The 137,831-nt window shown below is 46.1% G+C and overlaps 3 protein-coding genes and 1 long non-coding RNA gene across 5 annotated transcripts; 2 read left to right on the top strand and 2 right to left on the bottom strand.

The window, feature by feature from the left end:
• Positions 1–25,590: 25,590 nt before the first annotated feature.
• Plekhd1 (pleckstrin homology and coiled-coil domain containing D1) lies at positions 25,591–55,195 on the bottom strand. The gene is made up of 13 exons (XM_040742822.1): positions 54,811–55,195; positions 45,162–45,255; positions 44,650–44,739; positions 44,384–44,460; positions 43,558–43,649; positions 42,571–42,623; positions 33,224–33,318; positions 31,260–31,353; positions 29,982–30,160; positions 29,394–29,526; positions 28,283–28,427; positions 27,733–27,882; positions 25,591–27,486 (listed from the first exon to the last, which is right to left on the bottom strand). Exons 1-13 carry the CDS (start codon positions 54,957–54,959, stop codon positions 27,320–27,322), a joined length of 1,518 nt encoding a protein of 505 aa, XP_040598756.1. The 5' UTR covers positions 54,960–55,195; the 3' UTR covers positions 25,591–27,319.
• LOC121139311 lies at positions 32,551–38,836 on the top strand. The gene is made up of 3 exons (XR_005876234.1): positions 32,551–32,594; positions 35,295–35,427; positions 38,440–38,836. It is a non-coding gene; the product is annotated as an uncharacterized LOC121139311 (long non-coding RNA).
• Positions 55,196–65,861: 10,666 nt separating the features above from the next.
• Positions 65,862–104,633, bottom strand: Slc39a9 (solute carrier family 39 member 9). Of its 2 annotated transcripts, XM_040742825.1 has the most exons (8): positions 103,791–104,633; positions 81,862–81,970; positions 77,616–77,822; positions 76,135–76,203; positions 73,829–73,914; positions 72,657–72,791; positions 69,701–69,802; positions 65,862–69,585 (listed from the first exon to the last, which is right to left on the bottom strand). In XM_040742825.1, the coding sequence occupies exons 1-8, from the start codon at positions 103,884–103,886 to the stop codon at positions 69,517–69,519; spliced, it is 873 nt and encodes a 290-aa protein (XP_040598759.1). In that variant the 5' UTR covers positions 103,887–104,633; the 3' UTR covers positions 65,862–69,516. The 2 variants fall into 2 exon arrangements, with proteins under 2 accessions (XP_040598759.1, XP_040598758.1); XM_040742824.1 differs by having other exon boundaries at positions 65,862–69,802; positions 103,791–104,578.
• A 235-nt stretch (positions 104,634–104,868) lies between these two features.
• On the top strand, positions 104,869–114,429 carry Erh (ERH mRNA splicing and mitosis factor). Its single transcript, XM_005072728.4, has 4 exons — positions 104,869–105,022; positions 106,843–106,930; positions 110,666–110,786; positions 113,936–114,429. Exons 1-4 carry the CDS (start codon positions 105,020–105,022, stop codon positions 114,036–114,038), a joined length of 315 nt encoding a protein of 104 aa, XP_005072785.1. The 5' UTR covers positions 104,869–105,019; the 3' UTR covers positions 114,039–114,429.
• Positions 114,430–137,831: the final 23,402 nt, after the last annotated feature.

Below are 137,831 nucleotides of genomic sequence, written 5' to 3' on the forward strand. Positions count from 1 at the left end.
AGGCACTCACATAAAAATATAAATTTTTTTATATAAAAAGAAAAGAGGAGAGAAATGATGAGAGATTAGCAAAGGAGAGGTTTCTAAAGAGGCTGCCAGTGCCAGATTGGAGGGTGTGTGTGTGTGTGTGTGTGTGTGTGTGTGTGTGTGTGTGTGTGTGTGTGTGTTTAAACCAGGAGCTCACACATGCTAGGCAATCCTTACCCACAGTCCTGGATAAATTTTTTATGAGTCCAAAGTGCTGTCCAGATGGTGTCTCAGCTGTTGCTCCCTCCCCTGTTCTCCGTACACCCACCCACAGCTGATCTCACAGTGGCTGGAGGCCCTCCCCACCTACTATTCAACAACAGCATGAATCCTTAGGACAGGATGTCAGCACAGCAGACACAGACACACAGCATCTGCAGAGAAATGTCTCGAAGACAGCTAGCTTTTAAGATGTGGGGGGTCACAAGGAAAAATTATGAACTACTTAGCATGCCAGAGGAACCAGGTTGGGGTATTTCTGCAAGCTGACACACAAGACAGACGTATTCTACTTCAAAACATCACTGTTTAGTGTGGCTTCTTCATGCCTAAGTCATACAGCAAGGGCAAGGGTTCAGATCTCTGGATATACAGCAAGGGCAAGGGTTCAGATCTCTGGATATACCTCATATAGGGCTCCAGCTGCTCTTTCTGGTTGCGTTCTCTGCCTTGCTAATACTGCATCTCTCCTAATCTTCACTCACGTTTAATTAGAGCTTCTTCAAAGCCTTGGTTTCAGTCAGTACAGGGGACACCGAGGTCTCTGGGCTCCAACTTATATCAGATGGCATCATGTTATTATTAGTCAGTGTTCTCTAAAGGAACAGAACTGACAGAAATTTGGGGGTGGTTGGATAAGAATGGCCCCCATAAAGGCCCTCATAGACTCATATACTGGAATACTTAGTTCCTAGTTGGTAAAACTATTTGGGAAGGATTAGGAGGTGTGTCTTGTTGGAGGAGATGTGCCACTGAAGGCAGGCTTTGAGGTTTCAAAATAATCTGCCCATTCCCAGTTAGCTCTCTCTCCCTCTCTCCCTCCCTCCCTCCCCTCCCCCTCCCTCTCCCCTGCTTGTGGATAGAGATGCATACTCTCAGCTGCTTCCCCAACACCATGCCTTCCTACTGCCATGGTCCCCACCATGATGGTCATGAATTATAACCTTGTGAAACTACTAGCCCCAAATAAAGTCTTTCTTCTATGAGTTGTTTTGGTCATGATACTTTATCACAGTAATAAAAACCCTAAAACACACATGTGCATGATTTGCTAGAGTGACTTACAGGTTGTGGTCCCGCTAGTCCAACAATGGCAGTCTCCTGACTGAATGGCCAAGAGCCCAATAGCTGTTCAGTCCTTGAGGCTGGGTGTTTTAGTAGTCCCAATATGCTGCTGGAGTCCCAGAGGACTGTGTTGGAATCCTGAAGAAGTAGGCTCTAAGACAGTTGAAGGCATACCTCAGGGACAAGACAGATGAACTTTGCAGAGAGAATGAGGGCAAGCAGGCAAAAAAAAAAAAAAAAAAAAAAAGCAAAAGCTCTCTTCTTCTATGTCCTTTTTCATGGGCTGCCACCAGAAGGTGTGACCTGGATTTGGGGGTGGGTCTTCCAATCTCAAATGATCCAATCAAGAAAATACCTCCAAGAAAAAAAATCCCTCACATGTGTGCCCAGTTGTGTGAGATTTATTTGATTCCAGTTGTGGTCAAAGTGACCACCAAGAGCAGCCATGGCAATATCTGCTCCATTTGCCACAAGCTTAGCTAGACTCAGGAAACCTTGAGCTGTCCCCATTTTCTTGGGATCTCCAGACAGGACCAGGACTCCCTCATCTCTGTGGTCCTCCTCATTTGTTCTGATGGGTCCATCACTGGACTCCTGCTATGACGCCAATGTTAGCTGTCAATAGCAATGAGTAGACAAACTATCACACAAAGAAAATGGACAGGTGGAGGGCCATGGCAGGCCAGCTACTTTCTGTCTAGGTTTATTTATTTATTTATCATTATTATTATACAGGGTTTCTCTGTGTAACAGCCCTGGCTATCCTGGAACTCACTTTGTAGACCAGACTTGTCTTGAACACATAGAGAGACTCCTGCCTTTGCCTCCAAGTGCTGGTATTAAAGGAATACACCACTATGCATCATTTTGATTCCTAATTGCAGCATTGGCTGTATAATCTGCATGGTGCTTGGCTAAATAACATCATAAAACCTCTTGTTTGGGATCATAAAACATTTCAAGATGGTGTTCAGCAGAGCATGAATCACAGGGTTGGGTGGCTGGGTGTCTTTATTACTTTTATATCACTGTGACAAGATACCTGACCAAGGCAACTTATAGAAGAAAGAGTTCAATTTGGGGCGTGTGGCTTCAAAGAGTTGGAGTCCTTGGCTATCATAGCAAGGAGCATGGCAGCTGGCAGGCAGGCATGGTGCTGGAGCACTAAATGAAAGGTCATATCTCAATCCACGATCTCAAGGCACAGAGAGATAACTAGCAATATCGTAGATTTTTGAAAAAAAATCTAAGCCTGCCCAATGACACACCTCCTCCAGCAAGGTAATACCTCTTTATCCTTCTCAAATGGCTCCACCAGTGAGTGACCAAGTATTCAATATATGGGAGCCTATGGGGACCATTCTCCTTCAAACCACCACAGGCCATGTTCATGAAGATAACATGCCTTACCAAATCATTTCACCTGGTAGAAGATGTTGAAGTCATATCATATGGAGATGTGATTTCTGTTCTAGAAATTTTCTGTTGCTGTCATAAAACACTGAGTAGGGACTAGAGAGAGGAAGTTCAGTAATTAGTGCACCACTGGCTGCTCTTCTAGAATGCCTGGGTCTGGCTCCCAGCACCCATGGTGGCCAATACCATCTATAACTGCAGTTCTACAGGATTTAATGCATTCTGTGGCTCCCATGGGCACTCCGCACACATGGTTCACAGACAGATATACAGGCAAAATACCCAGACACATAAAACTAATAAATCTTAAAACAAAAAAGAAAACCACTGGCCAAAAGCATTTTGGGGAGGAAAGGGCTTTTTGTTTATTTGATTGGTTTGGTTTTGTTTCCTTGTGTAGCCTTGGCTGTCCTGGAACTAGAAGTGTAGACCAGGCTGGCCTGGGACTCACAGAGATCCACTTGCCTCTATCTCTCGAGTTCTGAGATTAAGGGTGTGTGTGCGACCACTGCCCAGCAAGGAAAGGGTTTATTCAGTTTACACTTCTATGTTATAGTCCACCATTGAGGGCATTCAAGACAGGAACTCAAGGCAGGAACTGAAACAGAGAACATGGAGGGATGGTCTTTTCTTATGCACAAAAGGGGAGTTCTTTGTTGGAACCATTAAATGCGAGTATAGGACAGAGCCTTTCTCAAATTTCTTCCCACTGCTGTGGGATTCTATCCTCTTACAAAATTGTGCCAGGGTTAAAATTGAGGAGTCAAACACCTCTGGTCTTAAAGTCACCTTAGGAAAACTATATGATTTACCTAAGCTTCTTCATCTGCAAAATGCGAACAATAATGCTATACATAATACCCAGATTACTGCGAGAGCTAGATGAGGAAAACACGCAGGAAGGAGAACGTATTTCATGGCTTGTATCATGTGTTCAATAATAGTCTTTGCCAATCTCATCATGACTTTCTGTTTTTTTTTTTTTTTTGAGACAGGGTCTCATTATTCACCCCTGGATGTCCTGGAACTCATGATGTAGCATGCTGGCCTTGAACTTACAGAGAACCTCTGTGCTAGACCCAAACTACGTTCCCTAGAATTCATGGAGAATTTGGTTGAAATATTCACTCGCACGGTGGTAGTATTGAGAGGTGCTGATGAAGAGGAGAGGTGGTGTGTGGCTGTCAGGAATGAGTTCTCTGTCTCAGGGCCAGACCAGTTGCCTCGAGAAGGGGTTGTTATGAAACAAGCCTGCCTCGTTTGCACATGACCACTGCCTACCAGGAGCTGAAGCAGTGTGGGGCTCTCGCCATGTTCTTGGGCTCCCCACCCTCCAGAAATAGGAGCTAAGTAAATTTCTTTCCTATATTAATTACTCAGCCTCGGGTACCCTGTTGTAACCTCAGAAAACTGACTAAGACACCTGTCTGTGAGAGACTTCCTGTCCCTCTTCGTCCTGGATTCCACCAAGGAGAAAATGTGAGGTGACCCATCAAGGACAGGGCAGTAGAGAACAGGGCCCACAGATCGAGGGATTCTGGGGTGAGCATGTAAGTCAGTTAAGCCTGCATAATCACCCTGCTACCACAGGGTCTACCTTGGTTCCTAACCCTCCTACGCGGTGAAGTGACAGCTGCATTTGGAGGTCAGTTTAGGGCTGTGGACCACGCATGCTGTCTCTGCAGCAGAGGCTGCTGGGCAGTGTGGAGACCAACTGCTCTTCTGACCCCACCAGCCATAGTGAGATTCGCTGTGTGCAGAGAATGCCAGATGGGGATCTGGCAAAGACAAGGAAGCTATAATTAAAAGCACAGAACTAGCTGCTGCCAAGGAATGCCTTGGAAAGTGTCTTCAATGAAAAGGCTGGCAGGGGACCAGAACCTGACTCTGAGATGCTGCTGCTAAGGCCTCAGGACTTGAAGGATAATATGGCTCCAGCTATAATGACCAGAGAAACCCACCACGAACACCCACCCCAATTTGAAATAGACCCCACAGCCATGTATAGTGGGAAACAAATTATAGAGTTCGCATGCTTCTTCCAGTTAAATTTGACATACACATTCCTCCTTCTCATCTACCAAAATACTCTGATTTTGCCTAGGTTTCAAATGTAGGGAGGGAGGGAAACTTCTGCTACACTTCACAAAACCCTACCTGACTTCCCATTGCAGTGAAATGAAAAAATGTTTTTTATTTTGAGACAGGGACTTATGCAGCCCAGGCTAGCCTCAAACTTGCTATGTAGTCAAGGGTGACCTTGACTTCTGATCCTCCTGCCTCTGCCCTTCCAAAAGGGCAGGGAATACAGGTTACGTGCCACCATGCCTGTTTTATACAGAGCTGGGATTGAACCAAGGGCTTTGTGTGTGTTAAGTAAGCACTCTACTAACTGAGCTACACCACTAACCTGGGGGTCTCCCTTTCTAGGCTCTTTTGTGACCCATCATACAAGGGAGAGTGCATGGAAATTGTCCTTTCGTGTTTGCCTGTGATGAGCTTGTAAAAGTGCTGGTCCCTTTAGGAAAGAACGAAGGCAGCTTGAGATCAGGTAGCACTTCCACTGTTTTATTCTACTACTATTAAGTGCCAATTGAGTTCTTGATCCCAAGACAATGAGGGCAGATGGGATCGCAGTCCCCGACTCATGGTGCTCCGAGCCTTGTGGCATTTGCAGACCAGTGGTGAAGTCTGTAGTGGTTTGAACCAAAACTCTTAGGGAGCAGCATTATTGGAGGTGTGGCCTTGTTGGAGGAAGTGTGCCACTGGGGGCGGGCTTTGAGGTCTCAGATGCTCAAGCCAGGCCCAGTGTCTCACTCTCTTCCTGCTGCCTGTGGATCTGGATGTAAAAGTCTTGACTACCTACCTCTCCAGCACCATGTCTGCCTGCGTGCCACCATGTCCTGCCATGACGACAATGGACTAAACCTCTGAATGGCAAACCAGCCCCAATTAAATGTTTTCCTTTCTAAGAGTTGCGGTGGTCACGGTGTCTCCTCACAGCCACAGAAACCGTAACTAAGAAAAGGTCTTTGTGGGACGCTGTGACGGATGCTCCAGCGAGGACAGGGCGAGCACTCACAGGAAGCCCTGGTCAAGGGAGGGTGCTAGACCGCTTCCCAAGGAGTTGTCACCAGGCCAAGGCCTGAGGGAAGAGTGGTGAAGGGGTGTGTTTCCTCTTCCTTGAGTACGGTGACAGGTGGGCCAGGCCAGTGAGGAGCCCTAGGCCAGTGAGGAGCCCTGGCTGTTGGAGGCCTAGCGGCTTCCTCGGCTGTCTGCTAGAGTACCTCCCATCCCACCAGCCCCGCCTGCACTTCCAAGGAGAGAAGATGATGGGCAGGACCAACCATTTCTTCTTGTAGAAGTTTGTCCAGTCACCTTTGCTTACATCCTGTTGACCAGAATTTTGTCATAGGGCAATTCCAGGCAGCAAGTGAGGAGGAGAAAGAGTGTATAACTGAGCAACCAAGCGTCAGGGTACTTACCACAGTGCTTAGTGCCTGGTGCGTCCTTCTCCAAGTCTGTTCAGTCTTGTCTCTTGCCCTTTCACAGACATTTTTTCCCTTCTGTGGCCTTGGCTTCTAGCTGTCAGCTAGCGACCATCTCCTCTCCAGGGAGATGACTCTCGTTCTCTATGGCTCTTCTGAGTGGCTCAGCATTGGGAGAACAAGTCCCCAAGGGTGTGGTGGTTTGATGAGGATCAGCTGTCTTCCCATGTGTTAAAACTGCTAATCCACAGACTTGGGAGTTTGGGGAGGTCAAGGGTTTCACCCACTCAAGGCCAAGCAGTGAGAATCAGCCTGGCTGTTTTCAATGTTACCCTTGTCCCAAAGCTACAGGGTGACTGGACCCCTGGACCTTAATGTCGAACAGCGTTGTTTACCTCTGTGGGTATCAAGTGTATCTTTTATTCCTTTGCCCATACCCTCACAGCTACAACCTTGAAGAAAAATCAGTCTGAAATTTGCAGTAGGTTGGGTTTATGAATAATTCAACAGTGCTCTTGCCTGGGAGGAAGGATTCAGTTTCTGATTCTCTTTAACCAATGGAAACAGTAGACAGTGTGCTGCAGAGTAGTGTCTGCTCAGATTGGAGATGGTGGAGGGAGGGAGGGAGGGAGAGGCAGAGAAGATGGATATGGGAGTGTGGAGAAAAGATGTGGAATAAAACACCTTCTGTGGGTCTCAGGAGTTCCAGGGTTCTTTATTTCACTTGAGTAACAGACTTGGGATGTGGTCTGGCTGAGGGAGCTTCTTGAGTGACAGGCCACCTTACCTACCACCCAGGCAGCCACAACTGGGTAATAACCAAGTGCAAAGCCTGTCCGCCAAGGAAACCTTGATCTGAACACAGGAGGAACCCAGTGCCCGTGTGCAGAGCCTCTCCTGGATGGCACAGGCCACGGGGCCACCCTCCCATTTCTGCTCAGCATTGTTTCAAGACTCCAAGAGTTTAAAGGGAAGATATGAGGACTTGGGTGGGAAGTTCAAGCACCAGCTCTGCCTTTTGTGGGAATAGGATTGTGGGTGTGTTACCCTCCTGTGGGGTGAATGTGGTAAGGATGGGATAACAGGGTGTGACCTGAGACTCCAAATTGTCCCATCCCATCCCATCCCATCACAGGGCAGGCAAAGGTTACACTACTGAAGATTTTTCTATCCTTGTGGACCATGCTGCCCTATGTAAGGTCACCTCGATGTAGGTGGGGACTCACTGAGGACTCGCTTAGTTTTCTTTTCTGCTGAATCATATACCTATGTAAATTCCCCATTGTAAGGGAAGTGAATTCAAAGGAGATCATGCTGAGAAAAATCCATTGGAGGGCAGAAGGTCCAAGGAACAAATCATCTCCTGCCCCCTCAGGAAGGGACGGCCCAGGACCTACAGGAAGAGCAGGGTGCATGCTGACTCCTCATGCAGGCCTAGGGCATGTCTCCTGCTCCGGTCACACAGTTAACTCATTTTAACATTGTCCTGCTCCTTAGGGTGGGAAACGAAGGAGGACAGGGCTAGGACTGAGTGGCACTTTGAGGTTCTCTTGCAGTCAACACTCTCTGTTTCCTCATCTTTCAAGTAGGAATTCTAAAAGCAATAGTCCTGCTTCCTCGAGGGTGGTGAGGAAGCAGGACTCTATAGGTTGAAATGGTGTCAGCGACGTGAAGGAGGCTCACTGCTGTGGCCATATGCCCCCGCTTATTATGTCCCTGCTTATATGCCCCCGCTTATATGCCCCCGCTTATATGCCCCCGCTTATATGCCCCCGCTTATATGCCCCCGCTTATATGCCCCCGCTTATATGCCCCCGCTTATATGCCCCCGCTTATATGCCCCCGCTTATATGCCCCCGCTTATATGCCCCCGCTTATATGCCCCCGCTTATATGCCCCCGCTTATATGCCCCCGCTTATATGCCCCCGCTTATATGCCCCCGCTTATATGCCCCCGCTTATATGCCCCCGCTTATATGCCCCCGCTTATATGCCCCCGCTTATATGCCCCCGCTTATATGCCCCCGCTCCAGGACGTATGGTATGGACCCGGTCCATGACTGCTGGTTACTGAAATGCTGCTGAGAACAAAACACTCCTGCAGCAGCCCGAGGGAACAATACAGATAATGGAGTCAATACTGGCTCACTGTAGATAGCGTGTGGAAGTCCATTTGAAAAACCTGTCGATCAGGTGATGTTGTCCTCTGCACTTTGGGTCACAGTGACTTCCAGTCTGGTCCTTCACTTAGGGGGCCCTGAACCCCAAGAGATACTGATGTACCCTGAGAAAGATGCATGCTAATCAGCCCCTAGTCTAGAATAACAGTGCTGCCTTTACCCTGGCAGCTCCATCCTCGCCAACCAGGGAACTTACTAGCATGTAGTCTCTGAGGTGCTCTCAACCTTGTGTTGGGAGTGAGGCAGTTACTAGAGCTCAAACCCAGGTAAAACACCAAGCAAGCCTCTTCCATGGAACTACACACCAGGTCTCAAAATTTTAGCTCAATTCCTGCCCACAGGGCTCTATCATAAGCTTTACTACCTGCGGTTTGCATGACCAAAAATTAAATAAAGTAAATAACTATTATAATTGTAATGTTTCTTATTTCTAATTGTATCAAAATATTGGAGGTAGTTTCAAATTCTGTAGTGTGGGTCCCCTCCCAGGAGGATGCTTCCTTCTTTCCATTTCCCATGAATCAGTGTTTTGGGTGACCACTCCAAAGATCCTTTCTTATGCTACAGTGAATCAATCCCTTAGGCATCAAGGGTGGAAGGCTCTAAATGTTCATGTCACATAGGCTGTTTATGTGTGACATAATTATTGTGCAATTCAGTAACTAAAAGGTAAATTTACCTATTTGTTTTGGGATTCTGAGGGTAATCTGGAGCAAGATGAGGTGCCTCACCCAAATTGAAATAGTATCGATAGGTAGACAGACAGACAGACAGACAGACAGATAGACAGATAGATACCTCAGGAACACAACTCTACTTGTACTGGGAAGCAAGCAAATATTAGGGAAAACACACACACACATACACACACACACACACACATACACACACACACACCTGGCACTCCCTGAAGGTTACAGACAGCATGTACCAGTGAGGGCTCAAACAAGTCTTTTCCTACTGCCAGTGCCTCCAGAGGCCCCAGTGGTTCACCAGGCCAAATATCCTAGACTGTTATAATGGGCCATGTCCCTTTCCAGAGCATCCTTGGAGCATTCCCAGGATTCATTTTCCCACAAGGGTCCCCAAGGCCTTGTCCATCAGAGATTGCGAAACAAGTGTTGAACATCGCTTCGTGGGGTGGGGAAGAGGCAAGGCTCATTTCCTGTTCCCCCAATTCATGTTAAACCCTAAACCCCCATGTGATAGTGTTTGGGCACGGATCCACAAGGAAGTAACTAAGATGAAGAGAGGTCATGGCCACTAGGCTCACATCTTTAGGAGAAGGAACCAGAGGTCCTCTCTCACGTGTGCAAGCACAAAGGAGGTCATGGGGCCACTCAGCAAGTTGGCAGCCACATGGATGGTGAGGAAGAGGTCTGAATAAAACCTGCCTCCTGGCACCTGCAGCTTGGGCTCCAATCTCCAGACCTGCGGCCATCAGTTTCTGCTGTTCACACTGCCAGACAGTGATATTTTACAGCAGCCCTGGGCAACTGACACAAAGCTGATCCTGCTAGCCTACATCCTATTGGCCCTGCTCACCCTCCCAGGGCTCCCAGGGCTCCCTTTATCTACTTTTTCTATTTGGCATATCCCTCTGTATCTTTGAATATATTACATAATTACTTTTTTCTTTACATATATTGCTTACCCAGCCCCCTGCAAATACCAGGACATAAGCTCAATGAAGACCAAAGAGGTTTTGTGTGTGTGTGTGTGTGTGTGTGTGTGTGTGTGTGTGTGTGAGAGAGAGAGAGAGAGAGAGGGAGGGAGGGAGGGAGGGAGGGAGAGAGAGAGTTGATGGAGTCTAACTATGTAGCCAGGCTGGCATTGAACTTGAAATCCTTCTGACTCAGCCTTTACAAGACTGACACAAAGTACAGGGGAAGAAATTATGGTGACAAACAACACTGTGGTGGTGGTTTTGAATGAGAATGGCCAGCATTGGTTCATACATTTGATCCCCTTTTGGTGGAACTGTTTGGGAAGGATTAGGAGGTGAGTCCTTGTTGGAAGAGGTGTCCCTGGAGGCAGGTTTTAACATTTCAAAAGACCATTCCTCCAGTCAGTCTCCCTCTATCTGCCTCCAACTTGCACAGCAAGAGGTGAGCGCTCATCTGTTATCATGGACTGTAACCTTCTGAAACCATAAACTTAAAAAGTAAATAGTAAATGTCTTCTTTTTTTTTTTTTGGAGGCTGTTGGTCCAGCCCGGCCTCGAACTCACAGCGATCCGCCTGCCTTTGCCTCCCGAGTGCTGGGATTAAAGGCAGGCGCCACCACCGCCCGGCTAAATGTGTTCTTTTACAAACTACCTTGATCATACTGTTTTATCACAACAACAAAAAGGTAGCTAAGACATCCACTTTAGGACAGAAGTTTTAGCTGGTTCACTATATGTCTAAATACTTGGCACATCGTGGGCTTTCTTTAGATGAAAGAGGTACATCACGCTGTAGACAGGAGGGAGCTGCTAATCTCTAAAGGGAGAGCCGACTGGCCTGGCAGCGGTGAGCAGAAGGCTGAGCATACTTAGGCCTGGTCACAGGCAATCAGAGGGGGAAATGTGACTCCGGAAGCTCAGGACAAAGTCCTACGATTGGTGTTCTTCCCATCCAGGCATCACCCCTCCTGGAGGGGCCATACACTGTGCCTGAAGAAGACACTGCACCGTTCCCGGGGAAACAGGAAGATATCACCAGCACACAGAGCTTCCGAACACCCGGAGGGAGTACCCTGGAACACAGGCTATCAAGCATGAGTGGGGGAGAGTGGCAGGCATCAGAAAAGACGAGACCGTGAGACCAAAATGTTTGTGCTCAGCATTTGCCTAAGCATTATTCTGCTGGGAATCTGGAGTCCCGAGGGACTGAAGCAGGAAAGGAAGGTGGTGAGGTTCACTCCTTAGAAAGAGGGCCTGGAAAGCTGCCTGGAAAGCTGCCGGAGTAGGAATTGGTAGGGTCAGGAAAGCCTTGTAGGGAAGGCTATTCCACCAGCCTGGCACACCCATGTGTTATGTGGCAGCATGATCTTTATCTCAGCACCCTGTGAGACCAGTTAGGCATGAGAACACATCTTTGTTAACCCCTGAGAGTCATGCACAGGCAGAGTAAGTATGGGTGTTCTCCTGCAGCCTTGGGGAAGGAAAGCCAAACTCCACACGGTGTACCACTGCCAATGCTCCTATCCTGGCTGAGACAACCTAAGTAGCTTTGTCATCCTTTGTCCCTCAGCAAGAGAAAGACTCATCTCTAGGCAAACATCCTTCAAAAACACTCTCACCCCAGTCTTTTTCTTGAAACCTTCCTCCATCAGGCTGTTGCCATGACAACCATGGCTGACCCAACCTTCAGGAAGCAGCAGCTGCAGTTCAGAAAAGCTGTGGTCCTGCTGCTGCTCCAAATTACTCAACAGCTTGTGATGCAACTATAGCAGCTTGCAGATCTCAACACACACACACACACACACACACACACACACACACACACCTTCTGTGTCTATCCTTTGCACACATTTTTCTTGCAACACCCCACCCCCAGCAGTATTGGCGGATTGCCTGAGTAATTATAGGAGCTCATCCTCTCCACCCACTAGTGATTTAACCAAGTGGTAAGCACAGGACCCGAGGAATGGATGCCGTTCATTCCCTGGGACAAATACTGGAGACCTCAAAAAGAAGCTTTCTTTCTCTCTGAGGGTGCCACACTGGGACTTCTTGTGCCCATACCTTCACCCCAGATGTTTGCAGTGGTAGAGGTCAAGGTCATCACACAAAGAGACAGAGGCAAACAGAGAGCCAGCATTCCTGTGGCAGCCAGACTCTGGGTCTGAACCCTGAGCCCCGTTCCTTTGGCTAACCCTTGGGTTCTGTTCCTCCTCAGCTTTGGGGGTCAGTGTACTCTGTCATCAGAGCCCATGAGCTCAGTGCCCTCTGAAGGAACTGCATCCCCTCTGTGTCTTACCTTCCAACAATGGATCTTGGTTCCAGCTTTCTCTTTAGATGGGGTAAGGAAGCGAGAGTGGATGGTGGAAGGCTTCATGTCAGGGCCAGGCCAGGGGATTCTGGAATGATGCTTCTATTATGGAGTGGTGGAAAGGCAGAGAAGTTTCTCCACAGAGCCGACCTGAGGCCAGGAAGTCAAACCTGTGTTGCCACACCTGGAAAAGGGCACCTTTTGGCACTGAGAGGCTGCTGCCAATAAAGAATGCACACATCTGGCACACGGGAGAGGACATTCCCACACCAGCCTTCCTCCTTCCCAGAGAAGTCTGTGCTAGTAGCTGGCCGTTGTTGGTCATCTCTGACCCACATTTTACCCCCAAATGCTGAAAGATCAAGTCCCACCATGCATGTGTGTGTTGTATGCATACACATGCATGTACACAAACATGCAAAGGGTCTCAGAAGGAGAAGAAAGGGGTTTTAACCAAGCAGCTGATGGGCCAAGCAAGCCTTTGGTTCTGGCACTCAGAAAAATGAGGTCAGTGGAACTCTGTCAGCTCAAGGCCAGGCTGGTTTATATAGCAACTTCCAGGCCAGTCGGGGCTATATGGTGAGGCCCTGTCTAAAACAAAACAAGAATAGATGAAACATGTCGGATATGATGAGCCTGAAGAAGGCCACCATCATTCACTCAAGGAATATTCGCTGAGTAGTGTGGTGTCAATACTTGGAATCTCAACATGGGAGGTGGAGACAAGGATCAGAAGCCCAAAGTTTCCTGGTTACATGGCAAATCTGAGGCTCATCTGGGCTGTGTGAGACTCTGCCTCAAAAAACAACCAAAGGGCTGGGAGACAGCTCAGTTCCTACAATGCTGCTGCACAAGCTTGAGGGCCTGAGTCTGGGCCCTCACCACTGCATAAAACTAGGCAAGATGATGCAGAGCTGCAATCCCAGCACTGGGGGGGGGGGAGGTGCACAGCTGCAATCCCAGCACTGGGGGGGGGAGGTGCACAGCTGAAATCCCAGCACTGGGGGGGGGAGGGGAGGTGCACAGCTGTAATCCCAGCACTGGGGAGGTGGAGACAGCAGGATCCCTGGAGCTTTGCCATCCATCTGTCTTGCTGAATCACTGAGATCCAGGTTCAGTGAAAGACCAGTCCCCCAAAATAAAATGGCAGTGACAGAGGAAGATGCTAGCATTGACTTCTGACCTCCACGCATGCGCGTACAATCACAACACACCAGACAAAGCAAGAGTATTCATGTGGCCCCTCCTCCATGCTCATTCTCAATACAGCGCTGTGTTTGTATAAAGCTTCATGATGCAGTAAAGTGTCGTCTACTTCTGGATCCTCGCAGTGACCTGAGAGTTAGGTAATAAGAGCAAGGCTTACAGGCACATTTCCATTTGTGAATGTATATTTATAAAGGAAGCTTTGGACTGAAGAGGTGGCCAGCAGTTAAGAGTACATAATACTCTTGCAGAGGACATGAGTTTGGTTCCCATCACCCACGTTTGATAGCTCATAATCAACCGTAACTTCAGCTTTAGGGGATTCAACATCCTCTGGCCTCTGTGGGTACCTGAACACACACACACACACACACACACACACACACACACACACACACACACACACACGGGGTGGGGGGAGTGAGGAGTTTTTTAAAAAAGTGAATTTGGGCATGATGGTACACACCTTGAATCCTAGCACTTGGTAGGTAGAGAAAGGATGATTACAAGATCAAGGTCATCCCCAGATACATAGTAGGTTCAAGGCCAACTAGGGCCACATGAGAGTTTATCTAAAAAACAACAGGAATTGGGGAGAGGGATCATTCAGTGAGATGTTTGCCTTGCAGGCATGAGGACCTGAGTTCAGGTCTCCAGAGCTAAATACAAAGTCAGGTGTGGTGGCGCACGTCTGTAATCTCAGCAATGGATCCAGCTAGCCTCGCCTGTTCAGGAAGGTTCTGGGCAGTGAGAGGCCCTGACTGAAATGGAAGAGGAAATCACCTAAGGAACATTACCCCAGGTTGCCCTCTGGTCTTCACCTGGGAACACATACACACACACACACACACACACACACACACACACACACACACACCTGTACATACACACACACACACCTGTACACACACACACCTCACACATTTGCACCCATATACATACACACACAAGTGCATACAACAAACAAACGATTCTACTGTTCAGAAACGTTGAGGAATTTGCTCAAAAATCACACAGTTCCTAATTTTGAGACCAAATTGACCAGTGCGGCCACCCTGTCCTCCACGCTGGGGCTGGTTGACTAGAACAATGCCCCCACTGAACAAACAACTGTCTCTTAAAGCCCCTTTGAGCCACCAGAGTGGGCAGAGTCAGCTGGTTAAGGGACTAGCTTCTGCACTTCCGGAAACCCTCTTCCACCTAAAGATATCCCTAGTAGAGACTGCTGGCTTGGGATAGGCATCACAGACTCCACTAACCACCCAGAGCTAACGTGAGTCACGGGTATCTTCTCATTAGGACAGCATCCCCAGTGAAACCACCAAGAAACACAGGGTGGGGGTCCTCTCCTCTGGAAAGTTCTGGGCTGTTGGGACTCTTCTCTATTCCACAGCATTGCTTACCATGTGCACCACGGTCGTCACTTTTGCTCGTCAGCGTCCCTCGACATTTCCCAAACTCTCCTGCAAAAAGATATGGCCCAACATGAGCCAATTAAAAGAGAACAGAAGTGCGCTGGACCACTTCCAGGCTTAATGAACAGGGAAAATCCTTATGAGCAACTGGAGGCACCAAACCCAGGATAACCTTGGAAACCTAAAGTTGGTCATCAAAAAGTGACTGTCACATAGGCCTCTGGATGTCACATAAAGGACTCTGTGCAAGTAACTTGGGTGGACAACAATGGAGGTGTTGCCTCCATTGTTCATTGCTAACCCCTGCATTGTAATAGTGTTCAGCCCTTAGAACATATCATTCAGTCCAAGACACCATGGAGGACACGACACACTATGTTTATATTCCCATAAGAAATAAAAATGCTGGCAATCAAACTACGCCACTTAGAACTTCCAATTCATATTCACTGAAAAGAGATATGGTATTTTGTATTGCAGGTATGATTAGTCAGCAATTTTAAAACCAGAAGTGGAAACAAAATATAGGGGACCACAGGGAAGGATCAAGAGGATGGGAAGAGAAGGGTAACCCTCTCCCCGGGGCCTGGCTGAAATTTGTTGCCAGCTGGGTCAAGATTTTAAGCCCAATTAATCAATTGTAGTGAGGGTTGCCTACATAAAGACAGTATCTCCTTTCTAGAGCTATTTCAAAGGAGAGTGTTGAAATAGGGGCTGAAGAGACTGCTCTGTGGCTGAGAGCACCTGCTGTTCTTGCAGGAGCCCAGGGTTAGCACCCACATGGCAGCTCACAACTGTCTGTAACTCTGGTTCTGGGGATCCAGCACTCTCTGCTGGCCTCCTTAGGAACCAGGCCTAAGCACACAGTCCACGTACACACACTCAGGCAAACAGACATATAAATAAAAATAAAAAAGGATATTAAAGTAGCAATAAGTCATGCCGAAGGTCTAAGCATATATGACCTTGATTATGGCTTTGCCCTCTTCTCAGATGTAAGCCTGCGATTTCTTGGAATTTCACAAACAAGACTATAAACTTTGCTTACAGTAAAAACATATCTCCCTCCACAACCTTGTGGCCTATGGTTTCATGGGTAATTATGGGGACATAAGCAGGGGGAGGAGCCTGCATCCCAGAGTCTGTTGAAACCTCTTAGCTGAGAAGTAGTTCAAGCACAGTTAACCCTTGGAGCCTGCCACCATTAACATTCCTTTCATACATAGAAACTATATGTTAAAATAGCAGTGACCCTCTGCTCAAGGCCTGAATGTGTATGACCTTAGGTAGGATCTTATCCGTTTCCTACACATTGCCCAAGAATTTCCAACTGTTTACTGTAGAGAGATCCTACCTTTCTGCGGGTTCTGTCTTATTGTAATCGTGCCAGGTGCCAGATGCCCCCCCCAACCTTTAGAAATAATAGTGACATCATACTCCACCCAAATCCTACATGTGACTATCGTAAACGTGACAAACTGTGTCTCCCTGGAGGAGCCCCTTCTGTAGGTCTTAAACAATTTCTCTACTCCTCATGGTTACACTTACATTAATATATTTTGAATAAAATCTCAAACTCTGTTTAATACACTAGCTAGTTCTGAAATTCTTTAGTATTGAAGCCATGAACCTGATTTGTCCTGAGCCAAGGTCCCTGGAATTCTAGAACTACTCAGATTGCTTGAGGGTGACAGAGAGGAGCTACAGCTCCCTAACTTGCACCCCACAAACATGGCAGTTTTCTTCGTCCACCTGTAGTCCTATCCAATGCACCCCAGGAATCATACTATGTTCTCATTTTACTGACTGAAAGAGAGGAAACAATTCTCAGAAATCCTTCGAACAGCGTAACTTCAGAAGTCATCAAAACCTAGCAAGTGTGATGGTTCAACAAATAAAGGCATTTGCTGCCATGCATGATCAGCTGCTACCCACAGGGTGGAAGGAAAGATTCAACTCTTGCAAGTTGCCCTCTGGCATCCACATATCAGCCCCCCTCTGCATACTCACACACACACACACACACACACACACACACACACACACACACGCACACGCACACGCACATACACACACACTTAATGTAAAATAAATAAAGAGGTCACCCAAATCATAAAGTGACTTTTGTTAAGACAGCCACCACTCTCTTGAGAAACCTACACCTAGGTATAGTTATCCTTTCCCTAAGCATCTTTTACTATTAACGCCTGTGGTTAAATGCTTAAATATCTTCTTACTGTACTCCAGTTCTAGACAGCTCAGTGACTAAGAGGACCTGAGTTCAGTTCCATGTTGAGTGTCTCAAAGGAGGTCCAAATTTCAGAGACTGAATTGTAAGGGAAATGGGACAGAACTTTTTAAAAATGTTCCTGATCCTAAAAGAATATTCACTGAAGGAATGAGCAGATGGCTCTAGTTTCTAATTTGTGATTTAAAAAAATGCCTTTGACTCGTTTAAGGCCAAGGCCCTCAGGTACTAGAAGCCCATCAGTGGCAAAGCTAAGAAGATTGTGTACTAGGTCAGTCCTGATAGACAGCAGGAAGCCCAAAGAGGCTAAACAAGTGAACTAGCTTGCACGGAAAGAAGTCCTGAAATTGGATAGATCTAGTGCAGTCAACTCCAGCATCTCAGCCATTCTGGAGGGAGCCAGGCTCCATCTCTGCTTGGCCATTCTGCCATCCTGCACATGCTGGCATGGTGGCCAGGCCACTTTTCCTCATGGCTCCACAAGTGTCACAGTCAGACATGGCAAAGTCAGTGGAGAGAAGGGGCTGTAGCTTTCCCACGACTCATTCCAAGGAGGAAACCTTTGTCAAGTGTCCTCCAGCAGACCTGGGTCTTTGGCATTCTCCTGGCCATGAGCCTCCTCCTGAAATAATCTCCAGCAGAGAAGAATAATTGCCACAGTTACCTTGGGTCAATTAGGATGTGTCCTTGAGCTGGAATACGGTTCACCTTCCTCCAGGGGTGGATGCCTGGAAACCAACCAAGATGCTATTCCCGTGAAAGAAGTGACCCAGAGGCAAGTGGTACTCAAGCATTTGACTGTAAAGTTGTTTAGTACCACTCCCATACGCATACATACATTGTCAGAGAAACTATCTCCCATAGTGCATCAATATTCACTCTTATACCAAGTTGTAGTCACTGTTTACAGTGATAAGGGACAATAAATCATGTACAAATTGGTAAGTAAGCACAATGTGGCTAACAAATGTCCTACCCTAAATGGAGGGAAAAATGTTACACACACACACACACACACACACACACACACACACACACACACACACACAAAAAGCCAGCCATTTCAGTACATATCTGGAAAGCTGCAATGCACAAATCTACAAGAGCAATGGCCACCGTTCTGAGGGTTCCTCTTTTTTTTTCCTTCAAGACAGGGTTTCTCTGTGCAGCTTCGAACTCACAGAGATCAGTCTGCCTCTGCCTCCTGAGTGCTGGGATTAAAGGACCCACCTGGCCTGTGGGCTCCTTTTACAACCACACTTTCTCATTGTTGCTTGTTTTTTGAAACAGGCTCTCAAACTTGCTAGGCAGCTGAGGATGACTTTGAGTTTCTGACCTTCCTGCTTCTTCTATCTGTATGAGAGGATAGCAGCCACACCCACCTGCTTCTGGCTTGTACAGTGCTGGGGATTGAACCCAGGGCTTTGAGCACAGTAGCCAAGTTCTCTCTACCAGTCAAGCCACATCCCCAGTCCCTGCAGCCACACTCTAAAGCAGCAGCTGTTTCCCACAAGGTCAGAGATATCATCAGAGGCAAACTCTAGAAGAAATCGGAGGCCACAATAGGATTCTCCAATGAGCAGTGTGGTAATTGTTCTCTCCTATGTTACAGGAAGGGAAGAGTGGGTTTTGCTGCGCCTCCCTTCGCCCACATTCTTGTTATCAAGTGCTCAGCGGAAGACAGCGTCCTGGGTCTTCACCCTGGATGACAGGCCCAGGAGCAGACCATTGGGCCACTTTGTTCACAAGGCTTGATTCTGTTTAACATTGTTTTCAGAAGCATTGGTAAAAACAAACAAACAAACAAACAAAATAAGCATTGTTTTTCCCTTCAGTTTTGTCATATGCCTGGAAAAGCTTGAATTTTAACAGTCTATGCCTAGAGACAGAATTTTCTGTCCAAATAAACCCATAGAGGCTTAAATTAATTATAAACTGTTTGGCCGATGGCCAAGGCTTCTAATTGTCTAGCTCTCTCTTAATTATTAGCCCATTTCTATTAATCTATGTATCACCATACGGTTTTTGCTTACCAGAGAATGCCCAGGAATCCTACCTTCCTGGTGGCTATGTGGCATCCCCCCCCCTCCACTGCTCTGTCTTTTTTCTCTTTCCAAAATTCTCTTCGTCTGGTAGCCCCACCTATACTTCCTGGCTGGCTACTGGCCAATCAGCATTTATTCACCAACCAATAAGAGAAACATATATTCACAGCATACAGAAGGATATCTCCCATCATATGCCCACAACAAATAATATGTAGACTTTACTTCTGGCCCATGCCCTCTTGCCCATATAGCCGATCATGCATTTCCTACACAATTAGGACAAATGCCACCAGGGGTGAACGTTGGTTAGAGGCTGGGCGTGGGTGCTACAAAAAAAAATAAATAAAAGAAAGAAAAAAGGATCATGAGTGGTGCTGCTATTTGTTTCCTAAGAAGGTGACATTTGTCCCAGAAAGCATCCCCGGAGGTGGGGAGCTACAATCTACACCAGAACTGGAGGAGGACTGTAAGAGCATCCGCAGTCATACGTGTGGCAATGATGCTCCTGTAAATGTTACTTTTTCCAGGTATGCTACCAATAACACTGTTCCTGAGCTCCAAAACCTGAACTTCCATTCCCAAACCATGTGACCTTGGGCAGGTCCCTTAATCACTGTGGACTCATTTTCTCTTATAAACCAAGGAAAGGGGTGCTGAGAGAACACAAAAGAGAAACCAGTGGGAAAAGTGTCTGTGAATAATGTACTCAATACATGATGGTCAAAACAGAGCCTTTGCTTTCTACTGTAAAGGGAAGAATGGCCCACAGATTCAAGCCAGCCACACAGCACTGTGCAGTCACAAAGCCCTCCCCCAGCTCACTTTCCCACCGGACTCTGCAGGCCTGATCAGAGCCTGCTGCCCTCTGCTGGGAAGAAGGAGAAAGTGACGAGCCAAGCGTCCCTTAACGCAGGAGGCTGGCGTGGAGGAAACCCTGAAGAAAAGAAGGGTAGGAGATGGACTGCGCGTGACCGCTTCTCCTTTGAGACAGGCAGAGCCCCCTCCAGTGGCCTTGTCAAAAGAACAGTAATTTCAATTAGCTCTTATTTTTTAAGTGGTAGGATATTACTTAAGGAAAGAATTGTACACACTGACACTCTGTACAACATGGGTGAACCTGGAGGGTGTTATGCTAATGAAGTAAGCTCCTAAAAACAAGATCTGGCTAAGAGCACCAGGTACTGTTACAGAGGACCCTGGTTTGGTTCCCAGTACCTGCTTGGTGGCTCACAACCATCTGTCACTCTAGTTCTAGGAGATCCAATGTCCTCTCCTGGCCCCTTTCGGACATGAACACACTGTACACACACATACACACACACACACACACACACACACACACACACACACACACACAAATATGCAGGCAAAACAGTCACATACACAAAATAAAATAAATCTTTAACAAAACAAACAAAACCAAAAATGGGCCCACAAGATGGCTCAGTGGGATTAAGCATGAAAATTGATGACTTGTGTTTGATTCCAGAATCCCACATGGCGGGAGGAGGGAAATGGGTCCAGCACGCTATTCTCTGACCTTCACGTGTGTGCTGACAGCACGCAATGCATAAAAAACGAGTAAAGACAAAGACTGCGTAGTCTCACTTATTTGAGCTTTCCGTATCTAAAGTCCCATGGCAGGGGAAGTTGAATGATGGATGCCAGCACAAGGAGTGGAGTGAGGAAATTACTTCTTACTGGGCTCAGAGTTCGAGTTCTTGCCACATGAGAGCATCCAGGAATGTGTGACGGCACAACACTGTGAATATCCTTGACATCACTGAGCCACACATGTGGAAATGGTTCAAGTGATAAATTTTGTTTGCATGTATTTGAAAATTTTGTTTATTTACCTTTTATATATCAGTGCTCTGCATGTATGCCTCAAAGCCAGAAGGGGGCGTCAGGTCCTACTATAGATGGTTGTGAGCCACCATGTGGTTGCTGGGGATTGAACTCAGGACCTCTGGAAGAGCAGTCAGTGCTCTTAATCTCTGAGCCTCTCTCCAGTCCTTGTTTGCACATTTTACCACACACATACACACACACACACACACACACACACACACACAGAGAGAGAGAGAGAGAGAGAGAGAGAGAGAGAGAGAGAGAGAGAGAGAGAGAGAGAGAGAGAGAGAGAGAGAATAAAACATAGGACCAAGCCCACGGGAGATGCATGACTCCACACGATAGAACCATGATAAACACTGACAGAATGAAGATGGGGTAAACAGCTCAGACACGGGGTGACGGCAACAATGGGCATCTTCTATTTACTACTTTCCATGTGACAATTATTACTTTTTCCTTGGGATGACAAATTGGTTATCTTTCCTGTCCTTATGTCAAGGCCAAAATTAATTAATTGATATTTAAGATAGGGTTTCACTGTATATCCCTGGCTATCATGGAACTCACTATGTAGACCAGGCTGGCCTCAAACTAACAGAGCTCTGCCTGCCTCTCTGCCTGCCCAGTGCTGGGATTTGAGGCGTGTACTACCACAACAGGCTCAAACTTTTCTACTTCAGATCACTTTGAGGACAGTGTGGCACTGAGTTCAGCGGACCAGTGCATTCTCCCTGCGGCCTGTTTTCCTGACCTCTAGTGGCAGTCACCGCCAGTTCTCCACAGCTACAGAGTGGCAAAATCCTGGATTGCGGAAGTTCATAGCTAACAGGGCTCCAGGTGTCCTTATGAGACTGAAGGGACCTCTCTCCTGCCATGTAAAAACACATAGATACAGAAATCATTATAAATAGTGTCTCTCCGATGCCACATGGCCAGCAAGTGACCAGCAGAGGCTTGACCTTCATCATGAAGGCCTTCCCATCACCCATCACCTCTGCACAACATCAGGGAGAGAGCTAGGGACCTCCCTGGGGTCTTGTCAGTCAGGCACTGCTTAGCAAAGGACAGGCTATTTGCAGACACCCCAAGCCCACTAGCCATGGCTGGGCAGGATAATAACAGGACTCGCAGACTGAAAGCAGCTATCAGGACCATGGATCCCGAAATGCAGCTTGGTCTTGGTCACCTGGATGTGTAGTATCTGTCTCTGAGCAGCCCTGACTCACCTTGGCCTCTCCACCTGATCACTAGGTACCCCCAAGGCAAAGCCACAGAGACACAACAGACTGCACTCCCAGCTGTGGAGCTCGGGAGAGACAGATTTGTCACTGAAGAGCTTGGTTTACTAGATCTCCATCCTTGGACTCCTGGGCTTGGCCTGTTCCTAAACTTTTGAAGAACCTTCATTTGACCCCATTGGATGGAGTGGTTTCACTTTCTACCAGGCTATACCAACTTTTTGCCCTCCCAAAGCCTCACCCCACTACCCCTTCACAAGAAGTGGGGTGAGAGAAGTCAGTCTTCTTCCCTGAGTCAGAGCTGGGGGGTTCTGGTTTTGCGGAGACTCTGCACAGGGCTGGAGATCTGAGTGGCTCCATGCTGGCCAGGACACAGAGCTCCATGGACACTGCTGGAGGTTCCAGGCAACTGCTTTGCCTTATAGTTTTAACAGCTGCTGTTGGGTTAGACCATACGTGACACCCTAGGCTGCTCCTGAGGCTGGGGCATGGACTGTCCTCCAAACAGGCTGCCCAGGTCAGGCTAAGCTGTGAGCAATTAATGGTTTGAAGGGATTACTTCCTTGTAATACCTTAGCCGAGTCAAAGGGGGGATTTTGATCACTGGACTTCAATACTTTGATAGTTGGATCTTGGTAGTCAGCCTCAGAAGGAGGAAGTGCCCAAATAAGGGAACAGACTCTGTGACTAGCTTTAGGAATGCAATCCGATGGGTTTTAGCCAGGCAGAATGGGGGAGAAGGGCAAGGCCTGCCAGAGCCATGTTTACCATGCTGTGGGGCTGGTTAGAGTCCCTTTAACTGGTACTGGTCCTTCCCTGGGTGGAAACATGGGTGCTTCTCAAGTCTCCCTCCTTCTCCTTTAATGTGTCTTTGAAGGTAAGATGGTTAATATTGTCAACTTGCTGGTATTTAGGATCGCCATGGAAACAAACCTCTCTGTAAGAGATTATCTAGACTAAGTTTATGGAGGTTGGAAGATCCACCCAAAATGTGGGTGGGGTGATTCTATGGACTGGAGCCTGGGGCTAACCTGTAGCATTCCTGGCTCTCTGCTTTCTGACTATAAAGGCAATGTGACAGCTGTGGAAACAGCTTTCTCTGGAACACTCTTGACTTCAGAGGCTGAACTTTTGCTGGCCTTGCAACCAAGTTAATAATATGCCTAGAGACCATTTAAAGCTATGTACTTAACCTGTTTCTCCATTGTGTATTCAGCCTGTTTGTCTTGCTTTAAGAAAACAATATAGTCAACTTTACTAGGCCTTGGACTTGCCCTGTAACCCACTTTTACAAGCTAAACTGAAGGCACAGCTTTACTCTCAGACCCTGTCTCTCTTTTGTGACTCTTCCACACCCGGAACAGTGTGTGTGTGTGTGTGTGTGTGTGTGTGTGTGTGTGAGAGAGAGAGAGAGAGAGAGGGGGGTAGATTAGCTAAATCATCAGATGAAAAAGGCCTTTGAAAACAATGATCCAATTGTCGACTGTAAATGTAGGAAATGTTATGCGGCTATAGGTTGATAACATCTGTTTGCAGTTTTGAGTGCTATTCTGGGTCACTAGGGTTCAATAAAGTAAATTCTTCCCTTGTAAACTCTGGCTAAAAAAAAATTAAGTCATGCTATTCCTCCGTCCTTTCCTATACCATGTTTTCTATGCTGTTCAGTAACTACAGACAAGGGACACAGGGAGAGAAATGGAGAATTCCCAATGGGATCGCTCTTGGTACAGACTGTCCCAAGAGGAAGACTGTCTCATCTGAGGTGGCACTGTCACAACCAGCTGCCCCAAGCTTCTGTTGCCATAACTTCCCCACCATAAGGGACTGTGCTCTCAAACTGCAAGCTGGAATAAGCCCTTCCTTGTTTTGTATGGGGTGTTTGATCACAGAAACGAGAAAAGACATTAAAACTGAGGGAAAGCATTAGAAGCAAGTGGCCACCCCATGGGAACATAGGAACATTCATGATAGGGAAATGGGGGGCCACCAGGTATGCTGGGAAGCAGTTCACGTAGGGCAACCTGGCACCACACATATCACCCATCCTCAGGCAGGAAAAAAGTCGAACCAAGTACTCATTTCTGACTTTCCCTGATTATGAAACAAAGCATAAACTCTCACCAATATCCTGGTGTGCATATTGAAGCTAACAGGCAGTTTGTGCCTGCTAGGTTGTCCCTTTGGTCTACACTCAAATCAGAAGAAAATCCTGATGGTTGTTCTATAACATGGGGTACATCCAGGACCTTAGGTGGAAACACATATTTTTCAGCTAGTTATTAAGAAGTCAGCCCGGGAGACATGCTGTGGAGAGTTCTTCACCTGGAACATGCAGGAAGTGGTGTTACAATTCCATGGGAGGCCTGCAGGGGGCAGCACCTCCCTATGAATGACTCCACTGCCTGCTTCAGAGACAGCAGGAAGTAACACACGTAATTAATTGGCCAATGAATGAGAGTTACTTTTAGAAATTGCTACATAATATTAATGTTATAGATCATGTCAGTACGTTTCCAGTAAGTAGTTCCAGCCCTCCAGATTTTCATATAGGGATGCTGCATGTGCATATACTGTGTTAGGTATGGTTGGAGATAACCCAGATTTGCCTGAGGCATGGAAGCTACCGATTGAGAACAGGAGGAAACGAAACAAGGGAATTGGTGCTTGTGCTCAGACACCCTGAAGAGATTTGAGTCTGTCTCCTCCCGGACTCATGTTAAAACTTAATTGCCATTATAATAGTGGGAACCCTTGAGATTTAAGAGGGCTCTGCAGGAGTGGGGTAGCACGGCCTTGGGTTTTGTTGACTTTGTCTTGAGACAGAGTCTCAATCTTTGGCCCAGACTCACTTGATCTCACATTTGTGATGGGCTCCCTGCCTTAGCCTCTTGAATGCCCAGCAGCCTCCATTCTTCATAAATTACTTAGATTGGCTGGGTATGTAGCTCAGGGTAGAGTGTTGTCTAGTAAGCATGCTTGAAGCCCAGCCTTCAGGAGGTGGAAACAGGGCATCCTCAGTACCACTGAGTTTAAGGCCAGCCTGGGCTACATAAGACCTGAATAAATAAACAAAACAGGACACACACTTGCAGGTGCTCTGTGATAGCAGTTACCCCACACACACACACACTCCTGGTTAAAGGCTTGCCCAGGAAAACCCCAAGAGCAAGCCATTACTAATTCCTCAAAAACAAACAAAACCGGTAATCTTGGTTTTATAACTCTTCGTTTCAAACTCCATCCCACATACATATGGTATAGATAAGCCCCAGGTTTATGCATGCTTATACACATTTAAAAGCTTTATATTTACATTCAAATGTATGGATCCCAAAGCACCCTACCTGAGACCACACCCACCAAGAAGGGACCACTGAGAACAGGGTCCCTAGCCTAGGCCTTGGCAAGAGTTCTCCCCAGGGGCTGCTCCTCCTGTCCCTCCCTCAGAACAGTTCAGTCTTCTAAAGGACTAAAAAAATTAAAAAAAAATGGACGCCTTAGTTCCACCAGTGTCCAGCCCCCAGCCCCTTTTAGACGGTCTGTGAAGATTTGTTTTATGTGTATGAATGCCTTGTCTGTATGTATGTGCATGCACCATGTGAGTGCCTGGTGCCTAGAGGTCAGAAGAGGGCGCTGGGTCTCCTGGCAACGGAATCAGAGATGGTTGTGAGACACCACATAGGTGCTGGGTGCAAATCTGGATGCTCTGTAAGCGGATCAATGTCCTCTGAACCACCTCTCCGCCCCCTCCCAGTCTTGTCTGGAGAGGATGAGACACAGCAGCTTCTGAGCCCAGAAGACTGTCTGGGATGAGGAACACGTTCCACAGTCCTTGGCCTCCTGAAAGGCAGTGCGTCTTCCACAAAATCTGCAGTGTTACAGTGTTGCCATGACAACAAGGCCAAGGCAACCAATGGCTGCTGGCTGCCCATGTGGTGGGCTCATGGCTGCTTTGGTTCACTGAGTGTAGCTGCTGCAGGAGAGGAGAGACAGCAAGATAAGCCAGCTGGGCAGGGGACAGGCCTTTGAGACCTCAGGGCAGCAGAGGCACAACAGCCTGAGGCAGCTATAGCTCTGCCGGGACTGTGGATACTACAGGAGCCTTGGCTTCTTCGACCCTGATCCTGCTGTGTATACTTTGGGAAAGCCCCAGGGTTGAGAGCTCCCAACCAGGTCTGGGAAAGGATCAAGTGTGGTTACACTTCTCCTGCTCCCTTTAGCAGGTTGTTGAGCTGTTTATGGAGAAGCTCACTTGTAAATAGGAGGGGAGGCCTGGGTGGCCCTACAGCCAGGGCAGCTGCCAGGAAATAGCATACTATGAACCTGGGATTGTGTCTTAGGGCCTGCTCTTCCCTCTCCAGAGACATGGAGTAAATGAGAGACCTGGACAAAAGTCATATAGAAGGAACGGGGTAAAGAGGGAGTTAGGGGGTGTCCTGTGGTTAGGGACAGAGCAGCAGCACAGATGGGTCTGGTGGGTACCAGGGAAGTTTTTCAGTCCTCAGCCAGTACTTGCCCTTGCGAAACAGACATTTTCTCTTCCTGACCAACGATACCACACACGGCCAGGCCTCATCGTGACAGCCAGGTAGCACCCAGTGTGGACCCACTTACTTAGTGCCGACCCAAGGTCAGGGTTCAGGCCTGGAGAGATGGCTCAGTGATTAAGAACACTTGTGACTCTTCCAGAGGACCCAGGTTCAATCCCAGAACCCACACAGAGGCTCACAGCCATTCACAACTCCAGTTCCAGGGGCTCCAACACTCTCTTCTGGTCTCCAAGGTCAGGGCTCGAGGTGAAACACAGGGATGTGTCACCCCCTTTGAGAATGAGGGTGTCCCCTCCCCTAGTGGTACTCTGATGGAGAGGAGCCAAGGGGAGTCAGGCCTCCCTTCTGCCCTACCAAGGAAAGATGGGAGCTGGGAGAGGAGTCCCCATCACTTCCCACCCCGGGGGAGCGCAGAGGCCCCAGGCTGGGTGGCCATGATGTGGTAGATGGATTCCCGGAAGCGCTGGTCTCGGCTGAGCCGCTTGGCTACCTCCTTCAGCTCTTCTATGTTGTTGGCTTCTAGCTGGGAGGTCATGAAGGACTGGGATGGCTTCACTGGGGGACACAAAGACCCAATGGCCCATGAATGGCACTCCCTCTTGCCGAGCCCACCCTTCCGCCCTCATCCCAGCCCTACACGCTGTTGAGCTTCACTTGGTCCCTTCTGCCCAAGGCTGGTAGAGCCAGTTTCAAGGACAGACTGCCCAGCCTTGTCTACTTGTTCTCAAACATGCCCTCCTCCTGCCTTGTCGCCAACACAGCCTGTGCCACCTGGCCCCACGGGGGCTTATGGGTGCTCACTGTCGTTCCAGGAGGTACTGGACCGGCGACGGTGGAAACGGCAACTCTTGATGCGACGAGTGGCCGCCTTGTGGATGTACACGGAGTTCTTCATGATGACCGGCATCTTGGCCTCCAGCTCTGCATTCCGGATGCACTCCTCGAAGAACCCTATGGTGACACGAAGGAGCAGTTGATCGCATCTTTATTTGGACCTTTGGACCTGTCCTTCGAAGTTCTCCTTTGAGGTGGGAGATACATCAGTCTATCCTTTACAGAACACAGTTCCTCCTCTAACCACAGCCTGTGACTATCATAAAGAAATCTGCTGGGAACAGAGCTCTGAGCTTTGGAAAAAGAGGACAAAATTTCAGTCTTTCCTCCCATACCCTCACCCCAGGCCCAGCTGCCACAAAGAGGCAGTGCCAGAGGGACTCCTACAGGACGGTGTCTGGAGAAGGAACTCCAGGAAGGACACCACACACATGCAGGCCCTGTTCCAGGCTCTCGGGGACTCGGCTTAGGGGGCTGAGCTCTGGGAATGAGGCTGGGCCCTGGAGGGAGGCCTTACTCTTCAGGTGGCTCACGTCAGCCCGCATCCTCTCTTCCTTCTCCTTGTTCCGAACTTTGGAATTGAGCCCTTGTTCCAAGCTCCGCAAGGCTGCCTCTGCCTCCCGAAGCCGTCTCTCCAGGTCCATGCGTACCTTCACTTCAGCCTAGATGGAGGGAAGCCGAGTACAGGGAGCAGTCTCCACCTCCCCAGAAGCCTTCTGCGATGCCTTGTTTTCTTTGCTAATTGGACCCGAGTTAGGATCTCCTAGGAGACACACCTGTGGTGTGTTGTGAGGGCGTCTCCAGAAAGGTTTAACAGGGGGTAGAGAATGCACCCTGAGTGTGGGTGGAACTGTGTCATGGGTTGAGGCGGCAGACTGAATAAGAGGGAAAGGGGAAAAGGGATATATTCATCTCTCTGCTCCCTGACGGCAGACACAATGTCACCAGCTGCCTCAAACTCCCACAACCATGAGTTCCCTGTCATGACAGACTACAACCCCTCAAACCATGAACCTTCCCTCCTTAACTGCTTTTGACAGGAACGTCATCTCAGCAATGAGAAAAATGGCTGGGACACCTTTCCCAATCATCTTGGGCTCAATGGGAGTGGATGGAAGTTTCCACATCTTGGTTCTACACCTTAGCAGATGCTGGGCATGGCCCTGTTCCTAACACTTGTCTATCAATGATAGAGAGACCGCTACCTCTTTGTACCAGGAACTCTCCATAGAGAGACGTACTGGGAGGGTCATTTAGACCGCTACCTCTTTGTGCCAGGAACTCTCCATAGAGAGGCGTACTGGGAGGGTCATTTAGACCGCTACCTCTTTGTGCCAGGAACTCTCCATAGAGAGACGTACTGGGAGGGGCATTTAGACCGCTACCTCTTTGTGCCAGGAACTCTCCATAGAGAGACGTACTGGGAGGGGCATTTAGACCGCTACCTCTTTGTGCCAGGAACTCTCCATAGAGAGACGTACTGGGAGGGGCATTTAGACCGCTACCTCTTTGTGCCAGGAACTCTCCATAGAGAGACGTACTGGGAGGGGCATTTAGGGCAGCTGTTTAGTACAGGGATGGGCAGGAGTCCCCAGCAGTGGGAAGGGCCTGGAGCGCGGGCTGCACACCTTGAGCTCCCGCTCGGCCTGCTGCTTCTCCGCTGTCAGCTCCTGAAGGGAGTTCTGCAGGGCTTGAGACTGGCTTGAGTAGAACTCCCGTTCCTCCTCCAGGGCCCGTGAGCGTTCTTCGTTCTCCTTCATCCTGCGGGCAGGAAGGGTGCTTACTCAATGCTCGCCTACAAAGGGGGTTGCTCCTGCTACGGACAGCTAGAAAGAGGCTTGAGTCCTCTCTGGGTCCAGTCAGATGGGTATTAGAGGGGTGGTGTGGAGTGAGGGGAGCCCTAGGCTTAGAGGTTCAGGGACTGCCACTTCTCTGACCTCGGGTGGTCCTCCGAACCCAGTGAGGTTCGGTTTCTTCATGGGTTTGGGTGGATAGAAGCTAAGGGAACCTGCTGGCTGGCCACAGGCACTGTTCTGAGGACCTGATGTTGCTCTAAATGGTTTGTCAAGTCAGATTTAGAAAGCCAGGTCATTGACAAAAAGGAAGTAAGTAACCCGTCTCATCAGTGACAACTGGAACTCAAGTCCAGTTGTGTAACTTGAGGGCAGTTCCAGCTCCCAAGTTGCTGAAGGACCCAGTGGCCTCGGGTGACTCACCTCTTCTCTGCCAGAAGCTTCTCTGCCAAAAGCTCCTGCATCCGCTCTTCGATCTGCCTGAGGTTGCTATGGAGACCATCACTGGCAAGTGGCTGCTCACTCTCATTGGTCAGTGGCTGTGGCTGGTTCTTATCTTCCTCCAGCATCTCCAGGGTTTTCTTCTTCTCTATGGAGAGTTCCTGGCACAAAGGCAGGGAAGGGCGAGAAGGATCACCGTTAGTTCGCCAGCATGGCTGCCCTGGTCTCCTTGCAATTGCAGGGAGTGATCTACTCTTCCCTCAATCCTCCACCTCCTGGCATGCCTCATTCCAAGATCTCATTTCTTACAACATGGCCAGGTTACTCCCCCATCAAGACAGACAGACAAGGAGAAACCCAATGTGACTTCCAATAGAGAGGGTACCTATCAGGGTCAGGCCCCAAGCTCACTTCAGGTGTTGGGCTTTTGGGAAACTGCTAAGATATGGCCAAGTGAAGTCCACAGTTTTGAAAATACAACCCACAATGTTTATCCTATAACACATGTGTAAAATGCATGGGAACACAGAGCAAATACCTACCTAGAAGGATCAAGGAAGCTTGACTAAAGAGATATTTTGACTGAGTCTGAAGGCACATGATTCTCCAAAGAAGAGATAAAAGGATCTGTTGTACAGACGCAACAGTAGGACAGAGGGGTGGGGGATCAAGAAGCCCGTTTTCCTCTGGGACATGAGCTCAGTGGTTGGAACAGGGGCTGGAGTGTCTTTGAGCAGGTGGTGGATGGGCAGCTGGGGAGGAAAGGCTGGGGAGGGCTGTACTTGTACGATAGACTAAGAAGTTTGCGCTCTGTCCTTGACACATGCTTCTTGCCACTCCCCCTCTCGGTTTCTTGTATCCGATGAGGGTGACCTAGAAGCTGATTTCCCTTCATGCTCAATTTCACCCAGGAGCAGCTAAATGAAGGAACCACAGAAGGATGTGGTGGGTGACTCCATCGCCCACTCTAATCAATACTGCCTCTGGTATAAACCCCCAGCACTATAGAAAGCGGTCTCCTGAGGCCACGGTCGTCACAAGGGCAAGCTGGAATGTTTGTTCTGGGTCTGGAAGAACCAGTCAGTGCTTTGGGTTTCATGTGTTAGCTAGAGTTCCCAACCATCCACAGACAGGCTCCTTTAGATAAACTTCCCACCATGCTCATTCTCCTGTTGGCACCTTCCCTGGGAGATAAATGAGAAATCCAGTGTCATGTAGCCCAACCCACCAGCTTGCCTCCTGGGCAAGCAGGCCCCTCACCTCCAGTGTGTGCTGTAAGGATTCTGTGAGATGCCTCAGCTCCTTCTTCTCTTGCTCCACACCCTTGAGGCATCTTGCAGTGAGTTCTAGCTCCCTGTGGGGATGGAGAGCTGGAATGGCAGCGCGTACCCTGCCCAACATCTGCATATAGACATGCTTCTGTCGTCCCTGATGTGGCACAGCAGGGCCTTCGGACAGCCAGTTCTCTGCGACACCGGGTGCTGTCAGCCGCAGCATCAGGGCTGCAAGGAAGGCTCAGCCACACGAGGAGGGTTCACTTACCACATAGAGTGAGGCCCTGGGACTTAGCTTTTAATTCAGTGTCTAGCAAGTGTTTGATCTCTTACTTAGGGAGATTCTCTTATTTGTGTGCTAACTTTAAAAATTAGGAAAAAGAGCCCCTGCATTTCTCCCTCCCCCAAACGCATATCTAAGTGGTTCCCTTTAATAAGGTTGTCACAAGTGTCTCTGGGCTATCACTCATAGTCCATGGTGGTGGTGGAGATGGTGGTGGAGGTGTGACGGTATGACATGGAGTACCATCAATAGCAGAAGTAGTTTCCAAATTCTGGATAGACTACATCGGAGTCACCTGGGTTGGGGATATATACACATTCTACCATCATGAGATTATAATGTAATTCATGCTTATAAAGGGTAACTAGATCTGTAAATAATACATCAGATTAAAGATCCCATTGTGTCATTAACTAAAATGTGAAAGGACCACAGGAGAGACGGAGGATACTGGGGGTCTTTGTGGACAGCACTTCTAGGCCAGGTCAACTTGGTGCCAATAACTTGGGTAAGTGGCTCTCACAAAGGTAGGAGGGGCTTGTTCCTTGAGGAAGGCTGGCCTGTACTCACCCATGCCTCACACTCTTGTTCATACCAAGGCAAGAGATCATTATCAATGGTTAGAAATGACCTACTAGGGCTGAAGTGATGGCTCAGCCATTAAAGGCTAGGCTCACAAAAAATGTAAGAAATGATTACTGAGGCGGCGGCAGGGAAGGGGGCATATTTTCTGGGTACACTAAAGACCTGGAGCATTGGGAAGACCAGGTCATACGTGTTTCCTGGTAATGCCCTCTCCAGGTCTGTCTGCACATGGGTCTGCCAGGACTAGAAAATCCCCTATTGCTCCTCACAGGGCCAGGGTACTCCCTGTTGGGGAAGTCCTGTTATTTGCCTGTTATTTGTCAATAAAGTACTGTTGAGCCTATAGGAATCTAGATAGGTGGGGCTAGGAGTCCAGGAGGATTCTGGGAAGGAGAAACACAAGAGAGTCAACATGTAACGCCATGGGGGTAGGAAGCCTGGAACTATTCTCCGGTAAGAAACATACTTAGATTAACAATTATGGGGTAATTACTTAAGTCAGAGCTAGCTAGTAAGAGACAAGCAAGGCCAACAGCTTCATAATTAATATAGCCTCCTGTGTGTTTATTTGGGACTGATGCGGATCTGGGACCAGGCGGGCGAGAAGGCTCCTCTCAAGGAAAGCTTCTCTTAACAACTCCCCCTGCTGCCCCCTCCCCAGGGGCAAGGCATCCCCACATTGCCCCTCCGAGCATCAGGGCATGCCCCCACTTTCCCTCCCTGGGTCAGGGAATCCCTGCTATTGTCCCTCCCAGGACCTGGGCATGCCCTCTCCCATTTCCCTCCCAGGACCTGGGCATGCTCCTCCCATTTCCCTCCCAGGACCTGGGTATGCTCCTCCCATTTCCCTCCCAGGACCTGGGCATGCTCCTCCCATTTCCCTTCCCAGGACCTGAGCATGCCCTCTCCCATTTCCCTTCCCAGGGCCTGGGCATCCTCCTCCTCTTCTCCCCTGTGCTATCCCTCCAAGGGTGGGGCATGACCCACTGCCCCTCCCAGGACCAGGGCAATCCCTGCCCCAGTGCTATCCCCTCAAGAGCCGGGGTGTGCCCTCCCTGATGCCCCCCAGGACCAGCCATCACCTCTTGATCTGCTCTTGCTCCACTCTGAGCTCTTGTACCACCTCCTCGAACTGCTGCTTCTCGGCCTCCAGCACCTGGTTCAGGCGCTCAAGCTCCTGAAGAGAAGGGGCACGTCACAGGTGGTGCAGGGCCCTAGCCTCAGGAGATTCCTCCTTATGCTAGCCCAGAGGACACTCCAGGATTTGGCTCAGCCTGGGGCACAAGCGCCTAGGCTCCATTCAGTGGTATGCAGTCTCAACTAACCCAAAAGCGTGATGAACCTGTGCCATGACAACCATCAGCAAGAGGAAGGACAGGCTTAGACATGTCCCCAACAAGGATCCTCTTAATACATGTGATGGTAATTCTGGATGCTGCTCCACTGGGCAGCTCTAGGGGTTAACATCCCAAGGTGAAGTGGCTGTGCCTTAAGCATGGAAAAACAAAAACAAAAAAAATCCGTGGAGTGTGTATTTCCAGGATACAGAATGACATCAGGTATAGTGGCAAAGCCAAGCTATTCCCAACCCAAGATTTTCTTTATTTGTAGGGATGAGTCAGGTGGACAGCTTCCCTCTCCTCAGACCTATGGGAATAGGAGTGTTGGAAGGCCCAGGACAAGTCCCAGGGGGCCAGACCAGTCCCTTCAGGGAAGCCAGCCAGCCTGAATGATTCTCCCAGAAAGTTGGAGCCTCTAGGTTAGGGGTCCTGTTACCCCTGGGTCAGTAGCAGATGGTATTAGGGATCCATTTCACCAAGTTCATAAGTTGTTTTGTTTTGTTTTTTATGTCATCTGCTTTGTTCCTCTACATTTTATGTTGTGGAAGCATTTTGTTTCTGCATCTGCTCTCTCACTTTCCAGTTCCAAATTATTCTCTGGTCCCCTGGGGGCTTTGTTCTCAAGTATAATGGCATCCTTGCTAGGGAATGGTATGCCTATGGAGGTCAATGTTGCTTTGAAGAGATGCAGAGAGGGAATAAAATACATAGAGGAGAGTCTTATTTTAATCCACACACCTAAGTTTCTTGCCCAAGTAAGCTACTTCTTTCTCGTCTAATGTTTACTGACACATGGTTACAAACTGCCTCAGTTTGCTAAATGTGGTCACCACCACCTGGGCTGCTCCCTGGCATTCTGATGCCCCTGGGCACATGCAAGTCTATAGGTAGCAGGGCTCATGGGAGTGGCTGAGGCAGATGTGAGCAGGAGAGCAGATATCTTTTGAAAAGATGATGTGTGGTAGCCCATGGTTCCTTTCTCCTGGCATAGGTAGGGGGTCCCCTTAGTCTGGGTCCCCAAGAATGAGGACACATGAGACAGGGCTCCAGCCAGCCCAAGTAGCCATTTGTGCTACTAAAAACCATGGACATATAGGGGCTTTTGGTAACTGCAGAAGCCATGACCTAGCCTATATCTATATTTGACATGTCATATCTAAATAAGATATAAATTAAATTTGTGTTCTTGCATATATCCCTCCTTACAACTGAAGAAAACTTCAGACCTTAAAAAAAGAAATATGAGGCTAGGTAGTAGTGGCACACGCCTTTAACTCCAGCTTTAGGGAGGCAGAAGCAGGTGGATCTCTGTGAGTTTGAGGCCAGCCTGGTCTGCAGAGTAAGTTCCAGGACAGCCAGGGCTACACAGAGAAACCCTGTCACAAAATAAGAATAGCAATAATAATAATAAAGAAAAACGAAACTCTGCTTTAATGCACATGGTGTTGCTGGTGCTGAGAGCCTCTCTGGCCAGGGTCAACATACTTGACTACTTCTCCTCAGGTGATGTTTGTCAGCTGTGCAAGAGCTGCTGAGAAGCCCATAGAACTCACTAGCCGGAAGCACCTGAGCTCCATAATGGTTCACACAGGTCCCAAGACTCCTGCTGTTTCAGAAATGATCACCAGGACTCAGTAGAGGACTCCACTCTCCAGCCTCACTTCGCCTCCCTGCAAAGCTCCCTAGCCCTGGGGCTAACAGCCACCTCCCTTCACGTGCAATCACAATGGAATAACCACACTGGCATAGCTTCTGTTGAACTGTCCGTAGACGGACAGTGTCTGAAACTCAACCTTCCCTTCCCTGTGCTCAGGTACTTCGGAACACTAGCAGAAGCCAGGCAGTGCCTCCAAGAACCCAAGGGGAAAGCAACCTTGAACACAACAGGGCAACAACAACCCATTTGCCTTATGTTCTTCTCCACTCAGAGGTCCCAAGTATATGTGGTAAGTTGTCTCTACCCACGTCAGTGACCAGCTATGCCCAGGGGAGCATTTGCTGCTGCCTCCAGGGGCCAGAAGAATGGGTGTCGTGAACCAGAGCCACCCAGCACCAAAGCAACTTTAAAGAAGTTCAGTCTTTACACGATGCTCGAATCCCCTGATGATTTTATGCCTACAGGTGGCCAAGGTTGGTTTGAGTGACTCTCATGGCAGCCCTGCTTCTCCCTCCCTCTCTCCCTCCCTCCCTCCCTCCCTCCCTCCCTCCCTCCCTCCCTCCCTCCCTCCCTCCCTCCTTCTCTCCTCTCTCCCTCCCTCCTTCTCTCCTTTCCTCTCTCTCCCTCCCTCCATCTCTTCTCTCCTCTCTTTCCTTCCCTCCTTCTCTCCTCCCTCCCTCTCTCCCTCCCTCCCTCCCTCCCTCTCTCTCTCACTCAAAGCCACAGATACAAAAGCATTGGCAAATGATTAGTGGAAATCTTCACAGGGAACCAATAGCAGGCTCACCTCACTCATGGACAAAACTCTGCTCCTCTCCCAGTCCCTCGAGCCATCTCTGCCTTGTTCAAACTTTCCCTCTCCTCAGCAGCTGCCTCACTCCTGGCCTTTATCACACCTACCTCCATGGGCTCTCTTAGTCTCCGAGACCTGTGGAACCCAGCACACAAAACAGGAGCTAGCACACGACCCAGAGCCGAACAGAAGACCCGCAGGGCCAAGGGCAGTGGCTAGCACCTGGTCATCCCAGGGTGCTGTAGTGCACTTGGAGAAGCAAGCCGCCCGTGTTGTCCATTTCAGCTCAAATCTGCCTCCCTCTCAGCTTCCCTCCCCGAATCCAGCTTCTCCTTGGACCATCAAATAAGACTAATTTCTTTTCCCTTCAAGTATTTTAAAAAGCCATTCTGTCCCCAAGTTTCCTGCCCGCTAAGCTAAACACATCTTGTTTGCCATGCTTCACAGATCATGATTTCTTGTCCTCAATAAAACTAATTATACCCATGAAAAGAATACAGCTACAGGGGCTCCTGATCAGGAAGCCTTGATACAGGGAGAATTCTTTGCGACTAATTTACAGACACAATGCAATTCCAGGAAATAGCCCCGTGAGATTTTTTTCTCATAGTTCTATTTATTCATTCATGCTACATCTATTTACCAAGTACCTGCTGAGCTCTGCATGGAGGATCTGAAGATGTTCCTATGGTCTAGGGCAGCTACTCAGAAACCCAGACCAGAATTTTAGATCAAATGTAGGAATCCAGCATTACTAAAATAATCAGGTATCCCAGAGAGTACTACAAGATTCATGTCCTGCAGGACAGGGACTCAGTACCAGGTCAAGCTGGCCTGGATGGAAATGGAATAGAAAACTCGATGGAGGTGGGAAGAGAGGCAACCAGTTGATTCTTGAGCTGACAGACAAAGGTGGGAACATAAACGGGTTGGAGATTTAGCTCAGAGGCTTGCCTAGTAGGTACAAGAGGAAAGAACATTCCAGATGGAAGAAATACAATATACAAAGCTCCCGTGGAAACATGTTGCCTGGAAGAACCAAGTCAGGCTCATATGAGACACGAGAGCAAATATGATGGGCAGGAGGCAGGGGTCAAAGAAGCAGGGAAGCTGACAAAGGAGACACCATAGGCCATGCAGGACCTCAGGGTTAGGTAGAGGATCTTGTTTGGTTTGGTAGAGAATCTTGTTTGGTTTTTCCCTGAACAAGAAGCAAAGAAAATTTTGTTGTTTGATTGTTTGTTTGGATACATAGTGAGACAGACTGTATCCCAGACTGGCTTTGACCATGTTTCCTGGTGCCACAATCAGTGCTGGGATTGCAGCTGTATACATCATTGCAGCAGCTGCAGAGACAGTTCCGAGAGCAGAAGGATGGTGGCAGGTGACATGATTTATTTTCCCTGTAAACACTTGAGTTGGTTGCAGTGTGGAGGAAAAGACAAAATAGGTAGAAAGAGTTTAAGGACCCCAGGCAGGAGGTGACAACACTAGTTTACACAAGGCACTTAGCTATAGGACTTGGGAGTAGGGTGGGAAAGAGAGGAAGGAGGGAGGACCCTCAGGTTCCTGACCTGCATAAACCTTGGGTGGTACATAGCCCGAGATGGGTATGTGAGAAGAAACCAGCTCTTCTAGGGAGGGTAAAGGCAAGACATCTTGGTCTCAGACAAGGTATATTCTTAGCATCTTTGAACATCTGGCTGGAATGTGATGTCATTTGTTGGGAATCAGAGGATGGTTGGAAACAGAAGGAAGGGACTAAAGGTATCAACCTGGGAGTCATTTGCACATAAACAGCAAAATGAAGCTGGGGATTGTAGGCTGGACAGCCTTAAGATCTAGAGCAGAGAGAGGAGAGGACGGTCAAGTACTACCTGAAACAGGAAGCATGGTCTTGTAGACTTACTAGGAGGGTTGCACAACCTCATTCATGCAAACTGCTTGTAATTTCATAACCACTTATCATGTGCCATCCAGGCCAGGATTTTAATCTTAGCACTCAAAAGACAAAGGCAGATGTATCCTTGTGAGTTGGAGGCCAGTCTGGTCTATGTAGTGAGTTCCAGGCCATTCAAGGCTACATAGAGAGACCCTGTCTGAAAATAAGGTATAATACACAATTTGAAGAGACTATCAGAACTAGAGTCAGATGGCAGGATTGTTAAAATTATCAGACCAGGAATTAGAAACAAAAAAACAAACCCAACTGTGGGTTATATGCTAAAGACTTTAATAGAAAAAGATAGGTATGGAGAAATAGATAACTAATATCTAGGGAAATGGGAATTACACACACACACACACACACACACACACACACACACACACACACACACACACACCAAATTTGAGATTCAAAACACAAGACAACTGAATAGCCAGGCACGATGGTGCGCTCAGGTGTGATGGTACGCTCTTGTTGTCCCGGAACTCAGGATGTGAACGCAGGAAACAAAGCTTATCAGGTCAAGGCTGACTTAAACTACATGTCACTCTGTCTCACAGAGCAAGCAAGCAAGCAAAACCCAAAGCAGAATAACAAAGCCATACTGTGACAGAATAAAGAACGTCTTTGCTGAGAGAAACTTCCAAATACACCGGAGAGCTTGCTTTCATGTTATCCCATGTGTGGACAAGGTAGGACTGAAATACACCATCAGCTGCCTGTGGAAGAGACCTCAGAAGAGACCATGGATTTTTCACAACTTGATCTTTCATTTTCTATCTCCAGAACGCTTGTTGAAGCCACTTGGCCTGATTTTGTCATGCTAGATCAAACTGACTAGGATCAATAAATCACACCATTCAATGATGGCATATTCTACATTATTCCTAAGCTCGCATAGAACATTTACCAATAGCAGTAGACTCTGCAGAAGGAGAAGCACCTTAACAAATTTAAAAGACTAGAAGCCATATAATATTTGCTCTTAATAAATAATGAAATTATACTACAAACTAATAGCAAAACAATAGCAAGAAAATCCACAAAGTGACTGGAGATTAAACAATATATTTCTGAGTAACATGAGCCAAAGTGAATTCAAGAGAATTCCTTCCAAATTAAATATTGAGACCTATGTCTAAAAATTATAATATCCCTTGTTACTTATTTAAGTGAACTGACAGTATCTTTCCATACCAAAATAAACCTCCTAATTATCTGAGTGTTTATAGCAGCTTCATTCATAATTACCGAAACCTGGAATAATCCAGAGGTCCTTCAGTGGGAAAATAGACAAACTGAGGTATATACCCAGATACCAAATGTATTCAGCTCTGAAAAAAAAACAGTGTTTAAGCTGTACAAAGGCATGGTGGACATTTAAATGTACCTCACTAGGCTAAGATGGTGACCTGGAAAGGTTATGTGGTATATGACTCCAAGTCCATGACATTCTGGAAAGCAAATATTGCAGCTGGTAAAAAGATCAGTGGTTAGCTGGGTGGTGGTGGCGTATGCCTTTAATCCCAGCACTCGGGAGGCAGAGGCAGGCGGATCTCTGTAAGTTCGAGACCATCCTTGTCTACCAAGTGAGTTCCAGGACAGGCTCCAAAACAATACAGAGAAATCCTGTATTGAAAAACAAAAACAAAAAAAAAAAACCAAAAAAAGATCAGTGGTTGCTACAGTCAGTGGAGAGACGGGCACATAGAACACAGGGATTTTAAGGCAGTGAAACTATTCTTTGTGATATCGCAGCGGTGAATTAGTGGCATTTTATACTTGTCAAAATCTACAGAATGTGCTGCACTAAGAATGAAGCCTGCTGGATGGCGGTGGCGCACACCTTTAATACCAGCACGTGAGAGGCAGAGGCAGGTGGATCTCTATGAGTTCCAGGCCAACCTGCTCTACAGAGTGAGTTCCAGGACAGCCAGGGCTACACAGAGAAACTATCTAGAAAGAACACCCCACCACCACCACCAAAAAAAGAAGTCTGATGGCCCTGGAAGATATGCCCAGGAAATTCTCAATGCATTCTTGGCTAAGAGTCCCAGGTTCTCTCTGACACATGGAAAATGCCATGTCTACACCATGACTACAAATACATGGCCACACCATCACATGGCACATTTCCCTGAATTCTAGTCTGTTTGGCTTCCTGGAAACCCAAAAGAACACAGAGCAGCTGGCTGCTATTGCTTTTATCAAGCGTCAGAGATGAAGAACATGAAGCCCAGAGGAATCAGACAACATTCACACCGCGAGACTCCGGCAGGTCTCCTGGCTGCAGAGTCCGGTTTCTTCCTATGGGTCAGGCTATCCCCCAGAAACCTCATACATCAACAGAACCATCATGTCTCTGGGATACAGAATTCTTTCTATGTGGCCCCAAACTCCTCTGCCAATCTCTGATATAGAATAGGAGGGGATGGTATTGGGGAAAAGTATACCTACCCTATAGGTTAGCAAACTGAGGAAGAATAGCATTTGGGCACTGTGATTCTGTGTGGCCACACCGGGAGCAGTCTGGGCTCTGTTTCTGATCTAGAACGCATCACTGACAGGGAGTTCTCCTCCTGATGCCTGCTCCAAGCATCCTCCCCCACATCAACATCTGGGCTTGCACCTTACTTGTATTCTGTAGCTGCCAGCGACCCACTTCAGTGCTGTGGCATTAAGCGAGGTCTGTGTGCCCTGGGTCTCCGCTGCCCTAATTTCCAAGCTAAGACCTAGATAGTGTATCTAAATTTTCCTCGGGCCCATTTCTGCCCCAGATTCAACCTCTGTTGGCTAAGTCTCCTCTCCCCACCTGGGGCTGTGTCTCCCACTCCTTCCCATGCTGGGCCTCCCAAACCACCTGTCCTTAAAGTTTCTGGCAGTATCCCAAAGTCTTGCTCCAAACGCACAGGATGCTATGGAGAAAAGGCCAAACCCTAATGGGATCTAGGTGAGAGTGTGCAGACCTTAGGGCTCAACCTCTGGGGGAAGAGAAGTGTAGTCCTATGGTGAGGCCAGGTCAGGGTCCTACTCCCTCATCTGCCCTTCCTGGGCACCCGGCACACATGTGATACATAGACATGTGTGCAGCAAAAACACCCTTACACAAAATACTTTCTTTTTTTGAGACAGGGTTTCTCTGTGTAGCTTTGGAGTCTGTCCTGGCACTCATTCTGTAGACCAGACTGGCCTCGAACTCATAGAAATCTGTCTCTGTCTTCCTGAGTGCTGGGATAAAGGTGTGCACCACCACCGTCAGCCTAAACACTAAACCTCACTTTCAACTCCATACCTCCCAATTAAAATCTTGAGCCTTGTTTTTCTTTTATTTGTAATCAATGAAAAGACTCTAAAGTCTATTTGGAAGAATAAATGGGCACAGGAGGTGAAATTTTGGAAGAAAAACGAAGGTGGATTGTCCTAGTGGTTTGAAATTAAGCCATAATGTAAAGTTGCAAGAATCAAGTCATCTCAGTCTTGGTTCTTTCCACGGTTACCAGGCTCTTATCTTAAGCTGGGTGCTGTGACAGGACTTGGAGGGTTTGTGGTCTGAGGGGGCCTTGTGTTTCTTGACTTTAGGGCATGTGTTACAGTCCCATGAGGAATTCCTGAGCTGAGTCACAGCCAGGCACTGTGCTTCAGCTGATAGCCTCAGCCCTGTGGCTGGCCCGACAGAGGACAATGCAAAGGGACAATGCAAAGGAGCCTACATAGGCTTCTCTGGGCACCACTCTGCAATGCCAGGCCTCACCCATGCTGGAGTGGCCCATAATTAATGATTATATGAGCAGAGTGCTAAGAAGAAGTTAGTCACTCAGTACACACTGTACACACAGTATGTCAAGTACTTTCGATGCAAAATCTGCTTAATCTTTATAACATCCCCAAAAGGGTGGGTTTTATTATTTTTGGACAAAAATATCAACGTTCAAAGAGGTTAAGTAACTTGTCAGGGGCCATCCAGCTAGACGGGCTAAGGTCACATACAACCACAGCTCCAGGTTTCTGCTTGCCACATGCCCTGCCCTTCAGGTATGGGAATGGACTGGGCTCCAATGGCTCAAATGAGGCAAGAGTCCTCAGCCTGTGCTGAGCCTCCACGGGGCTCGCATTGTCAATGCCAACAGAATGAAGGGATCGCGGAGGTTCTCAAACCCCAACACTCTTATGGACCAGAAGCCCCCACCCCATAACTGAGGCCACCAAGCCACTTATGAAATGCTTAGATGGCTTTGTCTCTAAGACCTGTTCACTCATCCCTTTCTCTAGAGTTCACAGGAAAACTATGCTTCCCACCAAGACATTGTCATTTAGTGGCCTTGCTGTTCCATCCCATCTGAGGTCTCTCAGACAAGTGTCTGCATGACTAGTCCCCACCACCACCAGCACCATCCCCAAATGCAGTGGTTCTCAACCTCCCTAATGCTGAGGCCCTTTAATAACACAGTTCCTCATGTTGTGGTGACCCCCAACCATAAAATTATTTTCATTGTGACTTCATAACTGTAATCTCGCTACTGTTATAAATCGCATTGTAAATATCTGTTTTTCGATGGTCTTAGGCGATCCCTGTAAAAGGATTGTTCAACCCCCTGCCAAAGGGGTCGTGGCCCACAGGTTGAGAAACACTGCCCTCATGCCAGCCCTGCGGAGGAGTTGAGTCTTTCTGCACAGTCGCACTATGTGCTTACCTCTCTCTGCTCCCTCTGAAGGCACAGCTCTTCGGTCTCCTCCATCAGCTTGTCTGCCAAAGCAAGCACACACTCACTGGAAACAGCTCAGGGGTCCTGCGGGGAGGGGACCCAGGGGGCCTCTGCCACCTATGCCACCTCCCAGGGAAGAGGTCTGCTCTCCTAGCCAGGGGCGGGGTCCTGCCCTGCTGAACGGAAGCTGTGTCACTGGCCCCAGCGGCCTTTCAGGCCATCTTTCCTGTACTGCGCATCTATAGATCCACAGGAGACCTGCATGGAGGCTCAGGAGGGCCTTTGCCGCCTGTGGTCTCTGCGGCCTCCTCCTGCCTGGTTAGTCGGAGAGGGCACATTCCAGGTGAGGAGGGGCTGTGCTTAGAGCAGGGGGAGAGGAGCCTCAGAAGTCTCAGCTAGCTCCCAGGAAGAGGATCAAGCCATTCTCATCATCCCTCCCAACCAGGGAGGGGCCTTTAGCAGACAGTTCGAGCATGGGGCTGGCCCCTTGCAGCTCAGTTTACAGTGGGTCTGGTGAGGAGATGGAGAGGATAGGCACAGGACCCAGGGCTCAGGCAGGATGATGTTTTTTCCACTTTTAGATCCTTCAACTGAACGCCTGACACGTGCACACACCCAGGGATTTTTCCCTTTAAGCTGATCCCACCCCTCCTCTAACACTAGGGACCATTCCGGTCTCTGCTTTAAGGAGGGGGTAACTGAGGCGTATAGAGACTAGGTGGCCTACAGATCCACACAACAGATAGGCAGGTGACGGGGCTGGGTCTAAAGCCAAACTCCTGGCCGCTAGTCTCTCCTGCCTCTAGCTCCCTGGTCAAAAGGACATTAATCACACCGAGAAGTGCTCTAGGTGCCAAGCTCCTTCCAAGTCCCAGAGAGACCTCCCGGACCACTCCCACCAAGTCCCTCTTTCACCCAGGTCCCCAAGTGCTGCCATCAGGGACCTTCAGAGTCCAGTTCACCCCTGTAACCAACCTAAATATTCCTGCTTCTCCTTTGCCAGCTGCAGCCCCTGTGCCTCCAGGCTTTTGATCATAGCTTCTCCTAATTGGGCATTTTTCCAGGTCCTGGGGAGGGAAGACAGATGGGAGAGAGGGGAGGAGAGGAGAAATACAAACTTAAACCAGGAGGAAGGCCTGGGGAGAAGGAGATTGTGCATGTTCTGTATTGGCCTCTCCTCCACCCTGCAGAATCTCAGCTCAATCTGGCACCCAGGGCTCTGGGCACGCCACCAGCATTGATCAGTTACGGTAACCGGAGGCTGAGGTTGCAAAGTGGGCCACAGGGACAGAGCCAAGGATGCTCACAGAGGAGGGAAGGGACTGCTTCCCTTGCTACACTGCCGCATGCCCACCACCTGGTTCAAGGCTAGGTACTTGGTGTTATTGGTTGAGTTAGAAGCATTGACTTGCTTGAATAGGCACAGGCTGCGTTGGTCAGGTGGTTTCTGTGATTTGTAAATACTATCTATGGTCCTTCCTTGCTAGGGTTACTTACAGGTCTGGGAAGGCAAGACAGACGCACTGAGGTGCTGAGCATGAGGAGCAAGGATTGACTAACTCCCAGGAATTGGAGGCTAATGATGTCCACATCTGCCACCTGTCATTGCAGACGCCTTCCCAAAGTCACCACTTAGGGGACCCTCACAGATGCTCTACAGCCTGAGCTGTTTCTGCCCACACACCCTAACCAGCTCCCACAGCCCTGTCTCAGAGCCCAGCAGAGAGGCAAGTGGACAGGGCCAGTCTAGCCCACCCACTCTCCTTCCGGCCCCTCAGAGGCCCGGATGGCAGATACTTACACCTTCCCAGACTCCTGCAGCATCTCAAGCCATTGTGTCTGCTCAAACTCAGACTCAGCAGCCAACAAGACATTCCCCTGCCGGGAAGAGGAGCCAGAGTGAGAGCAATCTAAAGGAGAGGGAGGTGAGATCTTCTCTCCCCCACCCCCAACAGGCCTGGGCCCTGATATCCCTTTCAGGCCAGACTGCACAGGGCTGTTCCCAGGGGAACAAGGTGAAGCTGCTTTGTCCTGTGAACCCTGGTCTAGGGGAGGGTCCCCACTCACATGGAAATCCTGGTGTGAGATCTTCATGGCATAGGGCATGCTGGGCTCTTCTCTGGCCTCCACCAGGCAGCCGCCCAGTGGGATGACACCCTGTGGGAGAAGCAGAGCAGGCAGCTCCCACCCCACCAAGCTCACACCACTTCAGAGTCCCAGGAGGCGCCTGGAGAAAGCCAAGGGCTTTGCCAAGGACCTCAAGCTGGACCACATCCCAGAGTATGACACCAAGGCTAGGACTGACTCCCAGAAGGAAAAAGAGCTGGGAGAGCTGGGGTGGGCTCTGCGACTCAAAAAGTGGTGTGTGTGTGTGTGTGTGTGTGTGTGTGTGTGTGTGTGTGTGTGTGTGTGTGTGTGTAGGGAAACCCAGGGCAGAGGCTAGATGGGGTGTCTTGAGCCTTGAGAGGATTTGTCCTCCACATTCTAAACCAAATCAAGACAACAGAGAGTTTCCTACCATCCCCAAATGTTCCCTGTAGGCCCTCCCTCGCTGTGGCCCTGGACAGCAGCCTCCTTACCTTAGGATGTATATTGAAGTATTTATTGGTTTCAAAGCTCTTTTTCTCACTCTCAGAGTAGTAAAGAAGAAAGCTTTCTTTGATGATAAAAAACCTACGAGGGAGGCGTGAGAAAATGGTGAGATCTTGTGGGTCAAGAACACCCCTGGGGACCCTGAACTCACATGGGAGCCCGTAGGGACCCTAGTTCACAATGCACATTGCACAGAGTGGCCTCAGATGGCCTCCTGTACAGGTACTGAAGGAGGGAGGTCCATAACTGGTTTCCAGGACTGCCCTCTTCAGCACAGTAGAAACCTGGTCCCTTTACCCTCTGAACTATCTAGTACCCCAGTCGCGTGGGAGCGCCCGTCCAATGTGGATGGAGGATGAGACACATGATTCTAGACCGGTGTTTCAGTGTAATCCGATGGAATTGGATATCAGCTGTGGAGGTCTGCTGTCCTGATACCCCAAGGTGATACCTGCATTCTCTTTTGTCTGTCTCAGTCTGGGATTCAAGCCTAAGTTGGGATCAAAGTGGCCATGGTACTTTCTGGGTACCGGCTGTGAAGCAAATCCTCAATGTCAACAGGTAGACTCCTTGACCCACCTTGGGGACCCATACAGAACAATCACTGGAAGCTTTAGGAAGTCAAGTGTGCTCCAGCTGAGTGATCCATGGGGGTGCTCCGGGGGGAGACCCAATTAGGTCTCAAAGCTCCCAAGGCTCAAAGATGCTAGAACTCTCCCTCCTCAGGGACAAATGTTCTGATGTAACCTGAAAAGGATCTGGAGGGATCCCGAGTTGTAGGGCATGCACATGTATGTATGTCTCTGTGTGTGTGCGCCTATGCACATGTATGTGTGTGTGTGCTTGTGAACATGTATGTGTGTGTGAGTGTGCCTGTGCACATGCATGTGTGTGTATGTGCATGGGTGCGTGCACAGGGGAAAGTTCAGAGCAGCAACATATTGGAACCTGCTAGGATAGACTCACAGTGGCTAACAGTGTAACTCTCTTACCTGCTCAGCATTCAGTGACACGACACTGGTGACAATATAGGCCACACAGGAGTATTTGTACTATGAAAATCAAATACTGCAAAACCACCTCAAGACCTGTTGTTAAAGTGTTCACTTCGGATGAGTAGCTTGAGAAGATGCTGGTGGCATCAAGAATTCAAAGGACCCCTGCAGGTTCCACCACCCACATGATCGTCCCTGCAACTATAGTGGCTTTGGGGCAGAGTGGAGGGGCAGACTAAAAGATTGCCACAGTCCCTTTCCCGAGGGAACTGAAACTCAACTTTGTACTTTGTGTGAGTTCATAATTTTGCCCCCCCCCCCCCACTTTTGAGATGGAGATCTTGCTATGTTGTCCAGGCTGGTCTTGAACTCACAGATTTAAGCAATCTCCCCCCATCTCAATTTCCTGAGCAGCTGAGACTGCAGAGCAGTCTGGCTTCAGCTCATTTTCTGTACTGTACCAGGGCTCTTCCAGCCGCAGAACAATCGCAGCCCTGGTGGACACTGTGTTTGGATTCCTGCACTTGGCACCGAGTACCCACTGCCACACCTGTGTGCTTCTTTATCCAGAGAGGGCCACCGGGCTCCTGGAGGATGGGACTATGCCATACCAGTCCCGTGGGAAGGCAGATGTCTCCAAAAGAATGTCACAGTGTAGGTAAGAGCTTAGACCTCCCATTTTCCAGCTTGGGCATGGGAAGTTTGGGTAAAGACACTCAGCTCCCTGAGCCTTGGTCTCCACAGAACAGAAGTGATGGCACCTACATTATGGGATGGATGTGGGGAATGAATGAGACTGTAGTTACAACCTAGTCATGACCCAGGATGGGGTGGATGGATGCATGACCTGATGAGGTCCCTCTGTGGGAAATGCAGGCAAGCCGAACAGAGCTGCCTCCCCACCCCCACGATGGCACCCCCACAATAGTGCCTCATGAGCCCTTAATATGTTGAATCCCTCCCTGAGGAGCGACTGTATCTGGACACAGGATTTCTAGGAGACTATGGTTCAGCTAATAATTAGATAGGGCCATGATCTAACGGAGCTGTGGCTTTATCAAACAGGAACCTGGGCTGGAGGTGTAGTTAACCGCAGAGTGCTTGCCCGGCATACACAGAGCAATCTCTAGTACCACATAAACCAGCATTGTGGCACACACCTCTAACCCCAAGTATACAGGAAGTAGAAACAAGAGACTAAGGAGTTCAAAGTCATCCTCAACTACATAGTGAGTTCAAAGGCAGCCTTGGCCACAAGAGGCTCACCAGTGGCACATGCCTCAGATCCCAGCACATGAGATGCTTAGCACATGAGATGCTGAGCACATGAGATGCTGAGCACATGAGATGCTGAGCACATGAGATGCTGAGACAGAAGGACTACAAGTCTGAGGCCAGCCTGAGCTGCACAGAGGGCCTCTATGTCAAGAAGAATCTGTAAGGAGAGGGCAGGTACCTCAGACTCAGGGCTGACAGGTACCAAGGATCTGGGTTGAGAATGTACTTGGTTCTAAAAGGATCCAGAAGGCAGAAGCAGAAGAAGCAAGAACACAATTTCTATATCTAGACTACAAAGGCCCTATGGCTACTGTGATAGCAACAATGACAGTACTTCCATTCACTGAGCCTTTACCACCCCAGCCTACCCCTGGCTCCACATGGTTTCTTCTGCTAATACATTTAACAGCCACAGTTACCCATCCAGGCAGGTGCCCCTGCACTTTCTGTGCAGAAATGGAAGAGAGAGGTGACGTGAGGGCCTGAAACTACCTGTTAAGAGACTGGTTTTCTCTCAGGGTAAAATGGCCGTGGCAGGGCTTTGAGCAGGAGTGATAAGACCTGACTTACATTGTAAAAAGCTAGCCCTGGCTGTCAGGGGAAACAGATTGTCCTGGTATAAGCAGGGCATTTGCTAAATCCCAGGATCTTCCCAATACACAGGGTGTCCCCAGATGTCACTCCCCTCCTAAGGAAGCACAGAAAGGAGGAGGAGATGCTCCAGGCAGCCTTTGCTCCACGGTGGCCATTCTTCAGCAGGACGGCCGTATGAGCCACACCTGGCACAGACCCGGAGGCAGAGGGTAAGCTCAACATAACCATGGCTCATTTAACCAGACCCAAAAGATCTTTGCTTATCCAACTGCCTTGGTGGTGGTCACTCTGATGTCCTTTAGCTTCTACTCAGCAGCTGGGGCCCTTAGAAGTCTTTGCAAGACTGCACAGAGAAGCATTCATCTTCTCGTGCCTTCTTCAAAGTTGCCCTGTTCTAGACACCCTCGCTCAGTATGCAAGGCTGGGGCAACCTCCTTTGGGCTGGGCAGACCTGGGCGGTCAGTGTAAGGGCTGGTCACAGTCACCATGTCTATATACTAGCTTCTGTGAGGCAAGCTCTCAGAACAATGCTGGAGGTGGGCGGGGCCTTCCACTCCCATTTCACAGGTGAGAAAAGAAGGGCTTAGATGTGATGGAATCTACATAGCCCTACAACAGCAGAAGAAGGACTGGAACCCAGGACCACCAGGCCCTGCTCCTGCCTCCTATATGGCTCATGGAGCTGCTGTCCTGGCTGAGGACACGCGCCCAGGATAGAGAGGTGGGAAGCCAATGCAGCGGCCAAGGTGGTAGCCCCACCAGCTACTAGGAGTATGGGCGAGGCACTAGTTAGTCTTCCTGGGCCTCGGGTCCCGTGCGGCTATTTCTCATGCCCAGAGGGAAGTGAGTCTGATCACACAAGGACTGAGCTCATAGTAAACGCACAGGAAGTGTTCATTATCATTCTGGTGACCACTATGCCTTATTCTACGTTCAATGTCTGCACAGCCACCCTGCCCCTCTTCCCGTTTGTGCTACACAGCAGCTACTGAAGAGAACATGGCTGCAGTCCAGCTGGCTGGCTTCCTGCTTTCCAAACACATGTCACAGCACCATCCTCCTCCAGTCTGAAGCTTCCCCCATCTCCAGGGCCAGCATCTGTCCTTGGAGAAGCTTTACTGTCAGCTTTGGCTTTTAGCCCTCTTGGGTTACGGGAAGCCTGGAGTCTGCACACGGTAATGTTTTCATGTCAGTCCTGGCTGCCTCTTCTCTCTAGTTTATTATTATTATTATTATTATCATTGTGTCTCAGGTGGTCAGGCTGGCCTCAAACTCATTATAGAGCTGATGCTGACCTTGAACCTCTGATCTTCCTGCCTCCATCTCCGAGTGCTATGATTATAGGCATGGGTCTCCATGCCTGGCTTATGGAGATCTGAGAACTGAACACAGAGCTTTGGGCACGCTGGACAAGCAGTCTACCAGGTGAACCATATCCTCAGCCCCCACTCTGCTATTTCCACCTCCAGATGGCAGAATTTAGAAGTCAGCAAGGTATGCCCTTGCTGCACACGCTTCATCTTATTTAAATGTCTCTAGGTGATGGGCGGGTGTTGTTTCCTAGTACACGGGTGAGAAAACTGAAGCACAGTGAGATTAACCAACTCGTCAGTGGGAAACTGGGATCTCGGCTGCCTGTGCTCTGTGTTGCCAGCCCTCCTCACCACTACTAGCAGCCGTTTGGCTCCCGTGAGCCAATCAGTCACTGTGGAATGGCTGCAGGCCGGCCCGGCTCAGCTCAGAGACCTGTTACAGAGCCAACTACTTCACCTAAGCAGGTTCTGTACCGGGCCCTGGCAGCTTGATTAGTCCCTGTGCCCAAGGAGCTCAAGAGTTGAACGCAGGAGAGAACGCGTGGAAAGAAAGAATTCTAAAATAGCTCCTGTTTATCAAGCGCCTCCTTTGTACCAGGCCCTGTTTGAGCAACAACAGTTGGTGTAGTAATTCATTCACTGCTTAGTCAAGGTAGGTGATGAAACTGGAATGCAGGGAGATTAATAATATGTCCCAGATCACACAGTGGGTCAGCGGGGAAGCTAAAAATAGAAAGCGCTAGCATATGGGGTGACACTGTCAGGCCACGGGGGGGGGTACACAGCAACATGGAAAGCACCAGGAGGAAGCTGTGACCCTGGGAAGCACCAGGATACATTCCTGTGACATTACAGCATGGCAGAGTGCACTGCAGTATTACACAGCGCCTGGAGAATACACAGAGACTGCAAAGCACCAGGACACAGAGCAACAAGGGAAGTTTGTGTAAAAAGCAGAAGCATGGACACCAGGGGGTGAATAGTTTAGGGTCTGACTGAGGTCTGAGAGGAGCTCATAACTGATCAGGGTTTTAAAGGATAAGGAATGTCTTAAGAAGTTGGAGGAGGTAGAAGAGGAAGCAATGTTCTCTAGACAGACTGGGGCAATGCAGAGAACGGTATGCTCAAAGTTATCAAAATATGTCTGGTGTTACGTGCAGATAAGTGTTAAGGGGGGGCCAGGGTGTAGGGGGAGTGGAAGGAGAGAGGGCAGGTCTGTAAACAGGGGCTGAGAGCAGGCCCAGATATCGAACAAGTCCTGGGAGGTCAAATTTTGGGTTTAGAATTGAGAGATGTGGCCCTGAGGAGGTCACATCTTGGCAAAGTGGGTGAGCCAGAGTTACCAGAAGGTAAAAACCAGCAGAGCAAGCTGAATAGTTAGGCAGGAGCATGGCCTAAGTCCTATGACACATGGCCAGGATTTTAGATTGAGTGACAGGACGGCACACAGGTGTCATCTAACATGAAGGATTTCCGTAGTGTGGCGTCCCTTCCCTCTACCCTGTCCGTGCTCTGAGTATAGTAAGGGCCCAGCCAGAGCTCAGTGCTTAACACTGAGATCCAGTGGAGGCGGAAAAAAATGTTCAGAGCACACATGCAGTGTATATCAGACAGGCCTTGTTAAAGAACAATCAGCCCAGGCCGGAGAGGTGGCTCAGTGATGAAGGGTACTGGCTACTTTTCCAGAGGACCTAGGTTCGGTTCCCAGCACCTACATGTCAGCTCACAGCCATATGTAACTCTTGTTTCAGAAGATCCAATTCCCTCTGTAGCCTCTGTGAGCACTGTATGCACAGAATGTACAGATATGCATGCAGGCAGAGCACACACACACACACACACACACACACACACACACACACACACACACACGCGAGCGCACGCGCGCTACAGATAAAATCTCAAGGAGAACAATTAAAGCCAGCAGCGTCCAGTGTGGTCTAGTGAGTCCTTCAGTGTTTGGGGGTGTGGACGGAGGAGAGAAATTGGAAGTCGGGGACACCCTTTAAGTGTGAGTGAGGGTGGCTACAGAGGAGAAAGGCTCTCAGTAGCATGCATGAATCTGGGCCAACAGAGTGGCATTGCATGCACATGGTATGCATACATTCAAACAGGCGTGCACATATAGATGTAAATTAAAAACAAAAACTGTGAAAACGTTAAATGAAATAGGTTTCAGAAAACAGAGGAAAGAGCCCATCTGAAGGCGCTTGTCCTTTCGTGATGTCCCTCAGCCTCCATGTTGTCACACTTTCCTTTAAGTGTAGTTTGCTCTGCCCACAGACCATGTGTGAGAGACTACAGGAGTGTGGCAGTGGAGACGACTAGGTTGGGAGTAGGGAGACTGAGGAAGCAGCCAAGGTATACAACACCTGACAGCAGGGCATCTGGGTTCAACAACACCTGACAGCAGGGCATCTGGGTTCAACACCTCCTGGGGATTAGCGGAGACAGGATGCAAGATTTAGACTTCTGTGAGATGTTGGTCTTGGAGCCAACGTTACCTCACTCTCAAGTGGCAGCAGGAACCTACGTATGTTTTCCCAGCTGAGTCCTGGAGACACAATGGTGGCCTCAGAAGGGCATCCCAGGTAGCCCTTGCTGACCTGACTGAAGCCAAGACCCTCCTCTCCTCTCGTTCAGAACACTCAGATCTTTGCATCTGCATTCAGGCTACCCCCCCCCAAGAGGAAGGATCCGTCTGTGGTCAATTTGCCCTCCAGACCCATCTCGAAATTCTCTTTTCTCTGTTAATGAACACTGTGATTGCCTTCTCTTCCTTTGCCCAGAGGAGAGTAAATTAACAATGACGGCATCTTCCCACCACTGTTTGGGCAAGGTGGGGGTAGAGGTGGTGGTGGGGTACCGGAGGCTCCCCCTAAGACACAGACCCTGAGGAGGAGAGGTTTTATAGAACGCAGCCAGCCACAGCCAGTTCCATCCTGCCCGGTGGTTATTTGTGCAGCACAGAGCCTCTCCAGGCCTCTTTCCCTCGGCTGCCCGCTACGGCATTGATTTTCCTAATGGCGAGCCTCCGCAGTGGTGGGTGTTGGCTGCCCTGTCCCAAGCCTTCCTGTGGCCACTAATTAGCTGAGGTCCGGAGACTGCACTTCACAAATGGAAACTGGAGCCCAGAGGCCTCACTGGGAAGCCCAGGAGGCTGGACTGGGCGTCGGGCCTGCTTCTATACTCTGACTTTCTGACTGTCTGTTGCTGACTCAAGGGAAAAGCATGTGTGTTGGGGATGGAGGAGGGGGAGGTATTCTCCCAGAGGTGGGAACAAGAACAAAGTCTAGAGCTGGCAGGTAAGAAGCTAGCTGCTTTCTGAGACCCAGAGGATGGAGAGTCTTTGCAGAGTGACAACTCGTGAGCCAGGAAGGTGACTGAGGTGACAGTCTCTTTCAAAGGGTTGAGGCCTTGACTTGGCACTGGGACTTACTGTTTTGACTTAGACTGGTTTGTTTTGGGTGGCTGTGGAAACTGCTGACAGAGATTCTCAGGGCCACAACACCAAATGCTCTGGCCTCTACAACATTGCTTTTAGCTAAGAGGTTTTCTCCTAGTACTTATCAGTCCCAAATCAACTGCATATGCCAGGTCCCCCCCCCCCACCGTATTTACAGGGGAAAGGGAACCAGGAGACTCAGGCTAGGGGTCCAAGGCGGCTACCACATAATGGATGCAACCGATTGAAAACGCCTGGCAGGAAAGTCTTTTTTGTTGTTGTTGTTTCTTGGTTTTTAAGACAGGGCTTCTCTGTAGCTTTGGAGGCTGTCCTGGAACTCACTCAATAGACCAGGCTGTCCTGTAATTTACAGAGACCCACCTGCCTCTGCCTCCTGAGTGCTGGACTTAAAGGAGTGTGCCACCACCGCCCAGCTCAGGGAAAGTCTTAAACGAGGACAAAATTCAGACATGAAGGAGAGAGAAGGCTACCTGAGGTAGTTGGACATTGTGTACAGCAGCTGTGGCACAATAGTTCACAACAGCTCCTCCCCCACTCCCCACGCTCACTCAAGTGCTGGGGCAGAGACCGGATGCTCCTGGCCCTCAGTGGCTGCGGTTTAGACAGCGCAGCCCTGTGAATCCCCTCTCATGTAACCTTCACATCGCTCCAAGCCTTCACTTAAAGTATCAGAGAGTAACTCAACTTGGGAGGGACTCCGGGGGCCTATATCCCATTAAATCCCCTAGAGAAATCAGCCAGAAGTAATAAAAGTGTATGAAACCGTCTGTGAAATGTAAAATCCCATCCACACCTCCATCTGTTCTGAGGTCTTACAGGAATTATTAAATTATTCATCAAAATCGAATATCAGAACTAAGCACACCACATGCACGTGATCTGCGGTCCAAGGCACTCAGACTCATTCGTGGGATGGAGAAGGGGCTGTGGTCCCAAGAATGGTCACACCCTCCAGGGAGGGGCCAGGACAAAGTCTGAGTGTTTTAGTAAATCTTAGTTGACTTGAGGATAAACGAGGTGCAGAAAATGGTCCATTGCATTTGCAGCCAGCTTTGGGAGACTGCAAAGCCACATCTGATTCCCCTTTTCCCAATACCTATCAGGGCTGGTTGTATCCAGAAAGCCAGGTTTCTCGGGGGCCTTCATTTGGAGTTGGTGCTGAGAATGGGGCCAAGGTTGCTCTGGCTCTCCACAACACCTGTGCTTTGGACAGGACCAAAATACCCTCTCCCCCACTCCAACTTCAGGGATATATGTATATGTATATGTATATGTATATGTATATGTATATGTATATGTATATGTATAATTATATGTTTATGTGTGTGTGTGTGTATGTGTGATCAAGGCACAGCTGGAAGGGTTACCAACACAACTTTTTTCTTTTCTTTTTTCGAGACAGTGTTTCTCTGTATTGTTTTGGAGGCTGTCCTGGAACTCGCCCTGTAGACCAGGCTGGTCTCGAACTCACAGAGATCCGCCTGCCTCTGCCTACCGAGTGCTGGGATTAAAGGCGTGCGCCACCAACGCCCGGCCCAACACAACTTCTTATACAAGGTTTGTGGTTCTCATCTCTCCTGAGTGTTTCAGAACAGTCCGTGGTCTGATGGACAGAGACTGGCGTCCATCTCCCAACCCACTTTAAGCCTTAACAAAGGGATGGGATCGGCTGTGGAGTCTCTGCAGAATCGGCATCTCCTTCTGCTCAGTCTGGCCCAATTTAACCTCAGTCTCTCCAGCCCACATGCAGCCTCGCCTCTTGGGACCCGGGACTTGGTTCATTCCTCAGAGGATTCCCAGCAACTAAAGGCCCGCGATTCCATTCTAGTTCCAGCGGGGACAGCACCGAGAGAAACTGGCGGGGCGGGCCAAGGTCACAGAGGAAGGCTGAGGCAGGGCGGTGACTAGGGGAGTGGGAGGGGTCCTGAGGCTTGGGGCTCACTCCCAAGGCGGGGAGGGGAGGTCTCCCGGGACGCGGGAACTCACTCACCGCCGGGACCACTTGGCGGACGATCTCCCGAACGGTCGCTTCCACAGAACCCCGTAGAGCTGCACTTTGGTGCTGATGTCCAGCGCGTCCGCGTCGGCCTGCTCCAGGGATGGCGATGGCGACACCGAGTTGGACTTGGACGTGAACATCCTGTCTCGGAGGCGCTGCCCCGGCCGGGCCCACCCCCTTCGTGGGACTGGAAGGGACAGGGAGGACTGCGGGAAGCAGTGGGCGCGACGAGCGAAGGCAGCTCGGGACGCCGTCGGGGCGCGTCCCAGCTAGCGGAGCCGGACGCCGAGGGACGCGGGAATCGCAGCCAGCGGCTGGGACGAAGCTCTGGAGCACCGCCGACCGGGAGGGAACTCCGCGGGGAGGGCAGCTCCGCCGCAGGCTCGCAGCATCCACTCCCCCCAACCCCTCCCGCGCTGGCAGCCTCAATTCTGGTGGCCTGGATTGGCTGGGAGTGGCAGGTGAGCCGGCCGCAGGCCAGCGGCGAGCGCCAATCAGGGCTGGCGTCGGCTGCAGAGTGCCCAACTCTGTGAGTCCCCAGGGTCCCGGCCTGTCGCTCGGCCGGGGATTTGGCCACTGCACCTCCCCACCCTCACCCAGGTGCCCAGCGCTCCCCCAGTTCCTTATAGTCTGTAGCGCCTACATCAAAACGCTGGCTAGGTGTGCTTGGTGAGGAGCAGGAGTCACTCCGTAAACCCCTGCTCGCCTCTGGCCGTGGGCGTGGTGTTAGGGACCAGGACTTGTGATTCCAACTCAGGCTTTCAATGGCTCTGCAAGCCGCTGGACCGTGTTTTTCCGCATCTGTAAAGCAGAGACGCGCCTACCTCTTGGAGGCAGGCCAGTGGCAGCTAAGACTTCGGTAAGTGCCCAAGGATCCGCCTCGAAAACTAGGTTCCAGCAAGGTCCGGGGCCCTTCCCTGTCCCCGCAGGTGGGTTTCACATTGCGCCACCGCGTCTGCCTGGGTCAGATTGGATTTCTTTTCCTGGCACTAGGCAGTCTGTGTCGGCATTTGGCACTCAGTGTCGATCTCAAGCTGTCAATGCAGTTTGTGATCGTGATTTATCTGTGCACCTCGGGTGCTCCCCAGGGCTATGAGTGCTCTGTCCACGCCCACTCGCAGTGTGGGCATTGGTTGACTTTCTGGCCAGGACTGGTGAGCCTTTGGCCTCCTCTGAAGGCGGAAAGGCACTCCAAAAGTGAAGAAGGGTTTGTTTGCGTACTGGAGCCACTCCCCTCCTTCTGGTCTTGTCTAGGTGAGAACCGGCAGCCCCTCAGAGGCAGTCATGATTCACCCATGCCCTTAGTGAAACCACTTTCCTCCCTCAGGATCTGTGAGTCCTCTGTGTGAAATAAAAGAGTGAAATGGCATCAGAGCTTGCAAATACATGGGTAATCTGAGAGCCAAATCCGTTTGCCCAGATTAATTTGCCCTGAGCAAGCATCACTGAGGTAAACTTAGTACACCGTATTACAAGGGCTCATTTGGTGAATGCACACACCATGTAACCACCATCCAAAGCGAGTTACAGACCTTTCCAGTCCTAGTACCCTTCCCCAGCCAACCCACAGTCTTTCCTCACTTTCACCATTTGCTTAATGCTTTAAAATATTTGACCTGAATGCCCTAAAGGGCATCCTTCAAAGACCCCCCCACCATCATCTCAGCCCAGCTTTTCCTCTCTATAGTCCATAAAGACTATTTTTGCCTTACTGAGGATCACACTGGGGCCTTGTGAAAGCCAGGCATTTTCTCTACAGTTGAGTTACACACACACACACACACACACACACACACACACACACACACACACACACAGCGTCCCTTGCAGGTGCTCAAGTTTATAACCCCGACACTTACTGGAGGAGCCCTGCTCTTCTTAGACACAAACAAACCAACCAAACAAAAACCTGCACCAAGAACTGTGGTATTGTGTCCCCTGGAGCACAGTAGGGCCTTGACTTGCAGGTGATAAACACAGGAAGTAGCATGCACAGGTGGGTGCTTTTCCAGGGAAGCAGGTGCCTAAGGCACCTGACTGGCTCCCAGAGGCCATTGTGGCTTCTGGGCTGCCTTCCTGGTGCAGCAGTAGCAAGGGTGCCAGTGGCAGCGGCAGCCACTAGGAGTCAGACTCCTGGCAGCACAGGACAGCAGCAGTTAAGGCTCTGTGGTACAAACAGGGTTTGAAGTATTGTTCTGGAATAATACCCCCCCCCAGGCCTGGCTCTCTGGCCCTCCTGACAAATTCATTCTTGCTGTCCTGATCAGGTCAGTGGCAGCTCTGGCCTTCCTTGTAGTAAAGGCCAGTGATGAGCTTGTGAGCCTCGGCATAGGTAGAACCACTCATGAGACATTTTTTCAAGGGGAAGGGCTGAGTGAGATCAGGGGCTCCTGGGAAACTATCTGTGATGAAAGAAATGGAGCCCAGGTTTCTTCAGTGGCAGAGAGAAGTCAGTCTTGATCATCTCATCTGCATGCAGGGCAGCCTTCAGCTAGCAGTTAATGTTGGGTAGAAAAACTAAGAGGCAAGCAATGAGATACTTGAGTGATTCTCTTTCCCTTGTCAAACAGCCTGGATGATGCCAGGTCAGGGCAAAGCTTTTCCATTTCCACTGTGTTCTCTGCCCCATTGATGGGAGCCTTAATGCACACTGAGAGTTCTGGGGAAGACAGAGAAGCCAGGGCCGAGGACCAAGTAAGTGAGGGATCCTGAGAGCCTGCCTGCCTTCCCTCCCTCCCTCCCTCCCTCCCTCCCTCCCTCCCTCCCTCCCTCCTTCCCTCCCTCCCTCCTTTCCTTCCTTCCTTCCTTTTTGAGACAGGATCTTGCCATGTAGCCCAGCTGGCCTCAAACCTGTCATCCTCCTGCCTCCACTTCTGGAGTGCTGTAATTACAGGTGTGTACTGCCACACTTGGCTGAGTTGCCCAGTCATGATAATCAAATGAGACTGGGGTGGAAACTCAGGCTAAAGGTGCCCCCCATCTCCTGGTTAGATGTGGAGGGGCTGCTCTTAGTGTGCTGTTTGCAGATCACCTAATTCGGCTAATTGTGACAAGAGGCCGAGGGGAACATTTTATTCTTCATTGTCCCAGTAATTTGTCCATTTATTCTAGATTTTCCATTATTTTGGAACACAGGTTTTCAAAATATTCCCTAGTGATCCTGGATGCCATTGGTATCTGTTGGAGTAGTACCATGTCCCACCTCCATGCCTTTCTTCTCTCTCTCTCTCTCTCTCTCTCTCTCTCTCTCTCTCTCTCTCTCTCTCTCTCTCTCTCTCTCTCTCTGAGACAATGTCTCACTGTGTCAACCTGGTTTGCTTGGAAGTCACTATGACTAGGATGACTTGAACTCACAGAAATCCTCCTGCCTCTACCTCTAGAGTGCTGGGATTAAAGGTATCTGCCACCATCCCTTGCTCTAATTGTCTCAATATTGCTCTCCTCTTTTTCTTATGATGAGTTTAGCTAAACGTTGTCAATCTTGTTTGTCATTCCAAAGAACTAACTCTAGGAGCATGGAGATGGCTCAGTGGTTAAGAGCATTTGTTGCTCTCTTGTAGAGGACAAGAGTTCAATTCCCAGCACATGTGGCTCACAATCATGCTGTAACTCCAGTTCCAGGGGATCTAGTGCCCTCTTTTGATCTCCGTGGGTACCAGAGACACATGTGGTACAAATATATACATTCAGGTAAAACACTCAAACATATAAATAATCTTTATTTTTTTTTTGTTTTTTGAGACAGGGTTTCTCTGGTTCTTAGAATTTTTTTAAAAGAACTTTTACTTCTTTTTAGTGTTTAACTCTGTTTCATTTTTTCTATCTTCTCAGTCCCTGTTTCATTACTTTCTATCTCTGGTTTGGCAGCTGGTTTGTTCTTGTTTTCTAAGACCCTGAGGTGCACTGCTCAGTTTTTTTTTAAGTTATCTACCACTCAGAGAAACACTTCTGTGATCCGATTATTCAGGAATCTGAGGCAGGAGGATCACAACTTGGAGATCAAACTGGGCTACATAATGAGACACTGTGTCAAAACCAGAAGTTGTGTACTCAAGGTTACACAGCTAGGCTTTTCCTGAAACACGGTGGACCTGTGTATTCCCGTGGAGTGGGAGCAAGCAGTCCATCAGACGTCTTGGTTTGTTCTGAATCTAGAGCTTCCCACGGCAGCTCACAGCTTGTGAACGGAACCATTTGAGTGTTATCTGTGTCAGTCATTTCTCAATTGACAACTTACCTCAGGGTTCTTTAAGAGACCATTCTCAGAATTTATGTGTGCATACGTTTAGTTGAGTGGACTTTGTGTGCACGCAGGAGCCCTGAGGAGACCAGAAGAGCGTGTCAGATCCTCCGGAACTGGAGTATTAACAGTGCACTCTACATAAGCAGCCTCCAGGAAGGAGCTGTGTGAATGAAACCTAATGGGGATGCAGCTCTCTGCTCTTAGACAGGCTAACTTGCACACGCAGGAAAAGGCAATAAAACACACGGGTTTCACTGGCCTTACACCCTGACTGGGCCACAAAGGCTTCCAGCGACATGTTCAAAGTGGCTCTTCCCCAGTATCACCTCCTCTGCTCCCTACCCACTCTGTCCTTGACCCCCACACACATGACCATGCCATTTCCCCTCTTTCCCGGTGTGTACCAAATGAAGAACCCAGGGACGATACAACTCTGGCTTCTCTGAGCTAGCTCAGCACCCAAGTATCCCTAGAGGAGCAAGAAGGACAAGTGGCCAGCCCTCAGAGCAGCACCAGATGTCTCCATCCTTTAACCCTAATTCCAGGACTCAGACTCTCACCCTGGGCCCCACAGAAAGGCTGTGGCCTGTCTCAGATAGCCTGGGTTCCAGTGGCTCTCTGCTGTTCTTGTACTCTGGCACACTGCCTGCTCGGTTTGAGTTTCCCTCATGTGATGGCTGTTCTAGAGATAAAGTACTTCAGGACAGGAACGGGGTGTGCAGTAGGCACTCAGCAAGTGCATCTTTGCTCAGTGGTTTTCTGCTCTTGTTGACCAACCAAATGGAGGCCAGTGCCTCAGGGCCTTGGCTTCCTCTCCTCTAAAGTGGAATCTGTGGAGTGCCCAAGAAGGCTGTGCAGACCACCTTTCAATGACAGACTTTGAGACATTAGCTGTGAGAATCAAGGATGACCACCGGGCTCCTGAGGGTGCTGTGTTCTCAGCCTCTGCTCCTCTCTGCCCCCAGCTTAATTCACGTGCATTTTACTTAAACACTCCTCCACACAGCCGGGTCCCCAGAGTCCAGGCTTACTAGCTGCCACCCCCATCTGATCTCAAAGCCCACAGCTGACCACTTGGGTCGGCATCACACCCTCTGTTGGCCACCACTGCTATGACTCTAGCCAGTCATCTTCAGCTGTAATACCCTACACACACACACACACACACACACACACACACACACACACACACACAAACACACACACTGACATTCTGGCTGTCCAGCACTCCTTGTCTTTCCCCTGCTTGCTCTCCCCCTGGTCTAGAATGCTGCTCTTCTTCTTTCTTAGTCCTGCTCAGATAGACTCAGGGCAAATAAGTCTTCATTTGTAATGCCCTTCCCCAAGTGACTCCCCGGGTAAACTCCCTTTTCATGTGTTCCATTCCTTCTGTGATTGAACCTTCTAATGGCAGGCAGGGTTGCTGTGCAAGGCTTGGCTGTCTCCAGAGTCCCCTTGGAGAGGGATATGTATTCATCTCATTTCTGCTTCTGCGACAAAAAAGCAACACACGAGATGAAATGATTTATTTGGTTTATAATTCCAAGTTACAATCCATTTTGGGTAAGTCAAGGCAGGAACTCAAGCATCCAATCACATCACACCCAAGACCAGGAGCAGAGCACATACTCGCTTGTTTGCCTAGTGCCCAGATGGCTTTCTCTACTCGTGCAGGCCGGAGCCTAGCCCATGGGATGGTACCATCCCATTAATAACAGTCAGGACAGTCTTCCACAGGCAGGCCTACAGCAGGCCAACCTGCTCTAGAGAATTCCTCTTTGAGACTTCTTCCCAGGTGACCCTAGGTTGTGACAAGTTGGCAGTTAAAATAACCAGTGCAGGAGGTAATGTGGGGTGCATGCACTGTCACGGGTCAGAGCAAAGCCAGGAAAAGTTGAAGAGAGGGGAGGCGAATGAGAATATTGTATGGGCGTGGAAGACTGTCCCTGACTGGGTGACCAGTGTCCCCGCAGACCCTGCAGGAAGGCTTGCCTGTCTGGGGGAACACACCTGAAGCCACTCTGCTACCCCATCAGGGATTTCCCTGCCAGGTTCCCTTGCACTAGTCTCTAGATTGTTCTCCAGGCGGCCTGTTGCCCTAACTGCCCACAAGTGATCACACACACAGTGCTCACACCCAAGGACGCCAGGGTGGATGTTTCTGGGGGTAGCTAGAACACCTTGCTGCCCTGCTGGCCTGCTGCTTCCCAGCACTAATATGGGCCTTTGCAACCCAGGGCGTCACTGGGACAACAGACTTCCCAGAGATGCTTATGCTGCTGTCCCTTGAGGGTGCTATGTGGATTAAAATACATATATTAATCTAGATTCTAAGATGGCTATTTTATTTGAACTTTGGCAGATGAGTTTGGTTAATAAACCCGTAAGCCATTTATTGTTATAAATTCACAGATTCCCAAAACATCCCTGAGGGAGAGCCAGGGAGTTGGTCCCTCATGTAGAACTGAATACAAAATTCAGCAGGCTAGACAGCAGTGGTTAGGTACCAGTGTTAGTTCCATCTTTACTCAATAAAAAGGTTGAATGTAAGTTGCTTTGAAGCCTTCTACAATTCATACATCAGGAATGACCCTATAGCAAGGAGTGGTGCATACCTGCAGGCCCAGCAATTGGGAGGTGGAAGGAGATGGGTCATAAATTCAGAGCCATCTTGGGCTACACAGTGAGAACCTTCCTTAAGTGGAGGGAGGGCCTTCTAGCACTCAGCACAACTGGGATGTTTGTGCAAGTCCCACAGAAGTTTAATTTCTGGTTCTCTAAGTATTGAGTAAATGTGTCTGTAGCCAACATTCAGGCTAATTCCCTAGGCAAACCCAATCCTGTTGTGGGACAAAGGCTGCAATTGCAGAGAATAAAGAAGGCCTGCTTCTTTTGCCCCTCTCTACCTTTTGTCCTGAGTCAGAAGACCCAGCTAAACCACAGGCTGGAGAGATGGCTCAGTGGTCAGGAACACTTGCTGGTCATTCAGAGAACCCGGGTTCGATTCCCAGCACTGACATGATGTTTCACAAACATCCCTAACTTTGGTTCCAGTAGATCCAAAACCCTCTTTGTTCCTCTGAGGGTACTGGACATACACATGGTGCACATACATCCATGCAGACAAAATACTCATACATATAAAATATAATCTAAAAAAGTAGAGGTTTTGATGGTAATGGTAGAGGTCTGTTCATAGAGGAGGGCGTTGGGCAGGGTCACTCCTGGGACATGCCCTTTTTTATAGCCCAGGGACAGGGAGAGAGTGCACAGGAACATTGAGGAGAAGGCTAGAGGCAGGGAGCAGGAGGGGGGAAATCTCCAATAGCCACCAGAATGAAGAGCCCCAGAAATCCCCTGCTGCCACATCCATGTTACACCTATACGGTGATCAGGCAGGACTGCAGCTGGTAAGGGACACCCATGTGGCCCACTTACCTAGACTTTTATATTCTGCTCCCCACCCCTCACTTTGACAGGGTCTCATGGAGTCAAGGCAGATCTTGAACTCCAGATCTTCCTAAGAAATAACACAAACTCACGACTGCCAGCCCCTTGGCTGCTGTCTTTCCCTGTCCTAGAAGTGAGGCAGAGCATGCCACTAGCTAGCTTCCTAGACGCCAGATCCCTCTTCTCTACCAAGACCCCGCAGAGGTGCAGGGACCACACATAGTACGTCCTCTTTGCTGGTTTTCCTCTCCCTTTTTAAATTTTTTATTATTTATTTTATGTTTTAGCTGGTCCGTTTGTCGCCCCCCCCCCCAAGACAGGGTTTCTCTATATGTAGTTCTGGCTGGCCTTGAACTCTGTCTGCCTCTGTCTCCCAAGTGCTAGGATTAAAGGTCTGCTGTGCCACCACTGTCTGGCTTTAGCTGGTTTTCTCTTTCTCTCTTTCTTTGACGAATATATATATCACATATATTTATTTATTTCTGCCTGAATATATGCACCAGATCTCATTACAGATGGTTGTTAGCCACCATGTGGTTGCTGGGAATTGAACTCAGGGACCTCTGGAAGAGCAGCCAGTGCTCTTAACCACTGAACTACTATCTTGCAGCCCTAGCTGGTTTTCTTAATGAAGAGATGTTCTCCAGAAATCTGGAGCACCTGAGATTCATAAGGGACTCTAGTGACATACAATAGCACTTAACTTCATTATTACACTGCCGTATGAAGCAATCTGTTAGAAATTATCTGAGCCGAGTGTGATGGTACACACCTTTAATCCTAGCACTTGAAAGGTTTGAAGCCAGCCTGGTCTATAGAGTTAGTTCCAGGATATCCAGGGCTACATAGAGAATCCCTGTCGTGGGCATGGGGAAATCTGAACTCCAAGATCTAAGCACAGGCAACAACTTTTGGAACAGGCCTCCAATACTTCATGAAATAATAGTAAGAACCAAAAAGCAAGATTGCATCAAATAAAAAAGCTTCTGAAAGTAAAAGAAACAATTATCAGAATAAAGAGACAGCTTACAGATGGAAGAAAATCTCTTTCAGCTATTCAACTATCAGAGGATAATATATATCTTATTTATTTATTTATTTTGTTTTTTTGAGACACGGTTTCTCTGTATTGCTTTGGAGTTTGTCCTGGAACTCGCTCTATAGACCAGGCTGGCCTTGAACTCACAGAGATACTCCTGCCTCTGCCTCCCGAGTGCTGGGATTAAAGACGTGAGTCACCAATGCCTGGCATATCCAATATATATATATATATATATATAACTGAAAAAAATCCAAAGAATAAACAATGCAACCAACAAATGAGCAAATGAACAGATACATCTTAAAAGATGTGCAAATTGACAACAAATGCATGAAAAATATTTGACATGAAAAACTGATTTCTGTATCCATCAGAGAAATACAAGTCTAAACACCAACATTTCACCTCAGTGAGATGACCATCATCCGAGAAAACAGCAAATTCTGGCAAAGATGGGTGAAAGGAAAGTCTTAAATACTGTCGGTGGGAACACAAACCAGTTAAACCACAATGTCAGTCAGTATGGAGGTTACAATCTGACTACGCCACTCCCGGGTGTGCACCCTAAGGAATTAAACTCAGCATACTGAATACGCACCCATACTTGCTGAGGTGACAGGCACAAGAACCAAGTTATGGAGTCAGCTTAGCCACTTATCAACAGATAAATGGTTAAAGAAAAAATGTGTACGCATACACAGTGGAGTATTATTTGGTCACAAGGAACAAAATTATGTCCTTTGCAGGAAAATAGGTGGAACTGGAGATCACTGTGCAATGTGCAACATAAGTCATACAACAAATCCTACATCTTTTTTTTTTTAAAGATTTATTTATTATGTACACAGTGTTCTGTCTGCATATGTCCCTGCAGGTCAGAAGAGGGCGCCAGATCTCATTACAGATGGTTGTGAGCCACCATGTGGTTGCTGGGAATTGAACTCAGACCCTCTGGAAGAGCAGTCAGTGCTCTTAACCTCTGAGCCATCTCTCCAGCCCAAATCCTACATCTTATCTCAGCTCTGATAGAAATTTAAAAAAATCACCCACCCCACCCCAGACCTTAGGTGTGGAGCACATGCCTTTATTTCCCAAAGCAAGCGGATCTCCAAATTCAAGGCTGACTTGACCTGGTCTATATAGAGTTTCAGATGAATTTGGAATACATAGTGAGACCTGTCCAAAAAGAAAAAAAAAACATAACAAAGAAGGCAGACTATTTCAGAAGGAGCCAGCAGAAAGGGGGAGAAGAGAGACAACAGAAGGTAATAAGGGGATGAATATAATTAAAGTACATTACAAGTATGTAGTATGTATACAAATGTCAAAATGAAATACATTATTTGGGGGTCTCATGTATACCAGGCTGGCCTTGAACTATACAGTGAAGAATGACCTTGACCTTCTGACCCTCCTGCCTCTCCCTCCTGAGTGCTAGCATCACACAACCAACTACCATGCCTGTTTTATGCAGTCTTGGAAACTGCACTCTAGACAAGTACTCTACCAACTGAGCTACATCTCCAGACCCTGTTGTTTTTTTGAGACAGGGTCGCAATCCGTAGGCCACCTTGAACTCATGGCAATCTATCTGCTTCTGCCTCTAGAGTGCTAAGTCAACAGGCATGAGCATGTCATTAGTAAGGACAATAAATATACATTGTTAATAAATTAAAAAAAGAACTCCACATGCTAGTGAGATGCCTCAGTGGGTAAAGGTGCTTGAGGCTTGTCAAGCAAGCCTGGCAGCCCAAGTCCAAACCAACCCAGGGAAGGAAAGGAACTCATGAAAGTTGTTCCCTGCCCCCCACACGGAGGCATGTCTGTGTTTCCCCCCACACCTAATTCAAGTCAGCACTTGTACTGAAGTATCTCTTTCCAGACACAACTGACCATAACATATATGCTCAATAACACCTCTCACCTTTGAAGGGGTGGACGATGATCCACTTGCCTGCTTCTCTCTTGGAAAAACTACTTTTATAAACTTTATCTGCTAATGAGCAGCAAGGGAGGATGCGGTTGTCACTGGACTTGTCTTCTGAAGGACCTATCTTCCGTCCTTTACAGCCTACCTTTACCTCCGAATGTTTAAATCACATTTTTGTTTGTATGGGGGAATTGGTTCTCTCCCTCCACCATGTGGGTCTCAGGGATTGAACCCAGGTGATTAGGCTTGGCAGCAGGTACCGTTACCAGCTGAGCCATCCTGATTGTCTACCTCTTTGACGTTCAAATCTGTGTCAGGTCTGGCTGCCAAACACAAATATTGCCAATGTATAAATAAAGAGCCATTCACATAAGGAATGCACTAATAAAAATTTAATATCATAAAACAAATCAAAAAACAGCAATTTTTAAACCATTCACAATTAAAGTGGAGACAAAATTATAAGGCAGCCATCCATGGAATGAGTTTATGTGTACAAAGGATCCAGAGAAAGGGACATTTGAAATCACCATTCAGGCCACCAAACCAGGAGAACTGTGGTGTTACCACCCCATCAGACTCCCAGCTTATAGGAAGACACCACCAGACAAAGCGACGAAGTCGGTCTCTGTGTTTAGCAGCTGTGTTGGACCAGTATGCCTAAAGAAGACATACAACATGTCTGCCAGTCCTTCCCCCAGCCACACACCTTCAGGTCTGCCTCCAGAGCTGAACTGCAAGGTCTCAAATACAAAAAGGCTGCAGTTGTATAGCATCTCCAGCAGTGTTCTTCAGGGGCAAGGCCCATTCTGCCCTGAGCAGAAATCTGCTGCTGCTGCTGAGGGTGTCCTCCTGTGCTGCAACAGTCGGGGGCTCTGGCCCAAAGGCGAGTATGTTAGAGGTTTGTGCTGTTGCCATACCGTTCCCATGTTCAGAGCTTCGCTACCATGAGTTTCAGGGCTCAACACAATCTGTTGCTGCTGTCCCCTCCTAGCTCTGACCCTTGGAAAGAGAACCCGCCAGTGACGCACGGTTTTGTTTCTTAAATCTCTTTTCTCCTTTCTATAAGAAATGATACCTCCGAATGGCCCTCCCTTTCTTTTTCTAATGATTCAAGACCCCAGGGCAGGCTGTTGGCTGTCTTTAACTGAGAAGTCTGGGGAATAAGGTGAAATGGGAGCACACTGCCTCGGTTGGCGGTACTGTCCCAACTGCTGGCATTCCAGGCCATAATGTCTGCCTGTAAGACACAAGCTGGCAGCAGTCCACACAGGGGAGCAGAATCAAACAGGAACACTGCTGCACCACCACGGAGACTGACAACACCGGGGAGCCAGGGACGGGAGTGGGTCAGTATTTTCAACCTAAATTTACCTTTTAAGAGCTCGCTTGGAGTCTGTACATCTATGTCTCCCAGAGAAAGGGGCTCCAATTGCAATTAAGACTGCTTTGGCTATGAGGAAGGATGGCCCATGCTTTTTATCAATTACTTCTTTGGTAGCCCATAGTTTCACTGGTAATCAGCTGAAGTATCATCAATGTGTTCAAATGTGTTATTGCATTAAGGCATCCGAACCTCCGAAGGGAGTTTTAAGGAGGAAAACAATTGAAACATGTTGGAAAGTGAACATCAAGGCGGCCTCTCCGAGGGCACTGCCCACCACGTGAGCAACCTCTCAGACTTCTGCCCAGCTGCATGGCTCCTGCTGCCTGAAATGCATTTGAGCCCTATAGAGATTCATATGGCTATGTGAGGCTGCTGACCAGGGAAGGGATGGGCAGGCCCCAGGCAGCAACTCAGGGCCTCGGAAAGGTCCCAGCTTTGGAAAGCTCATTACTACTGAGGTCTGGGGGCGGGGCGGGAAGTGGGGGGGGCGGGAGCCCAAATTTAGAAGTTTGATGGTTCAGTCCTTGCCAGAGTCCAAGGCCCTACTCAGCAAGATAGTCTAGTCAAGCTTCTAAGTGCGACAGCAAGGCACTGCTGCTGAAGAAGGTTCTGGTCAGCTCAACAATCCCTGACCACTGCATGTAGCAAGATGACAGAAGTTACTTCTACCAGAACCAAACAAGACACAGACACTGGCTGTTTACTTGACACTAAGTTTCTAGAAAGTATCACCACAGCTGTACTTTGGAAGGACTCGATGAGACCGAACCTTTGCCAAGACAGCTGTTTGCGCCTATTCAGGGGTCACCCAGAGTCCCCCACTGCGTGCCTTCTCAATTTAACCTGGGATGCAATGGCTACCAGCCTCCGCACAAACCGTACCCATTCTGCTACGTTCGTTCCTCACTGCAGCCAGCAGAGGGCTCGCAAGTTTAATTCCACAGCTGCTGACCCAGTGACAATTAGGAGAGAAATAAAGGAAACCAAAGGCATGCTGGCATAGGTGTCATAGAAAAATACAAACGACTGTACCCACTGCTCTGAAGAAATTAGTCTTGGCTCTCTCTTTATGTAAAGTGTTTTTGAAATGGTACAGAAAATATAAATTAATACAGTACTATACACTTATCTGACAAAACAGGATTTAGGCAGATTTTGGCAAACAGGAAAAATTTGTTGAATACTTTCGCTGTCTCAACTGCTTAAATGATCAGAGTACCATCGATGTGACAATCACACATGAGGAGGTGACTTTTTTAAGGGCTTGATAAAGCTGCATTTGACACACCGGTAACTCATTGAAGGAAATGAAGTCTAGGGACAGTGCTGTCTTCATGGCCATGGTTCAGAAGTGGCTGTCCTGATGGAAATGCATCTCTCACAAGTACTGACATCAGCTGGGACAGAAAGCAGGACAAGGGGCGTGGGGAGGGAGGGGCAGAGCACAGCCCAGGGAGAGGAGGACGCAGACATGATTGCAAGGAGCTTGAGGCCAGCAGCAGACACTCCCTTCTGACACTCCTGCTGCCGCCTGCACAGGAGCCCATGAGCCCACAGAAACACTCTCCACTCTGGACAAGGCTTCCCAAAGGACCGCTGCTAAGAGGATGGCGCTAGGAGAAACACTTAGACCAGCAGTTCTCAAGCTGTGGGTCGTGACCCCCACAGGGGCTGCGGGACAGGTTTCAGTTCACTGCAGTAGCAAAATGACAGTTATGAAGTAGCAATGCACTAATTTTATGTTTGGGGGTCACCACACCATGAGGAACCGTGTTAAAGGGTCACAGCATTAGGAAGTTTGAAAACCACTGACTCAGCAGAAAAGGACAACATACTTTGCAATAGTGTTCTTTATAAAAGGTTACTACAAAGATGTTACTATCCAAATTCCCGGAAAATTTAACATCCCTAAATTTCACTGTGATCATACTGTTGTTGAAGGAAACAGTGCCTGAACAACACACATCTGGCTCCTCTGGAAGGATGTGCAGCAAAGGGTACTTCAGAAAATGCTGTAAGACACCAGACCCCTCTTCAAAGGCCAGCCCCTCCCCCACTGCTCTGCTGGGAAGAAGGGCAGGCTGTATTTGGGGAGGCACGTGCAAAGGAGTTCACGTGCAAAGGAGTTGTTGAAGACTCTAGACACCTCCTCTCGATGGATGTCTCTTTCGGGGACAGGTCAGCTTGTGTCTCCTGTCCTTGTTACCTTGTTATCCTTACTCTAACCTCAAATCAGTTGCCATCACCGTTAGCATCTAAGAGGCAGACGCTAAAGCACCAGTCTTACATGGTAAGAACCATGTTCAAAACCAATGGGTAAAGCGGTAGAGCCTCTAAACTAAGGGGGAAAAACTTTAGCTTAATTAGAGAACACTGTATTTTCATAATTACTATTTCATTGTATGAAGTTCTCACTTGTCTTTAAAACTAAATTCCATCTTCCCTGAGAATAGGGTTAAGAGAAACATCAAAGCTCAGATGTCAAAGTCCCTTTAAAGACAACACAAAGTCTGTCTGATTACAGCGTCCTGCTGCACGCTGCTCCACTTCTCCACGACCGACTCTCATCTCCCTCGCACTCTGGGAACACAGGTGGAGATGGGCAAGGTGAGACAAGACACCGAGGAAGTGAGGAGCGTCACACGCTAGCTCTTCTTCCCGGATGGCAATGGCCGTGGACTGAGGCTGGAGTCCGAACCATTAATGCTGGTGTCCTATTGACAGGACAAGTGGGATGAGGCAGCCCAAAACCAGGGCTGCCACTTCAAGGCGGCTGAGGCCTCTCCCTCCAGTGGTGTCAGGTTTGTGGCTGTGCCCCATGCCGCCCACCTCGGGGAGGACATGGACGGTGGCAACATAAAGAAATGTCCCGGCAGAGAAAAGCATGGCCACTCCAGTGGCATTGACCTCTGAAAGGGCTTCTTTACTGCTCTGTGAATTAGAAGAGACAAGGAAAAAAGTCACATCAAAGTCAGAGACAGGAGGATGTCCCAACTAAATCTGAATGTTTATACCTGCTGCTGCTTGGTACATGGAGGCATCTTGAGACTGGAATTCTATCATTTATGGAAAAGTGTCACATAAAGGTCTAAGAACACCAGTGACAACATACAATCACAGCTTTAAAATTTAGTTAAAATTCACAATTTTCATTATACAGGTACTATGATTTGAGAAAAAAATGAAATAATAAAATCAAGCTAATTAACATCTATTACTTCAAATGTTTTTGCAGGGAAAACATTTAAAATTTACTCTTACCATTTTGAAATGAAAGCTATAATAACTACAGTTGCTTTTCAAAGCAACTTTCAAGTGTTGGCTGGTTGGGAGATTTCACTAATACCTCTGAGATGGAATCTTAGAATTTTAGGCATAATTCACCTGTTCTAATATTTAACAAGTATCCTCTGTGGACCAGGCTAGGTGCTTGAGACACAGACTAATCAAGATGCAACAGAGGCAGGTGGTTCTGTGAGTCTGAGGCCAGCCTGGTCTACACTGTGAGTTCCAGGACAGTCAGTGCTATGAAGAGAGACCCTTTCTCAAAAAAAACAAAAACAAAAACAAAACAAGATGTAATAGCTACCATCACAACACTTAAAATATATCCCATTCATTTGTAGTAGCTTTCTCAGACCACAGTCCCCAAATCATGACATGGAGACTTTTTTTTTTTTTTTTTTTTTGGTTTTTTGAGACAGGGTTTCTCTGTATCGTTTTGGAGGCTGTCCTGGAATCGGCTCTGTAGACCAGGCTGGCCTCGAACTCACAGAGATCTGCCTGCCTCTGCCTCCTGAGTGCTGGGATTAAAGGCGTGCGCCACCAACGCCCGGCGAGACTTATTATTAATTATGAACGCTCAGCCTTATCTTATGCTTGTCCCTCTAGCTCCTATAACTTAAATTTAACCCATTTTTCTTCGTCTATGTTTTTGCCTCAGGGTTTTTTTATTTTTACCTTTCTTTCATTTTGTATGTCCTACTTTTCCTGCTGCTTTTGTGTCTGGCTGACTGGCAGCTACTTAGTGTCTGCCTGGCTAAGCCAGGGCATCTCCCTTTCTTCCTCCCTTGTTCTCTCTTCCCCCCAGTCTACATTTCTCCTCCTACTTAATCTCTCTACCTGCCAGTCCTACCTATCCCTCTACTGCCTAGCTATTGGCCATTCAGCTTTTTATTAGGCCAATCAGGTGCCTTAGGCAGGCAGGGTAAAACAAATGCAATACATCTTTACATAGTTATATAAATACAGCATAAACAAATGCAACACATCTTTGCCTCGTTAAAAAGTAATATCCCACAACATTCACTAATCTGAATTTTGTTGTTTTTGATTATTTAAGACAGGTCTCATAGTATATATAATCTGCCTCGGCCTCCCAAGTGCTGGGATTACAGATACATGCCACCATACCTGTCATCACTTGCTCATCTTTATACAGCCAGTCACAGTCTTTAAAAAGAGTAGACCTGTGAGCCAAAGTCCCTGTTTAAAACTTCACAGACTTGCCCCAGACAGCATGTACCACCATACTTCTGAAATATCAGGAGTTTCTCATGGAAAGTTCAAAGGCACAGCAGTCGGTGTTTGAAAAGGAACTCTCAGGGCTGGGAGGTGGCTCAGAGGCAGAGTGTTTGCCCGGCATATGAAAGGCCCTGGGCTTAATCCTCAGTATCCTTTCAAGGCTCTCTGGGTGAATGAGAAGGCCCTGTGTAAGAACTCATCTGCTAGACTCAAGTTCAACAATCAACAGACACTGGTTAACAGAATCTAACCACTCATTAACCATTCATTTTCCATATATACTTTCATAAACCTTTTCCTTTTCTTCCTTGTTACTTTCTTAAATGAGAAAATAACAGAAAGGGAGGAAGAAAGAAAAAGATGTCTGGAGTTATAGTTCAGCAGGAGAGTGCTTGCTTAGACCTGGGTTCACTCTCACTACCACCAAGCAGCCAACCAACAAAAAACCAGAAGAGCCAACGTTCCTTTCAACACATTTATTGTTTCATATAAAGTTGAAGCAATGACCTTCTAAGGGGAATGGGGGTTCCTTCCAACCAGCCCTCGTTAGTTTGGTTCCATGATTTTCCTCACAGATTCTACTCACTGACATTTAGGTAAAATAGGAAGGAATGTTGCTATGGGCATAATTATAAGGCTTGGAAATGGAGTATGTGGGCTCTAAACTGAAAACTGACATTTCAAGCCTGAAGCTATGTTCAGGGATAAAGAACTAAAAGAACTGGAATCTCAGCTGCCTACAGCCATCTTTGTTCCAGCTCTACTCTGCTGTCAGCCACTGAATGGCTTGTCTTACTGCTTCCTTCCCGTGCCTGCCTCAGCAGTAAACACTGGATGGTCCTGACTTACTATTTACCTGTCAAACAAAATTAGCGTGGCTGGTTAAATGATACGATTTTGAATACTGAAATTCTACTACATATTTATGCAAATATTCTTAGAATATCAAAAATTTCCATTTATATGAATAAAATATTAAATTCATAAAAAGGACTAACTTGGAATTAAGACATTTATCTTATACAGATTTTTATTCCCAACTTTTGTCTGTCTTAGTTTGAGAAAATACCCTACCAGGTTTGTTGAGCCTTTGGATACTGTGACATAATGCCATCATCTACAATATTCATGTTAGACAACCATACAACTGAGTTAGCAATAAACATAATTAGATAAGATAAAATTTTAAAAATTACATCATGTTTCAGTAAGTTTATGGTTTTGTGTTGGGTCACAGTCACAGCTCTCAGCCCATACTTACCTTACTTAGTCCTAAGTATGTCAGCATGGACATGGCTGGTGCTGCCAATGCAAATACCAGCAAGTGCTTTCTAATTCGATTCCGCTCTAGACCAGCATGCATCAGGAAGGAAACCAGCCCAAATGCTGCTGGAGCCTGGAAATAACAAAGTAGCCCTTATTATCACTCAACAAGCAGGGCTAGCTTCCACGTAAAGAAATGCATGTGGTATCATCTGAATATGAACTCTAATAACAGAAACCTAGGCATCCCATCAAGGGTAAGCCTTGCGCTTTAGGAATCAATATTCTCACAAAGAAAACCCTGTGTGTGTGTGTGTGTGTGTGTGTATTTCTTGGTAATAGCATGCACAAAATTATTTTGAATTTTTAAATTCTTATTTATTTATTATTATTGTGTGTCTGTGTGTGTGTGTGTGTTGATCAGAGCACAACTTTTGAGAACTTGGGTTGTCAAACTTGCTTAGCAAGCACTTTTACTCACTGAACCATCTCGTCAGCTATGTGAACACATTTCTACAAAAAAATAGAAATTGAGGGCTGGAGAGATGGCTCAGTGGTTAAGAGCACTGGCTGTCCTTCCAAAGGTCCTGAGTTCAATTCCCAGCAACCAAATGGTAGCTCAAACCAACGACAATGGGATCCTGTTCCCTCTTTTGGCATGCAGGAGTATATGCAGACAGAGCACTCATATACATAAAATACAAAGTAAAACAAATCTTTAAAAAAATGGAAATCAGTAAGAATTTAGTCATTTGTGTATGAAACAAAAAAAAATAAAGCCCTTCAAATAGGATTTTAAGAAAATAAAAAAACTATGAACAAACATATTAATCCTCCTAAATGGATAGCAATTAAAAAACTTTAAAAAAGAAGGGGTAGGCCATCAAGATGCCTCTATGGGTCAAGGTGCTTGATGTGAAAGCCTTGAGACCAGAGTTCAAACCCCAGGACCCAGGTAAAGGTAAAAGGAGGAAGCAGACTTCACTAAGTTGCTCTCTGACTTTCTCATGCTAACAATGATATTACACACACATATAAATATATATAATGCCCATTACACACACATATAAATATATTTTTAGAAGCTAAAAAAAATCACATTTTAGAAATGCTTCAAGGACCAAGACAAATTTTAATAACGAATATGTTCAATATCCAATCTTGGCTTACCTTGTGTAGCATTATCGCCACAAACACAATTAGCTGGACACTAGTCTGTGAAGTAGAAGCTGCTGCTCCCAAAGCTACACCATCCGCTAAATTTGGAGACAGTGAAAAGAAGATGCTATGAAGGCCGGCAGTACAGGACTGAGAGCAGGGATTCCAAAGCCAGGCAGAGCTGGACTTGGTTCTGGGGAAGTTACTCAACCTCTGTGACCTTCATCTTTAAGATGGGTTCAATCAAACATGCATTTTTGGGTGTTTGTAGGGGCTAAAAATGAAAGAACATATGCAAAGATCTTAGCATCTGGCTCTGAGTAATCCATATGTTAGCTGTTTTTATTGTTTAAATAAAGTATGAAATGCCAACATCCATTGATGAGTCCAACTGTAATAATAGTAGTGCTAAAGAATTTCAAAGGGAGCATCTCTGTCTTCAAAACTTGAGGCCTCAACATAGATGACACACATGATGGGGACTGTCTTAGTTTGGGTTACTATTGCTGTGATGAAACACCATGACAAAGCAACCTGAAGAGAAAGGGTTTATTTAGCTTACAATCCCATTTCACTGTTCATCATTAAAGTTAGTCAGCACTGGAATCTAACGGGGCAGGAAACTGAAGGCAAGAGCTGATGTAGGGGCTATGCAGATGAGAGGAGCTGCTTACCGACTTGCTCCCCAAGGCTTGCTCAGTCTGCTTTCTTACAGAACCCAGGGTCACCAGCAAATGACTGCACCATTCATAATGGTCTGGGCCCTCCCCCATCAATCACTAATTAAGAAAATGCCCTATAGCCTGCTCTTATGGAGACATTTTCTCAGTTGAGGCTCCCTCCATTCAGATAACTCTAGCTATGTCAAGCTGACATAAAACTAGCCAAGACAGGGACTTTTGCTGAATGGGTGTGTCAGAACACAGTTTAGGGCTGGAGTTGTGTGAGGAGAATTCTGAGTGCTTGTGAGAAAACTCCAAGAAAGCAAGACAAGTCTTGTGATCTGTTTGTTCAAAGCATGGAACTGTCCTTGGAGTGTAGATTTTATTCTCTTTCCAAGTGTAGTAGATAGGTGTGAGTTTACTTCAGATTTCTCATTATTGTTTGCTATTGCTATTCAATTACATGTTTATCCCTTATCTGTCTCTACGGACATGTTTTTGTCATATGGGGCTTGTCCTTATGATTGTACACAGCCTTACCTCATGAGAACTTTTGCATATGTGTAAGTGTGTACAGGCGCTCATGCAAGCCAGCAGTGTCAGACCCCCTCGGAGCTGGAGTTAGAGGTAGTTGCAAGCTCCCTGATGTGAGTGCTGGGAATTGAACTCAGGTCCTCTAGAAGAGCAGTATGTGCTCTAAACCATTGAGCCATCTCTTCAGCACCATGTGACCCTTCTTAACCCTCAGAGTAAAACTGTCTGGGGCTCTGAAGAAAGCTGGCTATTGCATGAGACTTTAGTCTGCCACATTTATTGACTCCATTCTCCCAGGTCCCACCGCCTCTAGAGCATGACATGGGTGAATTTTGTTAGGAAATAAGAACAGGCTAGGAGTGAGCTCCTTTTCACATGCCTTTATTTGGTTCTGACAGAACCCTACCATCAGGTCTAGGTTTGGGTTGTGATGCTAAAGGAAGGCCCACCAGCAGTGCTGAGGCTTCTGCTTACCACCTCAGTCGACACTGGGCAGCAGGGCTGTTTGGTGTTCAAGTGCCCAGGCTCTTTTCCAGATAGATCTTATAACAGAGGTCAAGAAACTTCTTAAAGCACAGCATGAAATATTTGAACTTTGCAGGTTACCTGGCCTCTTGTAACTACTCAATTCTGTCACTACTATACAAAACAAGCCACAGGTTATATATAAACATGTGGGTACAGCTGTCTTCCAAAACAGCATTATTACTTTAAATACCTTAATTTTCCAATGACAAGAAACACCCTTTCTGTTTGGTGGTGCTGAGGATTGAACACAGGCCTTTCACACACTAGACAGATGTTTTACCACTGAGTACAGCCCAGACTCTTTTGAACAGGGTCTGGATGTACAGCTCAGGTTAATCCTGAACTCACTAAGTAGCTCAAGTTGGTCGTGAACCCTGGATCCTATTGCTTCCACTTCCTGGGTGCTTGGATTGCAGGTGTGTGCTCCCATGCCCACCTTATAATTTGTGTTTAGGTAGTAAAAATATAGAAATCGTTTTTTAGCTTGTAAACTTGACACAGGCATAACAGGGCTTGTGCTCGAGCTACAGGGCTTTGTTCAGCAACCTCCCAGGAGCATTTAGTGTGGAGCGGCTCAGGGCAATGCCACCTTACCTGCAGCGTGGACGACCAGCCCCAGTGTGGTAGTGATTTTGGAACTGCTAGGCCTTGCTGTTTCTGGATCTACATGAGAATGAGAAAGGATCACTAAGTAGTAGGACATAAAGCAACAGAAACATCTCTCTGGAGATGGTCCCTTTGTTATTATTATCATTGCTACTTAAGAACTGGAGCCTCCCTGTGCCGCCCTGGTTGGCCTTGAACTCAAAATGTCCCTGCCTCAGCTTCCCAGCAAAGGCAGCCACACCAGTCAAAACAAGAACAAAATCCTAATCCATCAAAGCCCATAGCTCTGGGAAGGTCTCTAAACATACTAACCTTGCTTTTTGGCTTCCGTAGTTCTGATTCTAGCTAACTGTTTTTGCCAACCGAGGTGTGTCAACCCAGGGCATGGTTTCTCACTCTGAGAAAGGCTTGGATACACTGGGGTCCTGAACACCCAGTGTAGTCACTCTCTGGCTAATAAAGACTTTCTATTGGCTTAAACCCATGTCTGAGTAGTCTTCTCTGGTGGATAAACCCAAAAAACTTTTTTTTAGGAATCTGGTTGTTCTGAGTTGTGCCCCAGAAACACTGGGAGATTTCTGAGACAATATCTGAAGTAGTCCAGGCTGGCTTCAAACTTGCTATGTAGTAGAGGCGGGCCTTCATCCTCCTGACCTCACCTCCCAAGTGCTAGGACTACAGACACGTAATGACACTTGGGAAGATTGAGTTCCTATCACAATTTTGGTTGCCCTCAAGGATGCTGATTACCAACCCCTGTAAAGATAGGTGTCTCTGTTCCAAATGTTATTCTCCCCAGAATGTGCTGTCTTTAGATGGCAGTTTAAACATTTCGTCCAGTTACAGTTTATAAACTATACAGTTTATAGTTAGCACAGGAGGCTGGACTGATGGCTTCCTGCTACACCAAAAGCTGACTGCTGGCGACACTCATCTTGAATCGTCTGGTCAAAGCACCTTTGGACTTCTTATTTACTTCTTTCCTCCCTGTATCTAATAAGTAGATCAGAATTTACTCACTGTCAAGTTTTTTTGCTTGGTTGGTTGGTTGGCTAGCTTTTAGATAGTGTTTTACTGTGTACCCCCTGGCTGGTCTGGAATTCAGTATGCAGAAGAAGATAGCCTCAAATTCTCTATTAGTGCTATGTACTAAGTTTATAAAGACCGACATTCCAGTCAGTGGGCTACAGGCTTTAGATTACCTAAGGGTTCCACAGCACAAAACAGATTAAGGACTTCTACCCTAGACTCTCATCCAAATGCGACTGCTTTAAACCCAGCAGTGTTGACATAACAATAAACAGTTATGCCATGCCACAACTCACTAGCTCCCCCAATGGAATAAAGGCCCCACAACACCTGAGGAAAACAAGTTTGGCATTAAGTAAGTAGAGCGAATCATTCAGTTGTTTGTAAATTTCCACACTGAAAAGTGCCTGCACAGCCCAGAAAGCCTGAGAGCTACTCACCATCAGTGGAATGCACATGGGAATTGCCAATCTGGTCCACTAACAACATGAAAACGAAGCCCAGTACAAGGGACACGCCTATGTAGGCATGCAGCTGTGTGTGGTTGTGGCTGTGGCTGTGCTCGTGTTCATGGACAACTGGTATTTCTGCTGCTTTGTCTGATGCAATCACATTCTGCTTGGTTTCACTGGCTTGGTGGTGTTTTCCTGAAGCAAACGAACCACAAAATGTAACAGCTTCCATTTGTGTTTTAAGTGCTACTTACTTTACTGCAAAGACATCTAATTCCTATATTGAAGTTGAGGCAACCCTTAACTCCTTAAGTTAAAAGGCTGTAATGAAAACATTCCCAAATGCCTTCTGCTTTTGGCGTGTAGACCTTCTGAATGCTTATCAACTCAAACTTCTGGACATGGAAGTAAATCACCATGCAAGAGTGTTGTCACATTCCAAAGGCCCCAATCCTACATCTTTCTCTTTCATCTGAGAAGCTCTTGCCAGACTCCTCAGAAAGCTTCACTCTGCTGAAACCAGATGAAGGCAGGACAGTGGCAATGAAAGCAACTGTAGTCAAATTCACACTTTTATACCTAGGTTGATACAAACTTTGCAAATAAAAAGCAAGCAGGATAGAAAATATTTAGCTTTTGTAAAATTATTAGTGAACACACACACATTCGTCCGCACCAATGAAGACACATATCCTTTCATTTAAATTAACTAGATCATCAAGGTGGTTGGGACACTAACATCCAACCAAGGGTATTCCTAATTTATAGTCACATGCTTGACGCTTCAAACATAAATGCTTAAAGACTAACTGTTCTTTTATTTTTAAAAAATTTATATATTTTGATTATATTCTTTTCACTCCTGCAACTCCTCCCAGGTCCTCCCCTCTGACCTACTCACCCAACTTCACATTCTTTCTCTCTAAACAAAACAAAGACAAACAAAAACAAAACACCCAACAATCAAAACAGACTAAAAGAAAAAGAAAATGAAGTCAACTACTATTTTAGGTTAGTCAACTACTCCTGGGAATGGGGGCTATCTTGGATTGTGGTTGATATGCTCAGTTTCCACTGGAGAAAATTAAAATTGTCCCTGTCCCAGAAGGTTTCAATTCCAAATAGCTTCTTGGTTAGGAGCAGAGGTGGGGCTCTGTGTCCACTTCCCCTTCTCACTGCTGGATTTGTCTGGTTTGAACACTATGGGTATAGCAATATATCATTACAAGTCATTTTATTGCTATGATCCTTTGGCAGAATAATAGTAAGCTTTCCCCTAGGCCCATGACCTATCTAGTCTCAGGTTCTTGGGTACTCTAGCAGTGTCAAGTATGGGTTCCATCTCCTGCAGTAGGTCTTAAATCCAATAAAAAAAAAATTACTGATTACCCCCATAACAAAGGTCAAAAGTCTTTGCATGTGTGTGCATGTGCTCAACTGTGTGTATGCATGAAGAGGTCAGAGGTAGACAACAGGTATCTTCCTCTATGGCTTTCCACTGTATTTTCTCCACTTATTTTTTGTAGGCGGAGGGGGGATTAATGCATGTGTTCCATGATGCACTTGAGGGGGTCAGAGGACAACTTGAGTGAGTTCTTTCCTTCCACTTTGTTGGCCCACCATCTTATTTTTGGAGTCAGGGTCTCTCACTGAGCTTGGAGCTTGCTGTCTTGGGTACAGTGGCTGGCTAGCAAGCTCCCAGGATTAGCTTACCCATCTATGCTCTACCCTCCAGTATCTCCCCTCCCAGTACGAGGGTTACACATACATACGACCATGACTGGCTCTAATTTTTTTGTTTGCTTGTTTTTGTTTTTACGAGACAGGGTTTCTCTGTGGCTTTGGAGGCTGTCGGTCCAGCCTGGCCTCGAACTCACAGAGATCCGCCTGCCTCTGCCTCCTGAGTGCTGGGATTAAAGGCGTGCACCACCGCCTGGCTCTAATTTTTTTATATATATTTATTTTATTTGATCAAGGTTTGTACCAAGCAAGGTTCCAGAAATCCTCTAAGGGAAAGCAGTGTGAAACAAGATCCGATTCCCTGGGTGGGCTGTGCATGAAGCCATGAGGGTAAAGCTTAAGTTGCAACAGTGTGTCACAGGTACTGGGAACACAAGCCATCTTCTGTCAAAAGCTGCAGCACTGAGTGGAGCCTGCACAAGAGAGGCCACAAAAGCTACAGAGGACAGAGCTGTGGAGCAGGGCTACATAAATCCACCGGAGCACAGGAAATGCCACCAAGAGTCCCAGTCATTGGACACTGAATGGCAGTCTCCGGTGCTTGGGTTTCTAGTTTGCTTTGATCTGATCTCTCCATAGTACGGAAAGTGGTTCTCAACATTCTGTGGTGTTCTGAATGGAACTGGCTCCATAATCTCATAGGGAGTGGCACTACTGGGCAGTGTGGTCTTGTTGGAGACAGCGTGTCACTGTGGGAGGGGGCCTTGAGGTCTCCTGTACAAGATATCCCCAGTGTCTCAATCTACTTCCTGTTGCCTGCATATCACCGTGTCTCCAGCCCGATGTCTGCCTGCATGCTACCACATCCTGTCATGATGATAAAGGAGTGACCTCTGAACTGTAAGCGAGCCACCACAGTTAAATGTTTTCCTTTATAAAAGTTGCCGTGGGCAAGGTGTCTCTTCACAGCAATTGAAACCTTAAATAAGACACCTTCCTAATGCTGAGACCCTTTAATACAGTTAGTTCTGCATGTTGTGACCCTCCATCCATAAAATTATTTTGTTCCACTTTATAACTGCAATTTTGCTACTGCTACGAACCATAACGTAAATATCTGATACACAGGGTATCTGATATACAACCCCCATGAAAGGGCTGTTTAACCCAAGTTGAGAACCACTGTTTCATAATATCTTGCAAATGTTTAATCTGTGCCACTGTAAACTAGGAGAGAAGTAATTTGTTTCTTATTCTGCAGGGGCTCACAGTTAAGAGACTGCCTTGGGTATCAGAGGAAACTGGTCTTTTAACAGTTTCAGAACTGCAGACTATGGGGACTTTTGAAGTCATATTGAACATTTTTTATACTATGAGATGACCATGAACTTATGAGGAGCAGGGGCAGGATGTGATGGTTGGAAGTTTGTTCCCTACAGGTTCATGTGTTTGAAGACTTGGTTCTTGGCCCTGGTGCTATTTTGGGAGGTTATGAGCCTTTAAGAGGTGAGTCCTTACTGAAAGAAATGGCTTGCTGGTACAAGCCTTATGGGTTATACCTCCGCCTGAATCTCTCTCTCCCCACTTCCTAATTGACAATGCAATGTACCAGTCATTCCACACTGCTGACACCATCGCTCTGAGTCACTCCTGCAGCCAGGTTTTTCCTGACACGATGGACATGATCCCCTTAAACCGTAACCCAAAATATCTCTCTCCCCTCAAGCTGGTTCTTCTCAGGAATTTGGTCACAGCAATGACCTTCCGACATGAAGATACCAGGCCCAGATAGTAAACCCACCAATAAACTCTACCAAACACTTAAAGAAAAAAATAACAGTTCAGTAATGTCTTCCAGAATATGGGCAACATGGGAATGTGTCAACTCTCTGAGTTCAAATCTCCAGTACCCATGTAAAAAGCCAGGCATGGTGCTGTGTGACTATTTTCCTGGCACTGGGGAGGCAGAGGTAGGAGGATCCCTGCAGCTCTTTGGTCACCCAGTTTAGCCAAACTGTGAATTCCTGGTTTAGTCAGAGACCTTGTCTCAAGAAATGAGGTTGAGATGTGATGAGATGGCAGAGTGGGCAGAGATGATTGCAAGAAAGCCTGATTCAATCTCCAGGACTTACATGGTAGAAGAGGAGAACTGACAACCACAAGCCACCCTCTGCCCTCTACACATGCACATAGTATGTGTGCCCACCCGTACTAAATAACAAATACATGTAAGAAGAAGAAAAGGTTCCAAGAGACAGAGGAGAGATCTAGCATCAACCTCTGGTTTCCATACTCACGTGTACACATATTAACACATACTCACATGCACACAAAATAAGAACAGATACACTGAAAAAGGCTGAAATCGCTCATTATTGCAAATGAATATTAAGTAGTCAATTATGGCATTCAAAAAACTGCTAAGGATGTGTTCAACGTTCAAGGTGCCTAAAGGTATCTCTTAAATGCCCTGTCTAGGACAAACATGAACTGTATCCAGGAGAAATTCCACTAATTGCTCTACCAACAGTCCTTAATGAGGTCTTTCTCTCACCCTCCAGAACCTCTTCATAGAGCGCATGCACCCCTTCAGGTACAATAACTGCCAGTGCAGTTCCACAGAGGAGACCAGCACCCAACACAGTCACCAGCTTCAGCCGTTCCTGGAAAAACAACATAACAAATGATTAGAACAGTGCTTCTCAACCTTCCTAACGCTGCAACCCTTTAACGCACTTCCTTAGTGACCCCCAACCATAAAATTATTTTTGTTGCTATTTCATAACCCTAATTTTGGTACTATTAGGAATCATAATGGAAATATTTGTATTTTCCTATGGCCTAGACAACCTCTATGAAAGTCACTCAACCCCCTACAGGGGTTGCAACCCACAGGTTGAGAACTGCTATATCAGAAAGACTGACTGATGAATGGGGAACATTTTCTATTCATGAAATCAACAGCCACAATGGTCAGTAAGCTTGGGAAATGGTTGACTTCATAAATAATACTAGTTAAAGGATGAGAGGCTGGGCATACTGGCTTCTGAGGAGGCTGGTGGAGGAGGACTGCTTGGGCCCAGAAGTCTCAAACAACCTAGGTAACACAACAGGACCATGACTTCTTTATTTCTTGAGAGGCAGGATTTTGTGCAGCCCAGGCTGGTATCAAACTTGACAATGAAGTTAAGGATGACCTTGTTGCAGAATATTTGGCCACACCGTGAACACCAAGATGGTGTTATTTACTAGAAAAACCCATTTCTAGTTGTGATGTGGCTCAGCCCTAACACACACCTTTAATCTAAGAGCTTTCTGCTAGAATATTGTAAACTGGATTAAATAAAGTCAATCATAAATTAGGAGGCAGAGCAAGCAACCAGTTGACAGGAAAAAACCATGGAGAGTAAGAGGAGGTCAGGAGGACAGACACAGAGATGCACAGGAGAAGAGAGGGACACTCAGTCTGAGTTTTTATTTGAGAAAGCTCTTTCTGGGATGTTGGCAGAGGAGGAAGGCTAGCCAGGTGCTTTCTCTGCCTCTCTGTGCTAGCAGGTTTTCACCCTAGCATCTGGCTCCTGAGTCTTTAGTGGTAAAACTGAATGATTGAGATTTAGATTAAGACAACATGACCTTGAGTTTATGCTCCTCCTGCCTCTATCTCCTAAATGCTGAGATTACAAGCAAGAGAGAGATCTACACAATGAATCTAGTTTTATGCAGTGCTGGGGGCCAAACTGAGGGCTTCATGCATTCTAGGTGAGCACTCTATCTGCTGAACCACATCCCCACTCCGTTTGCTTGTTTTTATAAATAATTTTTGTAAACTAATTTTCACTAGTTAAAAATGTGCATATAAAGTAATGGATCTCATTACGGCATTGAACCACTGAGTCATTGCTCCAGCCCATGGCATTTAACGTATTTTGAGCATATGTCCCTTCCCCATGTCACTCTCACTAGTCCCTTTCCTTTTCCCCTGCCACTTTCCAGTCTTTTTTCTCTTTTTAATGATCCAGTGAGTTTCACTAGGGTAGGCTACAGGAGATGGGTGAGGGTCTGTTTACAGAAGCATAAGCACTTCACCAGTGGCTGCACCACCGAAGAAAATGTCTCCTCTGGCTGGAGAGATGATTCAGCTATTAAGAGCACTGGCTGCTCTTCCAGAGGATATGGGTTCAATTCCCAGCACCCACATGGCAGCTCACAGCTATCTGTAACTTCAGTTCTGGGGCATCTGACCCCTTCTTTTGGCCTCTGTGGGCACTGCACACATGTGGTGCACAGATATACATGTAAGCAAAACACATTTTTTTAAGGGAATGTTTCTTCCTCCCCCATTAGCCATTAGCTTCCTCAGGGAGTAATAAGGTCTTACACCGGCCTGATCAGAAACTACCAACCTGAGCAGTCTTTGAACCTACAGCAATCCTGTAGGCATTTTGACGGATCGGGTAGGACAGGTATTCCGGCATTCGGGAGTCACAGAATACTGAGTGTTACACAGCTCAGATGGAAAGGAATCCTGGAGCGTGGGAGCCAAGGACTACCACAGGCCGCAGTAAGTGTGGCAGTTTACAGCCCTGCCTCAGGGAAAGGCTTCCCCCATGTATTGGCTCTACTCCAGCAGGAGAGGGTCTTCCAGCTGGGGATGTTTGCCCAGTGTAGCAGTTTTGCTCAGGCAGGAGAAGGTTTCCTGGGCTTCGGGAGAGTGGAGAGCCGAGTGTAACAACTCAGCTCTGCCAGGGGAAGGTTTCCCCAGCAAGTGTTACAGCCCTGCTCGCTCTGCTCTCCCCAAGGTCACCTCTGTTCTGCCTCAAAAAGTCTTCACCCAAAGCTCACCCAAGGGGTTTATTGGGAGGGAAGAATCTAGGAGAGTGGCAGAGGGCAGCCAGGTAGCACCAACAGCCACAACTTGAACAGACATAGGGTTTATATAGGGCTTCCAGGGTGGGGATTGGTCAGACTTTAGTGCTGAGCTCAGATTGGCTAGAGCTCCTGCTCAAGGATTGGTTAGTTTTCTGCACAGGGTTAGGGTCAGATTTGGCTCTAAAGTGTATTTCTTTCTCTAGTCCTTTTTAGCCTTTTGGCTCTAGTTTTAAGGCCAGGGTGTATTTCTTTCACTGGCTCTGATTCCAGGGACAAAGTGTGTTTCTTTGGCTGGTCCTTTTCCCCTACAAATCCTACCTCAGTCTCCTAACTGCTGGGATTACAAGAATCAGCCAGTGAAGTGAGACCTTAATCCTTGAAGCAAAAAAAGAAAGTTGGTAATGGTGTAGGGAAACATTTACTATTCATGAATAGGACAATGGGTGCATTTCTCTAAACTTGACAGGAGTGTGAACTGCTACAACTTATTTGTATCACAATTTGAGGTTTTAGGCTTAAACTCTTGAGCTGATGACTCAGTGGGTAAGAGAACTTGTGCAAGTATTCTGGTTCAGGTTGAAATCCCAGCAACTATGTAAAAAACTGGACCTGGCTATGTGCCTGCCTGTAACCCCAATGCTGTGGGGAAGTAGAGAAGGGTCACGGGTTTGCTGGCAGCCAGCCTAACTCCAGGTTCAGTAGGAGACCCAGTCTCAAACGAATAAGGCAGAGTGACAGAGCAGGACACCTGGTGTCTTCCTCTAGCATCCACATGTACACATGGATGCATACAGCAACTTTACACATGTACATATACCAGATACACATACAACATTCTTCCACGCATGCATACACACACACTCAAAACTAAAAAGTGAATTTTTGCTCAGGCTCTCTCCACTCCCCGGCTCCCCCATGCCCCTACCCTCCCACCCAAATCTCCTTTCCCGTAAATCAAGTGAAATCTTTGATCTACAAACTTCACTCCTAGAAATTCACCCAAAGAAAGAATTAATCAAAAGTGAACAGATACTTATGAAGAGTTCAAACTTAATTTAAACTAAGTATCCAAGAAAGGACAGCAACACTGTACCTATGCCACAAAAATTTTGAGATCAGTGTCTAGTCATGAGTTCAGAAAGTCATGACATATTGGTATGATAAAAGGATGATAATGTATACTGATAAACTCATATTTGTGAGAAAAAGTATTTATAGATGTATTTATTAAAAAGTATTTATAATTACTTCTCCAACTGATGCAATAAAATACTGGACAATAGCAACATAAGCAAGGGAAAGAAAGTTTATCTTTGTTCACAATTGACAGTACAGTCTACCATGACAGGGCAGTTAAGGCAACAGGAGCTCGAAGCAGAGTTAACATCACATTTACAACCAGGAAGTAGAGAGATCCGCTCACTTTCTCTTTATACAATTCAGATTGGTGGCCTACAGTAGGCAGGTCTCCCCAACTCAATTAACCTAATCAAGATAATCTACCAGTGTCATTCCCAGAGGCCCATCTCCAGGACCATTCTGAACCTCAGTTGAAAACTGAGATTAACAATCACAATACATAAACATAAGCATAGGCTAAATATAACAAATTTTGCTTCATAAGGTATAAAGAGCATACAGTATATAATTATATATAATTTATAAAAACACATGAAAAAGTAAATTTAGGTATCAATACTAACATGGTTCTGTGGATTTTGCTCCATTTTCTTTGTGTTTGTGTGTACACATGTGTATGTATGGATGTACATGCAGAGCAGATCAACACCAAGTGTCTTCTCCTCCACCTTATTTTTTGAGACGGAGTCATGCTTGAAGAGTACCCAACCAAGGTTTATAGCAGCCACATTAGGCAGCTCACATACACCTGTAACTTTAGTTCCAGGTGACCCCAATATCTTCTGGCCTCCTCAGATGTACACAGACACAGACACACACACACACAGACACACACACACATGAAAATGAATACTGTTAGAATGCAGTGAGTGCACGGCCGGGCAGTAGTCGCACACGCCTTTAATCCCAGCACTCGGGAGGCAGAGGCAGGCGGATCTCTGTGAGTTCGAGGCCGGGCTGGACCGACAGCCTCCAAAATAATACAGAGAAACCCTGTCTCGTAAAAACCAAAAAAAAAAAAAAAAAAAAAAAAAAGAATGAATGCAGTGAGTGCTGGGACAACACTACCTACCTCAGTCTGCTTCAGATCCAGCATCTGTCTCTACTGCAAATGAGTGACACTTCACCTTCTCCACCTGCTTTACGTTGCTATTCTCTCACAGATGTTATTATAGGACACTCCCCAGTGAAGTTCTACACACAAATCTCAGAGTGGATTTTCTGGGGAACCCACTTAAGTCACTGAGAGAAGATTTGTATTTCAGGCACAAAGAACATCACAACTCAATACCCAGAGACAAACAGCTTGGTAAAAAGTCAGTAAAACTTCATAGAGGATATAAATGACCAGAAAGCCCATAAAATACTCAAAATTTAATTACCAGGAAAATGCAAATAAAAACTTATGTGAGACTTTTCATATCCATTTTTAAAAATCCAAAATTAGAAAAAAATCACAGCACTAAATAATAGCAAGGATATAAAGTAACTGAAACCTTCATCTATTGCTGGGACCATATAATGAAGGCAGTGTCTTAACAAGTTTAACCAGCATTCCCTTTTTTGGAAGTTACCAAAGAGAAATGGAAAAAAAAAAACTTGTACAAGAATGATCATGGGCTGGAGAGACAGCTCACTGGTTAAGAACACTGGTTGCTCCTCCAGAGGACCCAGGTTTGATTCCCAGTACCCATATGGCAAATCAACAACATCTGTAACCCCAGTTCCAAGAAGATCTAATGCCATTTTCCAGCCTCTGTAGGCAGCAGGCACATATGTGGTCACAGACATACATATGTGCAGACAGAACACCCATACATATAGAATAAAACAATTTTTATAACATTTACAAAAGAATGTTCATGTGGAAGATAGGAGGAGCTCAAGGGAAAAGGGAGCATAATGTAGCTCATACTTGAAATTCTCACAAAGAAAAAAAAAAGGACGAGGAGGCTCACAGAAACCAGATGTGGTGGTGTATGTCTGTAACCCATGCTGTGGCAACTAAAGCAGGAGAGCTGTGATTTAGGAGGCAGATATCAGAGTTATCAAAGAAAACCTTTGAGTGTAAGACTGGACAACAATGTAAGAAAGCATCCTCTCTTGGTATACAGATGGAAATGATTTCTCTGAGACCATGATGTACAGCTAGTCAGTGGGGAGGGATGGGAGGGCTAAGCTGTCCAAACATTCATTGATAGCATCAGCAGCACATTTACAGTCCAGCCTGTGCAACTCATCTCACAAGGACAGTAGCCACACAGCCTTTTGCATCAGGAACCCCTGCCAACTTGAGGAAAACAAGAGCCATATTAGGTCTAAAGATAGCTTGGAAAGGTACATTACACAATAGAGAATAGGAAAGAGTCAGTGCTTCACAAAGTTCAGTGTCTTCCCCATGGCCCCCACTCCCACAAGACAGGGTCTCACTATGTAGCTCTGGCTATCCCAGAACTCACTATGTAGACCAGGCTAGCTGGGAACTCACAACCTCTGCCTCCTGAATGCTGGGATCATGACTACACCCACCTACTACTCTTTTGTTGAAAACAAGACACTAGAGAACTGGGCACTGTCACTTTGTTGGCTTTACCTCAGGAATGTAATGGAGCCCCTTTAGACAGCTGAGTTGGGAACAGTCCTGACATATTCCTTACATGCGTAACCATGTCAAGAATTCTTAGAGCTGGGCTTGGTAATCACACCTTTAATTCCATCACTTGGGAGGCAGAGGAAGGCAGAGCTCTGTGAGTTCAAGGCCAGCCTGGTCGATGCAGAGAAACCCTGTCTCAAAAAAAAAAAAAAAAAAACTTAGATGTTTTAATATTTCGCCCCCAGTCGGTTCACTATTTGGATAGACTCAGTGTGGCCTTGATGGGGGAAGCATGTCACTGGGGATAGGCTTTGAGGTTTCAACGCCATATGTCATTCCCAGTTTGCTCTCTCAGCTTGCTGCTCCAGACATCACACCTTCCTGGTGCCAGGCCTTCCTGCTATAGTGATGGACTCAGCTCTCTGGAACTATAAACCCAAATAAACCCTTCCTTCTGTAAATTGTCTTGGTCAAGGGTTATACTTAAGAAAGGATCATACACGATCGCATCACAGTAAACATGAAGCAACACACCACTTGTCTCACTAATGCAAATATCTTCAATCATAACTGGGTTTTTCCCCCCAAGGAGCAAAAAACCTTGTTTCAATCTTCAGCAAGAGAAAGAAAAGATTATCCTTCAGCAAATTTACCAGCTTGGCAGTCTCCATGAGCATTCTGTTGGTGACCAGCATTACAGAGGTAACACTCTGGTGAAAAGGACTAGTCAAATGACATAAGCACCACTGCCACGAGCTGCGCTGTCCGTTTTTTATTAGAAAACAAAATTCCTTAACTACCTGTCTTAGGGTTACTACTGCTGTGATGACACACCATGACAAAGCAACTTGAGGAGGAGAGGGTTTCTTTGGTTTACACTTCCCCATCACTGTTCATCATCATAGGACGTCAGGACAGGAACCTGGAGTCAGGAGCAGATACTGAGGCCATGAAGGGGTGTTGCTTACTGGCTTGCTAAACTCACTTCCTTATAGAACTCAGGGCCACCTGTTCAGAGATGGTACCACCCACAAGGGGCTGGGTCCTCCCATACCAATCATTAATTAAAGAAATGCCCTACAGGCTTCCCTACAGTCCAATCTCATGGAGACATTTTCTCAGTTGAAGCTCCCTCCTCTCTGGAGACTCTAGCTTGTGTCAAATTGACATAAGACTAGCCAGCATACCACCAGAATCATTTTAGAGTCAATCTGATTTATTTCAAGCCTAGGAATAATGGCTCACAAATGTCTATATGGCTGTTTTCTCTCATATAACTTTACAACAAGGGATTCAATCTCAAATTACACGTTTATCAGGGTTAACAAAGTGCTGGCAGCCTCTAGCCTCTGCCTGTGGTAAATCACTAAAAGAGAAATTTAAATGAAGAACTACAAATTCCACGTTTTTCAAGATGGGAAGAGAGCTCCCCAAAGCAACAGCTTCTGTCAGAGCAATGAACTATTTTCTCGAGAGAGGCATGAACTCCGCTGTGCTACTGTTTTTGTTACCTCATTTTAGAACTTCACAGTTGTAGCTGACTGGGCTGAAGAATCAGCCAGCTGTATTAATTAAAACAGCAGCTTGCATCAATGCCATTAGCTATCAGTGCAAAGCTTTGAAGTCTGTTTAATTTTCTTGGTAGACAGCAAGAAAATTAAATAGCTTTTCTTTTCCTGCTCTTTAAACAGTCAACAAATTATTCTGTTCAACCAAGTACAAATGAACACTTTTAAAGCTTTTGATAACTGAAAATTCCTGTCTCTGTTCTTGTGTCCGAGCCCAATTTAGTAATCAAAGCATCAACAATGTCCTAAAAAAGAGAGGTCAATCTGTTAGAGCAAGACAGATTCATCCAAGCACTGAAGACATAGAGGATATGAAAGAATCCTTGTTCAAACAACAAAGCTTTTCTCCACTCTTGCAAACAAGGCCACTTCAAGGAGATATTTTACTATTAATTTAGCCACTCCATGATTGACATTAAGTATTACTTAGTAACTCAGATCTGAATTTTGTTGAAGTTCTATCTGACACAGGCACCCCAAAGCTACTGGGCTCTACGGGGCAGCTGTGTGAACCTTCCTGTGTCCTCCTCTGTAAGCAAAATGCTGCTGCAATGCTGCATAGCAACAGGATGTTAGCACACTGCACAGAGACGCCGACAGTGCTTATCTTCTGCATCATCTGGTGCACGCAGAGAAAACTTCTAACAACCGGGAAATGTTCCCAGCTGCAGCTTAAATGAACAGTGGCCAGGGGCATCTAGACCTCCCTTTTTTAATTCATTTAACATAAAGGAAGTAATAATATGCATACACTTTATTAACGACACTTCCTCCAATCTTGGAAGATAAGACTAATCTGTTTTTCTTTCTGAAGATGCCAGTGGGCAGTGGCATATCCTTGGAAGCTTTGAGTTCAAGGCCAGTCTGGCCTTCAGAGCATTCCAGGACAGCCAGGGCTACACAGAGAAACCCAGTCTCGAAACACAAAACAAAAAAGAGAACTAAACATAAATACAAATCCTGTGTAGACTCTTTCAGGTGACCATAAAAACAAAAGCAGAAACCCACTAGTACAGAAGTTGGGGAAAATACTGGTAATAAATGTGCAGTAATATATAAAGAATCCACTGAACAGACTAAAATAATAAAAATTATTTTCTCTATTAAAGGTTTTAAAAAATGAACAATAGTAATGTGAAAATAAAGTTTCATTTGCATTTGTTGGCAAATTTGTTCTTAAAAAATTGAGAACTTTCTTAGGGACATTTATGCCCCTTGACCCATCATTCTACCCTCCTCCCCCTTTTTTTTGAAGGCAGGGCCTCTCTATTATGTAGCCCTTCTGTCTTAGAACTCACTGTGTAGACCAAGCTGGTCTCCAACTCACAGACATCCACCTGCATCTGCCTCCAAAGGGGTGAGCCAGGCCATTACCCCTAGCTCCATTATGCCATCCTTAAAATATGAAATAGGATCAGTTTTAGACACTAAAAAATGAACTCAATCTTATGTCAAAAACAAATGAATACACAATAATTAAAATGATTAAATGTAAATAAAATGAAAGACACTTGAAAATGCCTCTATTAAATTTGAACAATAGAGGAAAGTGGAAACGAAATATTTCCCAAACAAAAGGGAAAATGTAAAATTATGCATACATCACCATGTTAAAAATGCAAACAGTAGAAAATGGATTTAAAATGGTGTAGGTAAGCATTATTTTCTTTCCCCTCTACACATTATATTAAATTTCCCACAAACTATCTGTAATTGACTATAAACAGATCTTTCCTGATGTGGGAAGTCCTGTGTCTATGTCAATAAAGCACTGTTGGCCAATAGGGAACCAAGATAGGTGGGCCTAGGAGTCCAGGAGGACTCTGGGTAGGAGAAACACAGGGAGTCAAGATGTAACGCCATGGAGTAGGAAGCCCGGAAACTTCTCTGGTAAGAAGATTAGCAATTATGGGGTAATTACTTAAGAAACAAGCAAGACCAACAGCTTCATAATTAATATAGCCTCCTGTGTGTTTATTTGGGGCTGATGCGGCTCTAGAACCAGGCTGGTGGGAAGGCTTCTCTCAAGGAAAAGGCTTCCCTTTACACTTTCCAAAAAAAAAAAAAAAAAAAAAAAGGACTGGAAGCAGGAGAGATGGCTGAGCAGTAAGAGAACTGACTCTTAACCCAGAGGACCCAGGTTTATTCCCAGCACCCACATGGCAGCTCACAAATGTCTGGAACTCCAGTTCCAAGAGTATCAGACAGTCTCTTAGACATGCATGCAGACAAAACACCCACATGCATAAACTTTTTTTTTTTTTTTGGTGTTTTTGAGACAGGGTTTCTCTATGTAGTTTTTGAGCCTGTCCTGAACTTGCTCTGTAGACCAGGCTGGTCTGGAACTCACAAAGATCCACCTGCCTCTGCCTCCCAAGAGGATAAAAAAAATTTTTTTGATTTTTTGAGACAGGGTTTCTCTGTGGCTTTGGAGGCTGTCCTGGAACTAGCTCTTGTATGTGCATCATGTACATGCCTGGTACCCATGGGGGCCAGAAGAAGGCATAACATCCCAGAATGGAGTTAGGGATGGTTGTGAACCATCCTGTGGTGCTGGAAAGCAAATATCTGCAAGAACACATGCTAACTCCTGCACTGTCTCACGAGCCCCTGAATACATTTCTTAAAAGGAGGTCTGCTCCTTTACTGAGTGCTTTTAAACACTGCATTTTGAGGTCTTATAACTAGCTGAAATGCTTTTCAGTCTCCTACACTCTGTCATGTGCATTTACTTCAACTGGTCACTGTCATCTGTAGACAGCTGAGAAAACCAGCAGACCCCTCAAGAGGCTCTCACAACTCTAATGTGGGTTGAAAATGTGTGTGTGTGTGTGTGTGTGTGTGTGTGTGTGTGTGTGTGTGTGTGTGTGTGTGTGTGTGTGTGTTTTCCAGACAGGGTTTCTCTGTGTAGCTTTGGAGCCTTTCCTGGAACTAGCTCTTGTAGATCAGGCTGGTCTCGAACTCACAGAGATCTGGCTGCCTCTGCCTCCCAAGTGCTGGGATTAAAGGCGTGTGCCACCACACATGGCATGATAATGTGTAAATTTTAAGTCTCAAAGTGACATTTGGAAGATTTCATACAAAAACTCAGATTTCCAGTTCTGGAAAAACAAAGCTTTGGCAGTATCAGACAGCTATGTATCAAATAACAGGTGGTTTTCTGTTCATCACAGCTCTCCCTCATTACTCCCTAATGACTCTGGGCAGACAGTAAAGGTCAGCTGCCATGTATTAGGACACTGAACTTTCTCATCTATTTCTTTGTTTAAGACAGGGAAGATTGCTATGCTGCTCCAGCTGACCCTCAATGTCTAGGCTCAAGTGATGCTCTTGTTTCCACCTCCAGCTTTGTCCTACCCACTTAAACTGCTGGATCTCATGACCGGAGTGACTGCTCAGCTCTTGGTGTTGCTTGATTTTCCATACAATTACCTAGCTGAATCAGTCAGAGATCAACCAGGAAAGAGAAACCATAAAGTCACTTGAACATAAAGAATAACTTTAACAGGGGACTAAAGCAATGGGGAACTGGAGAGTTAGAAACAACTCTAAAGAAAATACAAGTAGCAAATACAAGGAGTGGCTGCCACCTAAGGACAGAGATAAGAATGTCTCAAAAATAAATAAAATAAGAAGACTGAGGCCCAAACAATGCGGAAGAGGGCATGGCTAGGGTCCAATGAATAGCAGAGGTTTCTGAGTAACTATACTGGTAGAACTTGCTGGAAACAAGCACTCCAGGGCACTGGGAAAAGCTGTTCATGGGTTTCTCACTGGAGACTATCCTATAAAACCACCCAGGAGGGGTGCCAATGGAAACTGATGCCTGTTGAGGGCGCGAGCAGCTGTGTATGTCCCAAGAGCCTAGGCTGAACATCCAACTGCAGAGTAGGAGCTAGGCACAGAGAAATATGCCCAGAGGGGCTAAGACTCCAGGCATGCTACAGGCCCTGCCAGAGCTCACTGTATGGAGAGGCTGGTCTCCTACAGAAATCAGTGCCAGAGAACAGCCTAGGAGCCTGCTGAGCAAGCATGTCAGAACCAAAAGGTAATACCTCCCTCTTATAATTTCTCTGCAGTATCCTCTACGGACAAGGAGCTAACAACCTGCCAGCTGGCAAAAGACATATTTAGAGGGCACACATGTTTGCAGAGAGGATGGTGAAGACTGAACTTAGAACAAAAGGCACTCAACTGATAACTGGCATGCTAGTTTACTAGAAAAAGCAGGAGCTATGTGAGAACCAAGGGCAAGAGAGAACAAACAAAATGACTAATGGCACACTTGCTAGTTCTTTGCACTAACTAAGTTCCGGGATGGCCGAGTTCTGGACAGGAAAGTTAGCACCGATATTCTTCTTCCATCACTGTGTAACTAGCAGTTGTCAAGTACTTAGTAAACCATGCACATTATACTCTAATCCTTTTGCATATGTCAGCTCAGTTAACCCTGCCAACAATCCTATGAGGTAGGTACTTCTATTATCCCCACTGAACAGTTTGGGAAACAGGCCTAAAAGCTAATGTACCTAGCCTCATATAGTCAGTAAATGGCAGAGCAGTGGCTTACACCGTTGAAGTCTAGTCCCAGAGTTTATACTCTTAATCATCATGCTAAACTGCCTGTTGGTAAAACTTGTTTTGTTGTTTAACAGGTTTTTTTGCTTTTAGCTAATATTCTCCCATTTGCCTATCAAATGCATAAAGAAATAAGGTTGAGTGTACAGCTAGATGGAGAGCCCAGGATTAGTTAGATTATAAATACCTAGAATGAGGGCAGCAAGGAGAAACTTCCCATGATTGGCATAATCATCTAGACCCTGTCACTCCAAATCTCATATAATTGAGACAGAAGAATTTCTAACCCAATAACCCAACTAATTCTAATTCTGGCTCAGGAAGTTAGAAATCAAATACTAGTATTCAAGGGTAATTGAGAAGCTATTCTTTTTTTTCCTCTTTATTTGTTTTATTAAAATAAGTGTCCTAATATGTAGCCCTGGCTTGACTGTAACTCACTGTGTAGACTAGGCCAAGCTTGAACTCAAAACTCCACATGCCTCTGTCCATGAGCTGAGACTAAAGGCTTGAGTCTCCCTCTCCCTCTCCCTCTCTCTCTCTCTCATTGAAAGAATGCTCCTGCTATATAGATCTGAATGGCTTTGCACTCAAATCTGCCTTTGACAACCCATCACCCATCTCACCTGGGATGACAGGATTATTATACCTTGCTAAGGGTTCTGAAATTCCACCATAGAGTCTAAGTACCACACTCAGCACTATTTTTTGTAACCTGGAATTTCAAACTGAGTCATGGTAGATATTAAGTCTCATCATTTAAAAAAAGCCTCATCTCTAAATTTTTCAATTATGGGGTTGGGGATATGGCTCACAGTTTGGTAAAATGAAGACTATTTTTATCATGCAAGTAAATTTTAATTATGCATATACATATAACATCTTAGAGGAAATAAAACTGTCATAAAAATATTGAATCTGATTATATTCTAACTTTGTCTCATTCAAACTTAGTTTTATGAGCCATAGAGTATTACAAAACAATAGTCTGTAGTTCAGAACTGAGGAAAGACATGTTACTGGCTGCTTTCCACATAAAGGATAAATAAATTTACTGAGGTAAAATTTAAAGTCTTAGAACTCAGAAATGAAATTCAAAAGAGACACAAACGATTGCATTCTCACAAGGGAATAAAAGAGTAAGATACCAGACAAAGCAAAAAGTCCTAGAAATGCTACTTGGTCACACCCACCACAAACGGGACCGATTGCCAGAGAAAATGCAAACTGAACAAACTTGTTCTTCAAACACATAGCCTTTTATTTAGTGATTAAGTCAAAACACCCAGAGATACCTATTATGAATGAATCACTTATAATAAAACACAAAGAAAACTTCAAAATGTAGAAGGACAAAACAAAGCTTAAACTATTATTTAAATAAAGGAAGAAAAAGACAGTTAAATGCCAAGAAGACTGCCCCAAAGTGGGGAGGCTGTAGGACAAAGCCTGGTCTCTCTAAGGGAAATATTACCCATGACTATTAAGGCCAACCATCACAAGACCTCTGCAGTACAAACAAATACTGAAAAGTTTCTGCGATTGTGAAGGAGATGAGTGGGAAGCTAGCTCCCTCATTAATAGACATTTGTTCTCAGCTGGGCAGTGGTGGCAAATGCCTTAAACCCCAGTACTCAGAGACAGAGGCAGGAGGATTTCTGTGAGTTCAAGGCTAGCCAGATCTACAGAGCTAGTTACAGGATAGCCAAGACTAAGCAAGGAAACCCTTGTCTGGGAGGTGGGGGAGGGGGAGAAATTTGTTTCCAAATAAAAAGTAAAGATTATCAATCAGGCTGGGAGAAGTGGCGAATGCCTTTAATCCCACTCAGGAGGCAGAAGGGCATCTATGAGTTTGAGGTCAGCTTGAAGGGAATCTATGAGTTTGAGGTCAGCCTGATCTACATAGTGAGTGCCAGGATAGCCAGGGCTACAAAAAGAGACCTAATAAGTTGCTGTTGTTGAGAGGGGAGGAAAGGGAAGGGGAGGGGAGGGAAGGGAAGGGAAGGGAAGGGGAGGGGAGGGGAGGGGAGGAGAGGGGTGGAGGGGGAGGAGGAAGTACAGAGGGAGGGTCAACTAAAATTAAGGGTATATGAAAAAGTCTTAGGAAACCTAATTAATGCAAGCTAGTAAGAAAGAGGGGAAGAGAGAAAGAAAGGAAGAAAGAGAGAGACAGAGAATGAGAAAGAAGGAAAGAAAGGAAGGAAGGAAGAAAGAAAAGAAAGAAAATGGAAGTACCCTATAAAGACAGATAAGTTTCTTCCAAAAACTGTAAGTTATTAAATGAAAATTCCACTACCAAGGGTGGTGTGCTGGCTAGTTTTAAGTTAACTTGATGCAAGCTAGTTTTCAGAAAGGAGCCTCATCTGAGAAAATGTTTGCATAAGATTGGACTGTAGGCAAGCCTGTAGGGAATTTTCTTAATTAGTGATTGATGTGGGAGAGCCCAGCCCCTTGTGGGTGGTGCCAACCTCTGGACAGGTGGCCCTGGGTTCTATAAGAAAGCAGGTTGAGCAAGCCAGTAAGCAAGCCCTGTGTGAGTTCCTGCCCTGATTTCCTTTGGTGATGAACGTGATATTAAGTGTAAGTCAAATAAACCCTTTCCTCCTCCAGTGCTTTCTTTGATCACGGTGTTTCAGCACAACAGTAGGAACCCTAAGGCAGGTGGGCCACCTCTACCAGTGGTTGGTCAAGGAGACCTCTGAGGACCCTCAAACAACATAAGCATTTGGCATGACTGTTGGTTGCCCACCAGAACTAGATAAGACCCTGGTGCTAAAGACAACATATATACTGTGGTTGCAGGAACAATAAATCAAGCTGGAACTGAGCTGGATGCTTCTTTGCTGTTAGCTAGAGCACATAGTGCCAGAGGATGCCACGCAGGCTCCTGGAGGAGAATCATCACTCCCCGTCTCACTTAGCTGTTAATCCTACACCACCAATCAGCCAGGCAAGAAGTGCCCACTGGTGCAATAGGGACAAGTCAGTAAGGGGAGTAACCCTGATCTGAGCTGAGATCGTCTCCACAGGAGGGCAAATCTACATGACGGGTATGTCATAAACACTAGTGGGTAAGTTACTGCTACTGTTTTGCTAGATGGGTGTGATGTGCCCATTAAATTGCTGTCTAAATAATGACATTTATACCCATAGATTAGTGCTGCTGTTAGCTTTGGTCAGAAAAGCTTCTTTCTAGTAATAACTGAGAGACTCTTAACTCAAAGTGCTGAGGATAAGAAACTGCTGAGTGACCTGCCATAAATGGGACTTCTATATCACCCTCTCCAAATTTCAAGGAACACTGGAAGAGAGGATAGAAAGAATTTAAGAGCATAGGAATGAATGGAGTGAGGGAGAAGCTGCTTTCAGAACATCACATCACCATTGTACTCCTGATCTCAATGCAGCTGTCAACATCCTGTCATGAAAGGGAAAAGGGCTCATGAACCACCCCCAAGGTCACCTCCTGTGGAACACACAAGCAGGTAATGGCAGCTGGAAGGGGGGGCTGATTAAGTCACAGCCCAGCCCCTTATTGTCTGTCTATCTAAGGGTAGTTAATGACTAGTTCAGGATGAGGAGAAATTTCTTCAGTGGTATAGCTACAAGTAAGGAGCCTGTGCCTGTTATTAACCCCCACCCAGGGTCCTGTAAGCAAGCCTAATGAAGCTCACGGGGTCATACGAGCATGAGAGAGTGGGAAAGGAAGGGGAGCAAGCAAGAGCAATGAGGGTGTATATGATAAAAACATACATATGCATAATACTTCATAATGAAACCCTCTGCCATGTGTAATTAACAAATGCTATTAAAGTAAATTTTTAAAATTGTAAATCGGGTTCCTCCCTGTTCCAGAGACAGCTGTATCTTCTTGTGCAGTGCCAGCCTCATCCCTGAGACATGGTGAAGGTGGCATGAACAGATTTGGCTGCCTTCACCTCTGGCAAAGTGGAAATTGTAGCCATCGAGGACCCCTTCATGGACCTCAACCACATGGCATACATGTTCCAGTAGAACTTCACTCACAGCAAGTTTCAAGTCACAGTCAAAGCTGAGAACAGGAAACTTGCCACAACGGGAAGACAGTTTCCATCTTCTGGGAGGGAGACTCCGCCAACATCAAATATGGTGATACTGGTTCTGAGTATGTTGTGGAGTCTTCACCACCATTGAGAAGGCTGGGCCCCACTTAAAGGGTGGAGCCAAAAGAGTCATCATTTCTACCCCTTCTGCTGATGACCCCATATTTGTGATGAGTGTGAACCAAGGGATGACAACTCAAAGATTGTCAGCAGTGCCTCCTGCAGCACCAACTGCAGCACCCCCTGGCCAAGGCCATTTGTGTCAACTTTTTCACTGTGGAGGGACTCATGGCCACAGTCCATGACATCGCTGCCACCCAGAAGACGGTGGATGGCCCCTCTGGGAAGCTGTGGTGTAATGGCTGTAGGCTTCCCAGAACACCATCTCTACATTCACTTGCCAAAGCTATGGACACGGTCATCCCGAGCTGAATAGGACGCTCAGTGGCATGGCCTTCCGTGTTCCTACCTCAATATGTCTGTTGTGGAGCCAACATGCCACCTGGAGAAAGTTTCCAAGTATGATGACACCGAGAAGGCAGTGAAGCAGGCATCTGAGGGACCACTAAAGGATGTCCTGAGCTACACTAAGGCTATCTCCTGCGACTTTAACCTTGACACTCACTCTTCCACCTTTGATGCTGGGCTGCGTTGCTTTCAATGACAACTGTGTAAAGTTCATTTCCCAGTATGACAATGAATGTGGCTACAGCAACAGGATGGTTAACCTCATGGTCTCCAAGGAGTGAGAAGCTCTGTGTGGACAGAGGTTTCTGTCCCACCCAGTCCTGCAGCCATTCAGTCCCAAATAAACACACAGAGGCTTATATTAATTATTAACTATTTGGCCAATAGCTCAGGCTTCTTATTGGCTAGCTCTCTCTTAATTATTAACCCATTTCTATTAATCTGTGTATCTCCACGTAGTCTTGGCTTAACAGTGATGACCAGGCCCCTTTCTCGCTCTGCAGTTACATGGCATCTCTTTAGAGACTCACTCTCTGCCTTCCTCTTACAAGTATTCTCCTAGTCTGGTAGCCCTGCCTATATTTCCTGCCTGGTTACATTTGCCGAAACATCTTACTCATCAACCAATAAGAGAAGCATATATTCTCAGCATTCAGATGGACATACCCCATCAGCTCTGGACTGCACACCCCAGCAAGAGCATGAGAGGAAGAGGCCCTCAGATGCTGAGGAGTCCCTGTTCCTATCAGCTCCCAACACTGGGCATATCCCCTCACAATTTCCATCCCAGACCCCCAGAAGAAGGCAAGGAGCTTACAGAGCCCTACTCACTTGAATATCATAAATAAAGTTGCTGCACACCTTCCCCAATTATAAATCAGATGAAGATCTTAAAAGTTTTAAAGGCAGAATTGAAAACCCTCCTGCACATTTCAAATGTCCTCACCACATTCTAGACATAGGTTATGCTTATTCACTACAGCCTATAAGACTGGCGCAGATGAGATCTGAGTGTTGAACTCCTGGCTCAAGCAATGACACTGATTTGGATTGCTATTGTTGATTTTGAGATTATAATTACATTTCTTCCTCTTTTCCTTTCTTCCCTCCAAATCCTTCCATATACTCCTCCTTGCTTTCTTCAAATTCATGTCTTTTTTCAGTTTTATATATATGTATACTTATATATATTATATATATATATATACATACATAAATACACATTATTCCCGAATATAACTTGCTCAGTCTGTATAAGCTTGTTTGTATGTATGTCTTCAGGGCTGACCATATGTTGTCAAATAACCTATGTATGCTCTTCCTTGCTGGTTTGGTTTTTGAAGCAGGTGTCTCTAAGTAGCTCAGGCTTGCTAGAAACTCCCTATGCAGCAGAGACTGGACCTCAAATTTGTGATCTTCCTGACTCAATCTCTGGGTGCTGGGATTACACCCCTGTCCTGATGATACCAAGAAACCTAGTGTCTCATCCCTCTGAGATGGTGAGTTAGCCGCACTGTGCTCTACAATCATCATTTGCCTACTATGGACTCTCAACAGATGAAAACTAAAGCTGCCCTCACACACAAAAAAAGTCCCAAAACTGAAAGTCTTCAGAAACTTTTATAACAATACAATTGTTACAATTGAAGGAATAATTTAACCCATGGGATTGTATTGATACGACTTTTTTCCCCCACTTTATTTCATTTTTGCAAACATACTGGTCTGGGTTGGAATGGAAATTTAAAACAAAAATAATCCTCAGGCAATCAACCTAAAATCCCACTCTGGCCATCTGTATCTACTTCACCCATCAATCAGGGCAGCTGCTGAGTGTAAACTAGGTAAAACAGATTCAGCCTGCTTCCGCAGCATTGTCACTAACCACCAAAGAAAGCTGCTCCTTAGCAACTGAATCTAAAAACACAAGATGCCACACAGGATCTCATTTATGGAAGTCTAGTTTTTCACTTCCCCATACGCTGAAAAATTAGCATCTTCATTACCACATTATATAAATTATATAATTATATAAATTATATAATTAACAATTAAAATTTTTTTGTTTCATAAACCAAAAATTCATGAAGGGACAGTTTCCAGGCCTAAGGGCAAAGAAAGCCACACAAATGTGGAGAAAGGTGGTTTGCAAATGAGAAAATGAGGGGAAATCAATGTCATACACTTTTTAATGGTCAGCTGTAACACGTGGACTCCGCCACAGTAATTTCAGACCACTCATTTCTAACATTAATGCTGTAAGAATTAATAGGCCCACCAGACATCTGACTTTATTTCTGTATTGAGAAATTCTTCAGATAGGCATGGAGGTGCATATTTTTAATTCCAGCTTTAAGGGAGGGAGAGATAGGTATATCCTTATGAATTTGAGGCCAGTTTGGTCTACAGAGTGAGTTTCAGGGCAGCCAGGGCTACACAGAGAAACCCTGCCTCAGAAAACAGACAGCTGGGCAGTGGTGATGCGCACCACACTGGAGCAGAGGCAGATAGAGGCAGGCAGACCCTGAGCCAGCCTGGCCTACAAAGTGAGTTCCAGGACAGACAGGGCTGCTACACAGAGACGCCCTGTCTGAAAAAACAAACAAACCAAAATTTCAAAAACCAAGTTTGAAAAAAGAAAATTTGCCAGGCGTGGTGTTGCATGCCTTTAACCCCAAAACTGGGAGGCAGAGACAGGTGGATCTCTGAGTTCAAGGCCAGTCTGGTCTCCAGAGAGAGTTCCAAGCTACACAGAGAAACAACAACAACAAAACAAAAAAGAAACAAACAAAGGAAAACAACAGAAAGAAAGCCAAAAACCAATTTATGAATTGCTTACTTCAATTAAGCCAGGCCTAGTGGTGTATACCTTTAGACCTTGAGAGGAGGAGGCAGGCAGATAGATCTCTGTGAGTTTGAGGCCAGCCAGGTCTACAGAGAGTCTCAGGCCAGCCATGGCTATACAGTGAGACCTTGTCACAGAACAACAAAAGCCTAAGTAAATTTTACCTCAGTTAAAATATTTAAATATACAAATCAATCCAAACCTCACAAATGTCACCATAATAATAGCAATCCAATTCTAACACAATGGTAAGAAAATTGGGGCTGGAGAGATGATAGTGGTTAAGAGAACTGCTGCTCTTCTAGTAGATCTGAGTTCGATTCCCAGAACCCACATGGTGGACCACAATCATCTGTTACACTAGTTCTAAGAGAACTGATGCTCTCTTCTGGCCTCCAAGAGCACCAGGTACACACATGGTACACAGATATCCAGGTACACAAAACACCCATGCACATAAAATAAGTATTTTAAAAGAAAGAAAGAAAGAAAATATGATAGAGGGAAAGGTCAGAAAGCCTAGGCAGGAAGGTAACCCAAAAGAGAGGCTTCATTGGTCAAGGAGAACTGTGTGTGTGACACATCACCTGCTGTCTAGCTCTATCCAACTGCTACCTTGACCAAAGAGGGAAAACCAGCAATCTTGCTAATCTAACAGAGCAAGTCTGTGGGTTGGATCGTCTATGAGCTATAGTGCATGTACTATGAACCCTTGCCACGATGGACAGTGGCTGACAACGGCTCTGAGTCAGAGCAGCTCATTCTCATTCCAAGATACTTGAACTCTTTCAAATTACACAGCCTGTTTCCTTGATTGTAGCGCAGTGAGTCTGCTGTTGTGGGTTTTGTCTGTGTTGGTGCTATATACCAAACCTAGGCCTTGCAATTCTAGGCAAACCTTACTATCTGGCTATATCCCAGTCCTTTCAGTGAGTCAAGTTAGGATAGATAGATAGATATCTTTTTTCTTTAAGTGTTATTGTTAGAAGTTAGAGAGATGGCTGAACAGTTAAAAGCACTGCCTACTCTTCCAGAGGACCCAGGTTCAATTCCCAGCACCCACATAGTGGCTCATAACCCTTTGCAACTTCAGTTTCAGGGGACCCCAGGACTTCTTCTGGCCTCCAACGAAGCCAGGCATGCATGTAGTACACAGACATAAATGCAGGCAAACTATCCATACACATATACAAAATAAAACTAAATAACTCAGTGTTCTCATTACATCCCAAAGGGCACAGGAGAAAAGGGCAATGGAAACGGGAGAGACAAGTCAAGTAAAGCATCCTTCTCCCTGGCCGAAGGCTCTGCTTTCCCCGCTGCCTTTCCGTTGGTTTGTTTGTTTCCATCAAAGCCTTCTCTTCCAACTCTCTTCAAGGTCTACCTCATGCCTCATCTTCCTTTGAGGGAAGCACACCTTTCAGGAACAGAACTTCGGCAAGGGCTGATTTTAGGGCCGATGTTGAAAACAAAGCATGAAATTCTCTTGACTGGAGTAGTTTTTCTCCCTAAACCATTGAGCACTGTGTACCTAGGGAACTCTTTTAAGACAATCTAAAGTGTGTATCTTTTCTCCTCCCCAGCTAACCTCTGTTTAAGGGAAGACAACCTAACAAATGAACCAAAGCGTCCAAACATTAACAATAAAGTTTATTTCTAAGCAAACAGATATGAAAATAATCTCAGAATATCCATTCCAGTCCTTGGTTTCCTTGAAAGGAAATGATAATAACAAACCACTTTAGTTTAGTTTTGGTTTTTTTCTCACACTGATTGCAGTGCTGGCCACCTAAACTTTCCTCAAAAAACATTCATAATTTCTCAAAAAACTGCTATACTGATTTTGACTCACATGGAAAAAGTCATAGTCTCCATTTGTTTTTATATGGTACTTTGATTCATTGAAACCCCTGGGAACCATCAGAATGTAACTATAGTGCAAATGCACAGGGCCCCAAACATTTTTGTATAAATTTCAGAGAACTCTGAATGCTCCAGGTTCTTTAGCGGATTACCCACCACTCTCGGTTAAGATTTATAGAGCAGAGCCAAGCGGTGGTGGCATTCCCTTTTAATCCAGCATTTGGGAGGCAGAGGCATGTGGGTCTCTGGGTTCGAGGCCAGCCTAGTCTACAGAGTTCCACGACAGAGAAACCCTGTCTCGAAAAACAAAACAAAGATTTATAGAGCTGAACTATGAACTCGGTTTCTACTGTGAACTGTTACCTATCTTTTCCTTAATGAGAACTTAGAGCTGGGAAACAGCTTCTCTTTGCAAACATCACTATGTCCAGCACCACCCCAACCCTTGGAGGGGGGGGGGGGTCACGGAGGACTTACCTCTGAGAAATTCACAGCCAAAGGAATGATTCCAGCCACGTAGCATCCCACCAACATTGCCAAAGACAGCAGACTAATGGAGAGAAAATCATCCATTCTGCCCTCCTGCAGTCACCCTCTACCACCAGGCTTCAGAATTCCAGCGGTTTGAAAACGCGCTTAGGCTCTTTAAACGTGCGGCTTTCCAAGAGATCAAGGAAGTTTCCCACTGCTTCCAACCTTGTCACCAGCCGGCGTGTTCACGAAGCACGTTGCTCCCTTTCGTACTGAGGCAAGTTCCTTTCTGCTGATGCTAGCACCAGAGAAAACTTTGTGCAATCTTAGGTGCTTTGCTGGCAGTCACTGCGATTCCGGCAGGTAACAGACGGTGGAACTGTGCGAAAGAGATCTCTTCAATCTTCGGAATGAGGGTGGCACAATGACCCACTCCCCTAGACGTGCGTCTGGTACCAGCAAGAGAAAGGTAAACCCAAGTGTTCTCTCCTCGGCGGCACCTGGTTCTCTGGGGTGGCCCCGCAGGTGATCCGCCCCCAGGGAAGGGACCAGCCCACCAGTCCCAGCAAACTCCCTTCAAGTCTAGAGTCGGGCAAGCTGTCCCGCAAGTCTCTCACAGTGAGCCCCGAGGATTCAACAGCAAAGTCGATATAATGCTGTCTCTGCCCTACACCGGGTGCTGCCCATGGTACTTCCCTCAGCCAGGCCCTGACCCTGAGTCGCCAGTACTACAGCTGCCATGGCCGCCAAGTGGCACCTCTTCATTACTCCCACTTCCGGATTGTCTCACCGCCCCCTCTGTAGCAGGGCACTTCCGGGTTACAACTGACCTATAAACCGCGGAACTTATATTGCCGCCATTTTTTAGAAAGTCTAAAAAACACAAATACTGGTGTCACTGTTGTGTTCTCCACCACTCTATCTACCTGTCTGCTAACTGAAGTGCAGAAGGCAGCGTCCCGAAACAAACTATTGTTTCTAAAGCTGCAAAACGTTCTCGTACACATCTCCGCGCCCTTACCCAAGATGGCTGAAACGGAGTCAACATCCGCTCTAGGGACCGGAAGTATGTGAATCTCTACGGTCCAAAAGGCTCTTTCGCGTCGCGCTTCCGGCGATTTCCGGCGACTGCTCTCGCGGGATTGGCTGTTGGCGGCGTTGCGGCTGAGCTCGTGTGCGGCGGCAGCGGCGGCGGTGGCGGTGTTAGCGGCGGCTGCAGCAAAGCGTTTGGCGCGATGGTGAGGCCCTCAGCGGTTCCCGGGGTCCCCGGCTTCGAGGGCCACCCCTGCTCCGTACATCTTCCCGTCCCTCCTGTTCCCGCCCATCCGGCGCGAGCGGGCTGCTCCCCGCCCCCCAAGCTCGCGGGGCGACCCTTCCCCTTCCCGGCGCTGAGACGCGGGGCCTGGCTTTAGGCCCCGGACCTGGTCCGCCCTGCGGCTGCGCGCCCTCCTGCTGGCGGGGGCGAGGTGTGCGGGGGGCAGAGGGTGCCCTGTTTGCGTCTCGCTGCCTGGGAGAGGGAGGCGTGGGGGGCCCGTCCTTCCTCTTCAGATGCACTAGCGGACTGTGGGAACAATGGCGGGGAGCGTGTGTCAGACCTTTCCCTGAAACCGACTCACTCGTCACCCTACTGTTCGCCGCATGTGGGCCTGGGTGGTCGGATTCGCTTTGCAGTGTGCCTCCTCAGCCGTCCCCGCAGTGTCCCCCCCCCTTGCCAAAAAAAAAAAAAGTGTTTTCCCTTTTCCAGTAGCCTCAGTTGCCTGTGTTGGGCAGTTCCATCAACCTTCGGTCTTAGGTTTATTTGAGAGGAGCCTGAAAAGACTCCAGCGTCCGGGCCCTAGAATCCGACAGGGGTGGTACTAAAGTATGATCTTTAACGTCTGTAAAGGTTTTTTGTTCTATTTGTTAATGTCCGTTTGTGCATGTGAGTCCAGGTGCCCGCAGAGGCCAGAAGAGGGTGTGAGATCCCCAGGATCTGCTGGTGGATGTGGGTGCTGGGAACCAAACTCAGGTCCTCTGTGAGAGTAGCACGTGCTCTTAACTACTGAGCTGTCTCTTCATTCCTCCCGTTATTGTTTTGCTTTTGGTGGGTTTTAAAAGATTTTTTTTCAGTGTGTGTTCTGCCTGCGTGTCTGTGGCAGACAGAAGAGGGTGTCCAATCCCCTGGAATTGGAATTACAGATGTGAGCAACCCTATGGGTGCAGGGAATTAAAACCGGTCCCTTGGAAAAGCAGCTTGTGCTCTTAACCTCTGAGCCATCTCGAGTACCCCAGCCCTCCTGTTCTTAAGCAAACAAAAGGGAGAAGTTCACGGGATTTACTTAAGCAGAAATGTGTGTATGTGTACTTTTGGAATGTTATTCAGATTATTCTTTAATTTGCCTTCAAATTTAAAAACTGGCAAAGAATGAATAGCTTGTCTAAGATAAGCCATTACAAGAGTACAGATGTAGTTCTCCTAAGACTATTTTCTTCTCAACAGGTGACATAACGAAAGTGCTCTGAGTAGTTGGCCTTTATGAACCCCTATAAGGCAAATCTAATTCCATGCTTTCTCTGGCTGTTGATCACTAACAAAACACAGTTGCTACTAGGTCGAATAGTTCAGTGGATTTTTTTAGGATATATTACTAATTTATCTTATACCGTAAGAGTAGCTCCTGAATAAAGATGTGGCACTGTTATGCTCTTTTTGGAAAAAGACCTTAGGTAATCAGTGGTTATAGTATTCCCCTTTCCCTCTCCCTTTATCACCACATGTCTTAGTTTTTATTGAGAGTTAGTAGAGCTAGAGACCAGTGGAGACAGAAGAGTGTGAAGTAGCTTTTGTGAGTACTTGCTAGAAGGTATATTTGGAGTTGGAGAAATGGCCCAGAGTAAGGGGCTGATTTAGGGGAGTTGTGAATCCAGCACTGAAAACATATATGGACAGAGGCATCTGCATTGTGGATGTGTTGTGTTTTAATAACTGAGATTTGTTTCATATACGCGGGCCTTATGTTGTGATGTGAATTTCTCAAATGCATATTAGGATATACATTGAAACTGTTTTTCCCTTCAGTCTCACACCATTTTGCTGGTACAGCCTACCAAGAGGCCAGAAGGCAGGACTTACGCTGACTATGAGTCTGTGAATGAATGCATGGAAGGTGAGTGGTCACTTTCGAGAGGTAAACTGATCAAGGGTGAAATCTTGAAGTCCTTCAAATACACACAACATACTCTTGTGAGATACATACCATTTGAGAACTGGAATTGTTTTTCCCCCTAGATCTCTTGAATTACTATTTGAAGCAGGGAAAAGTCTGTTTTTGGCATGGACTGTTAAAATATTTTGTTGACATGGGTATTTTACATGTGACTGACTCTGAATGCCTTCTAAAACCTCATAATCTGACTATTAAATTGATAAATGTTAAAAGCTGGCTAGGCGTAGTGACACACCCCTTTAATCCCAACACTCAGGATGCAGAGGCAGGTGGATCTTTGAGGCTTCAAGATCAGCCTGGTCTACAGAGAGAGTTCCAAGACAGCTAGGGCTGTTATACAGAGAAACCCTGTCTTGTAAAACCAAAAAAAAAAAAAAAAAAAAAAAAAAAGCTTGAATGTTAGAAATGTTAGTAAGCTCAGAAAAAGCCAAGGTTCACAAAAGCAGATCAGTATGATCCATTATGCATTTGCTAAACTTCCACTCCCACCCAAGGAACAAATTAGCTCATAATGTTTCTTCACTGGGTAAACCATTAGAACACAGACTGGTTTACTGTTCTCTGCATAGTGGATTTGCTTTTACGCTGCCCTGCATTGTTTCTAGGAAGGTGTTTGTTCTTTGCCTCTTTCTACCAAAGGGTTATATAGTTGATTTAGTTTGGCTACTGTACAGGTCCCTAAAACTGTTGATTATTCAAAACTAACTGTGTTAGGCTCCAAATCTAACAGTGATTAATAATGCCTATAAAAACAAAAACTGCTTATAATCAAAGGTGGCTTCAAGGTAGCTAGTACAATAATACCCTTGGCACTGCCATCAGATTCTACTCTTAAGTGTTTTTCAAGGCAGGGTTTCTCTGTAGCTTTGGAGCCTCCTGAGTGCCGGGATTAAAGGTGTGTGCCACCACCGCCTGGCTTATGACAGTTTTGATACCTAACCAAGCTAACCTAGAATGCAAGCATCTTCTACCTTGGCCTCTTGAGTACTGGGATTATAGATATGTATCACTGTGTCTGCCTCTGTTTTGTTTTTTAATTAATGAACCTTGATGTGTGGGTTTAGGTTTGTAGAAAAATTGAACAGAATATAAAGTTAGTCATGTGTGTATATAGCAGCACCCACCCCCTCCACTGACACCTCTGTCCATTAACATCTTACCTTGATGTGTATAGTGGTTCGTTATGTGTTGTGCAATTCTGTAGACTGTTACAAATTCATTGGATGATGGACTTGTCAAAATATAGTTATAAAGAAAAGCTTCATTCCCCTCCTATACCTGTCCCACCCTCCAGACCAGTGACAACTACCAGTCTTTAAGCCTGTAATACTTAATACAGTGTAACTATTATGTAAATAACTATTACATTTTTTTTTGTTGGGAAAGTAAGAAAACGTCTATAAATGTTCAGAAACTGTGAAATAGTTTTTCAAACATTTTTTTGATTAGCATTGTAGTTTTGGGGCTTGGAATGTAGCTCATTTTATAGAGTGACTTGTCTAGCATGTTCAGAGTGTGAATTTGTTCCTTGGCACCACATAAACAGGTGTAGGTATGAGCATTTAATCCAGCACTTGGGAAGAGAAGGCGGGAAGATGGGAAGTTCAAGTTTATCCTCAGCTGTAGTGAGTTCGAAGCTAGCCTAGGCTACATGTGACACTGTTGAAAAGAGAAATGGTGGTTTGGTTCCCATTTTAAAAAGTGAAAAGATAATGCTGGTTATTACCATCATCATGTAATCCTAGCACTTAGGCTGAGGCAGGAGGAGCCCAAGTTTGAAGCCAGCTACTGGCTTGCTTTCTGATAAAACCCAGGTTGGGAGGGGTGTGGGAGAGATAACTGAGAGACTGGGGTGTAACTCAGTGGTAGAGCATTTGCTTAGCATGCTTGAAGCCCTAGTTTCAAGCCTACCACTGCTAGTAGCAAACATTTTGTCCTCCTTGAACAACTACTTGTATGTCCCTCTCCCTCCCTCTCCACAAGTCGCTTCAGTTAAATTTATTGGTAAGAGCTGTATTTTATTATGTCATACTTGGAGTTAAAGTTGTTTGAGTGTCTCTTTGTGGGGGGGTTGTATAGAAATACAGCTGATTTTCATATATTGGTTGTGTGTGTTATACAGCCTTGGTACCTCATATATTAGTTCTGATGGTGATTGTTAACTTGTTGCTGTGGCTACAGCCTATAGTGGAGTACTGCTGAGTAAATGTTCTTCCTGGTGGTAGCAGATAAGCATAGTCTAACTTAAACATGACACTAAACCATTAAAGATGACAGTAGGGACAGGTCAGTGAATTTACCTTTCTGGGCTTCGCTTCCTTTTAATTTTATCAGTTATATGATTTCAGTATAGTATGCTAGTAGCAGTTAAAAGGGGGACATGGGGGGAATAGCTAAGTCAGTAAAGGAATATTTACCAGTGAGTGTGAGAGCCCCACACCAGTATAAACTAGCCAAACCTGATGCTGGGGTATAGAAACAAGTGAATCCTAGGGACTGGCCAGCCTAGCCTGAGTGAGGTGCAGGCTCAGAGATAAGAAAGATGACATTTCACCTCCTCGTGTGCAGACACATACAAAAACATGTAAAATGGTTAACTTGATACTGAATGTAGCCTTCCTCCAGAAATTTTAAGAAATTATTTTAGAGATGCCTTAAGGGTTTGTGTATTACAATATATGGTATATTGCCCACAGGTAATTGATATCACTTGTCCTTTGAGTGGTTGATATTAGCAATGGACTTAAAAGGTATATTCCCCCATTCATAGAATGCTTCATTGTCTGAAAATTAACCAGTAATATGCTCTGTTGATAATTGTTAATGTACTATGATTATTGATTAGGGGTTTTGTTTCTGTTTTTTGGAGACAGTCTCATGTATCATAAGCTGGCCTCAAATTCACTATGTAGCTGAGGGTGAGTTTGAACTTCTGATCCTCCTGCCTTAGCCTCCCAAGTGCAGGGATTACAGGCATGCCCACCACACCTGGTTTTATTATCTCCTTATATTAGAGTATTTACAAGCTTTGCTTTGTGCTGATGCTTCATGGTCATTATTTCAGATAATATGTAGAATCCTATGGAAATGTACTTACTGTTTGTCGGTAAGGTTTGCTGGGTAGAGTCATTTTTATGATAAATGAGCTGGCTTTCTGGATTCCTAATGTATCCAGAGTCTAGAATCTTCAGTACCATATCAGGATAAGCTCCAATTTTTTTTGCCAGTTATTGTGACTTTTTCCATTGCATTAAATTTTGAAGGTAAAATGGGAAATTGTGTTTTTCTGCTCTTCAGCCTTAATATGATTAGAAACCCAAAAATAAGTACAATCCGGGTGAGGTGGCACAAGCCTTTAATACCAGCAATTGGGAGACAGACAGGAGGATCTCTGTGAGCTCCAGAACAGCCAGATTGCTGTGTATAATATGTAGAAGGGGAGGACTAACTGACTCTATCTGGAAAGGGTCATTGCTAAGGGCCAAACACAGACTACCCAGATGCCTAGCCCAAACCTTTAATGTTCTTTCTCTCCAATGGTTTGAAGAACTCATCTAATTATAAAACACAAAATAGTTAGTCACAAAAATGAAAACAAAAGTTATCAACCTGCAATCCTTTCATTACTTATATGTAGGAGTTTACAGTCATAAGTTTTTGTTCTCTCTCCCTTAGGTGTTTGTAAAATGTATGAAGAACACCTGAAGAGAATGAATCCCAACAGCCCCTCTATCACATATGATATCAGTCAATTGTTTGACTTTATTGACGATCTGGCAGATCTCAGCTGTCTTGTGTAAGTATTAACCACCATATCGTTTAATTTATATTTTTCTTCCTTCTATCTTTGTCTATTTATATAGTTACTAGTGTTACATAGAAATCAAAAATTAAATTGGCAATATAAAGCGGAAGGCATAGGAAACTGCCAGTTTACTTCATATTGTAGGGTGAATAGCTTATTTGAAAAGCTCCATGTTGTTTGTACCCTAAACCTAATAGTGTTTTTCCTGTGTTTCTTATCCTTGGTCTTTTTCCTAATGTAATTGGTTTCATATTTAAACTGAAGTTTTTTTTCCTGAAATTTAGTTTTCAAGAAACTAAATTTAGTTTAGCCTGTGTATGCTTGTTTTTGTTAGCCGGGCAGCCGGGCGTTGGTGGCACACACCTTTAATCCCAGCACTCGGGAGGCAGAGGCAGGCGGATCTCTGTGAGTTCAAGACCAGCCTGGTCTACAAGAGCTAGTTCCAGGACAACCTCCAACATCTCAGAGAAACCCTGTCTCAAAAAACCAAAAACAAAACAAACTTGTTTTTGTTGTTTTGTTTCATTGGTGTGAGGTTTTAGATTTTAATATGCTTATTATAGTTATATTTAATTTTTATTGAATGGTACTAATGTAAGTATTGTGTTGTAGTCTACACCTTGAAGTAGACTAGATTGGCACTTAATTAGGATATACGAACACAGAACAATCCTAGAAAATGATTGACTTTTTAGACTATTTCTCATAAAGCAGCATTGATAAAGAACTGTCTCTTTGTATTTGGTTAGGTGTGTTAGGCAGTGGCCTGTGTGCTTGAAATAGACCTGGCCTTGTCACTCAGGAAAAAATCGGTGTTGCTTATATAAAGCATCCCTTCTTTGGAGTGTATTTCCCTTAATGGAAACTGGCCCAACCTGTGGGGGAGGGGGGGTGCAGGGTTGTAATCCTAGCTAATCTGGAGGATGAGGCAGGGGGATACAAAGTTTAAGGCTAGACAACTTAGTTAGATCCTTTCTCAAAATAAAAGGTAGGTGCAACTGGGGTTTATGTTGCTCATTGTAGATTGGTTGCTTACTAGGCACAAGCCCCATGGTCAATCTTTAGTACCATGGGAAAAAAAACAGTGTGTAGATTTTTAGCTTACTGGTTAATAGTGGAGGTTCTAATGCCAGGAATGTTTAGTTGTACTGTGTAAAATGGACGACAAGATTTATGATCTAAAGAAAAAGAGGAGCCAGGTAGTGGTGGCGCACGCCTTTAATCCCAGCACTCGGGAAGCAGAGGCAGGCGGATCTCCGTGAGTTCGAGGCCAGGCTGGACCGACAGCCTCCAAAACAATACAGAGAAACCCTGTCCCCGAAAAACCAAAAGAAAAAAGAAAAAGAGGGACTGTTGCTTGATATCACTTAACAATATTAAGTTTGTTCACTTTAAGTCTTGATTTCCTCACTTTTTTAATTTTTAAAGGTGTGGCTACTTACAGGGTTATTTAAAAAAGATTAAGCTAGCTGGGCGGTGGTAGTGCACGCCTTTAATCCCAGCACTCAGGAGGTAGAGGCAGGGGATCTCTGTGAGTTCGAGACCAAGCCTGGTCTACTGAGCGAGTTCCAGGACAAGCTCCAAACAATACAGAGAACCCCTGTCTCGGAAAAAAAAAAAAAAAAAGATTAAGCTAATTCAGACGCTTAAAATAATACCCTATATTATGTGTATGAGTGTCTTGTCTGCATGTATGTCTGTTTATTACATGCATTTCTGGTGCCCTCAGGACAAAAGAGGGTGTTAAATGCAGTTAAAGATGGATATGAGCAACTGGGTGTTGGTGGCGCATGCCTTTTATCCAAGCACTCTGTGAGTTCGAAGCCAGCCTGGTCTACAGAACGAGTTACAGGACAGCCTCCAATATAATACAAAGAAACGCTGTCTCGAAAGAAAGAAAGAAAGAAAGAAAGAAAGAAAGAAAGAAAGAAAGAAAGAAAGAAAGAAAGAAAGATAGATAGATAGATAGATAGATATGAGCCATCATGTGGATGTTGGAAATTGAACCCAAGTCCCCTGGAGACCAGAAAGTGCTCTTAGCCACAGAGCCATCTTGACAACCCCACTTCCATTTGTCTTTTTTGTTGTTTTGTTTAATGAGACAGGGTTTCCCTGTGTCGTCTTGACTGTCCTGGAACTTTCCTCTGTGGACCAGGTTGGCCTTGAACTTAACTGAGATCTGCCTGTCTGCTTACAAGTGCTGGGATTCTGTATCACCACACCTGGTGCTTGTCTGCCTTTTTACAGTACAGTGTTTTGCTTTTGTTTTTATTATTTTCTGTGTATAGTGTTTTGCCTGTATGTATGATTGTATACCTTATGCATACAATACCTTTGGAACTCAGAAGACAATATTGAGTCCTCTGGTACTGGAGTAACAGGCCCTTGTGAGCTGCCATGTGAGTGCTGGGAATCAAACCCAGGTCCTGGAAGAGCAGCCAGTGCTTTTAACTGCTTACTAAGCTGTCTCTCCAGCCCTGTACTAGAGTTTTAGTATGCATTCCTCACCAGATAGAGTTCAGTTTTAGGTCAGCTGAAAAACTACTCTATTCAAGATACCGTGACTGACTGGATAGATGCTCAGTATACTGTAGATTCTGAAAACCTTCATTATCAATAGGGTGCTGGTGGTAGTGGTAGTTTTCCTGCCTTACCCTTCTCTTTTGACAGATGTCCTTCTGAATTTTTCCTCTATAGGCCTTTGGTTTTTATTTTAAAAGGCAAGTCTTAAACTATGAGTTCCTTAAACATTAGCAGGAAATCATTGTTGAAATAATACTCTTTTGGAGATTTCTTAGTTGATTCAAAACAAATCTAGCAGATTTAAAGCTTGACCTAGTGTTTAGCTTTTGTTTTTAATAACTAAAGGAACTATAAGAGTGGAAGCTTTGGTGGGGGAGAGAGAACGCATGGTTTTTTTGGTCAGTAGGTGTGTGACTGAGTGCTTAAGAGCCCTGCAGCTTGACTGCTTTTACATCGTAAAATTATACTAGGTGATGCAGATCTGTGCATTAAAGCAGCAGCATTGTCCACTTTTGGTGCACTTCATGTGTGAAAATATGCATGCTGAAGCTCTTGAGGGCAGTTATAATATGGGCTTTAACTGACCACTGTAACTGCACATTTCTTTTTGTTCTCAGGTACCGAGCTGATACACAGACGTACCAGCCTTATAACAAAGACTGGATCAAAGAGAAGATCTACGTGCTCCTTCGTCGACAGGCCCAACAGGCTGGGAAGTAACCAAGTTGGAAGCATCAGGGGCTGGGGGTGGGCTTGAAACAGGTGCATACAGTGTGCTGTAGTGAACATTTTGTATGATAGTAATCCTGTTTCCATTTTGTTACTAGAGCCAAGATTGAATGTATGACATGAAACATGAATGATCTTTTCATTCAGAAACCACCATTTGCTCCCCCTTTGCTCCTTTTCTTTCTTTTTTTACTTAAACATTTTTATGATAACTCAGAGAGAAAGTGTTTTTTTGCCACTTAAGGTTGGTTCCAGTCCTTGAAACTGTTCGTATCTGCTCTATAGCAGTGAGTGCACTAACCCTTTATGGGGGTGGGGGTGGTGACAAGGTTAGTTATGTCCTCTGGGAAAGTCTTAGTGAAAAATAAAGAAATGTTCTGTAGTTGTATTCTCTCATGGAGTGGTTTTGGTTTGGGTTTTTTTGTTGTTTTTGTTGTTATTTCCCTAAACATTGAATTATCTGGCAAAGCCTTATCAGTTTTAAAATCCGTAGACTGCTACACAAAGAACCTGAAAGTTTATCATTTATTTGTGAAACCAATAAGCTTTTACCTCATTTCTCTAGCAATCAGTAAATCTCAGTAGTAGAGGCAATATCTGTATCTACTGTGGATGCAAACATAAGATGCTTCTAGACAACAATAGGAATACATCCCATGACAATGGAAATAGCTCAAATGCATTTAGTATCCCAGTCCTGTGGAGCATCATAACTACAAACAGTAGTGCACTGGCTGAGTGCCTTCTTCTCCTAGCTGCTGGTGGCTGTGGTTCACTGCAGCTTCCAGCATTGCTGTGGAGCATTGGACCTGATATCACTAGCTTGGGGAAAGAGGATTCAGAGCACAAAATTTTCCTCTTTGACAGCATCCTAAATTGGGGACCCTCTGTAACAGTCTATGGGAGGTATTTGTGCCTTTCTCAGAGTCTACAACAGTGAGTGCTACTGCCACTCTTCTGTGGAAGCTGTTAGGGTGTGGGGAGGACCACAGGAAGTAAAGCCATCTTGCTTAGAGTATGGTAGTTTTATGACTTGAACATACCACATTGTCCTCCAGGCAGAGTACATGGACAGTCTCAATTCATTTCCCAGTAGTGAGCATCTTCACACACCATGTGGTTGACAGGTGTTGGAGAGGCTTGTAGCTGGCCTAATGTTCGCCTTTCCCTGTTCCTGTCTCCTATATTAGACCCATAACTCATTTTTATGCAAAATCAAATTCAGAAATTAATGGTTACCTATTGCAGTACTGGGGATGAACTTGAAGTCTTCCACATTGAAATTATGCTCTCTTACCACTGCTTAATCTTAATGGAAATATCACTCTACCACAGAATTGACTAGGGTAGCCTGACAGAATTCTAGCAGTGATGTTCACTAGGAATTAGCCTGACTTTTAAATCTCAAGAGAAATAGCTTCAGAGGTAAGTTGGGTGACTTTTTTGACAGCATCTGTCCTACTGACAGTTGTATTTCTCTGTCATGGTCTTTTGTTTAAGTTACAATAGCAGATAATGAAGGGAGCGAGACACTTCATTCTCCAGTGCTGTGTAGTGTATGATGTTGGAAATGTCTCAACCATGTCCAATGTCACACAGGAGAGGGTCAAAGTGGCCTCTCGGGATGCTGGTAAGATGGCTCAGCAGGTAAAGGTGTTTGCCATGCAAACCTAGTGACCTGAGTTTGATCTCAGTAACCCAAATAAAGGTGGAAGAGGAAACTGATTCCATACAGCTAATCCTCAGACCTTCCCATTGATAGTAACACTTTTTAAATTTAAAATATAATTTTTTAAAACTTAGCCTTTTAAGCCGGGCGCATGCCTTTAATCCCAGCACTCGGGAGGCAGAGGCAGAGGCAGGCGGATCTCTGTGAGTTCGAGGCCAGACTGGACCGACAGCTTCCAAAACAATACAGAGAAACCCTGTCTCAAAAAAACAAAAAAAACTTAGCCTTTTAAAGTGAGATCTATAATAAAATATAATGGCTGTCTCTGTTTTCTGATACCCGATTAGGGAGCCCAGGAGTATTAAAGGGAGATTTCAACTATCTTTTTACTTCCAATTCTCTGGCTTAAAATACTTCTGGCATGGGCTAGTGAAGTGACTTAGCAGCTGGTAAACATTGCTAAACCTGACAACCTGAGTTCATCCTCCAAAACCTACATGGTGGAGGCAGAAAAGCAACTCCCAAAAGTTATGCCCTGATCTCTGTATGCACACTTGTACACTCACACAGATGATTATAACAAAGAATTGGGGTGGGGGCAGCTTCGAGCAAATCGGTACCTAATTAAGCTGTCTGAGTTGCAGTGTTGGGTAGGAGTGGTGTGATGTGGGATGTCCTGTATGCTGCAAATATGTGTTGCCCTTACTGGTTGGACAGGTAGAATTTAGCCAGGTGGGAAATCCGAACAAGGGTAGAGAGAAGTAATAGACCATGTAACCACCAGGAAAGATAGGACACCTAGGCATTCTCCAATAAGGTAAGACCACTTGGAGACACACAGATTAATAGCTATGGGTTAATAATTAAGAGGGGGCTAGCCATTAAGAAGTCTCGGTGGTTATTTTTTAAGTGGCTGTGGGGTCCAGTGTGACCCCAGATTAGACTGGAAAATCATTTACAGTGGTGAGCCATTTTATGTGCAGTGAGGGATGAGCAGTTTTACACTTGTTACAGAACAAGCTAGACAGAGTTGGGAGGTAGGACAAGACAGTTCTTCTTTACGCTGGCTTACTTGAAGGTAAGCTTTATTATTTGTAACTTGTCATGTTTGGCAGTTGGATTGAGTAGGACTGTTACTGGTGCTGTCTAAGGAACACTGCTCTGTAGGAAGGCCCTGAGGGCTGGGCGTTTTTATGAGCTGGATGAGACATTAGCATTTAGGCCAACGTTCTGCTGCATGGGAAACGGTTAGTCTCATCATCCCAGTAACATAAGTAGGAAATTATCAATTATTTTATGTGCGTTTTAAATGTTTTGTTAATTTGGCTTTTTCTTTTTCCTGACTCAGGGTCTCCCTATACAGTCTATCTGATATGGCACTTGATACGCAGCCTATACTGCACAAACCTGCTCCAGCCACCCAAGTGCTAGGATTACAGGCATATGGAGCATGTTTGCATTTATTTTTTAGGATTTACTTATTATGTATAGTGTTCTGCCAGCATGTATGCGTGCATGCCAGAAGAGTGCACCAGATCTCATTTAGATGGTTGTGAGCCACCCTGTGTTACTGGGAATTGAACTTAGGACCTCTGTAAGAGCAGCCAATGCTCTTCACCTCTGAGCCATCTCTCCAGCCTGCTTGCACTTATTTCTATAAAGGATGAAAAGATAGGAAGGACCAGGCTGTTTGAGTGATTCACTCAGATTGCATAGCAGTATACTTTGCTAGACAGAATAGCCAAAGATCTGCAGGAGTTGGAGACTCCACAAAATGAATAGCTGTGAGCTACACGGTGCATCTGATGGCTGTCAAGGGACCTGATCAGATTGGAGCCCTTTGATTCACAAGCCTGACAAGTCATACTTAGCACAAGCGCACTGCATTCTGACTGAGTTGTCTTAAGATTAATTGCTATTGCTGTAATAAGACATCATGACCAAAAGTAACTTGGGGAGGAAAGGGTTCACTTGGTTTGAATATCCTGAGTCACAGTCCTGTAAGGGAAGCTAAGGCAGGAACTCAAACCAGGCAGGAACTGATCCAGAGGCCAAGGAGAGTGATAGGTACTGGCTATAGGAAACTTGCCCAGCCTGCTTTCTTAAAGCACCCAGGACCACCTGTTCAGGGGTGGTGTCACCCAAAATGGGCAAGGTGCTCCCACATCAATAACCAAGAAAATGCCCTACAGGCTTGCCTACAGCCAGATCTTATGAAAGCATTTTCTCAACTAAGATTTCCTCCTCTCGGTTTACAAGGCTAGGCAGCAAATCAGCCTGGCAAGTGTTTCTCTTCCATGTGGTGGTTCACCTATTTTCCCAAGGATTCTCCTCAGCACAAAGACACAGCTCATGTACAAGAGATGTCTTGTGTAAGAGCCACCCTGGCTTAGACACCTCATGTACAAATGTCATGTCTCATAACTGTCTTAGAGCAAGAAGTGTGTGCTCCACTCATGAGAGTTACTACTGAAAGAAATAGGTGTTTTCCCTCCTTGAGTCTATAATTTTCCCCAGTTTAGGTACAGTTTGCCATTTGAGGGTCATCATTTATAGAACAGGCAATCTTGCCTAGTAGTAGTACATTATATCCTCTCAAGAATACAGCTGAAGCCGGGCGGTGATGGCACACACCTTTAATCCCAGCACTGGGGAGGCAGAGGCAGGCGGATCTCTGTGAGTTTGAGACCAGCCTGGTCTACAGAGCGAGTTCCAGGACAGCCTCCAAAGCCACAGAGAAAGCCTGTCTCAAAAACCAAAGGGAAAAAAAAAATAGCTGAAAGCCAACCCACAGTCAAGTTTGTCTGTGGAGCAGAGGTTGTGTTACTCCCTTATCTGCAGATACTTGAGAAGATGGCACATCTAGCCAGCTCTATGAAGGAAGTGCTTCTTTCTTAGTTTGAGGGATTTGTTTCTGAAACATTCTCACTTTGTTGCCAAACCTGGCCTCAGACTTCTGGACTCAAGTGGTCCTTTGCCTCTATTTTCTGAGCAGCTTGGGCCACAGACTGGTTATAACAGCAGGAAGATAGAACCGGCAGTGAGGGGTTGTGGCCTGGGAAGTGCTGGGAGCCTTTATCATTTATTACAGAAGTAGCAATTAATATTCTAGGTATCAACTCCAGAATATTTGTTACTACAAGTTTGGATGTATGTGGAATATATACTGGGTGCTTTGTATTCTCAAATAGGTCCCAGAGAAAGAAAGTTCATGTACAACCTCCGGATCTCACACTACATAGCTTTAGTTTTTCCCTTTGATACAGCGCTGAGAAATCCCCTTTAATCAGTTAATGGGGGTACATGATTTGTAGTATGCGCTAAGTCACGTCCAGGGGGGAGATGTGAGGTCCCTGCCTTTCTCAAGACCCTACTTGCCTTCTTGGCTCTGAGAGATACACATGCCTTATTGTCGGAGTTAAATGTGCTTATGGATATAAAGACTAGAAGCCTTGTAGGATAGAAGGAACTTTTAGAGAATTTTTAGGAAGAGCTTTTAAAGGCTTCTTAGAAAGAACTTTAGGAGACTTTAGAAGTGACTTCGAGAGAATTTTTAGAAGGAACTTTTAGATCTTAAGAGCTTTTAGAGAAAGAACTTTTGAGGAGAGGGCTTCTAGAAATTCTAAAGAGAAGTCTAGAGAGAACTTTTTTGGGAAGAACATTTCTTGGAGAATAAAGAGCCATGAGAGGAATGCATGTGTGAGCTAGTTTATTTCCTTTTGGCCCTCAGATCAGAACCTTTTAGCAAGTCCCTAACCTGCCTGCCTTAAGCCTCCTCTCTGAACCCCTGATAGAAGTGCTAGAGGGATAGTAAGCCATCATGTTTGGAGTAAAAAAAAAAATGTAGCATAGATTAAAAGCCAGGAAAGCTATAGCCATATTGTCTTAGAAATCAAGCTAAGGCTTAGCCTTAATTCCATATGCTGCAGGTAGCCTTAAAAGATTTTTCAGTCATAACCTGTCAAGTCTGCATGAGAAGGATTAAGCACTCTGCTGCTTTAGAGACTGGATTAAGTTAAAGGAGTTTTTCAGTGAGGTGGGTAAGATGAGAAATTACAAAAGGCTTTTGATTTGCATCTCAGGAGGTCTTTTTAGCAGTATACTATGGAAGACAAATAGTGCATTTGCCAGTAAAGAGTACAGAAGCATGGCGTGTGGTAAATGACATATCTATCTGATCCTAGTGTTTAGGCATGAGAATCCCCCACTTGAGGCCAGGGAGGGCTTTATAGTAATACCTTATAGCCCTCTCATACACACAGACACCCCTTCCCAGTCATTAAAGGACTTTATCCTCAACCATGATCCAGTTGTTTTTGCTTTTGTCAGGGATTTTTATCATAGCAACAGGAAAAGTAACTAGTACAAAGTTCATTGAAAACTTAAAAGAATGGTGATATGGAATAGTAACTTGGGAGGGTGACTGTGTGTGTGTGTGTGTGTGTGTGTGTGTGTGTGTGTGTGTGTGTGTGTGTGTGTACATGCGCACATGTCCTAGTGCACGTTCATGTGTATGCATGGGGAGGTCTGAGGACAGCCTTGGGTGTCATATTCCTCAGGTGCCGCTACCTTTTACTTTGAGACACGCTGTCTCACTGGCCTAGAACTTGACAAAGAGGCTAGAATGTCCGACCAGCAGGCCCCAGGGATCCTCCTGTCTCTGCTTTCCTGAAGCTGGAAGTCCAAGATGGCTTTTAAAAACCTGCATCCTGAGTATTGAACTCAGGTCCTTATACTTGTCATGCAAACACTTTACTGACTGAACTGTTTCCAGCCCTGGATACTTTTATTTTCTTTTAATGAGAGGGCAGTTTACTCACATGTAAGCAGAGGAAACGTCTAAGTTTTTATTTCTTTAATCTTTTGAGATTTATAATATAATTACATGTTCCCTTTTCTCCCTCCACTTCTTCCCATATATCCCTCCCTGCTCTCTTTCAAATTCATGGTCCCCTTTTTCATTAATTATCATTACATATGTGTGATAATATATATATATATATGTATATACACACATATGTGTGTATATGTGTGTGTATTCAAATACAACCTGAAAGAAGTTACAAGAGCCAGAGGAATGAGGTTTTGCTGTGATAATGCCAGAAGCATGGTTGCCTAAACATGAGCTGAACAAGAACAACAGTAGCTGGGTGTTGGTGGTGAACACCTTTAATTTCAGGACTCCAGAGGTAGAGGCAGGAGGATCTCTGGGAGTTCGAGGCGAGCCTGGTCTACAGAGCAAGTTCCAGGACAGCCAGGGCTACACAGAGAAACCTGTGGGTTAGGGTGGAGATGGATGACAATAGATATGCTAATGTGTATGGGGAAAGCTCCGGAGGCCTCAGCCCTACCCAGAGAAGGAAGGCAACTAAGGAATGCCAAGAGTGGGAAACAGTCTTCCCCAGGGAAGAGCACACCAATTGGTTATCTAATACCAATGGCCACCCTGAAAGCATACACATGAAAGTAACATACGGACCATAGCAGGATAATAAAGCTCAGACTAACAAGCATCAGTTCTACTCCTGAGATGCTAGTCAGCAAGGCAACACAGGGCTGTGAACCCTGAATGAGGAGAAACTAGAGGAGCCACATGCCTCTACCTGGATGGTAGACATGGGGAGGGGTCCACATAGGGCCAGGCCACCTTGCTGATTAAAGACAATTCAGAATGTAAGTGAAGCTGAGGCAGCTGGGAGTCACAGGGCAAAGATCTGCATAGGATGAAGCTGAAAAGAAAAGGAACTCCCAGAATTCCAGGGAGCAGGAGCCACGGAAGAACCTGCACTGCCCACAGTGGGCTTGCTCCCCTATACAACCCTGACCACCTGCCCAGGAATTGCACTGCCCATAGTGATCCCCTAACCAGCCCTGAACCGTCTGCTTGGGGATTGCACCGCCCACAGTGGGCTGGGCCCTTCCACATCATTATTAATCAAGAAACTTCCAAAGAGTTATCTCCAGGCCAATATGAAGGCTGTATTTTCTCAGTTGAGGTTCCTCTTCCCAGATGACTAGTTTGTATCAAGATAACAAACCCACCATCACACAGCAACTCCCCGAACTCGTGGGTCGAGAAAACACAGAGTGACCAGCCACAGTAGGGTCCTACATCATTATGCAAGGCATGCTCTGAAGCCCCAGTGTGTGACTCATTCCTAACAAGACTGAAATGTCCTTCAAAGCAAGCCTTCCCTTGACTTCCTCACCAGAGCCTAGAAATGCTGCTCAAAGGAATCAACTGATCCGCAAATAATTTGTGTGCTAAGATAAAGACCAACCTTTGTTACAGGAAGATGAATAAAGTAGCATATCTGTTCAACATTCAGATTACTAGCTAGTCAGAGAAAAACTGGGAAGACATGGTTCATAGATGAAAATCAGTCAGCAGAAACAGGGATGAGGGGATGAGGCTACCAGCAAAGGACATCTGTTATCAATTACAAAGAGACAGATCCAGCTGGGCGTGATGGAGCTTGCCATTAGTCCCAGAACTCAGGAAGCAGAGACAGGCAGGTTTCTGTGAGTTCAAGGCCATCCTGGTCTGAAAAGCAAGTTCCAGGACTGCTACATATACACTGTCTCTAAATAAATAAATAAATAAATAAATAAATAAATAAATAAATAAATAAATAAATAGATTCAGATCCTTAGAGCTAAAATGATTGATTGTATTAGGAAAAAATAGAAGGCATTTCTAAATTAAATATTTTATAAACAAATGGACTTTCTAAAGATAAACAAAAATATGTTGAGCTGGAAATAAGGCTCAGCTGTTTAGAGCATGCATTACTCTTCCAGAAGGACTGGAGTTCAATTCCCAGCACCCACATCAGGTAGCTCACAACTGCCTGTAACTCTAGCTCCTGGGGATACTACACCTTTGATTTCCATGGGTACCCCTACACTTATGGTGAACCCACACATATACACATGATTAAAAGTAAAAATGTGCCGGGCGTTGGTGGCGCACGCCTTTAATCCCAGCACTCGGGAGGCAGAGGCAGGTGGATCTCTGTGAGTTCGAGGCCAGCCTGGTCTACAGAGTGAGTTCCAGGACAGCCTCCAAAACAATCCAGAGAAACCCTGTCTCGAAAAACCAAAAAAAAAAAAAGTAAAAATGTAAATATATATACATATATATTTCAAATGCAAATTACACCAATAGGCTTTAATTAAAAGCAATATGCTATATTCTTGAAAATTGCTGGTAGTACCAGCTTACCCAAAATAAAACGTTAGGTAATTAATGTGTTAATTAGCTTGATTTAGTTATTTCCTAATATATAAATTAAAACATTGTACATGATAATTTCATGCAATCTGTCAAATAAGGTTAAAAATAAAATGTAATTTTAAAGCTATATTTGGAGTGTTCTAGTTTCATTTCTGTTGCCATTATAAAACACCCTGACCAAAAACAACATAAGGAAGGAAAGGGTTTATCTAGCTTGCAATTCCAGGTTATAGTCAGTCACTGAGAAAAGTCAAGGCAGGAAACTGAAGGCAGGCCTACGTGCTATTCCATACAGTACTGACCAAGGAACTCACTTGACAGTCAAAGAAGCATGGCAGGAACATGGGGGATTCTGCTGACTGGCTGGCAAACAGGCTATGTGCTCAGACTACAGAATGGTACCACACACAGGGGACTGGACCCTTCTACTTCAATTTACAAAGGACAATCCTCCATAGATATACCCACAGGACAACTAGATCTAAGTAATTCTTCAGCTGAGATTCTCTTCCCAGATAATTTTAGAATGTGTCAAGTTGGCAGTTTAAGCTAACTAGGACATAAAATAAAATAATAAAAATGATATATAAAGAAGCACTTATTGCATGTAATTTATAGCAAATCAGACACTGCAGGAAAAAAAACGGTAAGCAATAGAAAGTGAAAGACACAAAACTGGGAAAAGGAGGAGGAAGTGGTGAAGGAAAGGACTGGGAGGGGGATGGCTCGGCTGTTAAGAGTGCTTCCTGCCTTCCAGAGGACCAGAGTTCAGGTTCCAGTATTCACTCAGGTGGCTCACACCTGCCTGTAATATTCCATCTTGAGAGAATCAGATGCCCTCTTCTGGCCTCTGCCAGCAGCACCCTGCACACATTTAAAGCGCGCGCATGCACACACACACACACACACACACACACACACCCCAATCAGTAAATCTTAAAAAAAAAACTAAATGGACAGAAACTCAATGTGATACCGATAAAATCAGGAACAAGACAAGGCTGTACACTCTATCCATACCTTTTCAATATTGTACTTGAAGTTCTAGCTAGAGCCATACGACAACAAAAGGAGATCAAGGGGATACAATTTGGAAAGGAAGAGGTCAAACTTCGACTATTTGCAGATGATATGATAGTTTACATCAGTGACCCAGAGAACTCTTCCAGGGAACTCTTCCGGCTGATTAACACCTTCAGCAAAGTGGCAGGCTACTCAAGAAAATCAGTAGGCCTACTAGATACAGACGATAAAAGGGCTGAGAAAGAAATCAGAGAAACATCACCTTTTACAATTGCCACAAACAACATAAAATACCTTGGGGTAATGCTAACCAAACAAGTGAAAGACCTGTATTGCCAGAACTTTCAGTCTTTAAAGAAGGAAATTAAAGAGACACTCAGAAAATGGAAAGATCTTCCATGCTCTTGGATAGGTAGGATCCATGTAGTAAAAATGGCAACCCTGCCAAAAGCAATCTACAGAACCAATGCAATCCCCATTAAAATACCAGCATAATTCTTCACAAACCTTGAAAGAACAATAATCAAATTTGTATGGAAAAACAAAATACCCAGGATAACCAAAACCACCTTACTCAACAAAGCAACATCTGGAGGCATCACCATTCCTGACCTCAAGCCCTATTATAGAGCTGTAGTCCTTAAAACAGTTTGGTATTGGCACAAAAATATAACGGTAGACCAGTGGAATCGAATTGAACACCCTGATATTAACCCATACATGTATGAACATCTGATTTTCGACAAAGAAGCTAAAAATATACAATGGAAAAAAGAAAGCATCTTCAACAAATGGTGCTGGAATAACTGGATGCTGGCATGTAGAAAAATGCCAATAGATCCATTTCTATCACTAAGTACAAAACTTAATTCCAAATGGATCAAAGACCTCAACATAAATCCAGCCACATGGAACCTCTTAGAAGAGAAAGTGGGTGGTACCCTTGAACAAATTGGTACAAGAGACAGCTTCCTGAACATAACTCCAGTAGCACAGACAGTGAGGTCAACAATTAATAAATAGGATCTCCTGAAACTGAGAAGCTTCTGCAAGGCAAAGGACACAGTCAGAAAGGCAAAAAGGCAGCCCACAGAATGGGAAAAGATATTCACTAACCCCACATCTGACAGAGGGCTGATCTCCAAATTTTACAAAGAAATCAAGAAGCAAGTCTCCAAAGTACCAAAGGATCCAATTAAAAAGTGGGCTACAGAAATACATAGAGAATTGTCAATAGAGGAGTCTAAAATGGCTGAAAGGCACTTGAGAAAGTGATCAACATCCCTAGACATCCAGGAATTGCAATCAAAATAACTCTGAGATACCATAAAAAATTAAAAAAAAAAAGAATAAAAGTAAGAGTAAAGACTCTCCAATGCTAACCTTGGCAGATAGCAAAGATTTGTACGACCCTTGTGCAAGGATGATATGGAAGTTTGTGAGTCATTTTTTTAAACCAAACACATCTTTATTTTCTTGCCTTCAAAACACCAAATTCTCCTTCTCACAAGATAACCATGATAAACTTGGAAAAATGGATACCTAGCTGAAAAGGTGGCTCGGTGGTTGAGGGTGCTTTACTGCTTTTGCAGAGGGCCCAGGTTCAGTTACCAGCACTCACACAGTGACTCACACACAGGGTGTCAACAGCCTCTTCTGGCCTCCCCAGGCACTGCACACTCGTGGTGCTCATACATACATGCATGCGAAAACAACCGTGAATTTTTTAAGAGAAGAAAAAATAAGCATTTATCTTCAAAGTATTTCCTTTTAACAGGAACATTGGCTCTATAGAATCTAAACATTAAAAGCTAAAAAAAAAAGTACTTCTTTGCCATTGTAAGACAAAACAGACTCCAGCATAAGTCAAGGCAATCCATTCACGCTTCAGGCCTCTCTCCAGGAAGCAGCCTTGTTATATTGTTCCCAATAACATAATATAGCAAAATGTGATTTAATAGAGTGAAACCCTATGATATATTCCAGCATCAGTTATCAGTCATCAAGTATCAAGTCCTAGAAGTGTATCAACAATCTCTTTAAAATTTAATCACAGTTCGAATTCTTGATCCTACCTTACCTGCCCACAAGCTCTCATGGCAGGAGCTGCAAAACGGGTGGATGGCAACCTTAGCACCACGGCCATGCTGGAAATATCAGTGTCTTTCCATTTGAAGTCGTTTACCACAAAAATATGTGACATTACAAACTAGTTACCTTGACTTAGCCATTCTACAATGTGAGCATGTATATACATGTCTTTTCTTTATCTTGCTCTCTCTTTTCAGTTCTGGGGCTCAAACACAGCTTTGTACATGCTTGAGTATAAGGTTGTAAAACTGTGTTGATTTGGAAGTTTTGAGACAGGTTATTGCATATTCCTGGCTGGTCTCAAACTCATTATGTAGCTATACATGACCTTGAATTTTAACCACAGCACTTGGGAAGCTGAGACAGACAGATCTCTGGGAATTGGAAGTTAGCTTGATCTACATGGCAAGTTCCAGGACAGCCAGGAGTATAGAGAGACCCTGCCAAAAAATATTCACAATTTAAAGTAAAAACATATTGTGGGGTTTATAACAAGCAAGTAGAATGTATGACAACATAGCTGTGGCTATAGCTTAGTTGGTAGTGTGCTTGCCTACCAAACCATGCTTAAGGTTCCGGGTTCAATCTCTGGTGCCATATAAACTATGTGTGATGGCACATACTTGCAACCCTGGCACTTGGAAGGCAGAGGCAAGAAGATCAGAAGTTAAAGGCCATTCTCAGCCACACAGGGAGTTTGGACCCTGTAGACGGACAGACAGATTAAGATACATGGGACTTGGATAAATATAGGTTAATTTTATTCAGGGAGAAGTCACTTACATGAGAAACCGATGACCCACAAGCCCCAGCTCCAAGGATCCACACCCAGCTACTCTCTGTGACCCTACCAGAACCAAGAGAGAGCAAGCCTGTCCTGGACGCCAGACCAAATCCCTCAGGCTCGAATATGCACCTGTGACCACGCCCAATGGGCACGGTCAGAGCCACAGGTGCGGATAGTTAGATCTCTTACTATAATTCCCCTTTTGTCTAAAGAAAAAGATTTAGACTTGATACAAAACTATATACAAAGACAGCAAATATCAAGTGTGCACCAGGAGAAGGAAAAGTAAGAGCATACACCTTTAAGACCTATTGCCAGTGAAGCAACAGGAGCAAAGGCAAGAACTCCACATGCAGTCCTAGGGGAAAGACATAACAGAGATTACTAGAGAGCTGTACTAAGCTGGAAAGTTCAAGTCTTGCACCTAATATTTCTATCTAGGGAGAGAGAACAATAATTGTGACAGTCTAATCTTCAGCCTCATCAGAGACCTGAGAAGGAGGATTACAATACTAGGGTAGGCAGGAAGTGCAGACAAACAACTTCCCAAAGGTGCAGCGAAGACAGAAACAGTAGGCTACCTGGACAGTCACCCAAAGTCTCACAGCAGCATAGGGGCAACCAGCTTTGGCTAAGGCCTAGAGTATCCGACTGGCCAACACAGAAGCAGGCAGGTAGAAAGGCTGTCTTACCCTGACTTGACAAGGTTCAGCAGTCTTCTAAGTTTATTTCCTGCAAGCACAGTAGGACAGCATGTCTAAAGTCAGTCGTCGAGGTGGGGGCAGTTCTTTGCCCAAGAGGCCACTGGGATTTGGTCTGGGAACCAAGAGAGAGTAAGCCTCTCCTGGACTCACAGGTAAGGCTGGTTAGATCTCCAACTACAAGATGCCTGCCTCAAAAATCAAACTCAAACAACAAAAAAGTCCATGTGCAACAAAAAGCTCCTGAGGAGATTCAACCGGCACTTATTCTAAACGCTGAGCATCTGGGTATGTTACTTATTGGCCTGAGGTGAGGCGAACATTATACATTTCGCTAAACTTCCATGCATCCATACTTTGAGTAGCAGCAAACCCCGGCTTGTAAAGCTTCCCATGAAGTAACAGCAGAGAGTGCCTGGCACATTTAGATGCCCAGTAATTAGTGACCAGAGCAGACAAAACATTGCAAGGCATAGAATCAGCTACAAAACCAGACTGACCTTGGGGAAGAGCATAAACTTTAGTTCCAGGGGCTAAAAAAGTTGTTGTGGGAGAGGATGTTAATATAAGAGGGGAGGACAAGGAAACAGATGGACATGTGCAATATGCAAAGGACAGCCAGACAGTAGGTGAACCATTCAGGGGAGTGACAGGTGATGGGGTGGAGGGGTTGAGAATCTAAGAAAATCAGGACCTTAGAGAGCCTGCAAGGCTGGGAGAAGCTAGTTGATGGTCGGAGGAGGGGGGTCAGTGATGGGAGCCTTGGGGAATCATTTCCTAATGATTTACTCCTCTGTCTACTCCAATCTGCAGCTTGAGTCATAAGCCGGCTCTAAGAAAGATGTTTTATCTTTGAAGACCACGGCAATACTTTCTGCTACATTTGAGGGCCCGTGCCAACTCATCCTCCACACACCTTTCTCTTTTGTAATTATATGCTTGCACGGGATGCCAGACTCCAGACATATTGAGGAAAGGTTGGTCTAAAAGCCTCTTCCGTGCCAAAGGTAATTTGCTTTATGCTTCTCAAGAGAACAGGGCGAAGCTAACAAGAACTGATTACATCACTTAGCTGAGACAGGCTCTGGGTCCTTGTCAACAGATGTTTGAATTTAAGGCCTCTGGACTGTAATTTAAGAGAAATGGGATGGATCATGGGTTCTTTCTTAGAAGTCTGGGGCTGGAGAGTTGCCATGTTATGCTAACTCCCACCTCCACCTTCAGGCTTTGGCTGAGGAGGTACCTGCCCTGCTGCAGGACTCCAGGCCTAGCCAACTGCATTGCTCCTGTGGTCTCAGAGAAAGAAGGTGTGGGTGAGCCTTCCAGTGTGACTAGGCAGAGGACACCCAGCAACACGGCCCCTTCAATGGCTTTAGGTATCCCAGAGGTTACTTTGCCGTTGACCCTTTGTGAGTCCAGATGCCTGTCGGAAACACAGCTACCATTTGGTTCCAGGAGCGGCTGCCATAATCACCTACCATTACTCCAGTCCCAATGGCAGGTCACAGTTTCAGTGACAGAGGAGTGTTAGCAGGGATATGAGGTGCTGGTACTGAAAGGCCGTTAAGGACAAACATTTTCAAGACTAAGGGACTGCTGCCGCTCTACCGGAACTAAAAATCAAAAGCTTTGATGTCCCAGAGGTGGTGACTTCTGAGGCAGGCCTTCCAGAAAATTTCAAGGACTTAGATTGAGAAACAGCCTCTTTCGTTTGTGTGAAAAGCTGTGGTTGCCCCCCCCCCCAGCATAACTGCATACAAGAGACCCGTGTGGCCTGTGTGATGAGAGAGCATTTCTGTGGTATCACCAGTTTTTCCTGCACTAGTAACTGTAGACGCTGGGATCCTGTAGTTGGTATGAAAGTGTCTGGGCAGCCTTCAACAGGCCCCGGCAAGAGGCAATGTTGGTGGCCCCCAAAGTAGCTAGAGCATGCTGTTCTAAAGCCACCCATTAGAGGTCACTCGGGCATGCCCACACAGACCACCTCCTCCCTTTCAGTGAGAAGTTTTCTGAGCAGCTGCCCTGTAGGTCTGGTAAGAGCCAAAGGTTTAATAGAAACATAGGGTTTGGGGAGGGGGGGGGCGGGGAGATGACTCAGTGGTTAGAGCACTTGCTGTGCCAGTGTGAGGACCTTAGGTTGTATCCCCCAAATCCACTGAGGCCCAGATATGGTAGTGTGTGTCTAGAATCCAAGTTCCTACCATGAGATGGGAGACAGAGACACAAGACTCCCTGCAAGCTCACAGGCCAGCTAGCCTGAGGCACGCAGACAAGAGGGACTGGGAGGAGGGACGCCCAAGGTTGTCCTCTGAGTTCCATACACATGCTGTGGCACTCGCTTGTCAACACAATCATTGTCACTCCATATGCACATATACATAGGTACACGAAGAGAGGGAGGGAGGAGGGAGCAAGGACGGGAGGAGGGGGAGGGGCTTGGGGAAAGCCTTTGATGCTAGCCTTCTGGTTAACCTCTGTGTTGACCTCTCTCTGCTTGGGCTCTAATCTCCTGATTGGGGTCATTCCTGCATGGTCACCCTGCCAACCCTACACATCCACACAGGTGACTTCCTGTGACCGCCGTCAGATGGCAGCCGGGCTGCTTCTCCTTCACTTTCACTGTGGAACTTCATCTTTGGTTAGATGTGAGCTCAGAAGTGCTAGTAATCAGCACACAGCCATCACATCCCTGGGCTTTTGTGCATTATACTTTAATGGCATTTAGTGCTATAGGTAAATACTACTAGAAAAGAAGTCTGGAAAGATTCCCATTGTCATCAACTCGTCGCCTCTGCCTCTTAGAGGACTGGTACCCTCCACAGCCCAACTTCGTAGACAGGAATCACATTTCATGTAGACACTTTGTAGGTCTCCCTGCAGCACTAGAACATGCCAGGAGGCTTGGTAAAACTCTGAGGGCTGCTTTGGTTTTCTGCTGTGCTACATCAAAAAGGACTTTTTAAATTGAAAAGGCTGCCAAGCGCATCGGTAAGATCCCTCTGTGGTGTGCAGACTCCTGTGTTGTTTTTTATGTGGCACAACACCCTGAGAGAGATTAGACACGAAGGAGAAGGTAGCACCTGCCCTCTGGTTGCCTCAGGATGAAGGTTGTTTTGTTGGTTTTATTTTTTTAAGATTTAATAACAATGATAGGGTTATTGCCATTTTTGTTTTTTTACATTTATTTATTAAGTGTGCACACGTGTGTGGGAATGCTCATGCATGAATGCATGCACACCCTATAGCATGCTTGCTGAGGTCAGAGAACAACAGAACAGCTTACAGGAGTCAGCTCTCTCCTTCCACCATCTGGGTCCCTGGGGATCAGACTCAGGTTGTCAAGCTTGGTAGCAAGCCCCTTATTGTCATTTTTATTATTCTCTGAGATGTTGGCAGTTAGAGCCAGGGCAAGCATTCTACCACTGAGTCACATCCCTGCCCCAGTCTGGTTATTATTTGTTAACTTTTAGGATAGACACTGAAATATTTTTATTTACAGATAACATGGCATAATGCCTGGGGTTTGCGCCAAACCATTCTACAGAAAGTTGTAGCCAGAGTGGTCATAAACTGGTAATTGCTGACAGTAGGTGGTAGGTAAATGTCACTTTTTCATATGTGTGAGATGTCCGATCTTGACAACTTTAGAAGGTAAAAAGAACAGACATCAAAGTTGTGCCTGCCTTGGCTTCTGTAGACCTAGCCTTTTCTTCTTACATTTATACTCTGTCCCTTTCGGATGGCAACCTAGCTAGAGGGGTGTTGCCTTCTCAGAGCAGTGCCCATGTAAGCCACAAAAGGCTTTTGAGCCAGAGGTTTTTTTGTTTGTGTTTGTGACAGGGAATTGCTATGTAGCCCAGGCTGGCTTTGACCTTGCTACCCTCTGGCCTCAGCCTCCTGAGTGCTGAGATTACAGGTACATGCCACTATTCCTGAGACAGGGAGCTTTTGCTGTGGACTACTTGTCCAGCTGCTTGCAGGAGGCACACACAGGAAGCCAAGGCAGTTTTGCTTTGTCAACTAGCCATTCTTCAAGTCTGAGAAGCAGCAGGAGAACATTTGGAGTCACTGAAGCTGACACACTCATGAGACACCCAGGGCTAGGAATCAAACTAAATCCCTGTGACACTTAGCAACCCCTGCTTATGCCCTGCCCTAGACTGCCTCTGGCCAGACACAGTGCCTGCTGGAAGGGGCATTCCTCATTCTGATCTGATAGCTGTCAATGGCTGCTTTTACGGTGCTACCAACAAAGCCTAGCCTCAGTGTAGGCATCCCCAAGGCAGAAAGCACATGTGTCGTCTGACCTAGTCTCAAGCTTCAGTGTGGCTCCCTGGTCTTTTGAGGTCTGAGCAGTGCACAGTGACACAGGGAACCCTAGGAGCTCCTGTTGAGCAGACAGAAGATGGATTAATACCGACAGTTGATAGTCATAGTGTCATCCTAACTTTAGGCATTCCTAACAGAGAGCCACCAGTCTCTAGGGTGGCTATGGTCACTATGATTTGTAAAAGTGGGTCTTTGTCTGAGACTGGCAATTGATTATACCATTCCATAGGCCACATAGACAGAGCAAGGGAGGCTAGAGACCAGGATGTTTCTCATGTAGATTGGCCTACAACCCTACTCCATGACATCACCCCTCACCTTGAAAGCAAGCTGAGCCCATTGCCCCATCCCTGCTGAGCCCATGCAAAGCAGCTCTTCCTGCTGTTCTCACCTGAGAGTAAGGTATACGGCTTGATTTCTCACTTTCTCCTTCTTGTCCTACAGACTGGCAAGTCTAACTCTTTTTTATCCTCTTCTGTGTTCATTCATCATGTGCTAAGACAGGGCATGGACCTGGGGGCTATGAAATGAATAAGACAAATCTTTGCGTCTGCAGTCCCTGCCTTTGGTTCTTACATGTCCTCCTATGGGGACCCTAATCACTATGCCAGTGCCTTGGCTCGGGCCCTCATCTGTCCCCCACTGATCTGCCCACCTCAGGGTAAACCTGTGTCCTCTCGTCAACATCCTCTTGTCACAAATGACCAAAATCCAAACAAGAAAGGGGCACAGCTCATCTGACTCACGTAACCAAACTGTGCCTGAGCATGGTTGGGTCTGAGGGGCCAGCTTGCCTGAGAGCTTCCTCCCCGTACCCTGAGGGCTGAGATTACAGGCTAGCTGCCATGCCTGCCCAACTTTTTGTGGGTGCTGGGCATCTGAATTTTTATCCACTGAACCATTGCTCCAGTGCCACTTTGAGATCCTTAAAGTCACAAAATCTATGGCCCGTATTTTCATTTGCACTAAATCCCCCAAACGCTTACTGCTCCCAGAGAGCTTGCCACAGGATCAGATTTCAAAACAGTTGAGGACCCTGAGCACAACTGTGAACAATTTTAACAGGATTAATATTTAAAGAAATGTAAAAAAAATGCATGTTTTTCAGAGATGGTATAGTTTAAGAATAAATTCTGGGAGTCTGATGTCTTTGGATCCCAAGCCCAGTCCTTTCCTAGCTGTGTGACCTTGGGTGACTCACACAACATCTCTGAGTCTGGATTTCGTCATTACAAATGAAGACGAGCACAGGTCCAACCCATTGAGTTGCTGAAGAATTAGATGAACTAATGCTATCAGTACCCAGACTGGGTCCTGGGCATCCTAAAGGCGGGTTCTCTGCACCACTCACACCCCTTTCTTTTTCTGTTTCTTCCCTCCTGTGCCCTCCTGGGATGGAAAATCTGGGTCAATGTAAGTAGCTGCTTAAGTGAGAGGAATATTGACAAGAAAAACTCAGGAATTATAGCCTTCGGGGAAGCAATAATATTTCACTTAAAAATTGTTTGAGCAGAGACTATAGACATTTGCAATTTGTATGCAAATAAATGAGACTTCTCTGTCCTGAGCTGAGACATAGCCCTGGGCTAAAGCTTGCAGAAGGCCCCTGCTTGGGCAGAGAAACCTCTGTGAGCTTCCCTCCACTGCCAGTTTAAAGGGAAGCCTTGCCCAATTGGAAGCTGCGGCCTCCACTGCCTTGGCCCTTTAAGGACTTCATTAGTATGTCAGACAGCTAACTAGCGAGGAAGCTCTCATGTGGGCTTTCCGCACCTTCTCTCTCTGCTGTGTAATCCGAGAGCTCCCACTCACTGTCTGTATAATCAGGTGCTGATTTGGCATTAACTTGCAAATGCTGTGTCTCCTGCTCTTGATGAAAAAGAATTTGCACTGGGTCAAACCTCACCTGATTTCATAAAAAGCCAAGTCAATAGACAAATTAGAAGAGGAAACCGAGAGCAAACCGGCATGTGTCCTCAAACTCTGACTCGCAGAATCAAGGAGCCACGGTTTTATTGTCATGCGTGATTATACATTCACTCATCCAGCAGGCACTTATTGAGTACCTTACTGTGTGCCTGGCACTGTACTAGGTGCTGTGGATATGTCTGTCTTCATGGAGTTTGTAATCCAGTGAGTAACACAAGCAACAAATGTTCAGACAGCTCTAATACAACCCTGACTTAGGATGAAAGAGCACACAGCCAGGGAGCGCCCAGTAGGTCCCCTCAGCCAGAAGCTGAACCTCATGAAACACCTGTCACTTATTTATTCATTTTTGAGAAAAGGTCTCACTATGTAACTCTAGTTATCCTGGAACTCAATTCTATAGACCAGGTTGGCTTCAAACTTGTGGGGGTTCATCCTTCCTCTGCCTCCCAAGTACTAGGATTACAGTGGATCACAGATATGACACCCAGCAGTACTTGGCACTTTGTTTTGTTTTTTGAGACAGGGTTTTCTCTGTGTAACAGTGAGGTTATCCTGGAACTAACTCTGCAGACCAGGTTAGCCTCGAACTCACAGAGATCCACCTGCCTCTGCCTCCCAAGTGCTAGGATTAAAGGCGTGCGCCACCACCACCCGGCCAGGCTTTGGCTTATTTTACATCACTTGTCCATCTCTTGGATCCATCACTGCCAGGCTTTCTCCACCTGCAAAACGGACAAGCACGCCTTTCTCTGTAAGAGGGGGCAGGAGGGTGAGACAGTCTATGACCCTCAGGCTACCCTCCACCTCACAATCCTCCAGCCTCAGCTCTGTGATGCTTGGGTTACAGGTGTTAATCACCATGCCAGCATCAATGCTCTCTCTTTGACTCCCGACAGACACTGAGCTGGGTCTGGGGCTAAGGTCAGAATCAAGAAAGATATCCTAGCTTGCTTCCTATTTCCATGATAACACACTCAACAAATACTGCTTGGGGAGGAAAGGGTCTGTTGAACTTATACTCACACTACACCATCAAGGGAAACCAGAGCAGGAACCATAGAGGAACACACTACTCTCTGGCTTGTTCCCCATGGCTTACTAAGTTTCCTTTCTTATAAAACCCAGGCCCACCTGTCCAGGAGAGGAAATTGCCCACAGTGGGATTAATGATACCACAGCAATCATTAATCAAGAAAATGCCCCCTTAGACTTCTCCTACAAGCTAATTAGATGGAGGTATTTTCTCATTGAGTTTCCCTCTTCCCAGATTACCCCAGCTTATGTTAACTTGACAACAAATTAACCAGTACACGACTTTCTAGAAGGATCCATTTTGCCTTACCGGGAGTCTCATCCATTCATTTGTTCATTCATTTACAAATACTGATGAAATTTTTCTGTGCCACACTCTGGTGGTGGGCCAGCTATGAACAAGGCAAATATTTCCACCTCCATGAGCCAGGTTTTCCTTTGAGTACCAGGTCTCCTTCTATGCATTTACTTCAGTTCACTTTCAAATGTCGCCTAATCTCACAACATCTCCAAGATATTCGGTGTGAAAGTGTGTAAGTTTTGTGTTGGTTTCATTGTCCTGAACATGGGGATAACAGCACAAAAGTTCCAGGGTCAATGTGAACTCAGAACAAAGACATGAAAAGCAATCAGGATGATAAAAAGTGAGTATTCTGGGTCAAAACAGTATTTTTTGCTTCATTTTCTTTGCTTTAGGGTAGGGTTTGTAGCCCAGACTGGCCTTGAATTTATAGGACTCCTCCTGCCTGAACTGCCTATCGTGATTTTAAACATTAATTTATTGTTTGTGTGCATGCAGTGTGTATGTGGCATGTGTATGAGGTCAGAGGACAATTAGGAGAAGCTGGTTCTCCCCTTCCACTAGGTGGGACCTGGGGCTCACAGTTCAGGTCAGCAGGTTTGATGACAAGTGCCTTCATCTGTTAATCCATTTCGCCGGCCCAAATCTCAGGATCTGAACACCAACTCACCTGTTAACCAGGCAAGCTTTAGAAATTTTAAAGATTGTGTTTCTTATCATTTTGTGTGTAATATTAGCATTTTGCCTGTTGTCTGTGTACCATGTATATGCAGTACTTATAGAGGTCAGAAGAGGGCATCAGATCCTCTGGAATTGGAATTCCAGATGGCTGTGAGCCATCACGTGGGTGCTGGGAACCAAAACTTACAGGTTCTCTGCAGGAAGGAGCGGTGCTCTTAACCACCGAGCCATCACTCCAGCCCACCCTGGGTAATCTTGAGCGCATGTGTTAATCTCTCAGGGAGTCCTTTCCTATCTTGTGGATGGCGTAACCTCCAAGAATTGTAGGGAGGAGTGAGAAAGTTAAAATGAGTGACCATCAGTGTATGCCCAGGAAACAGTGGGTCATCTCTGAGGTCACTGGGAGAAGGAGCCATAGAAAGGACTCATCATGTAACTTACAGAAGCTGGTGGTGTGGCACCGATTCCTTGATGGATGGGTCTTTGTGGTGGGAGCTTGTCTAAAGGCAAGGCGGCCATATGTGGCTGCTAGTGGGGAAAAACTCATAGATCTCGGGAAGAAAGGCTGGCATGTGGTATCGGGCTCAGTAGCAGCCCTCAGCCTGGACTCACACCCACCCTGGCTCCAGAGGACCATCACTGTCTCAACCTCATGGCAGGAACTCTACTTAGCATGTGTGAGGCCCCAGCACACAGCTCTGAGCCTTCTGCCCCAGGCAGTGGCCCATAACTTCTACTCGGGAGATCATAACTTATCTCAGTCATCAAACCAGTTTATTCAAAAAGGAGCAGGCAGATGGGGTACTATGTCTCCAGCCTGTAACCCCAACACTTGGGAAGTGAGGCTAAGAGGAGCAAGAGTCCAAGGTTATCCTTGGCTACATGGCAAAGTTGAGGTCAGCTTAGGCTATATGAGACCTTGACAAAACAAACAAAAATCAAAATCAAATCAAACCGGAAAAGCATGCCACCAGAATCTTGCTGAGGCAGCCTGGTGTGGTGGCACACGCCTTTAGCCCCAGCTTTGGGAGGCAGAGGCAGGCAGATCTCTGTGAGTTCGAGACCAGCTTGGTCTACATAGAAAGTTCCAGAACAGCCAGGACTACATAGTGAGGCTCTGCCTCAAACAAACAAAACTCAAACACAGCAAATATACTGAGGCCCTAACCCTCTAGTTCTCCCTCTCAATGCAGAGGACAAAAGGCTTCTAAAGAAGTCTCTAATCACTTGGGCAACTGATTGAGAGAGGAATCTGGGGAGCTGGTCTAAGGCACACCCCTTTACTAGAACCTCAAGGGACTGAGCAGGTGGTCCTTGAAAGGCTTTTATTGAAAGACAAAGGCCACAAGTCAGGCCTAGTTTTAGGATGGCTTGAGGGGCTTGGAGAGGCCCATAGAGCCAGGAGAAAGCAAATGTGTCTTGGGTTTCTGGATTACTCACCTCCATTCTCTCCATCCAGAGCCACAGAGTCTCCCAGGCCTCCTTAAAGGAAAAGAGAAAAACAAAACAAAACCAACCAAACAAAAATCCAGCCCTGGAGAAATGGTCACTAGTTCAGGTTTGGCCTCTGCAGCTTTCTTCCAGATCCTCCTGTGGGAATGGAGTTACCACTATGTTGTGTATACAGCAGAAGATGCCCAGGTCACTCAGCAAGGTGACCACTGAGCCCAGCTTGGTCCAAGGCAACCATCATCTAGGATGGAACCTGAACCTGTCAGGGAAAATCATTTTTGGAAGGGTAGTGTCTCATTGACTCACACCTGTTCAGTTGGAACCTCCAGTTCACCCTGAATGACCCAGAAAGCCCCATTCCAGTCTCTCTCTCTCCAAATCCCACACACTCAGTCTCCAAACAAAGGTGCCAAAAAGCCCCATTCTTCATTCTTAGCAGCTACTGCAGCTTCCTCCCCTGAAGTTGCAGCCACCCAAGTCCTCACCTAAAGCGGTCAGCATGTGTAGGACACATCATCACCACTTGCCTACAACCTATAAAGTCTCCCTGCT

The sequence above is a fragment of the Mesocricetus auratus genome, unplaced genomic scaffold, assembly GCF_017639785.1.
Source record: "Mesocricetus auratus isolate SY011 unplaced genomic scaffold, BCM_Maur_2.0 Super-Scaffold_15014, whole genome shotgun sequence".
NCBI classification, from domain to species: Eukaryota; Metazoa; Chordata; class Mammalia; order Rodentia; family Cricetidae; genus Mesocricetus; species Mesocricetus auratus.

Bases quoted from the DNA above. Each gene is read 5' to 3' on its own strand.
- Plekhd1 (XM_040742822.1), bottom strand. From the start codon at position 54,959: ATGTTCACGTCCAAGTCCAACTCGGTGTCGCCATCGCCATCCCTGGAG. The intron at 33,319-42,570 runs GTAAGCACATAG...CCTTCTCTTCAG, and splicing joins TTCAGAGGGAGCAGAGAGAG to GAGCTTGAGCGCCTGAACCA. The intron at 30,161-31,259 runs GTGAGGGGCCTG...CCTTTGTGCCAG, and splicing joins CCTTACAGCACACACTGGAG to GAACTCTCCATAGAGAAGAA.
- Erh (XM_005072728.4), top strand. The intron at 106,931-110,665 runs GTGAGTGGTCAC...TCTCTCCCTTAG, and splicing joins TGTGAATGAATGCATGGAAG to GTGTTTGTAAAATGTATGAA. The intron at 110,787-113,935 runs GTAAGTATTAAC...TTTTGTTCTCAG, and splicing joins GCAGATCTCAGCTGTCTTGT to GTACCGAGCTGATACACAGA.
- Slc39a9 (XM_040742824.1), bottom strand. From the start codon at position 103,886: ATGGATGATTTTCTCTCCATTAGTCTGCTGTCTTTGGCAATGTTGGTG. The intron at 76,204-77,615 runs GTGAGTAGCTCT...ATTCTCATGTAG, and splicing joins CCATGTGCATTCCACTGATG to ATCCAGAAACAGCAAGGCCT. The intron at 72,792-73,828 runs GTAAGCCAAGAT...TGTTATTTCCAG, and splicing joins TGGCGATAATGCTACACAAG to GCTCCAGCAGCATTTGGGCT.